We start from the raw sequence: 144179 nt of genomic DNA on the forward strand, positions 1-144179 counted from the left end.
CAAGTATTTTCTGAGTACTTTTAATTCTGATTCAGAAAGTTTGTAAAGTCGCCCAAAAGGAATGGTTGTTCCAGGAAGCAATTCTATTGGACAATCATATGGTCGATGAGGGGGTAGTTGATCAGCTTTTTTTTTTTTTGGCTGCACACATCACTGAATTGCTGGTGCTGAGATGGCAACTAGAGATGAGCGAGCGTAGTCGTCTGAGCTTGATGCGAGTATTGGGGTGTTCGAGATGCTCGTTACTCGAGACGAGCACCACACGATGTTCCAGTTACTTTCATCTCTGAGACATTTGCGCGCTTTTCTGGCCAATAGAAAGACATGAAAGGCATTACAACTTCCTCCTGTGACGTTCCAGCCCTATACCACCCCCCTGCTGTGAGTGGCTGGGGAGATCAGGTGACACCCGAGTATTAAAATCTGCCCCGCCTGCGGCTCGCCACAGATGCATTCTGACATAGATCAGGGAACGTGCTGTCTTCCTTTAGCTGCTATAGGGAGAGTGTTAGGTGTTATATTCGTCTTGAAGAACCCCAACGGTCCTTCTTAGGGCCACATCTGACCGTGTGCAGTACTGTTGAGGCTGCTTTTAGCAGTGTTGCACAATTATTTTTTTTTTGTATATCGGGCGTGCAGACCATTGCGTCCTCAGTCTGCAGTCATTGTACAGAGTATAGGGGCAGTACTAGTGAGGCAGGGACAGTGGGAAAGGTAAAAGAGATATACTGTCTATATAGGCAGTGGGCTTTTTCAAAAAAATTGGGGAAAAATACTATATTTGGGCTGCCTGTGACCGTCTTCAGTGTACTGCGTGTCTGCTAGGGATAGTAGTCCTAATTAATACGCAGCTAAGCGTTACAGCAGGCTTGCGCAAAATTGTTTCCTGGCTCTGCTGTCTCCGTTACATCACCGCCGTCATAACGCCAGAGGGAAACAGTATACATAATATACGCTACATACCGTATCTGTCTGGTGTTTCAGCTCACCATTTAAACAAATTGAAGCAAAATACTTAAGGCCTACCACTGCCCTTTGGCCACTTGACTGCTTCTGCGCTGTGAATTCCACTAGCTCAGTCATACGCATCTACGTCTCACTACAAACTTGCACCTGAACCAATTTTTATTTTAACTGGGCTGCCTCCAGGCCTAGTTACAAATTAAGCCACATTAAGCAAAGCGATTAATGGGTTTCACCTGCCCTCTTGGTTGGGCATGGGCAATTTTTCTGAGGTACATTAGTACTGTTGGTACACCAATTTTTTGGGGCCCTCGCCTACAGTGTAATCCTACTAATTTTTATGGGCTTCGCCTGCACTCATGGTACAGCAAGGTGTGTGGGGTTGGCCTACACTTTTGCTACATAAATGTAACTGGGGCCTTGTCTATACTGCAACTACTGAAATGTGAAAGAGACTGTTATCTCCCTAAACTGCTGCAACGGGAATGTTACTGTGGCCTGTCTTGACTGCTACTACTACTGAAATGGAACTAATACTGTGCTCCCCCCTATACTGCTGCTTCGAAATTGTTACTGTGGCCTGTCTTGACTGCTACTACTACTGAAATGGAACTAAGACTGTGCTCCCCCTATACTGCTGCTTCGGAATTGTTACTGGGGCCTGTCTGGACTGCTACTACTACTGAAACGGAACTAATACTGTGCTCCCCCTATAATGCTGCTAGTGATATGTTATTGGCGCCTGTCCCTAATGCTACCTCTGAAATGTTACTAATTCTGGGCTCTGCCTATACCGCTGCTACTGCTATGTCACTGGGGTGTGGAAACGGAGGCTTCCCAAAGACATGATGGTGACGAGGCCATTTCCCACCAACGTGGTTACTGTTAAGGTGCATATAACTACGGACACGTGGAGAGGACACGTAGTGCCTCAAAAACATCCCCCTCCTCCTCCAACAATGAAAACATTCTTGGCAAATACCTTTGTATTGGTCTGTCTGGTGGCAGTCAAAGAATTTCACCTTTAGTGACACAACAAGAGAGCTCCCCCACCATCCCCCCGCCACGGCCCACTTAATCCTGGCCACATTTCAAAAACCAACTAAACAAAACCGCGCTACTAGGTCCGCAGTCGCCACCACATTCCCACCAACGCGGTTACTGTTAAGGTACATATTACCAGTCTGACTGGGGCATGCACTGTGGGCCAAAGCACACCTGTATTGTATGTGACGTTAGCTCTGCTGAGCAGGGCACTGCAATGGGATTTATTTATGTACCGCCGGTGGGTCCCAGGGAGCCACCCATGCTGTGGGTCCACAGGGACTTCACAATAGGGAGTTGTACCTGCCTGTGTCTACTTATAAAAAACCCCAGTGTGACTGGGGCATGCAGTGTGGGCCGAAGCCCACCTGCATTTAATCTGACGTTAGCTCTGCTGTCCAGGGCACTGCAATGGGATACATTTATGTACAGCCGGTGGGTTCCAGGGAGCCACCCATGCTGTGGGTGCACACGGAATTCCCATTGCGGAGTTGTACCTGCCTGTGACTATTTATAAAAAGCCCCGGTCTGACTGGGGCATGCAGACACCTTGACAGAATGAATAGTGTGTGGCACATGGGTTCCCCATTGCTATGCCCACGTGTGCAGCTCCTGATGGAGGTGGCACATGATTGGATTTTTCATTGCTTCTGTACAGCATTGTGGGCTATCGCCCCGCCCCTTTTAAAGAGGGTCGCTGCCTGGCCCTGCCAACCCTCTGCAGTGTGCCTCCGGTTCCTCCTCATGGCAGGCGCACTTATAAATAGACATGAGGGTGGTGTGGCTATGAGGCCAGCGTGTGGCATGAGGGCAGCTGAAGGCTGTGCAGAGACACTTTGGTGTGCGCTGTGGACACTGGGTCGTGCGGGGGGGGGGGGGGTTGGGCAGCATGTAACCCAGAAGAAGTGGCAGCGAAGTGTCATGCAGGCAGTGATTGCTTTGTTGGAGGTAGTGTGGTGCTTAGCTAAGGTACGCCTTGCTAATGAGGGTTTTTCAGAAGTAAAAATTGTTGGGAGGGGGGGGCACTCTTGCCGCTATTGTGGCTTAATAGTGGGACCTGGGAACTTGAGATGCAGCCCAACATGTAGTCCCTCGCCTGCCCTATCCGTTTCTGTGTCGATCCCATCACTTTCTTGAATTGCCCAGATTTTCACACATGAAAACCTTAGTGAGCATCGGCGATATACAAAAATGCTCGGGTCGCCCATTGACTTCAATGGGGTTCGTTACTCAAAACGAACCCTCGAGCATCGCGAAAAGTTTGTCTCGAGTAACGAGCACCCGAGCATTTTGGTGCTCGCTCATCTCTAATGGCAACTTATCACAATTCTGCTGACAACTCTCAGAGACTTGGGCATGTTTAACCCCTTCCCGCTGCAGAGCATAAGTTTACGTCCTGGCAGCGGGGTGCTTCCCGCAACAGGGTGTAAACTTACATCCTGGGGATAGGGCGAGATCACCTATGATTTCGCACTATCCCACAGTGGGAGCCGGCTGTCAGTCACAGCCGGCCTCCCGCTGCATCAGCAGGGGTGCTTCGGAGATGGCCCCACGCTGTTAACCCCTTCCCTGCCCCGATCTATGTAGATCGCGGAATGGGAGGGGTTCACAGAGGGAGCACGCTCCCTCTGTGAAGTTGCCTGGCTCTCGCGATATAATTGCAGAGGGCCTGGCCTGTTGCCATGGCCTGTGATCGCTGTATGCCTTATCACAGTGATCATCAGTGCTATACTGTAAGTGCCCCAGAGGGACACAAATTGTGTAAAAAAAAGATAATAAAAATGAATAAAAAAGAAAAAAAAAAAGTTAAAAATCCCTTTTTTATGCTTTTTCTCATATTAGCATAAATACGCGTACAATAAGTTGCACATGCTTTTGACTGTGCACGGAAAAAGGCGTTAAATTAAAACGCTAAAAAACTGAGGCAAAATGCTAATTTTTAGCATTTTGCCTCCCTAAAAACGTAATAAAAGTGATCAAAAAAGCCGTATGTACCCCAAAATGGAACCAATAAAAACTACAGCTCGTCTCGCGAAATTTCCATCAAGGAATAGCTAAGCGCTGCCTATAATTGGCTGAACGCTCAACCAATCAGCACAGCCCTGAAAGAGCTTGACAGCTGTGCAGGGGAGCCAGCTGGAGGATGCGCCTGAGCGGTGGAGAGGTGAGTATATAATTTTTTTTTTCCTTTGCAGCAGCTAGGGATCATTTTCAGGGAACGAAAATCATGCTGTGGAGGTTGCCTAAAACCCACTGCTTTCGATGGGGCCGGCAGCAGCGCTGACCCCATTGAAAGCAATGGGATAGCATCCTGGACTTCTGCCCCAGGTGTGACAGTTGTGGCAGAGGAATCCTTCATCCCCAGTCCCCGCGGGGATGAAGGAAACTCCTGCCACAGCTGTGGCAGAAGTCCACGATATTCTCCCTATGCTTTCAATGGGGCTGGCGCTGCTGCTGCCGGCCCCATTAAAAGCATTTTGTGATATTGCAGTGGTTTTTTTTGCGCTGCAAGGAGAGTGGTTTTTGCTCGCTCTCGCAGCGCAAGAAAAAAAAAACCGCTAGTGGGTGTCCACCCCAAGATAGATTGCTACCTTTTTATACCATTGGATAATTGAGATCACGTGACCAAGGACCACATACCACGGCCTCCCATAAATCTCCAGGCTTTTAGCTACACTTGGTAGCCAGGAGCAGGGAGATTTTAAATTTCCCGGGCTCTCTGCAGCTTCTGTAAATGCGGCTGCCATTTTGCTGACGGACGCACGCGCAGAACCTGGTAAAGGTCTGTGGACAAAGATCCCATCGGGGACAAATCTGAGGGCCTAAGGTAAGTAACTTCCTCTTCCCTCAAGCATACAATTCGTAAGGAGAGATGAAACTTTAACTTATTAAACTTTTTTGCCATCTGGTGTGCATGCGCAGAAGGTGCTATCAGGTCCATGCAGAACCAGATCACCGTGGGACATCACGGACGGCAGAGGTGAGTAGTTTCATCTCCCCACATGGATCGGATCTGTGAGGTGAGATGAAACCTTACTTTAAGGTTATCTTTAACTTAGGGTTATCCGCTATCCATTTGATAATGGCGATCACATGACAAGGGGTCACACACCGTGGCCCCCCCATGACTGCTCCCTGCTATCGGCTACTTGCAGCAGCCGATAGCAGGGAGATGTCAAAGTTGCAGACCCTGCGGCTTTACTCTACAGGGCAGGTGTGTTTTTATGGCCCTGTACATTAAAGCCCAGACACCCAGGACAGGAAAACACGTATGGCTGGTCATTAAAGGGTTTAGGTCATTAAGAAGTCATAGTTCTTTTCCACATAAGGAGAGGCCCATGCAAGTGGGTACTGGTATCTTGACACCACTGGAAGAATGGGTGGAGACAAGAGATACCAGTACAAACAATGCCCACAACCTGATTGGCTGCTCAGGAGAAGGGGTTGGCATTATGTTGTATGACTGCTGGCGTCCCTGGTGTGAGTATATGATGCCGGGCCTACTGTGCCTCTCCCTGGATGCAGTCTCCTGCAGCGATTATCGCCAGCGAATTCATGCCGCAGCTGCTGAGCCTCTGGCTGGTGACGGTGTCCCAGCTCCATGCACCCCGCAGCTGTGATTGCTGGCGGCCCTGCTTTGGCTCTTCCTGCTGCCAGTCTCCCAGCTTACCAGCATGCCGCTGGTTCAGCGGCTCCTCCCGCTGGCGTCCTGACCCCTGCGGTGTTAGCAGTCCTGCTGCTGTGCACGGTGGCAGTCACAGCGAGGGAGGTAGCAGCGCGGCAGTCGACAACGGAGTAGCGGAGCGTCAGCACAGCTCTGCAGCCCAGGCTGGTTAGTCTATTCAGCAGAGGAGCGGTGCAGATCACTGGAGATAGCCTCTTTTCAAGGCATTGTGTGCACACTTCATGAACTCGCTGTATGCCCTTCCCGTGCAGCACCACCAGATCACTGCCCCTGACTGCTGTATCTTGACAGACAATCGTAACCTAAGGGTGTGACAGGGGCGGTCACTCGTGGTGACAGCTGCCACACCCCTAGCTTCTGGTGGCGTCAAGATACACCATTACCATGCAAGTGCTTCATCAGTCAGAAGATTGATAATAAAAAAATACCTTCTATCTATCACTGGTAAGAGGAGCAGGTTAAATTTGAAAGTAAATACGTCAAAGACCGGTAAAGAAGACGATCCCCGCTGAACTTTGCTGGCAGTAGCATGCGGACATCTGAGCCTGGATGTTGCAAATCCAGAGGTTGCCAATCCAATATTGGTTATCTCCTTTTGTTTATCTAACACCCGCCTTTGTAACCCATTACATTTTTCTTGGTAGGCGACACCAAATTCCTTCAGTACACAACAGCCTCTATTTTGTAGGCGTGATTATTCTGTCATGATTCTGGTTCTGGTTTGTAGCCTCTTATTGTGACAAGTACCGGCAGATAGCGCAGTCAGGAGAATAGCAGGACAGAGGAGCAGGTGGGTGGTGGCGCTTAACTACAGGCTTAGAGCACAATAGTCACGCAGGGAAGGAGGTGCAAGGCCAGGTTTATATAGTGACTCCAATCAGGAAGCAGGGCGGAGCCAATCAGTGAGACAAGGACTGGATTAACAGGAGAATGGAACAAGGACAATGTTCAGCAATGGAGCTATCTAGCTCTCAGAATAGCTCAGCAGGAAGGGCCACCACCTGGAGTACAGGAGCTCCTGGATTTGAGTTCTGACACAGTAGTTTAGTCTGTAAAGGACTCATGACAAAACTCATATCCAAGATGTAATTGATATTAGTAGATTAGTGCAAGAGCCCTTCACAGATATAGATAAAATTAAAATTAATAACTTTTATTCACGACTAGTTAAAATTAGGGCCACATAAATCATATAACAAACACAAACAAACGTGGACTGACAACATGGATCGTACTATGTGACTCAGTGACCGGATGGAATGAGGGTCTCAATTCCCCTCGAGTATCCAGTCGGGTTAACCCCTATTGACAAAATTAGGGGACTGGGTCACTGGTTTGTAGCGGTACGTCACAATAGGAAGGATGGTCAGAAGGTATCAGGTTTCCATTCTAGAATAATAATTCATAGCTGGAGACCCATCGACCATTTCTATCGCTACTTTCAATAAGGATCATATGGTTAATCAGAGGTGTGTGTTACACCATACTAGATAGACAGTCACTCAGAGTTTGTGTATTTCAACGTTGAAGGGGAATTGTTCCCCACAGTGGGTAATCACTCAGATATTAGTGTAAGTGTTCCAACGTTAGTGGCCGAGTAGTCACTCAGTAATCACTCAAACATTCTGAAGTCTTTTCATATTTGGGAGTGAGATAATTACTCCGCAGGTAGGTGACTACTCGAGTGTCTTTCAACGTTCCAGCTCTGTTTAAGGTATTAACTCAGAGTTGTGTATTCATTTCACACAGTGAGTGACTGCTCAAGTATTAGTGTACGTATTTCGAATAGTCACTCAGTGATCGCTCAAACATTCATAGGTTTTAAGGAGCGGGATAATCACTCCAAAGGTGAGTGATCACTTCAGTGGCTCTCCGTCGTTCAATTCCTTTAGGAATAGGATATTAGCTCTTTTTCAGAATAAGATATTGGCTCTTTTAGGGATAGGATATTGGCTCAACGCGTTTCTCCGTCCCTGTCTGGGGCGGTTCTTCAGAAGCAGGGCCGAGGATCGCCCTAAAAAATACGTGATCATCCCTATGAGTCCTATTATAGTGAATAAGACCCTTGTTGATAGTCCTTATTTTTATTAGAAGGGAATAAAACAAGCAAAATTCTCCTACTATTGCTTCCCCCGTCTCGGCTCAAAGACTTAGTGTAGAAGGTCACCTTGCTAGATAGAATAGCAAAGGGACCAATGATAGCCTATAAGTATTCGTCTGACAACTTTACTGATTGCAGCGTGACCAATTAACGTATATGAGTCTCACGGCAAGTAGGAGGAAGTTAAATATCTCAGCTCCCCGTTCCCAGAAGGAATCTCTAAAGACAATTCCTTCTAAGGCGCAATATAAATCGTGCCCAAAAATGAGGGGCTAGTCAAATAGACTCGTTGGTCCAAGTCTATAAGTACTAGACCAATGCCCTATTACAGCCTGTAGCCTGTAAAGGGTAGTCTAATCCATAGGCCACTGATAGAGTTGGATCAATCATCCAGTGCGCCAAAAATAGGTAAGCAGTGCTGCCCCAAATGCCGGGCAGAGCTGCGCAGCCCTAATAATAAGGGAAGGTAAGTTGCGGGAGGAAGAGAGGAGAAGAGGTATAGCGCCTGCGGCTCTGATGGTGAGCGGCTGGCAATGAAGTCCCAGAGCTCACAGCAGGGATTAAGAAGGGATATAGCTCCTCCTATTTCCGGGGGCCTGTCAGTAATCAACCAATGGGTTCCCTTGTGGGGCGGTTTTGCACTTAACAAGGTGAATGGCAGTGCACTCAATCCATCCCCACACTGCCTACGTCACCTGTCATAGTGCAAATTGTAGTCCGGGCCATAGCGCTGTTAAACGTGCATCCGAAGCAGCATCACGATTCTTTGATAAGAGGCCACGATTGGCAGCACAGGCGGTAGTACAACATTTCCGCGTTCCACGCTGGAACGCATGCACTGTTGCCTGGTGACGTCCTCGCGCACCGTACACCCCCATTGGACGGGAGGACGGCACCACGATGTCGTCAGTTGGAAGCTGTATCGGTGGGCGGAGCAGGTACAGGGAGAGGTAAGTCCATCAGGCAGCCTGGGAGTGGTTGCCCCGCTTTATCGCCGCCTCCATGATCTGTACAGTGACACTTCCGCGTTCCACGCTGGAACGCATCCGACGTTGCGGGATGACGTCATCGCGCTCCATACAGACCGATTACCTGAGAGGGCAGCAGCGCGATGCAGTCATTGGAAGACTAAATCCGTGGGCGGAATATGCAGGTACGAGGAAGATTAGTGACACAGGCAGCGTGGGAGTGGTTGCATCACTGTCTCTCCGCTCCCAACCAGTTTTCCTTTAGGCAAGGGGTTAGATAGCTCTTGACAAGATGATCCCTGAGGTTATGACCCCTCCGGAATGTTATCATCGGGTATGTTGGTACAATGTCTCTCAAGTCAGGGTCATTGGAGAGAATGGTCCAGTAGTGTTCCAGGATGTGCCGAACCTCTCTCGTTCCTGTATCGAAGGTCCCGATGATCCTTGAGGTTCTCGAGTTGTTGCGTTGTCGAGGGACTAGGAGATCCCGTCTCGGCTGTAATTCTGCATGTTTCAGTGCGTCTTCAATTATATTACTTGGGTAGTCTCTCTCCAAGAAACATTGCTTGAATCCTTCGCTCTCCCTTTGGAAATCTTCCTCCCTAGAGCAGTTCCGTTTAACTCTAAGGAACTGCCCTTTTGGGATTCCTTTCTTTAAGGTAAAGGGGTGGTAACTATCCCATTTAAGGAGGCTATTCGTAGCCGTTGCCTTACGGTGCAGAGTCGATGTAATTGATCCATCGATATTTTTCTGAATCAATAAATCAAGGAAGGCAATTGATTTGCTGTTGATTTCCGAGGTGAGTTTGAGATTTAAATTGTTGGTGTTAAGTGTTTCAACGAATCTGTGGAAGGATACCTCAGAGCCTCTCCAGAAGACCAAGATATCATCAATAAAGCGCAACCAGAGGGTGATGTTTTCAGACCATTCTTCGTTTGCGTATATGTACTTTTCCTCCCACCAGCCCAGGTAGAGATTGGCATATGATGGGGCACAAGATGTCCCCATCGCCGTCCCCCTGAGCTGGTGGAAGTACTGGGTATCAAACAGAAAGAAATTGTGGGTCAAAATAAATAATAGAAAATTCAGAACGCACTGATTATGTTGCAGAAACTGTGTCCCCCTCTGTTCCAAAAAGAACCGTGTGGCCATTATACCTCCCTCATGGGGGATGGAACTGTACAAAGATTCCACATCAAGTGTGGCGAGAAGTGTGTCAGAATCGACAGAAATCCCATCAATGATTTTGAGAACATCCATGGTATCTCTAACATGGGATCTAAGGGATGTTACAAAGGAACGTAGTATCTCGTCTACGTAAGTGCTCATGTTCTGTGTAAGGTTCCCAATGCCAGACACAATGGGTCTTCCACGAAGGGGGTTCGTCCCTTTGTGGACCTTAGGTAGGGCGTAAAAGGTAGCCACAATTGGATGTGTTGGGTTCATATATGTAAATTCATTTCTATCGATGCATTCTGTCTCTCGGGCCTTATAGAAAAGTTCCCTTAGTTCCTTCTGGAAATGTGTTGTTGGATCAGTATTTAGGACTTTATAAGTAGCAGGATCACTAAGCAGATGGTGACACATCTGTTTATATTTGTCCCTGTTCATGACAACGACATTGCCCCCCTTATCCGCTGGTTTAATTATTAAGTCTTCATTTGCTTTGAGTCTTTGTAGTGCTTCACTCTCCCCTCGCGATAAATTGGAACATTTTTTGTGGGGCTTAATAATCTTCAGATCCTCCGTAACTAGGCGCTCAAAAATATCAATCTCTGGACATGGACATGCCGGAGGATTTGAGGTGTTAGGTGCCTTAAGGTCCGTAAAGGGACCGGTTCCTATTTCTCTCATGTTTTCGTCCTCCAAGGCTTGAAGTGTGTCCAGGCCAGGTAGGTCTGTGACAGCGAGCCCCAGTTCTTTAGCGCTTTCTCGGTTTTTGGTGCTGAAGTATTTATGCCACCGCAACTTACGAGTGAAGAGGGAGATGTCCTTCGCCCACACGAACGGATCGTATTGCGTCGTGGGGACGAAGGACAGCCCCCTCTCCAAAACTCGTTTTTCGTCCAGAGTGAGGTGGTGGTCTGACAGATTCACCACCTGTAGTTTGTTTGTAGATGTAATCCCCACTACGTTGGGGCCCAGAGGAGTAGTGGGTTGATATTGTGGTGGTTTCCTACCAGTTCTAGATCTATTAATTACTTTTCTAATCACTGATCTCTCCTCCCCCTCAGGAAGTATTGAGAGATCGGTTGTTCTAAATAACCGGCGGGTTGTGTTGGTCTCCCACGTCTCCTCGATTGTTGCGCAAATGGGCCTCGTCTTTGTGGTCGCGGGGGCCGTCTGTTGCTGTTTCTCTCACTATCTGATTGCTCAGGCTCTGAAGAGCTAATATCTGTCTCAGAGAATCTGCCCCTATCCGTATAGACCCGATTCTCACGAAAATCCTGTAGGTCTCTATTAAATTGTACGTGTTTACGTTCTTTAATTTGTAGAGTGAATTTCTCAATATTGGTCTGAAGAGTTCTTTCCTTAGCAGGAAAATCTGGGTCTGAGGAAAATGTTTTGGTTTTGGCTATCAAGTCATCCAGTTTTTTCTGATTTATTGCTAATGTAGCTTTTTCCTCCTCCAGTAATAGCTTAATTAGTTGAAGGGAGAATGCGGTGGATTCATTCTCCCATTTCTTAATGAATTCTGGGTTCTTAACACGTTTAGGGGGTATAATTGGATTCCAGAGTCCTCTAGGTATAATTTTATGCTCTTCGTATCGCTGAAGTCCCTGCACCTCCCACCAGTTTCTGGTGAACTCGCGGTACAGGGCCGTCAACTCCTTAAAGCATGAATTAATAGAGTTCTCCTGAGATTGTCGGTTAAGTTCTCCTTCCGAGAACACTACACCCGCATCTGACAGCCACTGAGTGGCAGTGAGGTCCCTCGAGAGGAAACCAGCCATACCAAGCACAATTATAACAGAAATAACAGTGGTATTCCAAATCTATATAGTCATAGAAATGCCCTTCACAGATATAGATAAAATTAAAATTAATAACTTTTATTCACGACTAGTTAAAATTAGGGCCACATAAATCATATAACAAACACAAACAAACGTGGACTGACAACATGGATCGTACTATGTGACTCAGTGACCGGATGGAATGAGGGTCTCAATTCCCCTCGAGTATCCAGTCGGGTTAACCCCTATTGACAAAATTAGGGGACTGGGTCACTGGTTTGTAGCGGTACGTCACAATAGGAAGGATGGTCAGAAGGTATCAGGTTTCCATTCTAGGATAATAATTCATAGCTGGAGACCCATCGACCATTTCTATCGCTACTTTCAATAAGGATCATATGGTTAATCGCAGGTGTGTGTTACACCATACTAGATAGACAGTCACTCAGAGTTTGTGTATTTCAACGTTGAAGGGGAATTGTTCCCCACAGTGGGTAATCACTCAGATATTAGTGTAAGTGTTCCAACGTTAGTGGCCGAGTAGTCACTCAGTAATCACTCAAACATTCTGAAGTCTTTTCATATTTGGGAGTGAGATAATTACTCCGCAGGTAGGTGACTACTCGAGTGTCTTTCAACGTTCCAGCTCTGTTTAAGGTATTAACTCAGAGTTGTGTATTCATTTCACACAGTGAGTGACTGCTCAAGTATTAGTGTACGTATTTCGAATAGTCACTCAGTGATCGCTCAAACATTCATAGGTTTTATAGTGAATAAGACCCTTGTTGATAGTCCTTATTTTTATTAGAAGGGAATAAAACAAGCAAAATTCTCCTACTATTGCTTCCCCCGTCTCGGCTCAAAGACTTAGTGTAGAAGGTCACCTTGCTAGATAGAATAGCAAAGGGACCAATGATAGCCTATAAGTATTCGTCTGACAACTTTACTGATTGCAGCGTGACCAATTAACGTATATGAGTCTCACGGCAAGTAGGAGGAAGTTAAATATCTCAGCTCCCCGTTCCCAGAAGGAATCTCTAAAGACAATTCCTTCTAAGGCGCAATATAAATCGTGCCCAAAAATGAGGGGCTAGTCAAATAGACTCGTTGGTCCAAGTCTATAAGTACTAGACCAATGCCCTATTACAGCCTGTAGCCTGTAAAGGGTAGTCTAATCCATAGGCCACTGATAGAGTTGGATCAATCATCCAGTGCGCCAAAAATAGGTAAGCAGTGCTGCCCCAAATGCCGGGCAGAGCTGCGCAGCCCTAATAATAAGGGAAGGTAAGTTGCGGGAGGAAGAGAGGAGAAGAGGTATAGCGCCTGCGGCTCTGATGGTGAGCGGCTGGCAATGAAGTCCCAGAGCTCACAGCAGGGATTAAGAAGGGATATAGCTCCTCCTATTTCCGGGGGCCTGTCAGTAATCAACCAATGGGTTCCCTTGTGGGGCGGTTTTGCACTTAACAAGGTGAATGGCAGTGCACTCAATCCATCCCCACATTGCCTATGTCACCTGTCATAGTGCAAATAGTAGTCCGGGCCATAGCGCTGTTAAACGTGCATCCGAAGCAGCATCACGATTCTTTGATAAGAGGCCACGATCGGCAGCACAGGCGGTAGTACAACATTTCCGCGTTCCACGCTGGAACGCATGCACTGTTGCCTGGTGACGTCATCGCGCACCGTACACCCCCATTGGACGGGAGGACGGCACCACGATGTCGTCAGTTGGAAGCTGTATCGGTGGGCGGAGCAGGTACAGGGAGAGGTAAGTCACTCAGGCAGCCTGGGAGTGGTTGCCCCGCTTTATCGCCGCCTCCATGATCTGTACAGTGACACTTCCGCGTTCCACGCTGGAACGCATCCGACGTTGCGGGATGACGTCATCGCGCTCCATACAGACCGATTACCTGAGAGGGCAGCAGCGCGATGCAGTCATTAGAAGACTAAATCCATGGGCGGAATATGCAGGTACGAGGAAGATTAGTGACACAGGCAGCGTGCGAGTGGTTGCATCACTGTCTCTCTGCCCCCAAATGCTCGGTGTATAGAACCGGTAGCAAATGGGGCACCGTTCAGATCCAGAAAGTGGTTTAAAATTGTGATGTCCGATATTAACCCCCTCAAGAGGGGTAATGATGGTGAAGTCTGCACCAGATTGCTATGGGTAACGGACTACTCGTAGCAGGGAGCCCAAAGTATATATATCTCCCTCTTAGTGATAGTTACTGGGATGTTAGTTATATCAAGTATGTAAACCCCAAATTTATAGATTTTAATGATTTTAATGGTCAGAATTATAATTTCTACATGTAGGTAGGGGGAATCGGTGTGAACCAGCAAGATATATCACTACCTATATGCAAATCTAAGTCAGGCGGGGAAACTGTCATAGACAAGAATAACATGCGAGAAATTTATCGCATATTGTTCTGGAGGATGCTCGAATTGTATGAAGCTAATCCCCTGTTTATCCCACGATAGGGCGGGAATAAATCCGACATGGGTCAGGAGTAATTAGAAAGTGCAAGAGAGGCTGTAGATTTTAGAAGATGTTATGAATCCAGCATCAGCGATACAGAGTTTAGAGGAAACAATTGAAGTTTAGGGTCGCATTTAGGCCCGCGGGGGTTACCGTATTTAACCTAAAGATCCAGGCCGCTTCTTTTTTGAGAAGCATCTTGTCAATGTTACCCCGTCTGGCGTTTGTTCGTAGGTTTTCAATTCCCTGGAATTTCAAATCAGCCAGATTGCCGTTATGCACTGTTAGGAAGTGGTCTGCCAGTGGTGTTTTTTCCCGGCGTCGGATATTTCCCACATGCCCCAGGATACGACGCCGGAATTCCTGGATAGTCTTCCCGACGTAGTTCCTGGGGCATGGGCAAGACGCCATGTAAACGATATTCCGTGTTTTACAGTTAATAAAACTCCTGTTGGAGTAGGTTCTGTTGGTACTGGCACTTGTAAACGTCTTGCTCTTCAGTATAAAGGTACACGCCTCACAGTCATGGCAGGGAAATGTCCCACATGGTTTTAGGCTACCCAACCAGTTTTCCTTTAGGCAAGGGGTTAGATGGCTCTTGACAAGATGATCCCTGAGGTTATGACCCCTCCGGAATGTTATCATCGGGTATGTTGGTACAATGTCTCTCAAGTCAGGGTCATTGGAGAGAATGGTCCAGTAGTGTTCCAGGATGTGCCGAACCTCTCTCGTTCCTGTATCGAAGGTCCCGATGATCCTTGAGGTTCTCGAGTTGTTGCGTTGTCGAGGGACTAGGAGATCCCGTCTCGGCTGTAATTCTGCATGTTTCAGTGCATCTTCAATTATATTACTTGGGTAGTCTCTCTCCAAGAAACATTGCTTGAATCCTTCGCTCTCCCTTTGGAAATCTTCCTCCCTAGAGCAGTTCCGTTTAACTCTAAGGAACTGCCCTTTTGGGATTCCTTTCTTTAAGTTAAAGGGGTGGTAACTATCCCATTTAAGGAGGCTATTCGTAGCCGTTGCCTTACGGTGCAGAGTCGATGTAATTGATCCATCGATATTTTTCTGGGATCACCGATGGGAACCACTAAAGATAAAACTTAACTTTTATTGATAAGAAATATATAAAACACACTGCGCAAAAGGATCTATGTCGACGTTTTCTATGCACCAATGTGGAGATTGGTAATTGTAAAAGTATCGGATTTACAATTACCAATCTCCACATTGGTGCATAGAAAACGTCGACATAGATCCTTTTGCGCAGTGTGTTTTATATATTTCTTATCAATAAAAGTTAAGTTTTATCTTTAGTGGTTCCCATCGGTGATCCCAGTTCTGTTCCAGTGGGAACTTATTGCCTCGGTGATAAATCGATATTTTCCTGAATCAATAAATCAAGGAAGGCAATTGATTTGCTGTTGATTTCCGAGGTGAGTTTGAGATTTAAATTGTTGGTGTTAAGTGTTTCAACGAATCTGTGGAAGGATACCTCAGAGCCTCTCCAGAAGACCAAGATATCATCAATAAAGCGCAACCAGAGGGTGATGTTTTCAGACCATTCTTCGTTTGCGTATATGTACTTTTCCTCCCACCAGCCCAGGTAGAGATTGGCATATGATGGGGCACAAGATGTCCCCATCGCCGTCCCCCTGAGCTGGTGGAAGTACTGGGTATCAAACAGAAAGAAATTGTGGGTCAAAATAAATAATAGAAAATTCAGAACGCACTGATTATGTTGCAGAAACTGTGTCCCCCTCTGTTCCAAAAAGAACCGTGTGGCCATTATACCTCCCTCATGGGGGATGGAACTGTACAAAGATTCCACATCAAGTGTGGCGAGAAGTGTGTCAGAATCGATAGAAATCCCATCAATGATTTTGAGAACATCCATGGTATCTCTAACATGGGATCTAAGGGATGTTACAAAGGGACGTAGTATCTCGTCTACGTAAGTGCTCATGTTCTGTGTAAGGTTCCCAATGCCAGACACAATGGGTCTTCCACGAAGGGGGTTCGTCCCTTTGTGGACCTTAGGTAGGGCGTAAAAGGTAGCCACAATTGGATGTGTTGGGTTCATATATGTAAATTCATTTCTATCGATGCATTCTGTCTCTCGGGCCTTATAGAGAAGTTCCCTTAGTTCCTTCTGGAAATGTGTTGTTGGATCAGTAGTTAGGATTTTATAAGTAGCAGGATCACTAAGCAGATGGTGACACATCTGTTTATATTTGTCCCTGTTCATGACAACGACATTGCCCCCCTTATCCGCTGGTTTAATTATTAAGTCTTCATTTGCTTTGAGTCTTTGTAGTGCAAGAGCCACAGTATTGAAACATGGATGTTTTGGTTGAATTAACTTTTATCAATAACAAAGGCTGATGTGTACTGACCAAGAACATCATGTATTCAGAGCATGAAAATTACTCTATGCTCATTAGGGTTAGATGAGCATAGGTCTTATTTATTTTCTTATGGGGAACAAGATAGTGTTTGGTAGCACTTGGGGGGGCGGCATTACTTCTTAAGGTGGCATTGAGAGGGCATTATTACTTTTTAAGGGGCCACTCGAGGGCGTTATTACTTTCTAAGGGGCAGTCAGGGGCATTTTTATTTTTAAAAGAGTTACTCAGGGTACATTATTTATTCATTTTTTTAGAAATGTTTATTGCTAGTTTCATACAGTACAAACAGAAAAGGGAGAGAAACATCAGCAGTCTTTTCAAAATGTGGTCATCAGAGCTCTTTCAGTCCTTTATAGTTGCAAGTACCCTCTTACTTCCTTTTTACTCACCCCCCCCCCCCCCCCCCCTCCACACGCAAAATTCCCATCTGGGGAATTTTAACAACTAAACATGGCCTAGTCAGATACGCCTGATGCAGTGTTAGAGCAGTCAACCCAGCGACCCCATATCCTGGAAAATTTGGCAGGGCAACCTTGGGCCATATAAGTCAATTTTTCTAGTAGTTTTGGGGGATTTTTCCAGTTGAGCAATATCACTTTTTTTAGCATAGAAGATGTATATAGTATATTATAGCAATTTGTATATAGTACGTGTTGTTGCGTCAACCAGGATGTCTTCCACAAGGCCGAAAAGACAAATTTTAGGATACAGGATGTGTGGGGCCCCTAGGTGCACCTCCATAAACTCGAAGGATATCCCTCCTATAGGCCTGTAAAACATGGCGTTCCCAAAACACATGCATAATTGTGCCTGCACCCATCAAGCATCTTGGATAGTTTGCATTAGGAATTAGGTCCATGGTACACAGGCTGGTGGGAGTGTAATAGATTCGGTAAAGGAACCTAACTTGTATTAGTGTGTCTCTTGTACTAATCAAGGGTGGCCATAAGCTGTCCAAGAGGCTGCTTTGGTTATCTGAGTCCAGGTCCGATATATTTGCGCCCACTTTTCAAGAGGCCCATCTCTCAGTGAAATAAGATTGCTTGCTAGTTGTCTATAAAAACAAGAGAGTGGCTTCAGAGTGTTGGCCATCAGCACCAGCACATCTTGTCGGGTCAGAGCGAGGGGGATTTTCAGGCCTCTAAATTGGGCATGAGAGAGGTGGAAATACCTGAAGAGGGAGTTATTAGGAAGGTCAGATCGTTTTTGTTGAGGGCACCATTTTCTACCATATCTGAGAGGGTAGTTATTGCATAGGGTCTCCCGAAGATAGTGTCTGGTGTGTCTTACAGTTGTGGGAGGTTAGGGAAGCTCCATAGGGTAGTGTGAGGGAACCATTTTGCTGCCTCATCAGGTATCAAGTGGAGGGCTATATTCCATATTTTAAGGGTCACCCACATGGGTTTAGGTAGGGTGGTCATGCGTAAAGTTGGGGACCTCAGCAACAATCCTCTCAAACTTTGGCCAGAACCTACTATTCTGCACTCAAGACCAATTACTGGTTTATAGTCAGTGGATGACAGCCACCCTTCTGCATATACCAGCTGACTAGCCAGATAGTAGCAGTGAAAATGAGGAAGGTCCAGCGCTCCACCCTCTATGGGCAAGCAGAGAGTTTCTAGTTTAATTGTCGGTTTGTTAACCACCACAGTATACGAAGGAGTATCTTACAGAGAATCATAAAAAACCTTTTGGGAATCAAAATAGGTATGTTTTGGAATATATATCTTCATTTTTATTAGGCTTATACAACCTACTAATGTCAGTGGGAGCAAAGCCAATTGGGTTGCCATAAATCCTGCCTATCCCAACAGTGGGGTAAGGTTGTTAAAATAAAAACTATCAGCAGATTTTCGCACCACTATCCCAAGGTAGGCAACCTTGTTGTTACGATCGTGTGGCCAAATTAAGCATGGGGCCCACACGATCGTGACCAAGAGGGACAGATACACACGAGTTTTGGACAACTGGCCCTGTGCTACAGGGAGGATGACATGGCCCTACCTAAGCGGGGACATGGCCCCAATAAAGGGCAATGCAGCCGTCTTCGGATCTGGGCCCTAGCTGCTCCTTGGAACCACGCACCAGAACAGGACACACAAACATGCCACATGACAGGGACAAAACAACAGGACACACAGAGCCAGAATATAGCATACAGCAAGCAAAATGCAACCACTAATAGCAGATAGCAAGCTGAATATAAATACCAGTTATTAGTTGAAGTTTTGATCAAAATGTGGAAGCTAGCGGGCCACTTCATGGCTCCTGGCTATATGGCTAGTCTTTACAGTAACCAGGAGTCCAGCAGCACCGGACACAGTTCACACAACAAGCTGCAACAGGACAGACCAGAACACAGTTCACACAGCAAGCTGCAACAGGACAGACCAGAACACAGTTCACACAGCAAGCTGCAACAGGACAGACCAGAACACAGTTCACACAGCAAGCTGCAACAGGACAGACCAGAACACAGATCACACAGCAAGCTGCAACAGGACAGACCAGAACACAGATCACACAGCAAGCTGCAACAGGACAGACCAGAACACCGATCCCACAGCAAGCTGCAACAGGACAGAAAACAGGACACAAGTCACACAGAAAGCTGCAAGCTGAAGTAACTTGACTGCTCACCCTGAACACCAGACAGACACTGACAGGAGCAGGGTTTATATGTGAGCAAAGACCCGGGGGATTGGCTAGCAGGAGATCACCACACCCAGCAGACTCAATCATCACCCCCTATGGAGCTGTGCTGCTAGAAACCTAGGTACTACAGGTCCCAGCAGAACAACATAACACTAGTCTGTCCACTTCAGGGGGCCAGGGAGGGCCAAAGAAGCCATGGGGTTATCGATCGCCAGCAGTCCAATTTTATCCCAATTGAACATCACCCTAGAGTGTATTCCAAATGTATCAAAAATAGAGAGTACTGAGGCCAAGGAGAACTCAGGGTCCAAGGGTCCTGCAAGAATAGGAGAGTATCATTTGCATACAGCGCCATGCGTTCTTCGTATGTTTTTTACCCGAAACCCCCTAACCGAAGTTGACACTCAGATTTGGATTGCTAGTGGTTCGATTGCAATAGCAAAGAGCGCTGGGAACAGAGGGCAGCCCTCACGTGTTCCTCTAGCTAAGGAAAATTGCTTAGATATATGTGTTTGTGCATATGCTGGCCACCGGGAGGTTTGTACCCAGTTAATAAAACTCATCCCAAACCCAAAACGAGTCATGACCTTTCACAAATATCTCCATTCCACTGAACCAAAGACCTCCCCCGACTGGAGTGCGATAGCGCAAGGTTAGTGAAGGAATTTCAAGGAAGCATTATTACTATCTAAGGAGCAGAAATGGGGCATTATTATTTTCTACAGAGCGAAAAGTGGACATTATTACTTTATAAGAGGTACAACGTGGGCATTAAAACTACTTAACTGGCATTATTGTTTTCACAGATTCTTTTTTTTAGCGGGTAATTATACTTATGACAACATAATCTCCAAGGAACAATATTTAGGAGCACTGTGACATACAACAGGCACAGTAATAGGGACAGATGGGGCAGCAATATACACTGAATTTGTGGTAGTATCAGGATGGGGAGTTTAAGTAAATTGTTAAAAGAAGTATGCTGGAAAAGTGAGGAGTCAAAGAAGTCTGTGATCCAAACTCTGGATAAGTTATGCCTGGAAGAAGTCATCATTGTGCTCTGAGCCAGATGGAAAAAAATGGAAAAAGTGAATGACTTCACTCAGAAAGAAAAAAATGGAAAAAGTGAATGACTTCACTCAGAAAGAACGTCACTTGTGAATTACTGGATTTTACTGTACTGTAAACACAGTTATGGTCTGCAAAGCACCTGTGTAGAGCTGGTATTTACCACTATATAGTTACTGTATGGTGTAACAGTGGTCTTTGTATAACCACTATGATTTGGATGCACCTCTGCAATTATAAACATGCATTATCTGAATTAGGGGTCATTCTGGTTTTAGATGTGTTTTGTTCCCTCTGTGTTCAATGCTTAGATATGCTTGTGCCTCTCTCCTTTGTACTTTTCTTCTCTTTCCCTCAATGTTTTCAATGTCTGTTATTTACTTTTCCTACTTTACACAATATATTTTAAAGTGCCTCTTATGCTACTCAGGTTAAAAAGCAACATGTTACATTTAGAGAGGTGCTATATAGATATTTGTTTAACTGTCAACCAAGAAAAACACTTATTTATCTGCTCTATGAATAGGAAATTTGCTATTGGGAGCAAACTCAGAGTATGATGTATTCAAAATGATAGTTGTATAGTACAATCCATTATTTGTTACAACTGCATTGTTGAACCTACAACAAACACTCTGTAAAAAAAAATTCAAGCACCTACAAGGAGTTCTTGTTTTGCTGCAAAACACAACATGCAGTTATATCTCAGGCAGATATATAAATGATTAGAGTTGTGGTGTGATTAGATGAATGGTCTTGTCACCTGATGCATTAAAAATGGTTCCTCCCTTGGTCTATAACAAGGTTCTCAGAGGCTCCTTGTGTATAGTGACCTCGTTTTCCACTCGTGTAGAGCTTATTGACCACTAGATGCCTCTACAATGCAATTGAAGAGATTTTGCCCAGTTAACAGAGTTTGAAGGGGGGCACATTATGCAAGAAGTTTGATGCTGGTATCAACGAATTGCCCACCACCTTGGCCGTTCTGACCAGACTGTTGGGAGGTGTGTAGACAAGTGTGAGGCCATGTACACAAGACAACCAGGCTCAGAAGGCCCTTGACAGAGCACCAGTAGAGAGGATAGCCTGATCGTCCTAAAAGCATGAGCAGCTCCAACTGTTTTGTTGGCTGTCATTCAGAGACAGGTGGCATCATTATTACAGGTCCTTGTGTCTACCAGAACCATTTTCAGGTACTTGGCTGAAGGAAATTTGGTCTCATGGCACCTATTACATGTACTGCCTTTTACATTCACCCACCATCTCCTACTTTTGCAGAGGTGTCATGAACAACAAAACTGGCCTTCTACTTAGTGGAACTGTGTTGTCTTCAGCAATGAATCCAGGTCTAGTTTGGGCGCTAATGACAGCCATGTTTGTGTCTGGGGACCTAGTAGATGACTGTCTTATTCCTGCCTTTGCTGTGGAGCAGCACACTGCCCCCATTGCTGGTGTAATGGTCTGGGGGAGCAGTCAGTCACCCCTAGTAGTTGCAGGAGACAATGACAGCTCAACGATATGTTCAGGACATCCTGCAGTCACATGTGTTCTTCTCATGCCGGCTTCCAAGAGGCATTTTCCAGCAGGATAATGCTCGGCCGCACACACAAGGGAGTCACAGGAACTTTGACAGCCTATGCGTTATCATCTAGAGTATCAGTTACAGCAAATGTGGCTCAATATGCTGCAGTTTACAATACAGAACCTGCATGCCTCCATGCCTGCCATATCACATGTTGTATCCAAGCTAGAGGCAGTACAACAGGGTACTAGAGCCTTCATGTCCTCCAGTATCACATCTTCCATCCAAGCTAGAGGTGGCCCAACAGGGTTCCATGCCCCCCCTCCCCCACATCACATCCTCTATCCAAACTAGAGGTGGTACGACAGAGTACTAGAGCCTACATTCCGGTCTGAATCACATCTTGTATCCAAGCTAGAGGCAGTACAACAGAGTACTAGAGCCTCCATGCCTGACCATATCACATCTTGTATCCAAGCTAGAGGCAGTATAACAGGGTACTAGAGACTTCATGTCCTCCAGTATCACATCTTCCATCCAAGCTAGAGGTGGCCCAACAGGGTTCCATGCCCCCCCTCCCCCACATCACATGCTGTATCCAAACTAGAGGTGGTACGACAGAGTACTAGAGCCTACATTCCGGTCTGAATCACATCTTGTATCCAAGCTAGAGACGATACAACAGGGTACTAGAGCCTCCATGCCCACCCCTATTACAGTTTGTATCAAAGCTAGAGGCGGTACAACAAGGTACTAGAGCCTCCATGCCCGTCCATACTAGAGTCTCCAGGTAGGGTTCATGTTTCTACAATAAATTCTCCTTTTGCTCTGATATTGTAATCACTTATATCAGCCTTACAATCACACATACAACGTTTCATTTGATTCCAACAACTCCTTCTACGTGCTTGAGTTTTTCGATAGTGAGTGTATTTATGAAAATACTAACTGCATATCATGATTTTGTCACAAGGATAATTATGTAATATATTTAGCAAAATATAAGTAGATGTCAATCATATAATAATTTGATGATACATGTAGTAATGTGTGAAAGTTATAGGCAGGTGTGGGAAAAAATACTGCAAAGTAAGAATGCTTTCAAAGATAAAAGCATTAATGGCTTTTGGTCAATTAACAAAATGCAAAGTGAATGAACAAAAGAGAAATCATCTAAATCTAATCAATATTTGATGTGAACCAGTGGCAAGAATTTGGTTTGGCACCACCCTCCCAATCTGCAGTTTAGCTTTTTGTCCTGCTCCTCCGCCCACCAATCAGTAAGGGATTTACACTGGGTGTGAAGGACAGTAACTGCACATTGGGGGCGGGACATTTGCCATGGCTACCATCAAGCACTCAGGGAGTCTCGTCTGTTGGTACTGCTCTACTTAATGGGATGTGTCCATGACACTTGCTGGGCATCGGATGATTGTCTCGGCACCTGTTACACCCAGCATGCGGTTATTGTTCTCTACTAGAGATTGGCTCAGCGCAGGGACAGCTGAGAGCTGCCCCTGAGCCAATCAGAGGCAGCCCTCACTCACCCATTCATGAATTCATGAATGGGTGTGAGTGAGGGATGCCTCTGATTGGTCAGGCTGTGACCAATCAGAGGCATCTCATTCAGCAGCCGGGGATTTTAAATCCCCGGCTGCTGAATACTACTCACAGCTGTTTAGAGCAGTTCAGGAGAACTGCAGCCTGCCACGCTGAACTCCGTCTGCCGGGACCAGGTAAGTATATATATATTTTTTATTTTTACACATTTCTGGATGAATTGCAGGGAAGGGCTTATATATTTAACCCCTTCCCGACAATTCATCCCGCGATCGCCGGCAGCCCATTGCTTTCAATGGAGTCAGCTGTATTGCCGGCTCCATTGAATTCAATGGTCAGTGCTCGTTTAATCGAGACGAGTACCGCGTGGTGCTCGTCTCGAGTAACGAGCATCTCGAGCACCCTAATACTCGAACGAGCATCAAGCTCGGACGAGTATGCTCGCTCATCTCTATTCTCTACACTATGGGGGAATGTATAAAAAGCTTTCTAAAAAAACATAGCAACTAGAGATGAGCGAGCGTACTCGGTTTGGGGGGTGCCGGGGGTGAGCAGGGGGTTGCAGAGGGGAGTGGGGGAGGGGGAGAGAGAGAGAGCTCCCCCCTGTTCCCCACTGCTACCCCCCGCTCCACCACGCCGCCCCCCGAATCTTTTCATCCGAGTAGTCAGTTACTCGGAAAAAGCAGTGCTCGAGTGCAAAAACACCCGAACCGAGTACGTTCGCTCATCTCTAATAGCAGCCAATCACAGTGCAGCTTTCATTTTGTAGTGCAGCTTTCAGTGCAGCTCTGATTGCTAGCTATAGGCTTTTTTCAGCCAGTTTAAAAAAATCTACCTCCATATATGATGCTGGTGCACCTTTTTTCTACTGTAAGAGCTTAAACAGACAAATGTGTTTGTGCAGGTTTTTGTGTGCGTTAAACTTACGCCCGCAAAATGTGACAAACCGAAACCTTTGATTTCAATGAGTTCATTCTCATGAACATGTTTTGCATGCGAGAAAAGATAGGATCTGCCCATTTTTCTGCATGTTACGCTGAAAGCTGCCATAGAAGTCAATGGGAAGGGTGTGACCCTGTGGGAAACCCTTGTACATGCGCAAATACGCTAAGCTACAGAGTGTGTAGTTGCGCATGCAATTGTCTATTGAAGCCCTAAAGATTGAGCTTTACTATACAGTGGGCCACCAGAAAAAAAACAAAGTATTCCATACAGTATCTTTTATTAACAGTTTATGGCAGACATACTCCACTCTAACAAACAGTGGCATAAGTTGGAGCTATGTGTTGAGGTTTATAATACTCCAATTTACTGATAGATTAAACACGATTTCCCTTAAAATGCTTTTTTTAAAAAATTATAAATAGCATGTAGCTGTGTGTGTATATCCTTTTATGCACATACACTGCATACATACAATATATACACTATATGGACAAAAATGTTTGGACGCTGCATGTTTTTCAGAAAAAGTGCTTTATTCTTCTATTTTGCTTGTATTACCGCGGAAGCACCTCGAGGCAAACCTTCCACAAGTTCTCTGTAAGTCTGGGCAGGAATAGCTCGTCATTCCTCGTGCCAGGCTGTGAGAAGAGATTGTTGTGAGGATGGGCGTGGGTGGAGGTGTCGTACCCGTCACTCCAGTTCTTCCCACAAGGGCTCGATCGGATGCATAAATAGTTATTACAAAATGAGCAGCTTTTTATTTTACCCATGCCCTTCCCAGCATGCCGTTTGGCAAACTCATTATTTGCATATTTGCTGATTTTCTGCTGTGTCCAAATACTTTTGTCCATATAGTGTATATACACCATACACATATACATGCACAGTATATACCAGACACAGAAACACACACATACTATATACACACAGATGGTGGCAGGTTTAATATACATACTCACCCGGTTTTCTCACTTCTTCCTGATGTTGTTGCAGTTGACACTCTCTGTTGTAAATTAACCCCTGGCATTCTCTGTGTATAGCTGTATAGTGTGACTTAGCTGCACACAGAAGTGACCTCAACCCTGATAGAAAGTGGGAGGGGGAGATAAAATGCTGCTGCAGACCATTAGTAACCCTTACATCTGCAACACCCACAGTGGCCTCAGTAGTAATAGTGATCCTCCCACAGTAGCCTGAGTAGTAATAGGGACCCCCACAGTAGCCCCTGTAGTAGTAGTGACACCCACAGTGGCCACAGTAGTAATAGTGTCCCCCACAGTAGCCCCAGCAGTAATTGTGGCCCCTACAGCAGCCTCAGTAGTAATACTGACCTCCACCAAAGCCCCAGTAGTAATAGTGACCCCCACAGTAGCCCCAGAAGTAGTAGTGACCCCCACAGTGGCCCTAGTAGTAATGCTATTACTGCTGGGGCTGATATATGCGACACTATTACTAATAGTATCCCCTATATCAGCCCCTGTAATAATAGCGCCCTCCTGAGACCTATATACTTACCCCCTCCTCTTCGAACACAGTTTTTGAAGGAATGTTTGTTCCTAACATCTTGAAGAACTAACCACGATCTTCTATGGTGTCTGCTTGCTCAAATCCTTCTGTCTTTTCCTGTAATCTCAGACAGACTGGATGATGATGAGATCAAGACTCTGTGGAGACCATATTATCACTTCCAGGGCTTCTTCTTTGTATTTACCCTATGAATAGTTGCTAATTACATTGGTTGGATGTTTGGGGTCATTATCCTGCTGCAGAATATATTTGGAGTCAATCAGGTCCATTCTACTTTTAAAAATCATTCTTACTTGGCAGCATTTTCTCCACACCTGCCTAAAACTTTGTATGTTATCATATTTCTTTTAAAGTAAAGGATAGAGTTAGGATAGTTCATCAAAAGTAGATTGGTGAGGATCTGTTCTTTGGGCTATTGTACTCATGCACTGAGTTAATTTCTGCAGAAAGTAGACAGCTCCATTCCCAGTGCAGTGGCCTATCTTGGTATTGCAGGCCAAGTTCAAATTGAAATGAATGGGACATAAGCCTGCAATACCTAGTTAGGTCTTTCTATGAGATAACTTACCTGGCAAACAGCTGATCAGCAGATGTCCAAGGATAAGCCACCAATAGGTTACAACTGGACAGTCACTTTAACAGTAGTAACTTAGTAGTGAGAAGAAAACTCTTAATTCTGTTTGCACATGAAAACCGCATTTTAAGATAGCTGGTGAGTTATGCTATTGAGTGTCAGAATAACTCTATTCCTTTAAGTAAATGCCTGATGTATTGTGATCAGATGTTTTCATGGAAATGCATTTCTGGCCATTCGGGCAATGTTCAGATTACAGAAGCTATATTAAACTGTGCCAAGATGCATTTTACAAAGCTGCCATATAATCAGATTAGTCAGGTTTTCAGGGAAACATTGACATCATTTTGCATAGAGAACACAAACCCCAATGGTATTTACCCAGCAAAGATTCACTCCTCTAACTTAAGAGATAGAACAGATTCGGGAAAGAAGAAGAAGAACTCAGAGATATAACTGGAATGGGGCTAAAAAGTCTCTGAATGACTAGCTTCATTATTCTTCTGTCAGCCAACTAAACTGCACTGTTTTTATCTGTCCGGAAAAGAAATTTCATTGGGCAAAAGATAATGAGCTGAGTATTTCAACATGAACTGCAATATTCACTGCCTGATGCGCTTCATCTGCTATGGAAAAGGGTGAACGTTTAAAGAGACCTGTCACAAGGCAGCTGAATATCTCTAAAAGCTTGAATGCACTATCACTACCAATTTATCCTTTTGTGAGCTGCTACCCATGGCAAAAGTGGAAATTCAGTTGACTGTCTCCAAACCTTTATTATGTGTTTGCAATATATATCAAAATTGTGAATTTTTTTATTGTAAAAAATCTATAAATCAGATAATAGCAACATTTTTAAAAAAATACACACAAATACAACTCTACATTAGTGGAGTAGTTGTACACAGTAAGGGCTTATTTAGACGACCGTATATCGGCTAGGTTTTTACGCCCTGCCGATATACGGTGTCCTTGTCTGCAGGGGGAGGAGGATGGAAGAGCCAGGAGCAGGAACTGAGCTCCCGCCCCCTCTCTGCCCATTGCCACTATTTGCAATAGGAGGAGAAGCACCATTACTTAGCTCCGCCCACCCCACCCCTATTGCAAATAGTGGCGAGGGGCAGGAGCTCAGTTCCTGCTCTTGGCTCTTCCATCCTCTCCCCCCTGCAGACAAGGACACCGTATATCGGCTCGGCGTGAAAACCCAGCCAATATACGGTCGTCTAAATAAGCCCTAAGTAATTAAATTAAAGCGTTTTTACTTAGCCAGACCTAAAGAGATGCAATATTATTGATCGCCATGGGAAATTGCATAATTGCCAAACAGCAGATGTAGTCTGTTTATGATACACTAATGTTAGGCCGGCTAACTGTGTCTGGCGTCTTCTTGCTATTCCCAGCAGACGCAGTTATCGCAACATTTCTCCTGTATGAATGGACTCTAACTTCCACTTTCCATCAGCACTGTAGGAGTTAATCCTCTCCAGTCCTCTCAGCTCAGCTGCAGGGTAATCAGCTATTACCTCCCTATTTAGCTGAGCTTGGGATCTAACTTCCTCTTCCTGAGTGTTGGTGTTTGTTTGTCGCTGTTCCCAGCGAAAGCATTCTGTTTCTGATTCCCATGCATCGATCGTTGAACTTGTTATTTGGATTTTGCTTGAACTCTGCCTGCCCGACCCTCAGACTTGTGACCCAGACCCTGCTTGTACGCCGCCAGTGTACCATATACTGACTGCACACTTCAGCCTATCTCTCGGTGCATTGCACCAGTGTCACCGATTCCCTTGGGTCAGCTGCCGACTACACCACGACTATTCCAGGAGGTAGCAGCCTGTTCAGTTCCCTGCTTCAAAGGCCAGAGTCCTGTACAGAGGTTATAGGGTGAATACAGTGGATAATGCCCTTAGGTCTAGCCCAAAGTCAAACGGATTAGCTGGCACAGTGCGTCCACACCTGCTGGCCATAACAACTGAATGAGAACTTTATTAGAGACACTGGCCCTTTTATCAAACACGTGACCCCAAAGTAAAGCATAAAATCAAAGTGAGTAAGTTTTCAGTAGATGGGTTTCAGTGTGAATCCACATTAGAATCTGAAGATTGATTGATCTGATAGACTTTAATGAAGGCCTGTACATTAGCGCTAGACTAACAAAGGCCAAGATTTTGCAAACTGCCAGTCTTGTTGGATTTTCTTTTGCAAATAGTGTCAAGGGTATGCTGAGAATATTATGACCATTGAAAGACATCCACCAAGAGGAGATTTAGTGGACATCAACAACTCAAGATATATAGTCATCCTATACTAATCTCCATTCATTACTTGTATACATTTGATAGAGAATTATACTTGGAGCTCTGGTAGATAATATATAAAAAAAAATAAAAAAGGTCAGCACTACCTAATGGAAGTATATGCCAATAGAAATATATAGGTGCACGTTAAACCATGGCTGCAACATACAGTAGAAGCAGAAACCAAAGATGGCAACAGAATTACATTCACCTGGACGTTGGTAGATGGGCCAATGTAATTCGATCGAATTATATACCAAGAACCTGGCATTATTTAATGTGGTTAGAGTATTGATTATAGGTATGTATACCTCTGATAGTAAATGTATTTTGCCTGCTGTTGCCATTTTTGGTTTCTGCTTCTACGGTAGATGATATAGTTATCCTGTACTTATCTCCAGTCATTACTTGTATATCTGTGATGGAGATCCATACTGGGAGCACTAATTAAAAATAGTTTTCATGCACTCGTCCATCTCTGATAAAAGTTATTCTTTTCATGGAGAATTAATCTTGTCTCTACAATATTCCCCCCAGCTGATCACAATCTTACAGGGGAACATTAGCTTCTTCCTATAAATCTGATCTTTCGATAGCTGCATGTGTCACCTCTGCTTCTATTACACATATTTCACAGTGATCTACCAAGTCACAAATACTAAATTATCTCTTAGACATTCTCATGCTTGCGGACCTCCCAACACATAACTCAGTTCTCTGTGTAATTGACAACATCTCCTCCAAGTGAAGCCAAGAAAAACGGACAGGGGTCAAAGGACAAGATGAGCTCAATTACCCCTTCACAATGGTGATCAACTGGGGGCAACTGTAAGTACATATGTATGTACTGCCCATACATATCTAGAATGCATATATAGTAGCTATAAATGGTCTACACACCTCTGTTAAAATTCCAGGTTTTTGTCATGTAAAAAAATCTGACAAAGATGAATAATTGCAGATTTATTTGCACCTTTGATGTGACCCGTTATCTGTACAATTCCATTGGACAACTAACTAAAATCTTTTAGGGTGGAAAAATAAAAATAGCAAATTTGCATAAGGCCTCATTCACATGGGCGTGGGTTTTCACACATAATAGGTGCGTGAAAAAAATTGTGTCTAATAGAACCAATGGTTCCCTATAGAAACATTCAGATGAAGGAATTTTAGATGCACTAAATACTCACACTTTCAAAATATAGGACATGCATGGCTACAATGCCCACATGTAAGGTCCATGCTGCGAGAAATGACAGGATCTTTGCTGCGTGATGCACAGGAGTCCCCATAGACTCCAATGGGAGCAAGAGTTTAGCTGTGTCTGACGCTCGGAAAAGAAGATTACAAGTCTTCTGCTAACCAAGGAAATTCCGAGCAGCAGCGCTAAACCCAGAAGCACATTTTAAATGTCCCACTGTAAACTCCTGTTAGTCCCCACAGGGATGAGGGGAAGCCCCCGAGGGTTCCATTCATCTCCCCGTGGATTCCCTTATTCCCCGCAGGGACTGACAGGAGTTTACAGCAAGGCATTTAAAATGTGCTTCTGGGCACCAAGTTTTAAAAAGAGTGCTTCTAAAAGAATTAATGGGTTCTTATAGAAGTGCTCACATGAGAGAAAGTAGTAGCGCAAAATGGCTGTGCAGGAGTTGCCATTGACTCCTATGAGAGCAGAAGTTTATGGAAACTCCTGCACTTGAAATAGATTCTCTGCTGCTTACCTATGCCCTGCTACCCAGAAGCACATTTTAAATGTCCCACTGTAAACTCCTAACAGTCCCCGCAGGGAAGAGGGGACTCCCTGATGGTTCCCTTAATCCTCATGGGGACTAACAGGAATTTACAACGGGATATTTAAAATGTGCTTCTGGGCAGCACCTATGCCCTGCTGTAAGCTGTGGGGTATTCCTCCTGCCCCCCTGCTGGGCAATTCCCCAGCAATCAGGGCAGTAGGGGACTTCCTCCCCCTTTCTCCCCAAGAGATTTCCCTATAGCAAGGAGAGAGAGAGGGCGGGTTATAGGGCTTTCCCTATAGCATAGGAGGAGGGAGTGGGGCTAGAGGGATCCACCCTTAGTCACACTCTTCTAGCTCCGCCCCCTCTATGGTTTGCTATGGGGATCTCTGAGAATCCCTATAGCCCCGTCCCCTCTCTCTAGCCCCACCCACTCTTTATGCGTTATGGGGATATTCCTCAGGGTTCCTCATAGCAGGGAGAGAGCGGAGCTATGGGGGATTAACCCATAGCACTGCTCTGTCTCTCCCTGCTATGGGGAAGTCCCCCATAGCTCCACTCTCTCTCCCTGCTATGGGGAAATCCTGAAGACCTGCAGGGCTTCTTCACTCTCTCCTCCTTGAGCAGCCGCGCTTCTCCAAGCACAGCTGCTCCAGTGAATGGGCGAATTTCATGCACATGAAGCTCGAGTCTTCTGCACTTGTCTGACCGAGGCCTAAAAGCAAAAAAAAAAAATGGAAATTTCTGTGAAAAAAGGTTTTTTTTTAAAAAAAAACAGCCCTATATGTCCTTGAAAAAAAAGAACGCAGCAAAAAAAGAATTTTGACAGGCCACCAAAATAGAGCCATAAAACTACCACATGCATAAGATTCCTGATAAGATGCTGGTTCTTTAGGGCCAAAACACTCAGGTCTTTAAGGTGTTAAAGGTACATTAGTGGCCAGAATTGTGGAAACCTTTTTTAAAAAGTGTACTTTTGAGGTTTGATGGCTTATAGCACCACTTTATTTTAAAGTATAAAATAAAATTATATATCAATGAAGGCTAATTTCATCAGGAATGTAATATAACAAAGTTTGTTCAATCATCTGTATTCTGTCAAAAGTTATACCCAAATACCCAGAAAAAGGAAGCACAACTAACTGAGTTTGATATGAAGTAGATTTCCTTAATTTGAATGTAGCCAATATGCATGAGTGTTTAAAGAGCCGTTGAGGTGTCATCTTTTTTGGCAATGAGCCAATCAGGTCACTGTTGTCTATTGGAGCTGAGAGGAGTTCATTCGTCAGTGTGTTATGTGATTGCTATAAAGTTTTTTGGTGTTTTTTGTGTTCTTTCATTTAGTGAGCTTGTAAATCATAATAAAATTTAAAAAATGGCGCAAAGAGTTGACTGGTCCCCCAGGAAGCATGTAAAATAGCACTATTAAGTAAACAAGGACACAGTTATGAAGACATTAGAGGAAAGATTGGTGGAAACGTAACCAAAGGTGGCATTTCAACATTTTTGAAGGGGTATAAGGAGATTCAGTTGCTACAGTGTGAAGGTGAGTGCACAGACTGTTTGTCGCAGACTGCAGGAATTTGGTCTAAATGTTAGAATTCCACAAAAAAAGCCATCTTTATTTCTCAAACAAAGGCTGAAAAGATTAAGCTGGGCTAAAATCCATGTTAACAATGGAACAATGGAACAGTGTTTAGGGCTTTTACCCACTAGTGTTTTTTTTAACGCTGCGATATCGATATTTTTTACTGCAAATGTCTTTTGTTAAAATCGCATCACACAAAAACCGCAGAAGCGCATACTTGCGATTTGTGTACGATGCGATTTTAACATTAGACATTTGCAGTAAAAAAAACGCAGTGATATCGCAATGTTAAAAAAAACGCTAGTTGGTAAAAGCCCTTATTTGAAGTAGTGAGACCAAAATTTCCCTGTTTCGTAGTGATGGCATAAAATACATAAGGAGAAGAACCGGAGAATATTTGCATCCTGCTTGCATTTCACCTACCATGAAACACCCAGTTAGTGTTATGATTTGGGGTTGTATGACAGCAAAAGGTGTGGGTAGAATTTGTGTGATTAATGCGAATATAAATGCCCCCAAATACATAAATGAAATACTCGAGCCCAAACTGAAGCCTTCCAAGATACTGAAGGCTTTATACAGTATTTCAACAGAATTCAGCTCCATGCCATCTTGCTGCTGTGTGCAAAACGTAATTTCAAGATAATCATATTCCACTGCTGGATTGGCCTGGGAATAGCCTAGATCTTAACCCAAACGAAAATCTATTGAGCTGACTAAAGAAGCTTGTTACTCAGAAGCAAGCCAGCAATAAAACCCAATTAATAGTTTCACATTATGAGGCCTCTTTCACACAAGCAAATATTGGATGCCGTTTTCACGGTCGGCCAATATATGCTATGATCTGATGTATTGGATTACAATGCATCAGATCACATGGGCGTATTACCGCTGTGTGAAAGCGCCCGTCCGGGCCAATATAGCGCCGAGCACTTTCACGCTGCCTCACAATGATAGTCCTGGAACTATCTTTCAGGGCCGCAATATGTCGGCCGCTGCATAGGCTCTTACGGGTGCCAATGACTGTGGCCGGAGAAGGGAGGTGGGAGGGAGTGTAGCAGCATGACTGCTAAACTCCCTCTCTCTTCTCTCCTCCTCAACCCTTCCCCCTGGCTATTTGCAATGGAAGGGGCAATGTCATTCAGCTGAGAGCTGCCCCTGAGCCAATCAGAGGCAGCACTCACTCACCCATTCATGAATTCATGAATGGGTGTGAGTGAGACCTGCCTCTGATTGGCTCAGCGCTGAGCCAATCAGGGGCAGGTCTGACTAACACCCCCTTCACACCCACTGGAGGCCGGCCGCGCTGAACTCCGTCTGCCGGGACAAGGTGAGTATATATATATTTTTTTATTTTTACACATTTCTGGATGAATTGCAGGGAAGGGCTTATATATTTAAGCCCTTCCCGACAATTCATCCTACAATCGCCGGCAGCCCATTGCTTTCAATGGAGCCGGCTGTATTGCCGGCTCCATTGAATTCAATGGGCTAACATCGTTCTGCCGGGACAAGGTGAGTATATATTTTTTTTAATTTTTACACATTTCTGGATGAATTGCAGGGAAGGGCTTATATATTTAAGCCCTTCCTGACAATTCATCCCGCGATCACCGGCGGCCCATTGCTTTCTATGGAGCCGGCTGTATTGCCGGCTCCATTGAATTCAATGGGCTAACATCCTTCTTCTCTGCCACAGCTGTTACAGCTGTGGCAGAGGAGAACGATTTTTACGCTGACAGTGCGGGGGGGGTGGGGGGTGTCTCACTCTTGCCACTATTGTGGCTTAATAGTGGGACCTGGGAACTTGAGATGCAGCCCAACATGTAGCCCCTCGCCTGCCCTATTCGTTTCTGTGTCGTTCCCATCACTTTCTTGAATTTCCCAGGTTTTCACAAATGAAAACCTTAGCGAGCATCGGCGATATACAAAAATGCTCGAGTCGCCCACTGACTTCAATGGGGTTCGTTACTCGAAACGAACTCTCGAGCATCACTGAAAGTTCGACTCGAGTAACGAATACCCGAGCATTTTGGTGCTCGCTCATCTCTAATCAACATCTAAACCAGGAGTTACACCATGAACAGGAGTTATATTAACAGCCAAGAACAGCCCCTTCAACTGTTTCCATCGTGGCATTAGAATAGTTATTCCCATGATTGGCTGAGATAGGAATACCCCTTTAATTTTATATGCAAAATGGTGGTCAGAAGGGGACGCACAATTTAATTCACTAACGTTCCTAAATTGACAAATAATGGAAGAATCCCTTCCTACCTTTTAGCTTCTTTAATCCTTTCCACAGGTCTCAGTAGCAGAAATTCTTGCACTAGAATTTTCTTGAAATCATATGTTTCAGGTAATCACAATTTTTCTTCTCACTAGAATACAGGATGATCTACACAGACACAAACCTGCACGCAATGCACAAAGCCATAGACATCCACTTCATACACTGAACTGGGGTTAAAAGCATCATCTAAAGCACTCCATCATTTTGCTAAGATGTCAGTTGTTGAACACAATATCTGTTTTACCACCAAACAAGTAAAGATCAGGGTCTTAGAGGCATGAAAAAACATCTGGATGAGATATTGATTTTTGTCTTCAAATAGCTTTATTTTCTTCGAATATATATTTCAGCGTATTTCTTATTGACCAGAAAGACATTTTGAATAGGCCTGGCGAAAATATGTTGTCTTGCAAAAGCATGAAACTGAGAATACATTAAGTGCTGTAACAGATTGGAAAGATTTAGGGTGTCATCATAGCTAGGTTTGGGAATATCAGCAGACACGGCGAAGATTGATTGAAGTGGTATGAATGTGGACGGCTCTAGAATGCATTATGGGATGCAGAGAGTGTTCATCTATTGCATGTGTTTGGCTTCTATAGATAATAACAAACCGCGTATACAAGGACCATATTTTTACTTGGATGACTTGTAGCCGTTTTATAGGCTCAACCAATTCCGTGCATCAGCTCAAATGTCAATCATAGGGGAGATGAGTGAACTCTAGAAATTCTCTTTCACAGTGAATTTTCTAAGGAGCAAATAAACAGAATTTACTATGAATCTAGCAAAGTCCCTTTACCCAGCTTGCAGTATAGATCGTAAAAGTATGTAGACGTCTGGCTATAGTATTAGAAACCAATTGAAGTGAGAGTATTAGGAGGCTTCCCACATTCTTATTCAGGCATACAAGCTCCATGCAGATGTTGCCCTTGGGCAGATTCACTTGCAGAACCCAGCGCTGCAAGGCAACTGTGCCAATCATGCAGCCACCTTGCTGCCCGCATCACAAAATGAAATAGTAGAGATTACAGCACACTCCCCATCCCTTGTATACCAAAGGTTGATGTAAGACCATGATAAACTGTCATAAAGGTATTCAATGAGAAGATCCAATATGTTTCACAGTTTAATAGTTTGTGCCAATTGTCACCTTCTCTCAATTGGGAGTTACCTCTTATGATCTCTTGTACCCTGTAAGTTGAAGTAACGCCAGTAAGAACATATATGGGCATGCTGAGCCATAACAGTTGTATGAGTTTGTTTATAGTTAATTGTCTGAAGTGCGTTTCGCCTTAAAGGGAACCAGGCTACAGGCAGCATGAACGTAGGGCACGCATGGACATTGTAATCATGTGTGTTTTATTCTGAAATGCTGCAGCATGTAAGAATAAACATACTTTGAAGTTAAATTTGGAAGGACACTGAATCATGGGGTGTCTGCACCTGCCTCTCCCTGCCCACAGTTCTTTAACTGCTTGTCAGCAGGGAGAGGATCTGTCAGTCTAGTTGATTGGAATAGGCTGGGGGGAAGGGGGGGGGGGGAGGCTCATGAATAAGACATATATGTGGTCACTATGCATCCCTGTCCCAGGATCGTGCTTCTCATGGTTTGGGCAGTATGAACCTGATAACAAATTCCCTTTAACCCCTTAATGACACGGCCTATTTTGGCGTTGAGGACCAAGCGATTTTTTGGTATTTTTCCATCTCCATTTTTCAAAAGCCATAACTTTTTTATTTTTCCGTGGACGCGGCCGTATAAGGGCTTGTTTTTTGCGTGGCGATCTGTAGTTTTTATCGGTGCCACTTTTGGGTATATAGACAATATCGTAAAATTTTTATTTATTTTTTTTTAATGATAACAGGGAGAGAAAACGCATCAATTCTGCCATAGATTTTTTATTTTTTTTTACAGCGTTAATCATGCAGCATAAATGACACACTAAATTTTTTCTGCGGGTCGGTATGGTAACAACGATACCAAAATTGTTATATTTTTTTTTAGGTTTTTACACTTTTTTGCAATAAAACCCCCTTTTTTTGGAAATCTTTTTTTTTTCTCTATAGCTGCATTCAAAGTCATGTAACTTTTTTATTTTTCTATGTACGGAGCTCTTTAAGGGCTTATTTTTTGCGAGACGAGTTGTAGTTTTTATTGGTACCATTTTGGGAAATGTACGGCTTTTTTGATCACTTTTATTGCATTTTTTGTGAGGCAAAATGCTAAAAATTAGCATTTTGCCTCTGTTTTTTAGCGTTTTTTTTTACGCTTTTTGTCGTACAAAATAAAAAGCGAGTTCAACTTTTTGTACACGTCGTTACGGACGCGTCAATATCCAATATGTGGGGTTTTAGTTTTTTTTCCCTTTTTTTATGCTAATATTAGAAAAAGCATAAAAAAGGGGTTTTTTACATTTTTTTTTTTACATTTTTCTTTTCTTTTTTTTACACTATTTGAGTCCCTCTGAGGGACTTGCAGCACTGTGCCTATGATCGCTGTCATAAGGCATCGCAGAGCTACTGCTCTCCCATGCCTTATCGCTTGTACAGCGATTATAGGCACAGGCAATACAGGACGCCAGTGTCTGGCGTCCTGTTGCCATGGTGACAGGCCGGGCTCTCGCGATAACATCGCGAGTTCCGGCCGGAGACACACAGGGATCGCGATCCCTCTGTGAACTCTTTCCCTGCCGCGATCTACTTAGATCGCGGCAGGGAAGGGGTTAACAGCGGCGGGCGCATCTCCGATGCCCCCCCGCTGTTGGAACGGGACGCCGGCTGTGACTGACAGCCGGCTCCCGCTGCGGGATAGCGCGGGATCTTATGTGATCCCGTGCTATCTCCAGGACGTACCAGGTACGTCATGTTGCGGGAAGTACCAGGCTGCCATGACGTACCAGGTACGTCCAGGAGCGGGAAGGGGTTAAAGGGGTGGTCCAAGTTAGAAAAAAAAATTAACTGCTGCCCATGGTATAAAATCTAATATAAATAAGTCTACATGCTTTTTCTTGCATCACACTTTGACCCCTTTGCTATAACTTTGGTGTATGATGTTGGGGTCATTAGATGGCACACATGCTCACCGATGCCGTAAAATCATCAAATGTGAGTTTAATACATTCAGCGACCTGTCAGACGGGTTGAAAGTTACAATGTTAGGTCTATGGGCGGTGCTGTTGTGCTTCAGGCATGCGCTGGAGAGAGTGAAGCATTGCTAACCTGCACCATACACTGCCCCACCAAGAGAGATAGAGAGACAGAGAGAGAAACAGACAGAGGGAGAGCAATAGAGAGACAGAGTGAAAGAGCGATAGAGACAGAGCGATAGAGGCACAGAGTAGAAGCAATAGAAAGACAGAAAGAGAGAGAGCAATAGACAGAAAGAGATAGTGAGACAGACAGAGAGAGAGAGCAGTAGAGAGACAGAGTGATGGACAGACAGAGAGACCGATAGAGATTGACAGATAGAGAGAGCAAGAGAGACACACAGAACGAGCAATAGAGAGACAGACAGAAAGACAGAACGATAGAGAGACAGAGATAGCGGTAGAGAGACAGAGAGAGCAATAGACAGAGAGCCATAGAGAGACAAATAGAGAGAGATAGCAATAGAGAGACAGAGATAAATCGACAGAGAAAGTGCGATAGAAAGACAGAGAGAGAGCTATAGACAGACAGAACAAGAGTGATAGACAGAGAGAGCAATAGAAAGAAAGCGAGAGAGAGAGGGTGATAGAGAGACCCAGAGAAAGCAATAAAGTGACATAGAGAGAGTGATTTAGAGACAGACAGACAGAGAGCAATAGAGACAGAAAAAGAGAGCGATCAAGAGACAGACAGAGAGGGAATGACAGACAGAGACACAGAAACAGAATGAAAAGAGACAGACAGAGTAACACCAAGAGAGAAAGACAGAGAGAGATAGACAGACAGAAACAGACACAGAGAGAGAGACAGACAACGAAAGAGACAGATAGAGAGAGGCAGACAGAGAAAGAGACAGACAAGGAGAGAGAGACAAACAGAGAGAAAGAGACAGACAGAGTGAGAGAAAGACAGAGAAAGACAGACAAACATAGAGAAACCTGTAGGCTTTTTATATTAGACATCTGCTCCAAATACACCAAGTGACACTCTAAATAATCACCTAACCAAGCAGATTTAGAAGTTCACAACCACCACTTTTGAAACATTTAATGTTCGTGTAGCGAACATCAGGTCAATGTAGTACCAAAAGAAAGGATGCACATCTTTTTTCTCTTCTATGAAAAGAGTACTAACCCCAGCAATTCACCCAGTTTCTGCTTTCAGTGGAAGTTAGGTGACCAGTGCAGCCAATCAGAGGCTGCAGTGTTACCACCCATTCTCCTGGCATCAGCACTCATATCCTACATGCCATGATGTCAGGAGTCTGGATTGGTGATGTTGTGGCCTCTGATTGGCTGCAGCCATCACCTGACTTCTATTGTGGAAAGAGACTTATATTGCCAGGGGAGGTGGTCCACTTTTTTCATGGGGGTGCATATCCTTTCTTTTGTAATTTTATGCCATGGACACCTGCTTACATTTTTTTTAAAACTTGGACAACCCCTATTACTGAGATGACAAAGCATATTTGTAATGGCAGGTAAGCAATGTTCAGGGGGCGGTCCAGACACATGATGTGAAAGAAAAAGAGCAGTTTTGATTGTGAGATAATGGTGTTGGGTTCCTACATGGTATGTGTGATGTTACTAAAACTCCATTTACACAGGACGAGTGTCGGGCAAACAATGCCTGACACTCGCCCTTGTGTCTCTGTGCTCCCGTGCATCTGCACGGGAGCTAGCAGAGCTGTCATGCTTGCTGAGCGGCCAGCAGGGGGGAGGGGCAGTGCAGGAGATTTCTCTCCTCTCGCTCCTCCACCCCCCTCCACTTACATAACACAGCGGCCGTTCACTACTGAATGGTCACTGTTTAAGCTGAATGATGAGCGATGTGCTTCATCGCTGACCGTTTATGCAGCATGAAAGATCAGCGATGAAGATGATCGTTCAGCTTAAACAGTCGCTGTTCAGTAGTGAACGGCGACTGTGCTATGTGAATGGAGGGGGGAGTGAGAGGAGATAAATCTCCTGCACTTCCCCGCCCCCCTGCTGGCCGCTCAGTGAAACAGCCTGTTCTGCTAGCTCCTCTGCAGGAGCGCAAAGACACAAGAACGAGTGTCAGGCATTGTTTAGCCGACACTCGTTCTGTGTAAATGGGGCTTAAAGGGGTTGTCCCGCGAAACAAAGTGGGGTTATACACTTCTGTATGGCCATATTAATGCACTTTGTAATGTACATTGTGCATTAATTATGAGCCATACAGAAGTTATTCACTTACCTGCTCCGTTGCTGGCGTCCTCGTCTCCATGGTGCCGTCTAATTTTCAGCGTCTAATCGCCCGATTAGACGCGCTTGCGCAGTCCGGTCTTCTTCTTTTCTGAATGGGGCCGCTCGTGCCGGAGAGCGGCTCCTCGTAGCTCCGCCCTGTCACGTGCCGATTCCAGCCAATCAGGGGGCTGGAATCGGCAATGGACCGCACAGAAGACCTGCGGTCCACCGAGGGTGAAGATCCCGGCGGCCATCTTCGCAAGGTAAGTAAGAAGTCACCGGAGCGCGGGGATTCAGCTAAGCACTATCCGTTTTGTTTTTTTAACCCCTGCATCGGGTTTGTCTCGCGCCAAACGGGGGGGCTATTGAAAAAAAAAGAAAAACGTTTCGGCGCGGGACAACCCCTTTAAGTACTCATGCACAGTGCCAATTTTCTGTCAAGTTCAGATGTAGAACCATGAACAATCAGGCAAAAGAGGTCCTGAGTGAAGCATTGTAGAATTGTCACTACCGAGTGTCAACAGGATTAGGTGTGACACCTGAGTCTGCTAGAGGTGCTATGCCAAGGTAGTATCAAGAAAGAAAGTAAGATGTTAAGCAAGTTTGTTTCTTCTGTCATTTTAAGGAAAATGTCGTCTGAGGAAGACCCAATTCCTGGCTTGAAATGCATAGTGTTTTCCTATTTTTTGTCAGTTCAAGGACGTTTTCATATTTTGGAGTCAGTTTGGTATTGTATTTGTTGTCAGGACCGGCAGCTCATGGGTGCCTCGTGCCCTCACCGCCGGTCCTGTCACTCGGGCGGCTGCGGTGCGGCGCAGGGGAGCACCGGTCCTTGTCAGCTCCCCTGGCCACTGGGCTCCTCCTGGCGGCCGGGTTGCTAGGGACGTGGCAGGTGTTGCCCCGCGCCGCATCTTTGGTTCCATGGCAACCCGGCATGCGTCTTCTTCTCTGCCTCCTGCAGGGATAGGGGCAGGTTCCCCAGTGCTGCTGGGTGCACTCAGCTGCTGTGAGACTTCCCGCCCCAATCAGCTGCTGGGGCGGGAGCTCTGACAGCATTTAAGTCTGCTTGTGCCTGCATACCAGTGCCAGTGTTAGTTTGGTCTTCCTGCTACACCAGCGTACTTTATGTAGTGACTCCTGACTTTTGACTCCCTGTTTTTGGACCTGACGTTGCCTTTGCCTGACCCTCTTGTACTGTGTACCCCCTCGTTGCCGACCCGGATAGTCTGACTCTTCCTGCTGTTGTTTGTTCCAGTGCCTGTCTGTTTGTTAGTCCCAGTGTTCCCCTTCCCTAGTAAGTGTAGGGACTGTCGCCCAGGGGCTTAGCCCAGGGGGGCAAGTAGGTAGGGACAGGGGTTGCGGGTATTTTCAGGGATCTCCAGTTTCCCGGACCCCAAGTCCTGACATTTATCAAACCCTGGGAATCAACGCCCTTTGCGGTTGGTTTGTCTTTTCTTGAGTTTTGCACCCAATTTCAAGCCCAAGGAAAGGCTCTCTCAGTGACCCCGGAACAGCTTACAGCACCTTTCCAATTCATAGTAACATGGTATGTTAGGCTGAAAAAAGCCAATGTCCATCCAGTTCGGCCTATTACCCTCCAATGTTGATCCAGAGGAAGGAGGAAAAAAAAACTCAAATGGGGTGGAAGCCAATTTCCCCATTTAAGGGAAAAAATCCTTCCTGACTCCAATATGGCAATCGGAATAATCCCTGGATCATGAACCCTTTTGAAGTTATTAATGATTATAACATATAATATTGTATCGCTCAAGAAAGATATCCATGCCCCTCTTAAGCTCTTTTATCAAGTTTGCCATCACCACATCCTCAGGCAGAGAGTTCCATAGTCTCACTGCTCTTACAGTAAAGAACCCCCTTCTGCGTCGGTGTAGAAACCTTCTTTCCTCTAGATGTAGAGGGCACCCTTCAGATTCTACACCTTTACCAACTTCCACTTTGAAGTACTTTCATATAGTTAAGTACACCATAACACAACACCACCATTGTATTGTTCTTCCTCCCTTTTGTTTCCTTTTCTGAGGTCCACTTATACCCCAGGAGGATTTTAATTTTAGAGTTATATTGCATTGCTTTATAAGATTATCTGTGATTCTTTTCTGTGATAATGGAAAGTGGACAGAAAATGGGCAGTGGGTGCTAACCTCAGAAATAGGGCGGCCCCTGGGTATAAAATGAGAACTATGCATAGGAGCGGTGTGTGATACAATAGTAAATTAAGAGTAATCGTTCCCTTTGAGTGCGACCACCTTGCAGAGTATCATGGATCAACAATTTGTTGCTGCCGAACATATGGGTATAAGGTCATATTATGCATCATCATCAGAAGTAGAAGGCAGCTTGCAAAGTGCGGTGTCAAAAAAGGGTCTTTTTATTCTATACAAACAGGTGTGACCTATCGGCTGATCATACAGGTATAAGGTCATATTATGCAGAGAGCATTCTCTGGTTAGATGCTTTCTGTCACCCGGCATCATTAAAACAAATTGTTGACTTGTATTCTGTTCCAGATATTCGACTGCATTGATCTTTATTCAAATAGTTCTAAGCATGTGGCCGGCCTCAAGTCATGTACAGAACCTTTGCATCGTTTCCTACCCAGGCATTCTTCCACGGTTCACACAGACAGTATGGCCCCCAAGAGCAGCGACTTCAGATGTTCACCCCCCCGCCCCTCAGTAAGACTAATCACAAACCTGTCTGAGATCCCACCTCATTCAATTTCATGCACTTGTTAGCAATGCTTACAGCTGAACTCAGTCATAGAAAGAATGCTCAGGTACAGTATATCATTTCTTTGTAGAGTAGATGCGCAACAATGTAAAAAGTGCTGTGTAAGTTACCTTAAGTTATTGCTGTCAGCAAAGGCAATCAAAGCTACAGTACTGCGCAAAAGTTTTAAGCATGTGTGAAAAATGCTGCAAAGCAAGAATGTTTTCAAAGATAGGAGGGTTAATAGTTTATTTTGTCAATTTAAAAAATGCTAAGTGAATGAACAAAAGGTGAAGAAAATAGAAAGAGAAATCTAAAAAATATTTGGTGTGGCCGCCCTTTGTTTACAAAACATCATCAATTCTTCTAGGTACACTTGCACACAGGTTCTGAAGGAACTCAGCAGGGAAGTTGTTCCAAACATCTTGAAGAACTAACCTTAGATCTTCTGTGGATGTAGGCTTGGTCACATCCTTCTGTCTCTTCATGTAATCCCAGACAGTAATCCCACAAGTGTAGACATTTTTACATGTACCCACCGGCGCCGTGAGAACGCATGAACATACACCGAGGCCGCAATGCCATTGCCTCCCCTCCCCCTCACCAACTCACCTCCTCTTCCCTTCGGCTGTTTGGAATGGAAGTGGGCGGGACATGGGCGGAGCTAATTACCAGCCCCTTCCTGCCCCTTGTCCGCAGCCAGCAATGGGTGGGGCGCTAAGCCCCTCCCCATCCCACCCCCTCCTATTGCAAACAGCCAGAGAGGAGGAGAGAGTAGGAGAGAAGGGGAAGGGAGTTTAGCAAACATGCTGCTAAACTCCCTCCCATCTCCCTTCACCAGCCACTGTCCTTGGCTCCCATAGGAGCCTACGCAGTAGCCGATATATTCTAGGCACAAAGATAATTCCAGGACTATCTTTGCTGCCCGGCGCTATATTTGCCGACCGTGCGCTTTTACACTGTGGGAATACGCTTGTGTGATCTGATGCATTGGAATCCAATGCATCAGATCGTAGCGTATATATCGGCTGACCATGAAAATGCCGGCTGATTTACGCTCATGTGAATAAGCCTTTACGCTGAGGATAGTTCTTAATGACTTTGGCTGGATGTTTGGGGTTGTTGTCCTGCTGTGGAATACATTTGGAGTTAATCAGGTACCTTCTATTTTTTTTACATTTTTTGCAACATGTTTTGTACACCTGCCTAAAAACATTTGCACAGTACTGTATATTGTTAATGTGTCTACAACCTTGTTACTCATTATCCACTTAACATTTCCTTGCATTACATTTTTGTAATGTGTTTAAGTGATATTAGTAAATGAAGTGGTTAATCACAAGCCAATGCATGCTATCATTTCCTGATGCTCTTCATTGTCCTTGGTTTATACAGACAACTTTCAATGCTCACCCTTGTTAAAATAACACCATTATTTATTTCCCATAATCCCCCTCATTCTAATTTGCATACATGAAACCCTATGTCCATTTATCCCAAATTGCAACATTGCTTTTCTTTACTGCACTGAATCAAAAATACATTAATTAGCATAAGTGGCTGATGCTCCCTAATTAAGACTCTAGCAATGTAAACAAGAAAATCTATTATTCATGAAATATTCATTCAAAACACACTAGCGCGTATGAGCAAACAAAAAGCCATACACACAACAATTCATTACTCAAAGCATTTTCACATCATTAAAAAACTATCTCCTGCTGTTATCTTTAATGTGCAGTCTGGCTGAGGTGGAATTAGACAGGCAGTAATTGGGAATGGCCAACGGAGGGTTTTAGGAAAAACTTTGCTTCATTTAGATTGATCCAAATCAGAAGTAAGCAGCCTGTTATGGTGCGACTGCGAGAAACTTAGAACTCTGTAAACTATCAGGAGTTGGGGCTCTGCAATTAAAAAAGCCTCATGTTGCTAACATATTTTTTAAAGTTTTGAAATATAATTTTTCTCTCATACCTTAAAGGACCAGAACTGTTGGAGGACATGATCAGTCGAAGCTGAGATCATAGCCTTCTGCTTGAGAATAGATGGACTACAAGCATTGCTGGTCGTGAGTGCCGGTGGCCGGCATATGAATTGGTTGTGCAAATATTTCAAACTTCTAAACTGACTCAAGTGATTTGTAGGGCGGTTTCACACGAGCGTATGCATTTTTACCTTTGCTAATGAATTTGCATGAATGGACGATTTTTCGCGATCAAGTCCTGAATTAATTAGCGTTTTCCCATCCATTCCCACAGCTGAGTGTGATGTATTAGTGAAAAAATACATCGCAGCCCGTAAATCCCTTGCTTGGCATAAATCTTCGGAATGACTTTGAATGCCTAAAGAGACCTGTAAGCTTTTCCTTATGTTGGACGCTGCTAAACTGCCTCCCTCCCTCTTTTCCAGCTCCCACAGGAGTCTATGGGAGCTGCCTGCGTATATCGGTTGAAAGATAGAACCAGAACTATCTTTTTACCCAGCGTATAATCACAGGCAGGGATTTCGATCGTGTATGTGCTGTCTTTTACAGTGTAACGTTTTTACGCGCCACAAATTCACTCATGTGAACAAATGCATCGGAATCCAATGCCTCAGGTGGTCGCGTATATCGGCCGGCCGTGAAAACATGGCTGCATAGCTGCGTATATACGCTTGTGTGAAGCCCGTAAAGTGAGGATGTAGGTGTTTATGAACATTGGAGTTGGACTGTCAAACTACTGGATGTTTAAAGGGGCAGTTTTTTTCAGTTTATTGGGATATGTGAACAGTCATATCCAACATGTAGGAGTCATTGTTATTAGTTTGCAGACCAAGTCATTTGTTATTATTGCAGTGATTTGCTGGGCGAGCCCTACTGTGAATTATTGCTCATAAGTAGTGGAATTGTTTTGTGTTTCTATTTGTATTAAAACCTATATTTTTCTTAATAAATAACTTTATTATTGACACGTCCGTTCTTTGTTTGTATTTTTGGTGTGTGGATACTACATACACCGTGCACTTGACATCTCAATCCTATTTGAGTTTGTGGTGACCTACCCTTTACTTTTGGTTGATTATACAGGGTGTCTCAAAACTGTAGAAACACCCAAATAGAATGAAAACGGTTTGGCAGATGGTGATCTAAGATTGCTTATAAGCTGCAGGAGAAGGGGAAAACCTGAAAGGTCATGTCCTGAAAATGACAGCCATTTTGAATGTTGCTCCATTGGAGTCAACTCTAATTTTTCCAATTGGAAGGTAGTTGTGTGATATATCAAACTGGCAGAGACTTTCACCAGAGAAACAATGGCGTGCTTCATTTTAACATAACTTTATTAACTCTCATGTTAATACAGTGATTTTTCTTCATTACAGGCAATATGAGTTATGGCATAATGTCATGCAGAATGTATTGAGCTTATGTCAGGTGAACAAAGCACACATGTTATGGCACCAGATTTGCATCAATGCCATCCAACCAGACTTCCCATTACCCACGGTGAAATTGCCAAAATTATTTTCAATTTTCAAGAAGCAGGTTCTATCACTGATAAACAAAAATCTGGCTGACCAAAAACCATTACCAGTGATCCAGCAAGTGCCCATAATGCAGTACTCATTGCCTGTCTCAAGAACATGGGGTAAGTCGTGCCTCCATAAAGTGAATTTTGTCTACATATACAGTACTGTGCAAAAGGTTTAGGCAGGTGTGGAAAAATGCTGTAAAGGGAGAATGCTCTCAAAAATAGAAGTGGTAATAGTTTTTTGGCCAATAAACAAAATGCAAAGTGAATGAACAAAAGAGAAATGTAAATCAAATCAATATTTGGTGTGGCCGCCCTTTGTCTTGAAAACATCAACAATTCTTCTAGGTAACATAGTAACATAGTATGTTAGGCTGAATGAAGACAAAGTCCATCTAGTTCAGCCTGTTTCAACCCCCTTGTTGATCCAGAGGAAGGCAAAAAACCCCAAGAGGCAGAAGCCAATAAGTCCATTTGGGGGCAAAATTCCTTCCTGACTCCATATAGGCAGTCAGAATAATCCACGGATGAACCTTTGATAGTTCCTACTTGAATGTAGGACCTGAAGCTACAAACCTGCTGGTCACGTAATGTCTATATCCTGTAATATCATAGTGCTCTAGAAAGATATCTAGTCTCCTCTTTAACTCCTCTATGGATTTTGCGCTTCACCACGTCCTCAGGCAGAGAGTTCCACAGTATCACTGCTCTTACGGTGAAGAACCCCCTAAGAGCAGTACACTTGCACAAGATTTTGAAGGAACTTGACAGGGCAGTTTTTTCAAACAGCTTGGAGAACTAAGCACAGGTCTTCTGTGGATGTAGCGTGCTCAAATCCTTCTGTCTCTTCAGGTAATCCTGATGATGTTGAGATCAGTGCTCTGTGGGACCATAGCATCACTTCCAGAACTCCTAGTTCTTCTTTACACTGACGATAGTTCTAAATGACATTTGCTGGATGTTTGAGGTTGTTGTGCTACTTTGCAGCATTTTTTCCACACCTGCCTAAAGGCTCATTCACACAGGCTACAAAATCACGCAGGAGTTAGCTGCACAAAAAGAAAAAAAAATCGCAGCTAACTCTGCTAAAGATTGCATGGATGGATGATTTCTCGCTATTAAGTCTCGAGCTTAATTAGTGTTTAAATTGACCATTCACACAATTGGGAGCTGTGTGTTGCTTTAAAAAAGCACTGTTGCTCCTGGAGGGGAGAGAGAGAGATGAACAAAAGCCCCAGGGGAACTCCCCTCTCTACGGGGCTTCTCTTCATCTCAGCGGGGCTGGAGGGATATCCCCACTGTGTTGAGAAAGAGGTTTTCCTGCAGGCCAGAAGAAGAAATCTTCCAGCAGTAGCGAAAGCGGGGTTCCCCTGCAGGGAGAAGGAAATCCCCAGGAGAACAACGCCAAGATTCCCCTGCAGGGGAGAATAAGAAATTCCCCAGCAGCACGATGACAGTGTTCTCATGTCAAGGAGAAAAAGGCATTCCCCCACTGCTGGGAATTTCCTTATTGTCCCCTGCAGGGGAACCCCTCTCAAGGCTGCAGGGGGAATTCCTCCAGCGCGTAGAAGAGGGGTGTTCCCCCGGGGCTTCCCTTCATCATTCTCTCTCCCCCTGGTATGGGGATATCCCTTCAGTCCCATGGAGATGGGATGTACAGCGGGACATTTAAAATGTACTTCTGGGTTTAGCGGTGTGGCAGCACTCCATTCTTTTTGTCCAGCTCCGATAGGAGACTATACTTCTGCACATTACACACCAAAGATTGGTCAGGGCCTATCTTTTCACTCAGCAGTGAATTTGAGTTGCGTGAATTTCAGTCACTGATGTTCTTTCTTTTTAAGTGCAAGTTTTTTGCGTGGCTAAAATTCCTTCATCTGAATGTTTTTATAGGAAACCATTGGTTAAAAGTAGAGATGAGCGAGCATAACCGCTAAGGCACATTACTTGAGCGAGTAGTGCCTTAGCCGAGTATCTCCCCGCTCGTCTCTAAAGATTCGGGGGGGCGGCGGGGGGCGGGGAGCGGCAGGGGAGAGCGGGAAGGAACGGAAGGGAGATCTCTCTCTCCCTCTCTCCCTCCCGCTCCCCTCCGCTCCACCCCGCTCCCCGCCGCAACTCACCGCTCACCCGCGCCGGCCCCAAATCTTTAGAGACGAGTGGGGAGATACTCGGCTAAGGCACTACTCGCTCGAGTAATGTGCCTTAGCGAGTATACTCGCTCATCTCCATCTCTAGTTATAATAGTCACGATTTTTTTTGCGCATGTAAGTGAACTGTGCAAATTTCCCCATGTGTAAGAGCCATAAAACTTTTACATGGTAAACCTTACAAATTGCAAATGCTGATGCAGATGCAACTCCTGATGAATATTGTGTGCTTGTGTCCGATATTGCAACTCAAATCTATTCAACTGAATTTGGCTAAGCTGCAATACCAGACACAGCCTCTGAATAGGAGTGGCACTGTTTATTTATTTATTTTAAATAAATCATAAACATATATATTTTTCTGGGTTCCTAGCCCCTAGTCCCCTGCCTATTAGTGCTGTACCAAAGCCTAAATATCCTCAAAAATCATCTTTCACAACCATATCTGTTTAAAAAAGTTAACATTGGTCTAATACTTAAAATTGGAGAAATTCATCTCACAGCAGCGAGTGTAAAGCTATGCTGTTTCATAAAGCCATCATTAGAAATATGACATGTCACTGTGTTGTTGGTTCAATACTACGCAATAAAAAGAGGATTATACGGGAGCAGCGAGATAAGTAGAGAACAGTACAAGAGAAGGGAAGATAATTGTTATGCATTCACGGCTTGAGCTGCACTGCTCTGCTGTCCAGAGGTATATGGCGAGATGGATTAGCATGCTATAAATCAATGAGACTGGCTCAATGATATCACAAATAGACAGACTGACATGAGCGCAGTGTAATAACACTGATACACAATGACTAATTTATCACTCGTTAATCTATCTGATGCCTGCCCTTAGTCATCACAATATACTTTGAAAATAAAAGGGTTTTAAATAGTCTTGAGATTTAACATCCTATAACTACCCAAGAGCTGTCAGGCTTTCTTAGCGCTGAATAACCATGCTCGAAATACCCATTTTAAAGGTATGGAATGATGTCTGGTAAGTAATGCTGTATTTTCTCTTCATACTAAAACCATTATTGGATTGCTTATGAACTGGCTTAATTCATAACAGGTGGCGATATTATTCTTAAGACTAGGGCTCCATGGATCCATAGTGTTGCCAGTGAGTCGCCAAAACTTCAGTGTTTCCTTATGCTGCAATCTTCGCAGTGAATCCAACATGGTCATTTTTTTGGTAATGGTTGCATGATCACTTGGGACTTTTTTCTCCATGAAACAACATTGATGTCCTGATAATGCAACAATTTGTAGTGACTTATGAACAATTCTTTGAAGTCCTAGTCTTAAAGAGGAACTATATCATAATCTGACAAGTGGAGCACGCTGCATATACAACTGTATCACTGCACATTTCCTTTGTTTTTATTTTTGCTTTACTGTTTATCCACAATAGTTCCCATTTAGAGATGAGTGAGCATACTTACTAAGGGCAATTGCTCGAGCGAGCATTGCCCTTAGCAAGTACCTGCCCGCTCGAGAGACATGGTTCGGGTGCTGGTGCGGGGGAGCGGTGAGTTGCGGCAGTCAGCAGGGGGGAGCGAGGTAGAGAGAGAGAGAGAGAGATCTCCCCTCTGTTCCTCCCCGCTCTCCCCCGCAGCTCCCTGCCCGCTGCTGGCACCCGAACATTGTCTCTCGAGCGGGCAGGTACTCGCTAAGGGCAATGCTCGCTCGAGCAATTGCCCTTAGCGAGTATGCTCGCTCATCACTACTCCCATTACTTTCAGAGCCCGATAGTAGTGACTAGTCAAGTGGGTGGTCTCTACTACCTAATGTCAACAGTTGAAGTAAATTTTGATTGACAATGTGTGGCAGAGGCTTTGAAAGTAACCAAAGCTGGTGAATTGGAACAAATATTGTGAAATGAGATTCTTAAAGCACAATCGTTAACAATTCCTAAAAGAGGGAAGAACGGGAAGCATTTAAAGAGACCAGGATGGATGAACACAGAACTTGCACACATGTTAAAAAGGAAGAAAAATATGTTTATCAAATGGAAGGGGGGGGGGGGAATATCTAAAGAAGAATATAATGCGGTCTGCAGAAACTGTAGGACAAGTGTCAGAAAAGCTAAAGCTAATAATGAATTGATGTTTGCAACAGAGGCCAAAAGCAATAAAAAGGGATTTTGGAGGTATGTAAAAAGCAAAAGAAAAGTCAGATGCAATTGGATGCTTACAACATGAAAATGGTGAACTGGTTAAGATAGAATGATGTTGAGAAGTCCGACCTGTTAAATTCCTATTTTGTATCTGTTTCTCTCAGAAAGTAGATGTAACATCAACTGATCTTCCCTGTGCTATTGGGGGAATAAAAGAATGCAGGCTATCTACAAGTAAAGAGATGATGAGGGAATACTAAGCTAACTTAAATGACTTCAAGTCTCAAGCTCCAGATGAATTACATCCTAGCATACTAAAAGAAGCAGCGGAGGTAATTGATGAACCACTCGCCATAATCTTTGAAAATTCCTGGAGAACAGAAGTCCCAGAACATTGGAAAAGGGAAAATGTTGTTCCTATCTTCAAAAAAGAGAAGAAGGTGGATCCAGGAAACTTCAGGCATGTGAGCCTGACTTCTATATCGGGAAAGATCTTTGAACAAATTAACCAGAGCCAGCATCGGTTTGTAACAAACAAGTCATGCAAGATTAATCTAATTTCTTTCTATGACAGAATCACCGACTGGGTTGATCAGAGAAATGCGGTGGGTATAGTATATCTTGACTTTAGTAAAGTATTTGACAAAGTATCTCATACTATACTTTTTGAAAAAATGACCAAATATGGGATTGATAAGGCAACTGTTAGGTGGATTCACAACTGGCTGAGTGATCATACTCAAAGAGTGGTCATAAATAGCTGCACATCCAAGTGGAAGAATGTATCAAGTGGGGTACCACAAGGCTCTGTCCTAGGCCCAGTGTTGTTCAACAAATTATAAATAATCTGGAGCAGGAAATTGATGAGAAACTGATCAAATTTGCAGATGACACAAAGCTAGGAGGGATAGCTAACACTAGGGAAGAGATGGAGAGTATTCAAAAAGATCTAGAAAAGCTTGAACAGTGGGCAGCCACTAACAAATGGTATTTAACAAGGAGAAATGCAAAGTTTTACATCCGGGCAAGAAAAATGAAAAATCACATACTGAATGAGAGAAATTGGGCTAAGCAGCACATGTGAAAAAGACGTGGGTATACTAATAGATCATAGACTGAACATGAATCAACAATGTGATGCAGCAGCCAAAAAGGCAAACACAATTCTGGGATGTATTAGGAGAAGCAGAGTCAAGATCACGTGAGGTAATTATCCCCCTCTACACTTACTTAGTCAGACTTCATCTCTAATACTGGGTCCAGTTCTGGGCACCCCACTTTAAAAAAGACATCGGCAAACTGGAACAAGTTCAGAGAAGAGTTACCAAGATGGTGAGCGGTCTGCAAATCATGTCCTATGAAGAACGGTTAAAGGATCTGGGAATGTTTAGCTTGCAAAAAAGAAGGCCGAGAGGAGACTTAATAGCTGTCTACAAATATCTAAAGGGCTGTCACATTGCAGAGGGATCAGCCCTACTCTCATTTGCACAAGGAAAGACTAGAAACAATGGGATGAAACTGAAAGGGAGGAGACACAGATTAGATATTAGAAAAAATTTCTGGCAGTGAGGGTGATCAATGAGTGGAACAGGTTGCCATGGGAGGTGGTGAGTTCTCTTTTAATGGAAGCGTTCAAACAAAGGCTGGACAAATATCTGTCTGGGAGGATTTAGTGAATCCTGCACTAAGCAGGGGGTTGGACCCGATGACCCTGGAGGTCCCTTCCAAGTTTACCATTCTATGATTCTATGAGCTAAAGCAATTAGAATAACACCTGACTCTGTAGTGACTCAGCTGTAAAGGTATGTAACCTTTCGTGCTTGTCAGAGCATATGACAAGTCTCCTCTAGTGGGATTGGCTATTTTTTTCAAATGCCTTACTGTGTAGTTTTAGGTTATTAAAGTGGGTTCCCTTATTTATCACCTTCATCAATTGTTTGGAGCCTAGAATCGTTTAGAACCAAGCATAGTAAATGTGCAAGCTTGGTCCTGGGCTTTAATTCCATCTGATTGTGAAAATATGGCACAGGATTATAGCTCCTGCAATCTAGCAGGTTGGCTCCTCAGATGTCAGTGACAGCCAAAGACCTGGTGGAGAAGGACCAGCTTTGTTAGTGACTACTGTTAGGCTGTTTTCACACGGCCGAGAAACTCATGCGAGATGTGTGCATTGCATAACGCACAAATCGTACATGAATACGAGCCCCATTCTCTTGGGGTCATACACATGAGCAATGTTTTCACGCATCACATTGCACTGTGATGCAGGAAACAAGTCGCGGCGCATACTATATTTGGGCATGCTGTCACATCGGCTGCCAGTGGCAGCATCGCACCACGTGCTGGGTGCATGCGAGTACGATGCAATGCGTGGTCTCCCATTAAAATCAGAGGAATGAGAGGCAGTTTTGATTTTTCACCCCTATGGATGCCCCCAGCTACAGTGGAAAAAGTATGAAATAATACAAAAAAAGCCAGCATGAATGACTCCCGGACGTCTCATACGATGTCATGCAGGGATATGGATGTCAATAAAAAAACACGTGAAAAAAAATGACAGAATATAATAAATAAATATATATAAAAAGTAAATGACCCGCTGACTATAAAACATTAATATCAAAACATCCGAAACATTTACTAATTTAAAAAATAAACAACCAAAAAATTAAAAAAATTAGTTTTCTCTTTACCTTTTTACCTTTAATAAAACTAAAAAACAGGAATAAAAAGTCATTGAAAGAAGCTATAAACAAATCAACCAATCAAGTCACAGAAAAATGCAGGAAAAATAATTCTGGTAACTGAAGGAAAAAAAATAGGGCAGTAAAACCACCACATGGGTGAAATTCCAAAAAAGTGTTTGGTTCTTTTGAACGCGTATCTCCCCATCATGTCAGTGAATTGATTTCATTACACAGCACTGCAAGGAAGTTGAAGACTTGCTTCCAGATTCCCCTGCAGGTTAGCAAGTGGTCGTTGAGGATCCCAGTAATGGAACAACCTAAGGTTAGCTTATTATTTTGTGGGGAAACCATTGTAATAAAAAGGGGGTTGTAAGAAATAGATAATCTCTTTTTCAGTTTCATTTTTTTCATCCTGCCTTTCAAGATCCATAGCTTTCGTATTTGTTTGTCAGCCCCGTATGAGAGTTTTTTGGGTTTTTTTAAAATATTTTTGATGGTAGCGGTTAATGTACCATAAAATGTATTGTAGAGCTTTTAAAAATGTTAACACGGGCTGAACTACAAAACAAAATCCAAATGTGACATTTTCTTTGGGTTTTCTCTTTATGATGTGCGCGGTGCAGTAAAAGGGACATGTTCACTTTGATCTGAGGGTCAGTACGATTACAGTGATAGCAATTTTATATATACATTCTCTGTATTGGCATTGAGAAAAAAATCAGTCGGTGGTAGGTTTAAGCTAAAAAAAAACAAGGAGTTTTGTGAATTGACCTTTAGAAGAATCTCTGCGTGTCAAGTTCACAAAGCTTTTTTGTCAGAAGAAGTAGCAAAATCTGCTGGAGTGCAAAGATAAATCCGCAATGTAGATGTTGTGACCTTTGCATGAAAGAAAAAGGTGGCAAATGTATTTTCGATCTTCTTTGTAGCTGCAGTGGTGCACATCATAAGGGCCGATGATTTACCAGCCAATGGTCGAGCACAGGGGCGTAGCTAAAGGCTCATGAGCCCGGGTGCAAAAGTTTATCTTGGGGTCCTCCAACTTTTCTTAACCCCTTAACAAAGAGGCGTAAACTGAAGCTCCTGGGCCCCAATGCAAAACCTGTAACAGGGCCCCCAACTATAATGCTTTATTCATAGTACTGGGTTCCCTATTTGTAGAGAAGAGGCCTTATGGGCCCCCTAAAGCTCCTGGCGCAGAGTTCAACCACATCCCCTGCATCCCCTATAGTTACACCAGTGGTTGAGCACTAGGAGGGCATGTAAAATTAGTTGCTTTGTTCGCCCAACAGCCAATTGCTCTGCCTTTTTAGATGCCAAACGATAACCACTCTTCACAAATCGCTGAACGATTGTCATTTAAACTAAGCGAAAAGCAAACTGCCAAAAGACGGATTTTCTGCAGACTAAAACTCAACAATGAACGAATATTGAACGTAAAATGCATGACTACTCACGTTTACACGGATCGATTTTCGCTCGCTTTCGATCATCTGAATGAATTTTGAGCAATAATCGTTATGTGTAAATTGGCCTTTAGGCTGCCTTGAAAACCCATTAGCGCCCTGCAATTGCATCACATAGGAGCTGATAGGACAACCAACTGCTTAGATAGTGCGGTCAGCACTGACTCAGGCATCTAAGCAATCTAACAGCTACCTCTGGCTATTGTGGTCTGCAGTCAGCTGCATGAAAAAGCCGGGTATGAAGTGGGCTTGGTTACCTTCCAATAGGTGACATTGTGGAGGCATTACGCCATCACTCAATTGTATAGCTTTTTCCAAGGCAGCATTGTATGACCTGTAAGTCTCCCTACAGTTTCCTAGTGCCCTACACAAGGAAAAAACATTATCCCCCTAGACTTAAACAGGTTGTACCAGAATTTCCACAGGAGACTGCTGAAACCGCCGCTGATCTCTAAAATGGGGGTTTCGTGTCCCTCATCCACCTCACTGTGGGATTGCTGTGAGGAGGAGACCGAATAGAGCGTTGGTCACACTAGGTTATTTCCGTCAGCCCCATTGAACTGAATGGAGTGCTGACCACGCATGTGTGGTCAGCGCTCCATTTAGAGTGACATCACTGTGGGGAAAGAAGTCACAGTGACAGGAGTGGGGGACAATGGAGAACCGTTCTCAAGATTGATGGGGGTCCCCACCAATCAGCAAGTTATCCCATATCCTGTGAGTAGAAAATAATTAGAAATTTGAGTTCAACCTTTTTAAAGGAAGGTAGAATACTAGAGATATAACTGTACATGTTCTACTACTTATTGTACATCAAATTGATTTTTGACAGCTTCCCTCATATCCAATTGCCATGTGCAAATGAAGACTGCTGAAAAGTGAGTGTTGTATATTGTAAATACTGTGTTTCATTCTTTTCTTTATGTCACATTTAGAAAAAAATCTGCAGTTTTCCCAATAAGTACCCCGAATATGTCTAGTCCTCTATCATATTATCTGTACTTGTATACTCTTGAAAAATCCCTCTTTGGTCCCTTTATTTTCTTGGGTTATTCGAGTGTTAATCGGATTGATTCTTCCACTTAAATAAGTGTGAAGAAAGTTAGATTGCTATTCTGAGACTGAAGCAAACTTTAAGGATGATTTTTTTGCTCCTTTATTACCAGCAAAGTATTTAGACTTACAAGTTCAATTTGCGGACACATCAGCACCTTTTATCAAGCTTAAGAAAATTACATGAGTGGAAACTATATACAGGTTATAAGAAGTGGACTGATGTTAAAATTCTCTATGGCGCTTTGAAATCCAAGGATGAAAAGTAGAGAATAAGAGCAGAGTAACAGTTCCATTTCTTATTAAAATGAGGACACAGCAGTTGTAATTAGATCTTCTGACTTTCATATAAAGCATCAGAAAATTCACACTTTTATGAACCACAGGACAATAGCTTTACCTTTCAATCACTCCATAATATGACCCAGACTTTCAAAGTGTGTGAACCTGTTAGTTCTTGTTGAGGCCTGTTTTCTAAAATGTAGCATATGAGAAGCAAGTCAAATGGTTCTCTGAGCCTTAGGTCTAAGAAAAAAGTGAAAAACAAAATTGTGTAAAAAATTTATATAGATGGAACACATCAAGGGTATTCCTGGACTTATACTCAGGATAGCTCATCATATTAACATAGTAAAATACTATGTTAGGCTGAAAAAGACATATGTCCATCCAGCTTAGCCTATTTCCACCCAAATGTTGATCTAGAGCAGTGATGGACAACCTTTTGAGCTTGGTGTGTCAAAATTCACCAAAAAAACGAGCATAACTCAGGTGGTGTGTCACTAAGAAATGTAAACTATAAATATTGCAAATTTATGTTTTTTTTCTCAATTTCTAATGGCGGGAAATGGCACGCATAGCACAGGCCCTCACTTCTCCCAGCCTCCCCCTCACTTATCTTAGTAATGATGCTGGTGGTTGCTGGTAATGGCGATCATAGGGCCCCCAGAGATGCGTCCCCCATGGGATTCAGCTGCTCCCTGCTCCGCCTACCGGAAGTGAGGTCAAAGATTCCCCAACGGCCTAACCGGAAGTCCCAGAGCTAGACGCTCTGTACCAGAGTTCTGTTGTTTTGGCCTACAGACCTCCGGCACAGAATGTCCACACTACAGCAATGTTTTATCCCCGGCTACTGCACCTGGCCATGCAGAAGTCGAGGATGAAACATCCTTCTCGGCATGCGGCCCCATACTTTTCTGTATGCGGCCGCGTGTCAGCGAAAATGGCTACGTGTGTCATAGGTTCGCCATCACGGATCTAGAGGAAGGCAAAATAAAAAACAACAATGAGGTAGAAGCTAATTTTCCCCATTTAAGAGGAAAAAAAAAATCCTCCCCGACTCCAATCTGGCAATCGGAATAATCCCTGTTTTAACAACCCTTCTGAAGTAATTAGCGACTAACATGTAATATTAAAATGCTCAGGAAAGGCGTACAGGCTCCACCTAATCTCTTTCATTAAATTCGCTATCACCACATCTTCAAGCAGAGAGTTTTATAGTCTCACTGCTCTAACAGTAAAGAACCTCCTTCTATGTCGGTGTAGAAACCTTCTTTCCTCTAGACATAGAGGGTGCCCACTTGTTAAACAGGAAGAACAATGTCCTCGTTGTGAATCCCCATACCTCTTTTGTTGCACGATATAATCCTATTTGGCAGCCATCTGACATTGGCTAAGATCCGCAAGTTCTTTACTATGTCAGTTTTGCCCAGTGGTTTTCCATTTAGCATTTAATGGTGACATGTATTTCCTCTGACCATATGCATAACCTTACATTTATCAAATGTTCATCAATAGTTAATTGGTGGGGGTCCACCGCTTGAGATCCTTTTCGATCAGCTGATCATCATGAAATCATGAAAAAGTGGGTTGAGCATGACATGTTGTTCATGTCTAGCAAAAATATAAATCAGAGGGTAAAATTCAGAGTAAGCTTCTAGAGGCAGAGTAGATGTATATGTAAAAATAGCACAAATTGGAAGGCACATTAAATTTGGCACAATCCACTATGCATATAAAAAAATCTGTTATTTTACCACTCTAACAGCATTAAATTTCCAAGATGCAGGGTCTTACATATTCACTTACTTTTTTGTTATTTATGATTTTATAATTTTATGACATGCTGCATATTATTACTATTATGCCATAACATTACAAGATGGGCATACTGGTAAGGTAGTAGCCATTGGACACCATGCACTAAAATTTAGAGTTGATAAGTGTTTCCCCGATAGTAAGACCTACCCTGATAATTAGACCTACCACCATTTTTGGGGGAGGCTTGAAATATAAGCCCTTCCCCAAAAATAAGCCCGAAATAGGCTACATGTTAAAAAGAAAACAATACTCATCTACCACCAGCGTTCTGGTCCTCCCGCTGGTCTCTGTGGCTGCTGCAGGCTGCCGCATCTTCCTTCAAGCCGGCAAAGCAGTTCTTCATGGAAGCGAGGCTTGAATACCCCACCTCCATGAAGCTAATACTCTTATTGGTCAATCCAGCGCAGTGTCAGCCAATGAAAGCCAGTGTTGGATTAACCAATCACAGCCATTCAATTATATGATTGGTTAATCCCATGCAGCTCCGCCCCCTCTCACTCTTCACTACAGGGGATTTCCTTAATTTCAATGGGGCCGACACTGCTGCTAGCAGCCTCATTGAAAACAATGGGTGATATCGCTAAAAGAAAGAACATGCTGCGATTTGATTTTTTGCATAGCATTGCATCGCGGTGCGATGCAGGAAAACATGACTAATGTGAATTAACCCATTTAAAAGAATGGGTTTCATATTTGTGCGAGATTTTGCGTCTTACAACGCACAAATCTTGCACAAGTTTATCGCCAGTGTAAAGGAGCCCATACCGTAGCGTCACTTATCACAAACTTTGGCTAACTAAATTTTAAGATTATTAATACTATAGGCACAAAAAGGAACAATATTACCTTGTGTTTATCAACAAATAGTAGTGCCAGCAAAAAAGTTTTAGAAATGCAGTAACTAAATTTATCCCATTGCTCAAAAATAATATCCCATGTAACATAACATACAGTTAGTCTATTAAGGATAAGCATGTGAATTCATTTTCCATTATACAGTGACTCAATAGCACTTCAGTATCAGGCCTCTTTACCACGAGCGTATATCTGCCTGCCGTTTTCACGGTCATCGAAATATACGCTGTGATCTGATGCACTGGATTCCAATGCAATGGGAGGGGTGGGGCGGGGGCAGAGCGAAGCACCACCCTATCCCACCTCCTTCCATTGTTGGCTCTGGACAAGGGCCGGGATGGGGGCGGTGCTAAATCCTCGCCCCCTCCCCGCCCCTTGTCCGCAGTCAGCAATGGGAGGAGGTGGGATGGTGCTTCGCTCCGCCCCCATCCCACCCCTCCCATTGCAATCAGCCGGAGGGGAGGAGGGAGGGGGTGAGCCGGCGAGGGGGAGGGAAAAGGAAGGGGTGACGGCATGGTGGCCTCAGTGTATATGCGCTGGGGCCTATCTGTCTGAACAGGCGCACAAACGATTAATTTGTGCGCCCGTTCACCAGTTTTAACTCTCACATCGTAGCGTATATTGACCGGCCGTAAAAACGGTGGCCAATATACGCTTGTGGAAAGAAAGCCTCAGTGTGTCAATTCTTATTAACACTACTATCTCAGTGCACACCCGAATACCCAAGGTCAAAATTTGTAACAGGTGTTTGAACTCCGGCTAATGTCTCTGTCCTTGATTGCAGCAAGCTTTCTGACTGAGGGCAGATTCAGATGAATGCAGTTTTCTCCCATTATGCATCCGTGATTATTAATGGGACAATACGAAACCACAGATTTCAATAGGATTTTAGTGGTTACGTCTTCACTAGCTCTTTTCTCAACCCTTAATTGTACGGACGAAAAAAGAGAGCACCTGCTCTATCTTTCCCGCACATGGTGAATACTACATGCAGAAAAGATCGTCAGCACCTATCTTCCCGCTGTTATTTTCAAACTCCTGCTCTTTGCTGCAGAGTTTGAAAATCCGGCAAAGGGGAAAAAATTCCCCTTGTTGAGGCGGAACTACGCTACATGCCGGTAAACGTAGTTGCTCTTACACTCCTGTGAAACCACCCTAACTACTTTGTTCTGTATGCAGTGTCCCAGAACCAAAGTTCTTGTTACATCCCAATGCAAAGTTGTCGTCTAGTTGCATAAAGCATATTTTTTGCATGCATAATGATATATACTTTGTCTTATATTTGCAAAACCTTGCATAATTCCAGACTATGCAGAGATATAAGGGTAAAATTGTACAGATGAAATGTGATATTGGTTATCAGACACATCCTTCAGCAAATTTTGCAGAGTTGCAATTTGATTTTGCAAATCAAATTGTATCAGTTTTGCGGGGCAATTCCCAGGAATATGGAACGAGCCAGACAGCTGCCAGACAGTCAGAGTTCAGTGTTTTGGGATGTAGAGTAGAGAGAAGGAGAACAGCCTGTCAGCTCAGTGAAAAGCCATGAGAAATAGCCCCTGGAGTCTTCGCCCACCCTGCCATTTGTGCAATGCTGATTTTTGTGCCAGTCCATGCTGTAAAGAAAGTTACTGTGTCATGAGCTCTGAGGAAAAAGGACAGAGCTAAAGCCATAGACAGAGAGGATAAGTTGTACAAGGGCCCTCTGTGTTTGTTGCATTTTCTCAACTCTGATGGAAACAGTGCTGGTCAGCTACCACGCTGATGAATCATTCCCACATGCATCCTTCCAGGTACCACGTGATGGAACTGAACTGTGAGTAACAAGTGTATATTGTAATGCAATTTGAGTGGAGCCCCACAGCAGAGGTTAATCTAAATTGGACTATGCATGTTAAGAATTGAATCAATAACTGTTAGCAAAGATATTCCTGTTACCAACCAAGTAAGAGACATTCCCTAAAGCATTATAGGCTATATTTTCATTAACTCTGCTAGAGCAGCCACCTTTAGGCCTCATGTTCACGGGCGAGTCGGACTCTGAATGGAGGATCTCGCAGCGGAATTCAACCCTGCCCGTGGTTAAGGACCGTGCATATCTGTCCGGGTCTTCTTTTTCCTTTACTGCAGATATGTGCAGAATCCGTGGCCCATACACAGATTGGATAGCTTCCATTGACTTTAATAGAAGCCATTTATGCAGAAACTGCACTGAAATCGAGCATACTGTGATTTGATTTCCGCATCCAGAGATGCGCAAATCAAATCTGCATGCTTTAATTCAGGTGTGGATGCCCCTTGAAAGGGGGTGCATTATTTCAATGCAAGAAGCTGTATGGTTATATTGATGAATTGCGTGCCACCTGGGCCCTTCTGTCCACACTGTTAGGAGATGTTGGGACCAGTGGATGCATGAGGGCACACACAAGGTGACCAGGTGTAGGGTGCCTTTGACAGACCACCAGTAGAGAGGATCATCTGATCATTCGACAATCATGAACAGCTCCAACTGTTTCATTGTCCTCCATACAGAAACAGATGCCACCATCATTACAGGCCCCTGTGTCTGCCAGAACCATTTCCAGGCACTTGGTTGAAGGACATTTGGTCTCATGGCACACATTACTTGTACTGCCTTTGATACACACCCACATTTGCCTCTGTTTGCAGTGGTATTGTAAACAACAAAACTGGATTGATATGGAGTGGAACCAGCTTGTCTTCAGTGTCTAATACAGGTTTAGTTTGGGCACTCACAATGGTCAGGATCGTGTCTGGAGACCTAGGGATGAGCACCTCAATGGCTTCCAAGAGGCATTTTCCAGCAGGATAAGGCTCAACAACACATGGCAAGGGTGTCACGGAAATGTCTCTACAGCATTGCAACAATTCTGTGGCCTGCCCAGTTGCCAGATTTATCACTAACAGTACATGTATGGGACCATCTGGGATGCCAACTTTGACAGCCTAAAAGATTGCACAATCTAGGGGCTCAGTTACAGCAAATGTGGACCAATATGCAGCTGGATACCATACAGAACCTGTATTCCTCTATGCCCGGCTAAAACACACCTTGTATCCAAGCTATATGCGGTACAACAGGGTACTAGTGCCTGCATGCCCAAACATATCACATCTTGTATCGAAGCTAGAGGTGGTACAACAGGGTACTAGAGCCTCCATGATTGCCCGTATCACATCTTATATCCAAGCTAGAGGTGGTACAACAGGGTACTAGAGCCTCCCTTCATGTGTTCAGTTTCCACAATCGATTATCTATTTGCACTGATATTGTAATCACTTACTTATATCAATGTAAGGGCTCACACCCACTTGCGTTTTTTTAACACTGTGATATCGCTGCATTTTTTTAACACGATTTTCAATGGGACTTTCTAATGTTAAAAACGCATCGCAAGTTGGTGCTTTACAATTTTTGTGTGATGCGTTTTTAATATTAGAAAATCCCATGACAATCTCGTGAAAAAATGCAGCGATATTGCGTGAAAAAAACGCGCAAGAAAAACGCAAGTGTACAGGAGCCCTTAAAATCACACAGTGAAAGCTTCATTCAATTCCAACAACTTCTTCTAGGTGCTTAATTTTTTGCCAGAGGGTGTATTTTACTAAAAGAGTAGTAGATGCTTGGAACAAATTTCCAGCAGATGTTGCTGGAAAATCAGCAATTAATGAACTCAAGCTGCCATAGATCTACCCTAAGAGAGATATAGCAGCAAATTAGATGGCCCAGAGGGTCTTTTGTTGTTAATTTTCTATGTTTCTATTTTAAAAAGTAATGGTTTCTGAAATTCTGGGATAACTTTAACAAAATCCCAGCAATAACAGTATCCCTACTACTGAAATGTAACCTTTAATAAATATACATTAAAACCAAGTCATGTGTATCGGGAGGGCAACCAATAATTCAATGCACCTCGCCTCTCCCTACACCGATCCTAAAGCACCCCACCATGCATCATGAGCATTCTCAGTTACCAGCGATAACCAGATCCCAGTCACCAGATCTTCTGAGGTGCCAGCACTGTTTATTCATGCTGTCTTTTTTGAAGTACCTCTGAATCCCATGAATGAACTATGCATCTGTAGGAAAATGCGTTGGGCGCTGGTTATCACTGGTAACTGAGGATGCTCATGATACATGATAGGGTGCATTAGTGGACATTGTAGGGACAGACACCGTTGAGTTGGGTTGTCCGTCTCAGGATGGTTACTCCATGGTAAGTTAGGGTGCAACTCACATTTGCACAGCACATGGACACCCTATCTGTGTGTGGTGCAATGTGTGAGATAATGCACGTTGCACGTCCTACGCTTGTGCGAGAATTGCACAAAAATAAGACCTGCTTCAGAGAAAAAATGCTTATGTAAATGAACCCATTGGAAATAATGGGTGATTACAACACATGAGTTCTGTGGATCACACAAAAACACAGAACTTGTATGTTTTTTTGTGCCTGTGCAAATATAGCCTTACGTGAATGTAATCATAAGACACTGTCACTGTGCCTATGTGATCACTGGTGGGAGGACACACTGTATTTTGTGCATAAGGCCGATTTCACATGGGTGAGAAAATTGCTCAATTTTTGCATGATGCAAGAGTGAGTGAAAATGCATAATTATGAAACCAATGATTTTCAATGGTTTACTTTACATTTGCGGTGTTTTCACTCATGCGATGTTGCGAGAAAAAAAAATGCGGCATGTTCTATCTTTTTGTGATATCTCCAATTGTTTTCAATGGGGGCGGAAGCAGCACCTGGGGAAATCCCTTCAGCAGAGTCTGGAGGAAATCCCTTCAGCAGCGGCTGGGGAAATCCCATGAGGATGAAGAGATTCCCCACGGGAATGAGGGGATTCCCCGTAGTGATGTTTGCACATGAAAACAGCTCACGTCTATGGGGCTTTTACATGGTGGAAAGTGCGATATTGGGCCGCACTCGCCTGTGTGAAAGTGAAATATCATCACCCTCGCCCGTGTGAAACTAGCCTAAAGCCTACAAACAAACAGGTAATGTTTTCATGAAGCTGTAGGGTGGGCCCTGAGAATCAACTTTCCTGGTGGGGCCTGGACAGCCCAGTCTAGTACTGTTCTTAACTAACTTACATACGGCCCCTGGTAATAAAACAGAGATTGTTGGGTTACTACTCCAGGATTTACTATAAAGCAGAGGAGGCATGTTTAGCTTTCTTCTGTGTCAGCTTTGATGCCTTGTTACTAATTTAGTAGCCAATAATAGGCAACAGTTCTCCTTTAATGAAATTTGAGGAAAGGTAATAATGGGCACGTGCATGAGGAAAGAACTGGTGTTATTTTCATGAATGACTGAAGCACCAAGATATTTATATACTGTAGTGTAAAATTTGTCCACTTTATCTAGACATGACTTTTATCTTATGGTTTCATTTTTTGCGGTTTTCTGAGATATTCTTTACAAAATAGTAAAATTGAGTGTACTTGCGCAACCTCTCACTATTAATCTGGTGGGACTCCACAGGGAGTGTGTGCTGCCATATGGTGCTTTGTGTGCCACTATATGTTACGATTTCGAACAGCAGGTTAGGCACCAACTCAAAAGAACTTCCAGCAGGATTGCGACAGCTAAGTATTAGTGTAGGAAAAGCAGAAATCAAACAAATGACTGATCTATTGTAATGATGGAATATTTTGAAGTACCTTTTACTTTGGAATTGCAAAGCCACTGAAGTACTAGTTAGAAATTCTACCAAATTTAGTATGTCATGAGCACCATTCTGATAGAATTCTGGAAATTGCCTCCATAGTGCGCTATAGTTTTAGTTTTTTCTCCATAGTTGTCTACCAATCTAAGTTTATATCTCCTCATTATGCAACTTCGAGCTTGGTGCACTAGGGAAATACATAAAGAACAAGCTGAGATAGCATTCTTACAAGAGCTCCAGTATGAGGGTTAAAATTCTAAGTGCAACACCAATCCGGCCCACCCCACTTGCCCCGCTGCCGGCGGTAAGAAGAGACACCACACAGGGATCTGGTATCATTCCTCACACGGGAGAAAAAACTGCGCACTTTATTACAGATTACATGAGATCTTATACCCTCTGCCCTCTCACCACTAGGGGTTGATGGGCTCATAATCATATATGGGCAGTCCGGATTTCCGCCTTAGACAGTGAGGCGCCTCTGGCTTATACAGAAAATCACGTATTCAATTAACTCCAGTACAAAGAACCACCCACTTAATTCTAAGAAGTCCGGCCTAAGACAGTGAAAATTATGTACATTTGAACATCTTGATATCTTGTTTCTGGGAAAACGGCCAAGTACACGTGTCCTTCGTCCGATTCTTCTTTGCTGATACATTTTGTTCAAGCCTGGCAAGGCCTTGGCATATCTGATGTAAGGCGACCATATAAGTTTTTTTTCATTTGGAATTGAATATAACTTGCATATAGGTATAAAAGCATAAAAAACACATATGGCAATATATATATATACCCTCACAAACCCCCCTAAAAAACTTAATATGGAGATCAAGCATCAGACCTTGCACTCTTCCTCGGTCGTCTCTCCCTTGCGTCAGGGTTTCTCCACTGCCCGTAAGTCCCTACTCCTAAAAGGGAAGGATCCCTACCTCACCTCAGAAGGAGGCCATGGATTCCCTGGGCTTATTTCCGGGCATCCATACCCTCTATCTGTACAAGTTAACACCCCACAGGGTGTGCCCTCGCCGGAACCTAAGGTCTTCTGCACTTTCCCTAGGCAAATGGGAAGTCCACTGACAGTCCATCTTAGGAGACTAAGGCAGACACAGTACTAGTCCATCTCTCCATTCTTCTGGTAACATACGTGGTTACCATTATCGGAACTGGCTCTTCATCTTTTTCAAAGAAGGGAAATTTTGGTCACATAAAAGGGATAATACACAAACAGGAAATTACATACCCAACCTCTTTCTGCTAAAATCATATCCAGGGCCACTCTAGGGCCATGGATGCAGTGGGCCCTAATTGGTCAGCTAACCCTTGCAAAGCATCTCTAGTGTAGTTTACAAACCTCTGCTGATTGTAATAGATATAATTCATCTAATCTACATTATTATTAACAGTGACAAAAGCAAATAAGGACTCAAAACCTGCTTTAACCTGATCTCTAGAATTAAATTAATCTGGCACCCCCCTTGGCACTCCTATTGCATCTATGTGTACATGTGGGTCAAAGTTACCACCTGGAGCGTCAACTTCTCTCTTAGCACGATGCGGTGTTGGATTCTCACCCTCAGTGTAGTCTTCATATTGCACATTTCATTGTATTAATTTGTTCTGAAACAGGGGGCTAGTGTACAGTAGTCAAAGGTGTGTGTTAGAGGAATTGTACCACATTATAGCATGTAAAGGATATGCAGGATCATTAGTTCTTTCAGTGCGAAGTGTGGATCCAAGTGGGCTTTCCTTCAAGCTTGACTGCAGTTGGGGTGGTGAACAACATCTGGTAAGGACCTTCAAACTGGGTTTCTCTCTCAAACTTTTTTACATAGACCCTGTCACCTGGTTTCAGATAGTGACACTCATCTGTAGGACCTTGGAGAAAAGCAGAGACTACAGAATGCATTATTGACAATTCCTTGGAGAAACCTATGACAAAATTAACAAGAGAATCATTCCCCAAACTCAGCTACTGTGGCATGTATCCTCCTAAGAAAAAGAAAAAACTAATGAAAGACACTCAATTCAAAATTTACCCATTTTCTTCATTGCCTTTTGTATCTATTTTCCCCCTACTCCGCGGATGGTAGGGTGTGTGAAAAACCTGGAATATACCCAAAACAGACATGATGTGTTGCATTATTTCACCTGTGAAGTGTGTACCTTTGTTTGACTCAATCACTTCCGGTGCCCCATATCTGCAGATTACCTCATTCATGAGCTTCTGTGCGGTTACCTGCTTATTTACTTTGGTAACAGGGTAGGTCTCCAACCTGAAAAGAAATCAACAACAAGCACATATTCATGCTTCCCAACAAGTGGGAGCTGAGTGTAGCCAATTTGCAATCCCTGAAATGGGTAGAGTGGTCTAGGCAAGTGTGATGTGGCAAATTTACTTCTGCCCTGTTGCTTTACGGCAAAGATCATGCAAAACTGGACAAATGATGCAGCAGCTACAGAAAACCAAGGAGCCACCCGTCCTCGTTCAAGCGTCGTCATCATTACTGCTTTGAGAGGTGCGTCTTTCCGTGCGTCAGCTGGGCCATCATGGGGCACAGGGACTATGGTGGGCAAGTTCTATTGACTGTTCACCATACGCCGTCCCTTTTTAGTCCATTTGTCTTTTTCTTAACTGTAAAGTCTTTAGCATACCAAAGTCCAAGATTTTTATCAAAGTCCAAGTTCAAATCAAAGTCCAAAATTATTATCAAATCAGAGTCCAAGTTCAAATCAAAGTCCAAGTTATTGTTAAATTCTTCTTTTCTTCTTTCTTCCACGGCTTGAGGGCCGCTGCTTTTGCTGTGTGGCCTGTGATGGCGTTGCCTCTTGCTTCTCTGGTGTAGGAATTGGTGTGAGCTTTCCACTTTGTCAGGTAGAAATAGGGCTTCCATGAGACTCTGCACCATTGCATCATTCTTAATTGGCTGTCCTGCTGAGGTAAAAAACTGTCTGGCCTTCCATTTTGGGCCTTAATCATGAGCTATGCCAAATGCATACCGGGAGTCAGTGTAAATGTTTGCCGTCTTACCTGTGGCCACTCTACACGCCTCTGTGAGTGCTTTTAATTCCGCTTCTTGTACTGCGACATGCGGAGACATTCTGCTTTTTAGGACATCTTGTTGTGTAACCACTGCATATCCAGTGTGGAGTCGTCAATCACCCTGGGTACCATCTATAAAAAACAACTCAAAATATGCATTATTAACAAGGGCTTTCAGTAACTTTTTTTAAAACTTAAATTTTCTTGTTGCATCAATCCTAGACAATCAGGCTGATATTTTATTTCAAAAAGATCAGAATCTTGTTGCAAAAAATTAAAAAAATTAAAAAATGACTTGCAAAAATTTTTTAAAATGGCTGATTTGCAATACCTAAAATGGCTGACTTGCCATACCTAGATCACCTACGCCTATTCCTCCCCCCCTTTGAAACAGGGTACACAATTGGAACAAGAGCACCCGGTTTCAAGGTAGTATAACATTGTAAAAAGATTTGATGGATGCAGATAAGGCCTGTAAGATGTTAGCACCTATAACAGAAACATGAGTTACACCGGGGAAGAATAATCTACAAAACATCTATTAATATTTGAAATGTGATATCCCTTTAAGTGAATTCATTATTAGTCTGTTCCTGCCTGCAATATCTTTATCAAATTTCAGACAGGAGAAAAAAAACAAAACAAAAAAACTAGCTGCTCAAAATTCTCCCCCCTCCCTTGTGCAGGAGGGATGAAACATTATTACGTACTATTACATCATATAGCTCCACCCCTTCGATATTGGCACATTGCGTCCGTCTTCTCAACTTAATTTCAGTGTAACAGTCCAAGCATCCACATCACAACCAAGCAAAGTCCCATGCATGGGGTAGGACTTTTACCCCCAGTCAATTTCCACATCACACATTCCATCACTCACCGCAGCTTGAACACGGGTCACTAACTCTCATCCATCCATGCTCCCAAGTCTGCTCCGTCACCCCCCTTGAAGATGTACCAGTCCATGCAGATGCACGGACAAAAAAAGTTTGACAAACATACATACATCAGCTAAAAAACATTTGAGGTGAGTGCTATTATAAAGTACATGATTCTATTGAGATGAGATTGTGAATGAGCGCTATCTTTGACAAATTATGTGAAAAAGTTTGCTGAGTGACTGTAATATTCTATATTTCTTATCTACTGAAGCTATTATATGCTGTATTAAACGCTGAAGTATTTAGTTTCTGTGACCCTGAATTTGGAGTGAATTCTGAAAGCCCCCACCCTTTTTTAAAACAAACCGTTATCTCTCCGCGACTATGAAACACAGGCTGAATAAGTTTTAGATACCCTATTGAAAAAACATTTGAACTCATAATTAACACATATGCTGGGACCTTGCAACATTCATTTTCAACCCCTGTATAAGTAAGAATATAACTTAGAAATTACTATATTTCCCTGCCTACTAAGACAGTATAACTAATTAAATTCATTTCAATTCATTGCAAGCAAGCAAAGATATTAACCAAGGTTGTTATTACATTTTCTCTCTCGCTGTTATCTTCCTGACCTTGGAGACTGAACAGACTTTGCAGCTACATGTAAACAAACCCTTCTCCCCTAAGAGCAAGCTGTTAACTATTTGCACATACAGTATATATATATACACATATATATCCACCTAGTATGGATTATACATATTATCTATTATCTATCTTGTATTATACACATCTTCATCTCTCTTTTTGCCAACAAATCACGTGCATTGTAACTTTCTTATCGACTTTTGCTTGTTCCCCTTATTTCTCTCCCCTACCTAACTGCCAATATAACCTTCAATAGACACTCTCCTGACGCCCTCTTGATCACTTACTGTACTTTTCAACATTTCACTTACGGATACTTTCTTAAACAAATAATGTGTACATACGTAACTTACTCTGACTGTCTCTCTCTCTCTAGCAAACCTTGGTCTTCCAAGGCACCTCTGGGTCCTAAAGACCTCCCCCCAGACACCATTTTGTAATCTGCCATGCGGTCGGTGTCACACATTTTCATTAGAGTTTTCTTACATTCTACAGATTCATCCACACGGCGGCAGCCCTTGAGGGGCTCTGTCTTCTTTAATAAGGTCTTACGCATATTAGAACATCAACAACATTAAAAAAAATAACACGCTCCATAGAATGCATCCCTCTTAATTCTCAAATTGTCAGCCCCTTATATACCGGCAGACAACCGAGGGTCCCTTCTCCTTATGGAACCAGCCCCATAAAAATGCATCTCTCTGAAATCAAATCGCTAGCCCCATATATAAGGCAAACCGACCAAGAGTCCCTTCTTTCTATGAGACATCTCACAAAATGCATCCCTCTCTGCTAAACCATTAACAACTAACTAAACTAACCTGAGGGTCCCTTCTCTTGTGAGATCAAATGAAAAGTAAGAGAAAAAAATTCTGCAGATACAACAAACAATCTCCACTATCGCTAAAACGCTACGGACTTCAAAGTACAAATAAACTACAGACTAGTTTCTGGGTGAGCCATTGGTGCGCATATCACGGTCAGTGGTCCATGACGGCAAACCCGGAGCCCACACGAGTTACCGTGTAGAACTCTTAACCCAACCCATCCGGTCACAAACCACAGATAGTCAGTCCTGCTGCAAGACTCTCAGCGTAAAACACAACATAAATATATGTTTGTCTTACCTGGAGTTCTAAGTGAGTTGATCAGGCTCGGTTTGCAGTAGGACGGTTTCTCAGTAGCGTGGATCCGGGTGAATTGCGCTGTAAGCTCCTGGTTTTACCGCCCCAGTTGGTTGCGCCATTTATGAGGGTTAAAATTCTAAGTGCAACACCAATCCGGCCCACCCCACTTGCCCCGCTGCCGGCGGTAAGAAGAGACACCACACAGGGATCTGGTATCATTCCTCACACGGGAGAAAAAACTGCGCACTTTATTACAGATTACATGAGATCTTATACCCTCTGCCCTCTCACCACTAGGGGGTGATGGGCTCATAACCATATATGGGCAGTCCGGATTTCCGCCTTAGACAGTGAGGCGCCTCTGGCTTATACAGAAAATCACGTATTCAATTAACTCCAGTACAAAGAACCACCCACTTAATTCTAAGAAGTCCGGCCTAAGACAGTGAAAATTATGTACATTTGAACATCTTGATATCTTGTTTCTGGGAAAACGGCCAAGTACACGTGTCCTTCGTCCGATTCTTCTTTGCTGATACATTTTGTTCAAGCCTGGCAAGGCCTTGGCATATCTGATGTAAGGCGACCATATAAGTTTTTTTTCATTTGGAATTGAATATAACTTGCATATAGGTATAAAAGCATAAAAAACACATATGGCAATATATATATATACCCTCACACCAGTGTCTGATTGGTCCCTAAGGTGCCTCTGCTCAATACAGTGGTGTTTGAAAGTTTGTGAACCCTTCAGAAGTTTCCATATTTCTGATTATATTTTACATAAAACTACAACAGATTTTGACACACGTCCTAAAAAAAAGTATACAAAGATAACCTTAACAAACAAATGAGTCAAATATTAGACTGTATGTTTTATTTATTGAGGAAAATAATATGACATGTTTGCGAGTGGCAAAAGTAAGTGAACCTTCAGGATTAGCAGATGGTTGGAAGGTGAAATTAGAGATAGGTGCTTTCAATCTATAGGATAACTATCAGATGTGAGTAAGCACACTATTTAAAGTCTGATCTTCACAACACGTTTGTGGAAGTGTATTATGGCACGAACAGAAGAGATTTCTAAGGACCTCAGGAGAAGAGCTGTTGATGCTCATCAGGCTGGAAAAGGTTACAAAACCATCTCTAAAGAGTTGGAATTCCACCAATCCACAGTCAGACAGACTGTGTACAAATGGGAGGAAATTCATGACCATTATTACCCTCCCCAGAAGTGGTTGACCAATAAAGATCACGCTAAAAGCAAAGCATATAATAGTCAGGTGGACACTGAACAACAATGGGGTGTGCAGTTTTCTAAAGATTTGCTGGACTAGCCAGAAGGCTACTGGAACAATGTCTTTTGGATGAATGAGAGCAAAATAGTAATTTTGGCTTAAAGCCAGTTTCATGCAGGCGACAAAATCGTGCAATTTTCTCATGTTGCGACAGTGCTACAAATCACATATATGTGAAGCCCATGCTTTGCAATGCTTTCACATGAGCAATGTTTTGTAGGCTGCTGCATTGCGAGAATACGAAATCAGGGCATGCTCTATACAGCCGTGATTTGTAAAGTTTTGTAGCCCATGTTTCCCTAATGAGTCTTCCTGTCTGTTGCATCACACAAAAACATGGTTTTTGTGCGGTGCGATTCAGCTTTAACAATATGAAATCCTACTGTTTCAGCCCTAAAATAACCCCTAGCTGCATGAAAAAAAAATAAAAATACATCACCTAAGAGGCGTTGTCCACTCTGCCACACGTCTCCTCTGCAGCTCCGGCACTTGTTTGTACTCTTCAGGGAGCACTTCCTCGTCAGGAGTTTCAAAAACCCTGCCTCCTGGAAGCACCGCCTCTGATTGGTTTTCGAACGCTGCTGCTCAGCCAATCACTACAGCGCTGGATGAACTAATCACAGCCATCACATCAAATGACTGTGATAGGTTCATCGAGCGCTGCAGTGATTTGCTCAGAAAATGAGAAAACGCAGTGATATCGCACAGAACACAGTTGCGATATTGCTCTCATCTGTGTGAAAGAGGCCTAAATGTGAAGCTTCATGTTTGGAGAAAAGAAAACACTGCATTACAGCTTAAAAACGTCAAACCATCAGTGACCATGGGAGGTAGTATGACAGTATGGAAAAAAGAAAAAAGGAGGTTCAGCTCATCCAACGGGAAACATTTATAAGAGCACTACTGTAAGAAGACACCAGAATTATAAACAGCACATAGTAGGTGGGGAGCTCCGTTACATATTTAGGATGGCTTTATGTAGGTGTAAGAGCATTTACGCTCGCATTTGCGTGATGATCGTTGCGTTTTTGCAACGCCTGTGCATGTTTTACTGTATTTTTTGGGGGACGCATGTTGTGTGTACTTGTGCATGACAAAAGACACACAAACAAACTTCCATTGATTTTTAATTTGGCAATTAAATTAGTTTAATATGTGCTATGTTCGTGCGCAATGGTTATGGTATCCTACCCGATGATACGCCAGCCCGGGTTGCCCTAGAACTCACCCGCAACCCCTGTCCCTGCCTACTTGCCTCCACTCCTGGCTAACCCCTGTCGGTCAACTGTGCGGCGGTCCCTACTCTCGCTAGGGACCGAGGAGGGACGCTGGCGTACCAAAATGGAACTGGGTAGGTAGAATACCGACAGGAAGGGCAGATGAACAAACCAACAGAAAATACAAGCAGACCGAGGCAGATGGGATAACCTGGCAGATAAAGCAAAAGCTGAAAACAGGAGACTAACAGAGGCAGGATGCTAGAACACTGACCAGAAACCAATAACTGGCAGTGAATGGACCTCACTGCCAGCCTTATAAAGAGAAGCCTCCGCCCAGGGGCGGAGAGAGGGAGGCGACTACCTCCCAGCAGAATCCCATAACCAGAGGCTCGTGCATAGAGCTGCACTCACAGGCGCATGCACGTCACCTCCCGGACCCAAGAGTGAGCGCACCACGCCGACCAGCCCCCCCGCGCCCCCGGCAGCCACCGTGTTATATCACAATTTGTACGAAAATAGAACATGCTGTGTATTTTTTGCACAAACAGCATGCACATGCAACATACACTCATGTAATTGAACCAATTAAAAACAATGGGTTCTCTTCACTGCATACTGTGTGTGCAATAAACTGTGCAAATGCATTCATGTGGATAAGCCCTTATATCAAAGCGCAGGAGCGTCATGCTCCAATATGCCTCTGTGCTGCATATATTTAGGTTTCACAGATTTTCAGAAAAATATTGCGATCTGCTGCGCGGTGTGGACTTTGATAAGTAGTATAATGAAAGTAATAAACGTTGCCTATTTCTAAATGTATCTGTGAGTTAAATTATATTGCCCATTATTTTAATAACTGAGCTTACTTTTCACGTGTTGTTAAAATGGTAAAAAGGTGCCATAAAATTCTGTTTAAAGCCTAAATCCGCCGCAGTAACTTCCTACATATAGTTTAATTAGTATTACATATCATTGAAGAACCTATGTTTATTTCTCTTCTGGCCAAGAGATTGCCTCTCCATACTACACAGGCTGAGGTTTTAGATTCCAGCGACTGCGCTGTAAGCTATAAAGACAAGTAAATAAGGGTGCAGGATTTGAGGGAACATATACTGTACATTACTGGGTCATTTATATAATTTTATATCTGGGGACAAAATATGGAAAAAAGCGTTTTTAGACATTTCTTGTTTTATCTGATATTTATACTTATATTTAAAAAGAAAAACACTAAATGAACATGTTAAATTACTTCCATAGGTTATTACAGCCATGCATGGCCAGCGTTAGCTACCTGCGACCTGTGCAGTCAGACAGGGTGCCGGCCACCAGCTAATAAGGGGGTACCAGGAGGATGTAGACAGGAAGCGATTGTCCGCATTAGTTCTTGTGTGATTGTCAAGGTCTTGTGGAGCTTCATGAATCATCCTTCTCCTGGCTCTGTCCTTTCTGATGTTTCAAGATGCTGCTGTCAGCCCATCTGCACCCCCACAACACAATTGCTTAGGTCTGTTACTGTATGCAGGTTATGAACTTGATTCTGGTGCTGTATTTATGTTATGAACTTGATTCTGGTGCTGTATTTATGTACTGATGTTGGTTGCTGCTGTATTTTGCTGTCTATGAGAGGCACAATTGAAAGTCAGCTTTGCAAATGCTCTGCTTTGTTTTTGCATACAGTTGTAAGAAAAAGTAAGACCTCATGTTCATGAGAAAAATCGGGCCCGCACGGATTCCCCATGCAGAATCCCGCAGCGGGTCCCTCTAGCCAAGAAAATAGATGATACTTTCCTGTCCGGACACTGTGGGTCTCCCCTACATCGCAGCCGGATCTGCTTTCTGTGGCCTGATGGATGTGCTTTCCCGCGGCACAGCACAATAACAGCTGCAGGTGTGCCACGGGAGCAGATGGCTTCTATAGGCTTCAAGTGAAGAAATGGAGCATGAAATGGAGCATGCTGCGGGTGGTTTCCCGCTCGTGCGATTCACGCGCCAGGGAAAGATGATATCTCAGGTATTTAATTACCTGCGGGTGTCCAATGATTCTCTATGGGTACGGATCACACGTGCGGGAGACCTGCACGGTTTTATTAATTCTATTTTGCCTGTAAACATTGGGCCTTAGTGATCCCTATATTCCAGCATTATTACTAATAAAAGTCACAATGATAGACAAACACAATCTGACTAAAGTAACAACATATACATAGTTGTACTGTCTGTTATTGAGCATACTGATTAAAAATCCACAGTGTGGAAAGAAAAAGTGAACCCTTGAAATTTAAAGCTTGCAGAGCTCCTGCAGTGGGCTAGACTGGCAGAGGGTGTGTTTGGCGAGGGAAGAAAAATGATGGTAGTCACGGTAGTGCCACTGCTCTTCTACCTTGAAAAGCAGCTTTGTGTCCACGCTGCACAGTGGTAAACAGATGTTAGGTCTTGGCAGTTCTTAACCCAAGGTGCTACCTGCGTAGTTGATCAAGGTAAGGTGGTAATTCCCAGTGGAGTGCTACCTTCAAAGTCGAGTAGGGTATGATGGTGTTTTTTTTATCGTGACGCCAGTTCGTATATGGGTAGGGACCCATTTCGGACAAAATAAGAATTCTAATAGTGGGAGAAATTAACCAAAGATGGGGGTGGCAGTCCTTTACCCTGGAGGGTGTAGTGTGGTACCTCAGTGCAGATGTTAGGCTGGTGGGGAGGAACTCCAGTAATCAGGTTTGAAGGTGCAACCAGATGAACATTTTATTGGAGGGAGAGTTCTTCCATAAGGGCACAGCATACAAGTCCTTTTACTTGATTTTGAGATAAAAACATGAATTTACTTCGCTTATCTTCAAAATGACTGTAGACACTGACTTGACATTTACTTAGTTATATTAGCTGATATTATCTGAACGTAGCTCTAAGTTACTCTTTCTTTCCTTGCCTTTGCTTTCTGACACATTTAGCTTAATCCTTGGCCCTGACTTTTCTCCCTTCCAACAGTGCTGATCCTTCACTGATGTAGTCCTATAACTCCTTGCTCTCTCTCTTGCTCTGATATGGGACTGATGTTAGTACTCACACTTTTTCTTCTCTTCTCCCCACTGGCTCCACTGTCCTTGCTTCTTCACTCTTTCCTCCTCTCCCTCTCTTCCTCCTCGACTCTCTTTTTTTCTAAAGCTCCACCCCCTCTCTTCTCTTATACTATCACTCGTGCCCAATCCATGCAGGGGAGACATTACCCAATCATAGGCGCTCTCTTCCTGCTACCTGACCAACCACTCCCACAGGCTGTTGCTAGGTGACCTAAAACCCTATGGGGATGGGGAACCTATCAGTGATATATTTACCAGCAGTGAATGGAAACATACAAACTTAACATTTGTCATACACAATAATAACCGTTATTTTACCCATAACATACACATAGAGGTGCCATAGTACCCAACTCTGAGGTACTACACCCTCTTTAGTATCAATCACTGTCACAGTTCTGGCACGGCACTGGAATCTTGTGTTGTAGCCACTAGTGGAGTGTAGCGTGGTCAAGGAGTAGCTGGGGTCTGGTACATGAGATGGCGGTGCAGTACAGTGAGATCAGGCAGAAGAGTAGTCAGTAAGTAGCCGAAGTCTGGTAATACGGGAGGGCAATCAGTTGGTAGAGAGGCAGGTATACAGGGAGGAAGCATGATTACAGACAAAAAGCACAATAAACAAGGAAGGAGGGAACAGGGCCAGGCTTATATAGGAGACTAATTGGGGAAGGTACAAGACATGACGAGGACTAGACAGAGAAAACACAGAACCAAGAACATGAAACAGGAGACAAGGACAGGGAACACAGGACTAGGACTGAGGGGAGCCACCCAGCATGCTGAAATAGCTTAATAAGTAGGATTACTGCTCTGCGTGCAGGAGGTCCTAGGTTCAAATTTTGACCATCACCTTTAATGACTGTTTGCTGTAGCTACAAATAAGGCCTCATTAACACAAGCATTGCGATCTTACGCTGGCCGCATTGCAGCCGAAAATTGCACCGGAAAAGAATAGCCACAATCAAGTCCCAAGATCAATTAGCCTTTTCTTGTCCATTCACATGAGTGTATCGCGTGAAAAATCGCTGCAGCGCGGAATTCCGTTGGTCGGCAGAAATCCTCAGTGACTTCTCATGCCTAAATAGAGCCAACTGTCTTAGTTTCCGAGCACTGGATGAAGGAAAACTCCTCCCCCTTCTACTTTTTTTTCAACTCCCATGGGAGTCTATGGGAGCTTCCAGCAATTTTCATAAAAAAATAGGTCAAGATCTATATTTTGATGCAGCATGAAAAATCGGTGACCGAAAATGGTTGCTTGTTCAATGTGCTTACTGCGCGATTTTTTTCAAGCTCTGAAAAATGCCCATGTGAATAAACGCATTGAAATCCAATATTTCATATAGTCGCGATTTTCAGCCGACATTTTATTGCAGCAAAATAAAAGTGTAAAAACGCTCATATGAATAAGACCTAAGACTGCGGATAGATGGACATGTAACTGGAGGAATTCTGAAGTCTATAGAGCTGAACTTATATTCAGGAACAATGCTGTAAAACTGATAAAATGACGCTTCACAATATAAAGCAATCACTCAATTTCTAGTGGTCTCAGGATACAGTTTATAACATACAGTATAATAGCTTTTTGGGACAATTATAACTTGAAATCAGACTCAACATACAATGTCACAGATAGTCTGAATCGCAGAGCGGTACCCTGTTACACTATGAAGGACAAGAGCATACATCTTACAATGTACCATATTGACTTTCTCCGAAGTCCGGAAACTTATTTTCTTTTTTTTTTACTATAAGGGAGTAGTAGTGTAATGGGGTAGCCATGCCCCACTTCTCCTTACTAGTGGCTCTGCCAGCTGTCTGACAGCATCTGCGGTGCGATGTTAGAGGACCCCTCAGCTGGCCAAGTGCCACAGCCGGAGAGGGGAGCAGCTGGAAGAGATGCAGAGAGCCATGTTGTAGAGCACCAGTTGGTACCATTTTAGTTAAGACTTCTTTTTGTGCCTAAAGGTGGGATGCTGAGCCCCAATGATGAAGCGAGCAGTGATGAAAATAGTGTGCCACCTCCCAGAAGATCCAGCCCATGTCCTTCTCCCTGAGCTTGGAAGAACGTTCTGGTGCGCCATATAAGAGAGAACAAATGTGGCCACAGTGGGGAGACTCCAAAAATAGCCTACAGCAATGCTGAGAAAGAGCCAGCATAGGCACCAAAGGACGTGGTGGCAGTCGTTGGGAGCAGTGTGAGCCGCACACGAGAGAGCAGAAAGGGTCCGATGATCCAAGGGCCAAAGATTACAGATCGGGGGAAAGACAGGAAGTCTCCCTTCTCGCAGGGAATTTGGACCCTAAAGTAGATGGCCTGTATACAACAACAGCAATGTAGATCTGGAAGCCTGGAGCAAGCTGCCAGACATGTCAGACAAGTACAATGAGGTTAGTGTGCACACACTATGGACACTATGACAGACAAGTTTGGAGGGATTGTGGTGTATGACCACAAGAAGGATGTTTAGGAATACCTTTATTAGTTAGTGTATGAGAACTTTGCCTGTAATGTCAAGCCTGGTCACTGCAGTGAGAACAGAGCTGTCTGCTTCCTGCAAAAAAGCTGCATGAGCACATGGCCCAGAGAAGAGCTGATCTGTTGGTCACAAGACTATTGATGGCCTCTTGAGGATAGGCCATCAATAATTTACAACCTCTTTAAATATGTAAGCTTTTTATATTTTAGAATTCAGTTTTTTAGGAGTGGAAATATAAAAAAAGGAGACTATTATAGATGCTTATCATTCATATCAATGATTCATTGGTGTATTTTATAACACTTTTATATCGGGGCATTCATGTTATACATCATACAATATAAACTCTCAGCTAGGATAAAAAGATCAATAAATAATTTTCATAGAAAATACAAATGCAAGGCTTTTCTTACATTATGAATGTTGGCCACTCGCTATCTAAGGATGATACGTGGAAGATTTATTATTTAGTTAGACAGAACTAGCAGACAATTATTTGCTTATTACTTGGCACAACTAGCCCCCACAAATATCTCATCCAAGGTCAGCGACTGATTTACTTTCTGCCATGCAACATTTTCAGTCATAATTTGTCAGTTAGCTTCCAGATGACATGAACCAGTGACTCTTGCAGTTATTACCTAAACTGTTCATTATTCGGGCATCTGTTTGCTTCATGCAAAATGCACACAACATGCCATTGTTTTCTTTTTACCAACAGCCAACTGTATTTGTGAAGCCAAGTGATGTAAAAACCAGATGCTCACTTCTTCTGTGATGGTGTGTTATTATAGACGGAGACAAGAATCCTCTTGAATTCTGGTAGATGACTGGCAGCAGCATGAGCTTGTCACTGCAAATGGAAACTCGATTTGACAGTTTCTGTAGCAAATAAATCAAGTGACACTTAATTCCCTGCCTATTTCCTGCAGTAGAATCTGGCTTATGCATCATGTCCTGCAAGTATACAGCAAGCAGTTCTTATAGTAAAGCCACCCACCTAATATTAGGATAGTATAGTAGGGCCCCCTCATGTCGCCAAAGCACCCTTAACCCGTGAGGCATGGGCTTCATAAGACCTTGGAAGGTTTCCTATGGTATTTGGCACCAAAATGTTAGCAGCAGATCCATTAAAGGAAACCTGTCACCTCGGAAATCGCGTTGCTGCAGAATAGCCGCAATCGAGTACTGAGATTATTTAGCGTTTTACCGTCCATTCACACGGGCACGTTGCATGAAAAATACGCTGCAGCTCAGAATTCTGCAGACATCCCCGTAATGACTTCTAACAGCTTAAAGAGGTTCTGACACGAATAATGTTTTTATGCTTTAACAGCCATTGTCCCCTGGTCTGCCTAATGGACACAGGGAACCTGTGGCTGTTAAAGCATAAAAACATAATACTTACATTGTCTTCTGTTGTTGTCGTCATCAGGGGGTCATCTCCCAGCAGGCTCTCTTCTTTCTCTGACGAGCCGCCCTGCTCTGGGATTGTGCACATGCGCAGTGGAGAGGTGCCCTCTGACAGGAGTCAGGACGGGCCGCGCCTCCACTGCGCACGCGCAGAATGTCGAAGTTCAGCCAGGACGGATGGGCCGCCCACAGCAAGTACTGCTTAGGACGTGCTTGCTGTGGGTGGCCCGTCCGTTCACCTCGGAAGTGGCTGATGGAAGGAGCAGAGCAGGAAGCGGTCATTTTGACCGCTCCTGCTCTGCTTCTACAAGCCACGATGAAGAAGCCGGATGGAGGGGACATGCCTGGCGATCGGTCCTGGCCAGGCAAGGTGAGTAAAATGTTTTTTCATGTCAGAACCCCTTTAAATGGAGCTTCCACTGAAATACTATTGATGACCCATCATCAGGATAGGTCACTAAATGTTGATCAGCCGGGGTCTGTCACTCGGGACCCCAACCAATCAGTTGTGTGGGCGCATGCTGTCAGTGCCGCAAATACACAGAGTTCGGAGTGGAAGCCTCCATGCGGACCTCGGTGTAGTAGCCGGTGCTTGTAACTGCAGGCACGTCTAGTATATTTTTTGATCTCTCATTAGCCAATGGACATGATAATTATGCTGCCCTTGAATATATATTGTGCATCTCATGAGGCATACATTTTAAGGCCTTCTTCACACAACTACATGCGTTTTTACGTTAGCCCGTATTCGCCATAAAATCGCACAAATGAATTCTTGGCAAAATCGAGTCCCAAACTTTGGTCGTGTATTTTCTGCTATTCACACAAGCCGCGGCTGCGTATCAGCCAAAAAATACACATAAGCGCGGAAAACCATTGATTGCTGTAAAATGCACGGGATGAACAATAATGCTTAAATCGGGCCAGTGGTGTTCTTTTCCTAGCGTTGCATGCCGTGTAACTCTTTCCCTTTTCCTTTTTTTCCCCGCTTCCATTGAAGTCTATGAAAGCTTCCTGTGTATCTCGGCAAAACATAATGCAAGGCCCATCTTTTAACGCGGCGTTGCAGCATCCGAGGAGCAGGTCCTCAGCCGAGGAGACAGCGGGGTAGAGAAAGGCCTTGTCATGGGTGGCTCTTCCGACTCCTTCCCTAAGGGTAGATCAGGACCTGATCCTGTTTCGCATGGGAAGATCACGAAACGGAGAAACCAGGTCCTTTGTGGCGGATCGCTGAGATGTAATAAAGTAGTCCACACACAGGGTATTTTCTGAACAATAACCGGGAACGGTCGATTCTGTTCATTTACTTAAACTCTTGAAATTGTATCCAAATAAAACAGTCTTTGTACAGAAATAAGTTGTAGTGGTGAAGCAGGGAGAACTCTTGGGGCATTTGTAAAATCCACAGTCTAAGTTATCTGTAAGATTTCTCTCCCGACATACTCTCTCTCTCCTGTCATACACTCATGTTGCTCTTGCTTAGGAGCGGTTTTCCATTTCTCCGGATCCATGTGGTACCGGTGCTGTTTCCATCATGTCCAAGCTTTCACTCTCTTTAGAGATGGAGGTCACAGGCAGTCTGTCTGCAGGGCTAGGCCCTGGTGGAACAGCAGACCACCTCTCTGCTTCCTCCATGACTCCAGTCTCTGCTCTTTCTCTCCAACTTCTCACTCGTCTAACTCCTTCTCCCACTAACTATCACATGACCATACTTTCTATACCACAGAACAATACATATTTCAGACATCTTCAGACATGAACAGACATTAACCCATTCATGCCTGCAAACACCCGATACACATAAATCGGGCTCACTCTACATTCAAGACAATGAATGAGACAAAAACACAACCTGTATTCTGAGGTGCTGGAGGGGACCCCTAACTCTGGGCCACTGCAGCGTATAAAATCAGTCGCCGATGTACAATTTTTTTTATGCGCCCAAAAATTGCTCATCTGAATAAATACATTAGAATCCAATGATGGTCACGATTTTTGGGTGATTTTTTTTAACACGGCTAAATAGCTGCGTATATACAGTCATGTCATTAAGGCCGAAGAAGGAAAGCCATGATGCTAGTGTGAGTCCAATATGGTGCTCACTATGCTAGGTCAAATAGTAAATCCTTTGACTTGAAATGTTTTCCAGGTCATACCTTATACCCAATCCATTTTGTCATCTGTTACCAGTGTAAGATCTGACAGAACATATGGACACGTTTCCACTGACATTCATTCTTGGTCTTGTTTTCTGCCAACTAAAGCACATTATGTGCAACCATCCAAAGATGAAGATGATGTTTCACCCAACTGTCACATTCATGGATGTAGAAACTGCTACTGGAAACTTTCTCCCTGAGCAATATATCTATGAAACATCATGTTTTAACATCTGTTCCACGTGTGACAAGATATGAACGCTTACCTTTAATTATATGAGTTTTGCAATGGTTCTGCATGAGATGGCAAATTCTGGTGGCATATGTTGAAATCTTGATTTTTGTGTTTGGAAACTTGATTTTATCTTGTACGACTTCTTATTGGCTCATTAAATTATTATGAACTAGTTGTAGACTTTTAGCTTCTTTTACTGAGCACTGAAGATATGAGTAATGTCCAAGATTCCACTACACAAGTGGATGCGCAGTCATATAAACAGGATTTAGGATCTATTTGGATTATTATTATGCAAATCAAAGTCATTAATCACTAAGGCAGATGCTATGAGTTAATTTCAAAGGTGTCTCTGACTTCAGAGGCAAATATATTATTGATTCCTTTCTTAAGTGACTTACGTGCCATTAAAAGAAAACTCAGACTCTGAAGGAATAGAAAAAAATAGCATGATAAGAGTTATTGCCCATAAAGCGGGTAATTAACATGGCGTTAAATGTCCTTTTAATTCACTTTCTAATGCTAAGATGCAAAGTAAATTGGTCCAATTTGCTCCTTCCTGCTAATAATTTGAAATGTGATCAGATGGAATGCAGATTTATGCAAATGCAGACTATTAAGAATGGAACAAATAAATGTCTGTTTTCAAATGGAGGCTTCTTCATTTTATCAGCTCCCCAATCCGCAGGGCAAAAACAGTGAAAGGAATATTATATTTTTGAGTTTATTTTTGGGGGTCATTATACCTTTTCACATTACTTAATCAACAGTCTATACTTTTTAGTACATATGTGCACGCGCCAACATTACAGTGAGTTGGATGTAACAGAAAACATCTGTTACGTCCAAACCGGGCGTATGCTTGCATCCTAAAAGGACAAATATATATATATATATATATATATATATATATATATATATATATATATATATATATATATATATATATATACATAGTATAAACATGGTTAACACAAAAATGTTAAAAGGGAGACACAAAATGGGGAGGACAGGGAAATTAACCATAAATCCTAGGATAAAAGAAGACCCTACCTAACAGTGGAGTGCATGCCCTGATGAGGGCAACCCCACATGAAGAACCTGGAGTGACCCTGACTTTCCCTATATGGTGACAGGCAAAAGTGGCAAAGTTGAGATGACATTCAATATATAATAAGCCTCAACGGGGAGAAAGATAATTAGTAGAGATGAGCGAACGTACTCGGTAAAGCACTACTCGTCCGAGTAATGTGCTTTATCCGAGTACCTCCCCGCTCGTCCTGAAAGATTCGGGGAGCGCCGCGGAGCGGGGAGCTGCAGGGGAGAGCGGGGAGGAATGGAGGGGAGATCTCTCTCTCCTTCTCTCCCGCCCGCTCTCCCCTGCTCCCCGCCGCAACTCACCTGTCAGCAGCGGCGCTCCCCGAATCTTTCAGGACGAGCGGGGAGGTACTCGGATAAAGCACATTACTCGGACGAGTAGTGCTTTACCGAGTACGTTCGCTCATCTCTAATAATTAGTGAATCACCAGCAGGCTTATGTTAACTGAGTTGCAGGTCATGAACAGGAGCCACCGACATGACCAGAAACACCTTCAGACAAAGATTATAAATAGCAAGCTCTGTGAGGAGGAGCTGGAATAGATATACACAAACTAAGGGTGAAGTCACACGAACGTATATCGGCTCGGTTTTCACGCCGAGCCGATATACGTTGTCCTCGTGTGCAGGGGGGGGCGAGGATGGAAGAGCCAAGTGCAGGAACTGAGCTCCCGCCACCCTCTCTGCCTCCTCTCCGCCCCTCTGCACTATTTGCAATGGGGAAAGGTGGGACAGGGGCGGGGCTAATTCACGGAACTTAGCCCCGCCCCCGCCCCACCTCTTCCCATTACAAATAGTGCAGAGGGGCGGAGAGGGGGCCGGGAGCTCAGTTCCTGCTTCTGGCTCTTCCATCCCCCCCCCCCCCCCCTGCACACGAGGACAACGTATATCGGCTCGGCGTAAAAACCGAGCCGATATACGTTCGTGTGAATGCACCCTAAGGCTGATTGTCTGGCTGGGATACAGACCCACTAGCTAACAAATCAGTCCATAAACCCGCAGAGAAGTGTCCCCATCAGTGCCGAAAAGTTAGTGAGCATACACCAGTGTGAGGATCACATAAGCAAGGGTTGACATTGTGACATCACCCTGGTCCCAGCAGAATGCGAGCCGTGCCTCTGCAGTGACCCCTGCGGCTCACCTCCTCTGGTGTCTCCTCTGCTCTGCCATCTGCTGGCTGCCGCCCAGCTGGCGCATGGACAGAGCAGAGCCGGTGCGTCAGAGGTGACGTTTCTGTCCAGGCCTCTGCAAGGCTCACACAGAAATAGGACATGCCGCAATTTGTTTATCCGCGCACGTTTTTACGTGGTCAAATCGTGGCTGTCTGCATAGGATTGCATTATCTAATGCAATCCTATGGTAGTCTACAGAGGCGGAAACTCTGCGAGAAATCCCACCACGGAATTTCCGCCCATGTGCATTTACCCTAAACACATCTGCTATTTAAAAACAACTTTTCTGTCCTTTTTTGGTGATGCTTTTTCACTCCTTCAATGTCTGATCTTCCTGCTCTATCCCTTCTGGGTGTTTTTCCTGTTTTTGTTCTACAGCTAAAGTGTAGATATCTACATTTGATTTTGATGCTAATACTCATGTTCTTAGTACCCAATGCACGGAAATTAGAGTCTCCATTGAAGTCAAAGGAAGGACTCCACACAGATCCCATGCGGAATTCACTAGAAGAATGGCCATGCGATTCAACTTTTTTTTCATGGCATGGAACAAAATTCATGTGTATTGCCTTTTGAAGCATGTTAATGGGGGTTACGAAAACTGATGCGGGATGCAAGTGTTGAAATGGGAGTAAATGGGTAAAGTAAGCATGACTTATTTTATTATTTTACCCAATTCTGAGGGTTTTATTCAGCAGGACAACCACTTTAATCTTTCAAAAAGAGAGCTTAGGAATGTGTGGTATGCCGTCTAGCTGGTACTGATTTGCAGAAATGGCAAAGCTAATGTGCCACCTGGGCTATCCACTTACAAACGCATTGAGTTGCCGTTTTATGCAATGTATGCTGATGAACTACACAAAAAAGCTGCAAGGAACTGACTAATTTGTCTGCTGAATGTATCTCAAGCAAATCTCCATTCACAAATTAGCTTAATTAACAAAATTTGTTGTCATTTGAAAGAAGAGCGTTTATCGAGTTTGTGTTATTTTTGGAGATTCTAAAGCGGCAACAAAATATCTTTGAAACTAAAAGGCATCTGTGCACAACAAGTGAATAGTTTTACAAAACAGATTAAAGAAGAATGGATAATGTGATTTCTATTCAATGAATTCACCGATAAGGCACTTCATTTTTTTCTTTTTCACAATAATGGGTTTGGTATAATCCTCCATTGTGTCCTATTGCCTAATGCTTGTGATTAGAGATGAGCGAGCGTACTCGCTAAGGCAAACTACTCGAGCGAGTAGTGCCTCATGCGAGTACCTGCCCGCTCGTCTCTAAAGATTTGGGGACCAGCGCCGGTGACAGGTGAGTTGCGGCGGGGAGCAGGGGGAAGAGAGTCAGAGAGAGATCTCCCCCCCCCCCCCCATTCCTTCCTTCCTTCCTCTCCCCCACTGCTCCCCGCCCTGCCCCCCGCCGGGACCTGAATCTTTAGAGCGGGCAAGTACTCGCATAAGGCACTACTCGCTCGAGTAGTATGTTGTCAGGCACAATTAGCAATGTGTAGTTCCTTCATAGTTCCTGGATTCACACAGGCGTAAATCGTCCGGTTTTTCACGCCCGGCCTATACACGCTGCCCCACTAATGCATGGGTTTACAATGCATCAGTGCACATGGGCGTATTTCCACGGCGTAAAAGCGCGTGGCTGGCCAAGATAGTGCATTTTTATAGGAGCCTATGACAGCTGCCAGAGAAAGGAGGTGGTAGGGAGTGTAGCAGTGTGACTGCTAAACTCCAACCCTCTTTCCTCCTCCTCTCTCCTCCTCTCCCACTGTTTGCAATGGGAGGTGGTGGGACAGGGCTTCTCCCTCCCACTGCTGGCTGCCGACAAAAGGTGGAGAGGGGGCAGGAGCTTAACACACTAGCTCTGCCCCTGTCCTGCCCCTCCTCTTGCAGAGAGACGGCAAGGGGGAGAACAGTTTAGCAAAGCTAACCTATCTCCCATCACCGAACGGCATTGTGGCTCGGCGTATATGCGCCAGAACCCTGCCGTCTCAATGGGCACACAAACGCTAGATTTGTACGCCCGTTCATGCGTTTTTACAGTGCCAGCGGGCGCACGTAAATAACCCCTGGATCTTAGACATTCTCAACCAAGTGGAACTACTAAGTTTGGCAAGTATCTCAGAGACTAGAGATGAGCAAATCAGTGGACGTTCATCTAGACTGCGTTTCGTCAGCAGTTTGATTTCCTATTATGGAGCTGAATATGTCTCATATAACACAATTAAGACTGAAAAAGTGACATTCAGGTCTGAAAACAGATTAAGTCTACCATGGGCCCTGGGCTATATAATGATTGTGGACTCCCAACATTTTAAAATGATCTGAAGCTTACTATATAGATACAGCACCAGAATCGTGCTTACTGCATCCATACAATACCAGAACTGAGCTTACTGTATAGATATAGTACCAGAACTTGAGCTTGCTACATACATACAGTACCTGAACCACGCTTACCATTTCAATAGAAATAGGTACAAAAGATGAATCCAGAACCCACTTCTTACATGGGCTGTGGTGCTGGCAGCAGGACTTAATCAGGGCTCAGGGAGGCTAAATAAAATGCTGCAGTACCTCCTTTGCAATAACTACATGCCCAGCAACCAGCAGCAGTGTCACTTCCCAAAAGTTGGAAAGCATGAAGTGGCATGGAGTGTGCTTTCCTAGGCAGGAGAAGCAGCTGTTGCTGAAGAGGCTACATCTCCTGTTTGCCTCCTATTCCAGCCATGCCCCTCACACTAGATCTACAGTATGATAAACCTGTTTGTTATACTTTTTATACAAGGCCAAATATGTTTTTCTTTGAGGCATTGTTTGCAGTGGGAAAGTGTACATGAGAGAGTCCTGGAGTCCAGAAAGAAGCAGTATACAGTCCAAAACTCAATTCTAAGACATGCTGCTTCAGTGTCTCGGTCACTCGGTGCAAGAGCCAGTCCTCCTTCTTAATCATGGAATAGGGAGGTCGCTGCACTGGCTCTGCTGAAACTGGCATGCGACCGCCAGCCGGTGTGTGAGGGTGGAATCAATATTGTTTTTCGGGAGCCATGGGGCTTTGCTTTATAGCATGTTTCTACCAGATAAAAATAATATATTTATTGATTCTGTTTATAAACAAAATCAAGAGGCCGACCAAATGGCAAATAATTGCCTAGCCTTATGTGCAGTGTTTAAAGCTAGCAGACAGTCTGGGCAACCATAAGGCCGGCTTCACACGAGCGTGACGGGCTCCGCTGCAGAATATTCCGCAGTGAAGCCCGTCACGGCGCCCCCCAGAGACCCCATACTTACCAGCGGAAGATAGCGTGAAGACGCTTCCCCGCCCACCGCCGTCGCGTCATGTGACACGCCCACCGCGTCACATGACGCGGCCGGCCGCGTCATATGACGCGCGGCGGTAGGCGGGGAAGCGTTTTTTCACGCTATCTTCCGCTGTGTTACAGCGGGAGATAGCGTGAACGGACGGCTTCCATTGACTGCAATGGAAGCCGTCAGCGCGTACACCCGCGGCAAATAGAACATGCCGCGGGTGAGGACGGGAGATTTCACGGTGCGAAATTCCGCGGTGGAATTACGCATCGTGAGCATTGTGCTATTAGGTTCAATAGAACCTAATAGCAGGGGGCAACGCAGCGGATTTTTGCCGCGAATTTACGCGGCATAAATCCGTTCGTGGGAAGGAGGCCTAAGCCCTTTAGGAGCATCAGGAACTGGGAAGCCCCCCAAACCCCCTAGAGCATATGATCCGCTATTGCATGGGTCATATTTCTGGCAAAATGATCTTATATGCAACAAGTTCAGTTCAGTAACAGAAAATTTGGCACTTGGCCAAACTCAAACTTTGTGATTTTTCACTAATTTGGGAAACTACAATAAATTCAACACCTTTTCCAATTTGATTTTACTGTTTTTTGAAGATCATTACATTACATAGTATATGGTATCAAATAAATGTAATATACAAAAAGACGAAAGGAAAAGCAGCACTCCCTAGTGCAATAAATCCTTATAAAATACTCACTAAGGGCTCTTTCCTACGAGCGTATATCAGCCGGTCATTTTCACGGTCAGCTGATATATGCTGTGACCTGATGCATTGGATTCCAATGCATCAGATCACATGGCCGTATTCCTGAGACATAAAAGCGCACTGCCATGCCAATATAGCGCCGGGCATTTTTACGTCGGGACCAAAAGATAGTCCTGGGCCAGAATACATTGGCTGCTGCATGGGCTCCTATGGGAGCCCATGGCAGCAGCCGGAGGTGGGAGGGAGTTTAGCAGCGTGGCTGCTAAACTCCCTCCCTCTTCTTTTCTTCCCCCATGCAGACTCACCTCTTGTCTCCTCCCTGCTCATTCTGTACAATAGGAGGGGGCGGAATGGGGCCTAAAATAAGCACCGTCCCATCCTGCCTCCTCTCATTGCTGGCTGCAGACAAAGCGTGGAATGTGGGCGGAGCTAAGCCCCACGCCCTCTCCCTGCCCCTTGTCCATAGCCATCAATGCGAGGAGATGGGACAGGCTGGCACTTAGCTCTGCCCCTGTATTTTCACCCTAATATGCATCATTACTGAGACAAAATATTTTACTCTAGTCGAGTCTTCTTCGTAGACTGTAAATCTGACTTTTTTTCTCTATCTGGATTATCACATAAAAAAAAATAATCATAAGATAGCAAATACCCCTAATATGTTAATTTCAATACTAATATACAAGAAGAAGGGACAAAAAAAAGTGTCTACATCATTTAATTACAAATTTACTCCAAATAATTCAGTTCCTATTTCTTAAACATCTGACTTAATATGCTGAAATGACTCCAAAAACATGATCAGAGAAAGCTAAACTGGAATTTGCACATTGCATACATTAATAAAGCATGCTTGTTAAAAACCGTTGTATGCAATTAGAAAGAAAGCTTTAGGCTGGTTTACCACGGCCGAATGTGATATTGGGCCATGAAACTTGGCGCAATATCGCGCTAGGGAACACGTGATGTACCCGTGTATGTGAGGCATTTTAGTGTTAGAAATGCGTCCCATCACTTCAGTACAATTGTGATCCTCCGATGCAGCTTTCAGCCGTGTCGGAGGATCGGCAAGTGTTTCTGATTGTTTTCAATGGGAGACCATACATCACATGCTGTGCAATGTGTTTTCAGGCCCCATTGAAAACATGGGCGAGGCGTTACGGGAGAATGCCCAAGGATAGGACATGCTATGATTTTTTCCTGCACTGCAATGCAGGAAAAAATAACTTGTATATGATCCCATTCAAAAAAATGGAGTCCATATTTGTGTGATTTTCTTGGCCATATTAAAGTGGCAACACTGTGATTTTTTTCAGAAATGATGCCATTCTTGTTGATGGACTGCTTCTGGTATTACAGCTTGGCCCTATTTAAATGAATGGTGCTGTGCCTGAAAAAATAAAACAAAGTGGAGACCATTCTGATTACACCAAACGGAGTGTAATGTGTCATGATTTCCAGAGCAGCTGTTATTAGAGATGAGCAAGCATACTCGCTAAGCCTGGGTTCACACTGGGCGTATTCCCGTCGGAAATCTCGCGGTTTGGCCGCAGCGGCTTTGAAGCGGCCCGGCCGCTCGCTCTTTAGCTACGGCCGGCGCTCCCATAGAGGAGAGCGCGGGCACAGCGGAATGAAAAAAAGAATGGACATGCTGCATACCCTGAAACCGCGGCTGCGGCCGCCGTAGCCGGTTCCAGCCGGACTTACCACAGCGGATTGGCCGTCCCGTGTGGACGAGATTTCTGAGAAATCTCATCCACATGGCTGGCTAATCCCGAGATTAGTGGCTGCGGGCGGATTTGCCGCGGCGAAATTCCGTGCGGCAAAACCGTGGTAAATCCACCCTGTGTGAACCCAGCCTAAGGCTAACTACTTGAGCAAGTAGTGCCTTATGCGAGTACCTGCCCGCTCGTCTCTAAAGATTTGGGGGCCAGCGGGGGGTGGAGAGCGGCGGGGGAGAGCAGCGGAGGAACGGGGGGAGATCTCTCTCTCACTCTCCCCCCCCCCCCCGCTCCTCCCTGCTCACTCCCGCAACTCACCGCTCTACCCCGCCAGCACCCAAGTAGTTTGCCTTTAGCGAGTATGCTCGCTCATCTCTAGCTGTTATCTTTTTATAACAGATTTGACACAAGCAAGGTCTACCTGTTTCATAGACTTGCTGCAACATCATTTTGGCATCCAACGTGGGGCCCTGAGAAGCATCCTTCATCCAACCTAGTGACACTCCACAATACAGGACAGAGACATTCCTTAGAGCTCCATTAAAAAGGTAGGACGATTTATTTTTTCTTGCGTTTACTATCTGTCCTTCCCTGAGGCTGTGGGGGTCCCTGACCGCTGGCCAAAGGAAACACCTCTGATGTGTTATCTCAGTTCCATGAACCAGGCAGAAAAGGTATATCTTGTTGTGCATCTGGTATGAATGCATGCATGTGCAAGAATAAGGTGTCGTGGGGCTCTTAGAGCTGTTGTGGTATAAATATTATATGTGTAAATAAGCCAGCATTGTCAGAATGGTGTATGAAAGAAATCCCTTTGACCAAGGATGATAAGATGTGTTATGCACTGTAAAGAGACTAGCACACAGGGGAGAAGCCTGCAGACATAGATAGGTTGTGTTGCAGACTACATGATGGACCAGGTATATGACTTATAGGACTAAATTGAACGTCACATGACACATGATTTAAGATACAGCCAGTAGTTTTGCTTGTTTTGAAGAAAGAGTAAGATGTAACTACCTGAATAAATTACTGCTTGACGAAGGTTGCCTTATGGCTGTTTGCTGAAGCGATTAATGGGTAGGATATGAGATTAGAGTTAGAAATTACATTTCTGGTAGTTTTGAGATTGTTAATTGTTATTTTCATAGTATGGATAATGTGGACACTTGCTGCTGATCAAAAGAAAGGGTACCCCACCGCTCGTTTCCATAAAGGACACATTAACAAGAGGTTACTGTGATATATAGGTGTGCTGGCACCAGAGGTCTTACCTGATTACAAGAGGATACTGCCAAGAGCAGTGCTGTATAAGTCTGTGTTGGGAGATGTGTGGCTAAAAGGTTACAGAAAAATGTTGAAAAAGGCCGGTATGAAACCAGAAGGTTCTTTAGATGTGAAGAAATGACAAAAATTTAAGAGGTGAGCAGAGGGGGTGGTTGAGTGACAATCGTTTTACAGAATAGGCGATTACGTGGATAAAAGTATCTAAGGAATTGATAAGGAGTGGATTTAGGGAGTATAATGGCAACAATAAACTGAATGTCCCCCAGAGGTTTTATGTGACATCATGGGAGACATAGATGGTAAAAAAAAATAGTTACAGTAATAAGGAAAAAAATAAAATAAAATAAAAATATACACATAAAAAAAGAACATGACCCGACGCCAACCAAAACCGTCGCCCTATGCGCCCTGTAATCCAAAACCATACGTATTATATATCAAAACATCCAAAACACAATAATGAACCCCTCCCCATCCTTTATTTTAGCGTAAATATACTAATTTAAAAAAAAAACTATAAATGTTTAAAAAAAATCATTTTTTAGGTATTTACCCCTAACAAAACTAAAAAACGGGGGGAAAATGTAGTGAAAAAGATAGCCCTATATGTCACAGAAAAAAATGTAGCCAAATTAATTTTAGTTGCTAAAGGAAAGAAAATAGGACAGTAAAACCACCACATGGGTAAAATCTAGAGATGAGCGAACACCAAAATGTTCGGGTGTTCGTTATTCGGAACGAACTTCCCGCGATGCTCGAGGGTTCGTTTCGAACAACGAACCCCATTGAAGTCAATGGGCGACCAGAGCATTTTTGTATTTCGCTGATGCTCGCTAAGGTTTTCATGTGTGAAAATCTGGGCAATTCAACAAAGTGATGGGAACGACACAGCAACGGATAGGGCAGGCGAGGGGCTACATGTTGGGCTGCATCTCAAGTTCACAGGTCCCACTATTAAGCCACAATACCGGCAAGAGTGGGCCCCCCCCCCTCCCAACAACTTTTACTTCTGAAAAGCCCTCATTAGCATGGCATACCTTTGCTAAGCACCACACTAGCTACAACAAAGCACAATCACTGCCTGGATGACACTCCACTGCCACTTCTCCTGGGTTACATGCTGCCCAACCGCCCCCCCTCCCCCCCACAGCGCACACCAAAGTGTCCCTGCGCAGCCTTCAGCTGCCCTCATGCCACGCCACACTCATGTCTATTTAGAAGTGCGTCTGCCATGAGGAGGAACCGCAGGCACACACTGCAGAGGGTTGGCACGGCTAGGCAGCGACCCTCTTTAATAGGGGTGGGGCGATAGCCCACAATGCTGTACAGAAGCAATGAGAAATAGAATCCTGTGCCACCGCCATCAGGAGCTGCACACGTGGGCATAGCAATGGGGAACCTATGTGCCACACACTATTCATTCTGTCAAGGTGTCTGCATGCCCCAGTCAGACTGGTAATATGCACCTTAACAGTAACCGCGTTGGTGGTAATGTGGTGGTGACTGCGGACCTAGTAGCACGGTTGTATTTTGTTGGTTTTCGGAATGTGGCCAGGATTAAGTGGGCCGTGGCGGGGGGATGGTGTGGGGGCTCTCTTGTTGTGTCGGTAAAGGTGAAATTCTTGGACTGCCACCAGACGAACCAATGCAAAGGCATTTGCCAAGAATGTTTTCCCTGTTGGAGGAGGAGGGGGATGTTTTTGAGGCACTACGTGTCCTCTCCACGTGTCCGTTCCATGTCAGCAATAGTAGCACTCAAGACAGGCCCCAGTAACAATTCTGAAGCAGCAGTATAGCGGGAGCGCAGTCTTCGTTCCATGTAAGCAATAGTAGCACTCAGGACAGGCCCCATTAACAATTCTGAAGCAGCAGTATAGCGGGAGCGCAGTCTTCGTTCCATGTAAGCAATAGTAGCACTCAGGACAGGCCCCATTAACAATTCTGAAGCAGCAGTATAGCGGGAGCGCAGTCTTCGTTCCATGTAAGCAATAGTAGCACTCAGGACAGGCCCCATTAACAATTCTGAAGCAGCAGTATAGCGGGAGCGCAGTCTTCGTTCCATTTCAGTAGCCATAGTATAGCCAACGCACAAGTTACATTTATGTAGCTAAACTGTAGGCCAACCCCACAGACCTTTCTGTACCATGAGTGCAGGCGAAGAACATAGAAATTACTATGATTACACTGTAGGTGAGGGCCCCAAAAAATTGGTGTACCAACAGTACTAATGTACCTCAGTAAAAATTGGCCATGCCCAACCAAGATGGCAGGTGAATCGCTTTGGTTAATGTGGCTTAAGTGGTAACTAGGCCTGGAGGCAGCCCAGTGTAACGAAAAATTGGTTCAAGTTAAAGTTCCAACGCTTTTAAGCGCATTGAAACTTATAAAAATTGTTCTGAAAAATTATTTGAGTGAGCCTTGTGGCCCTAAGAAAAATTGCCCGTTCAGCGTGATTCCGTGAGGTTTCAGGAGGAGGAGCAGGAGGAGGAGGAGGAGGAATATTAGACACAGATTGATGAAGCAGAAATGTCCCCGTTTTGGATGGTGAGAGAGAACGTAGCTTCCATCCGCGGGTGCAGCCTACGTATTGCTTACGTATCGCTGCTGTCCGCTGGTGGAGAACAGAAGTCTGGGGAAATCCAGCCTTTGTTCATCTTGATGAGTGTTAGCCTGTCGGCACTGTCGGTTGACAAGCGGCTACGCTTATCTGTGATGATTCCCCCAGCCGCACTAAACACCCTCTCCGACAAGACGCTAGCCGCAGGACAAGCAAGCACCTCCAGGGCATACAGCGCTAGTTCAGGCCACGTGTCCAGCTTCGACACCTAGCAGAGGAATGGTGACGCTAATGATTGTAGCATCGCCGCTCACCACCTGGGTAGACTCCTCAAAATTACCAAGGACATGGCAGATGTCTGCCAACCAGGCCCACTCTTCTGAAAGGAATTGAGGAGGCTGACTCCCACTGCGCCGCCCATGTTGGAGTTGGTATTCGACTATAGCTCTACGTTGTTCATAGAGCCTGGCCAACATGTGGAGCGTAGAGTTCCACCGTGTGGGCACGTCGCACAGCAGTCGGTGCACTGGCAGCTTAAAGTGATGTTGCAGGGTGCGCAGGGTGGCAGCGTCCGTGTGGGACTTGCGGAAATGTGCGCAGAGCCGGCGCGCCTTTACGAGCAGGTCTGACAAGCGTGGGTAGCTTTTCAGAAACCGCTGAACCACCAAATTAAAGACGTGAGCCAGGCATGGCACGTGCGTGAGGCTGCCGAGCTGCAGAGCCGCCACCAGGTTACGGCCGTTGTCACACACGACCATGCCCGGTTGGAGGCTCAGCGGCGCAAGCCAGCGGTCGGTCTGCTGTGTCAGACCCTGCAGCAGTTCGTGGGCCGTGTGCCTCTTATCGCCTAAGCTGAGTAGTTTCAGCACGGCCTGCTGACGCTTGCCCACCGCTGTGCTGCCACACCGCGCGACACCGACTGCTGGCGACATGCTGCTGCTAACACATCTTGATTGCGAGACAGAGGAGGAGGAGGAGGAGGAGGAGGGTGCTTTAGTGGAGGAAGCATACACCTCCGCAGATACCACCACCGAGCTGGGGCCCGCAATTCTGGGGGTGGGTAGGACGTGAGCGGTCCCAGGCTCTGACTCTGTCCCAGCCTCCACTAAATTCACCCAATGTGCCGTCAGGGAGATGTAGTGGCCCTGCCCGCCTGTGCTTGTCCACGTGTCCGTAGTTAAGTGGACCGTGGCAGTAACCGCGTTGGTGAGGGCGCGTACAATGTTGCGGGAGACGTGGTCGTGCAGGGCTGGGACGGCACATCGGGAAAAGTAGTGGCGACTGGGAACTGAGTAGCGCGGGGCCGCCGCCTCCATGATACTTTTGAAGGACTCCGTTTCCACAACCCTATACGGCAGCATCTCAAGGCTGATGAATTTTGCTATGCGGACGGTTAACGTTTGAGCGTGCGGGCGCGTGGCGGCGTACTTGCGCTTGCGCTCCAACAGTTGCGCAAGCGACGGCTGGACGGTGCGCTGAACTACACTGCTGGATGGGGCCGAGGACAGCGGAGGTGAGGGTGTGGGTGCAGGCCAGGAGACGGTAGTGCCTGTGTCCTGAGAGGGGGGTTGCATCTCAGTGGCAGGTTGGGGCACAGGGGGAGAGGCAGGGGTGCAAACCGGAGGCGCTGAACGGCCTTCGTCCCACCTTGCGGGGTGCTTGGCCATCATATGTCTGCGCATGGTGGTGGTGGTGAGGCTGTTGGTGTTGGCTCCCCGGCTGAGCTTTGCGCGACAAAGGTTGCACACCACTGTTCGTCGGTCGTCAGGCGTCTCTGTGAAAAACTGCCAGACCTTAGAGCACCTCGGCCTCTGCAGGGTGGCATGGCGCGAGGGGGCGCTTTGGGAAACACTTGGTGGATTATTCGGTCTGGCCCTGCCTCTACCCCTGGCCACCGCACTGCCTCTTGCAACCTGCCCTGCTGATGCCCTTGACTCCCCCTCTGAAGACCTGTCCTCCTGAGTAAGCGTTGCACACCAGGTGGGGTCAGTCACCTCATCGTCCTGCTGCTCTTCCTCCGAATCCTCTGTGTGCTGCTCCCTCGGACTTACTGCCCTTACTACTACCTCACTGCAAGACAACTGTGTCTGATCGTCATCGTCCTCCTCACCCACAGAAAGTTGTTGAGACAGTTGGCGGAAGTCCCCAGCCTCTTCCCCCGGACCCCGGGAACTTTCGAATGGTTGGGCATCAGTGACGATAAACTCCTCTGGTGGAAGAGGAACCGCTGCTGCCCAATCTAAGCAGGGGCCCGAGAACAGTTCCTGGGAGTGTTCCCGCTCCTGAGCAGGTGTTATTGTAGTGGAGTGAGGAGGCTGGGAGGAAGGAGGAGCAGCAGACAGAGGATTCGGATTGGCAGCAGTGGACGGCGCAGAACTGCGGGTAGACGATAGGTTGCTCGAAGCACTTTCTGCCATCCAGGACAGGACCTGCTCACACTGCTCATTTTCTAATAACCGTCTCCCGCGTGGACCCATTAATTGGGCGATGAATGTGGGGACGCCAGAAACGTGCCTCTCTCCTAATCGCGCAGCAGTCGGCTGCGACACACCGGGATCAGGAGCTCGGGCTGTGCCCACACCCTGACTTGGCCCTCCGCGTCCTCGGCCGCGTCCACGTCCTCTAGGCCTACCCCTACCCCTCAGCATGCTGTATTACCAGTGATTTGATTTCACAGGCAGGAAATAAATTGGCGCAAGACTGCAGGCCAAATATAATTTTTGCCCTTTTTGGAAAACGAAAGGCCCCACTGCCTCTAGTGAATGAATTATCTAAGTTTAATAACTGTGCTGTGTCCCTGCTTATGTGTCACAGAACGTGAGGGTATCAGAGTTATTATAACTCTGGCAGAGCAGGTATTTTTTTCCCAATTAAGGAAAGCAAATGGCGAAGCCAGCAGTAAAGCGTAGCTGGGTGCGTCTGATTTAGCAATGTTGTTCACGCAGCTCACACGTGTCCACAGCCCTTAGGACGGACAGAGGCTGGACAAATAGATTTGTTTTCAGTTTTTTTCCACCAAAAGGCAGCACTGCGTATATTCAATGAACATGAGAAGTTTAATAACTGTGCTGTGTCCCTGCTTATGTGTCACAGAACGTGAGGGTAGCAGAGTTATTATAACTCTGGCAGAGCAGGTATTTTTTTCCCAATTAAGGAAAGCAAATGGCGAAGCCAGCAGTAAAGCGTAGCTGGGTGCATCTGATTTAGCAATGTTGTTCACGCAGCTCACACGTGTCCACAGCCCTTAGGACGGACAGAGGCTGGACAAATAGATTTGTTTTCAGTTTTTTTCCACCAAAAGGCAGCACTGCGTATATTCAATGAACATGAGAAGTTTAATAACTGTGCTGTGTCCCTGCTTATGTGTCACAGAACGTGAGGGTAGCAGAGTTATTATAACTCTGGCAGAGCAGGTATTTTTTTCCCAATTAAGGAAAGCAAATGGCGAAGCCAGCAGTAAAGCGTAGCTGGGTGCGTCTGATTTTTACAGGTTGCAGACGCAGCTCACACGTGTCCACCGGCGTTAGGCCGGACAGAGGCAGGACAAATTTAATTATTTTCCGTTTTTTGGCACCAAAAGGCAGCACTGCGTATATTCAATGAATAACAACTGTGTTGTCGCCCTGCCTATACAATTCTTTCCCTGCAGTATCAATGGAGGGTGCAATGGTCTGCAGAGGCGATTTTGAGAAGCAAAAAAAAATGCAGCACAGCTAACAGCAGCCTGGACAGTACTGCACACGGATAAATATGGCCCTAGAAAGGACCGTTGAGGTTCTTGAAGGCTACACTCACTCCTAACACTCTCCCTGCCTATGCAGCACTTCTGTCCCTAATGCCAGGTGCAACGGTCTGCAGAGGCGATTTTGAGAAAAAAAAAATTGCCACTGCTAACAGCAGCCAACACACAGCTATCAGTGGCCCTAATAAGGACCTTTGGGGGGTCTTGAAGCCTACACTAACTACCAATTCTTTCCCTACAGCAGCTCCGGTACAAACAGCACTGTCCCTCATCTAACTCACACCGCATCTGAGGCGAACCGCGGGAGGGGCCGACTTTTATGTTCGGGTGACACCTGATCTTCCCAGCCACTCACAGCAGGGGGGTGGTATAGGGCTTGAACGTCACAGGGGGAAGTTGTAATGCCTTCCCTGTCTTTCAATTGGCCAGAAAAGCGCGCTAACGTCTCAGGGAAGGAAGTGAAAATAACCAGAACACCGCATGGTGTTCGTTACGAATAACGAACATCCCGAACACCCTAATATTCGCACGAATATCAAGCTCGGAAGAACACGTTCGCTCGTCTCTAGTAAAATCCCTAAAAAGTGTCTGGTCTAGAGATGAGCGAACGTACTCGTTTCGAGTAATTACTCGATCGAGCATCACTATTTTCGAGTACATGGCTACTCGGGTGCAAAGATTCAGGGGGCGCCGGGGAGCGGGGGATGGTGTGGTGGAGCGGGGGGTAGCAGTGGGGAACAGGGGGGGGCTCTCTCTCTCTAACACTCCCCCCCCCACTCCCCTCTGCAACCCCCCGCTCACCCACAGAGCCCCCCAAATCTTTTCACCCGAGTAGAGAAGTACTCGAAAATCGCGGCGCTCGAGTGAAAAAGGGGCGTGGCCGAGTACGTTCGCTCATCTCTAGTCTGGTCTTTAAGGTACAAAACAGCCTGGCCCTTAAGGGGTTAAGATTTACATGGTTAATAGAGATGAGCGAGCATACTCGCTAAGGGCAATTGCTCGATGGAACATTGCGCTTAGCGAGTACCTGCCTGCTCGAGATCAAAGATTCGGCTGCCGGTGGCGGTGGGGGAGAGCGGGTAGGAACGGAGGGGAGATCTCTCTCTCCCTCTCTCCACCCGCTCCCCCCTGCTCATGGCCGCACCCGCGCCGGCAGCCGAACCTTTTCTTCCGATCGAGCAATTGTTTGATTGGGTTAATAAAATGATCCTTTATCCCTTTTTCTTCCCGATGCACTACCTTCACCAGACTTATTCCAAAACGCCCTTTGACATTGTTTAAATAATCCCATTTGCCAATATTCTCAAACAACCAGCGCACATAGTTTAACTGAGTACGTTTGTGGCACAGTTAGTCAAACCACTGTTTGGCAGTCATGTCTCAATGTCACAGGTACATTACCCTTTGTTGGGAGGTGTGATGGTTTGATAGACGTATTATAAATCTTTATCCATGTCAGTTTTCATAGAGAACCATACAAAAATTAAAAAGTTATTGAGGAATGTTTGGGTTTCTTAGCAAGAGAATCACCCTGTATATTCCTCATACGTAGCCAATAAACCGAGTGTGGAAGGATTCTTACATGCAAGGATGGTAATAAATTGCTTGGTTGAGGCTCGTCATATTTCTTGTGAAAAGATACGCCATAAATAAAAGACAGCGGAGAAGAAGGGCTTGTAAAATGACATCTAGTTTAGTGATTTCACGGTTCTCCATAGGTGGGCTGCAGAGTGTTGCCACATCCATTGCAATTAACTGGAATTATTTAGGCTTTGTGGGTTTTCTGAATTACTGTAGGTTTTCACAGTTTGATTTTTATTTATTGATTTGGCCTTACAAAGAAATGCAGTTACTAAGTCTGTGTAGGCTCTTATCCACCAATGTCATATGTACAGTCATTGAAATTGTCTTTTTTTTTTTTCAAATGGTCCAAATACCTTTTTTTCGGCTGCTAAATTTCTTGCTGCCATAATTTGATGTTAATAAAATGAGGTGAATGACCTAGATGTTAAAACGAATCCAGCAAATCTTACAACGTTTATCCTAGTATGGATTCAGATCTCATTTGACTTGAGCAGAGACACCTTGTTATATGGCTCTAAGAATAAGAGATGCATTTGCACTAGTTTCACTCAAGCAATTATGGTAAATATCAAAGAGCAGTGAAAGGACGGCTAATTAGTCATTAAAACCCTTTTTTTATCTTTCTTTGAGGGCCATTCACAACAAAGGTGAGGCAGTGATACAAACTGTAACACAACTTCTTAAAGCAACATGACTGGTAATTGCATTGGATAACTAAAACACACTCAGAAAAGTTAGTGTATTGATCATCCTGCGAGTCGATCTTTCCTAGCAGTTTGTATTTTTCATTAAGCCTTTCCAATCCACTGTCTGACCTGTAAAGACATTATGATTTCAGGCTGTACAGCTCCGATGTTGGAAGACATTCGTTGGGGTTCTCTTACTGTATATTGCCAGCCTCTCTGCTATCGGAGCCTATCCACCGTGTCACCTCATGCAGTATTGGCTTTAGCCAGCAGATAGCGCTGTTGTATAACGGCAGAAAAAGTGTAAGCCCCCCTAGGAAAATCAGGATACAAATTGGACTGGAAAGGGTTAAGATTTTCCACCTATTTGTGCCTCCAGCTTTTGGACCTTTCTGTTTTAAGCTCCAGTGTCGTCCGTCCATCTCCAGCCTTGATGCTGCTAGCCCACAGGCTACCTTGGGTTTATAGGTTTTCTGGGATACTTCGTAAAGTTTATTGCTGTTCTTTTGAATGACCTAAGAGAACCTAAAAATATCTTGAATGTCACATAAAGACCGAGGGATAATCTGGACTATTCTATCGATGCCCATTGCTCAGGATCCCAACCAATCACAAGGCTGAAGTGACAGAAGTGCCTGGATCAGTGGCACTGTCACTGCAATCCATAGAAGGCACAGTGCTGTACATTGTATAGCCATACATTTCATAGCAGCTGTGCCTGGTCTAGCAGCTTTAATCTCATTCACTTGAAGGGGTCTCAGCTGCTCTCAGGCCACGTGACCTATGAACATGATGTCACATGCTTGAGCAGAGAGGCCATGGCCCCTCCAACTAACGGATCAGCAAGGGTCCGGATCGGTGGGCTCCCCTACTGATAGACTATTAATGACATATCCTCAGGAAAGGTTTAGTCCCAGAAAACTCTTTTTAACTAGCTGGAGATCACATTTTAATTTTGCCCCTGGGTCCTTCCATGCTATATGTCACTACTACCGCTTGCAAAAATGTTTCTTTTTATGCAGAAAAGTCAGCACAAAACATTTCCTAGCTTCTGCCAACTCTACAAATTCTTTTAATTTTGGTAGCAGCAACTTATTGCACGAAATGTGACACTGACATGGAATACCATATGCCCCACTGTTAAGAAGGTAAGAACCCAATTAATTTATAGGAATATTTATGTATATTTTGTATAATTTGTATAATTAGTACCATAGCTCTGAGGCATCTTACAAGTGGATGACTGTTAAGTGAAAATAGAGGAAATGCTGAGATCCTTGCTGGCTTTGCAATGTGTTTGAAGGGAAATATGTGATAACGGCACTTTAATCACAGTTCCAGATTCAAAGTCATTCTAAACAGTCTGTGGGATGCTGTTGAGTCAAATGCAAAAAAAAACAGACTCCTGTAGTTCAAAAGGAGCTTTCTTCATTTATATCAAAGAAAAAGAAAAAAATATAATTATGCAGCAGAAATAGAAAAAAAAACTTTAAACATCAGCAATGCTTTACAGCAGTTTAACTTTTTAAATATATTTCACTTTTTTTCATTCCCCTATTAGTGGGTTACTATAAATAGCCACGCAGAAGGAAATTAATTACTTTGGAGGTAAAAGGAAAGGTTTATGCAAGCAAGCTTCGATAAAGAGACGTTTCAACATATTTTCTTTACAATATCCATTATCTTATATAGCGGTGGTTTTGTCTTCAGCTCTAATGCTGCAGTGATCAAAGGGCACTAAACATTGACACGGACTAGGGCAGATTTACAACCGGTCATGATTGGAGGATATTCCGTGGAGAAAACACCAGTGGCAATTTCTCCTTTACATCCGACCTGGACATGTGCCCTATTAGGACAAATATGCATTCTAGTTCTAACGCAGTGAACACAAATACAATATGAGGGCTTGGTCAGATGAGTGTGCTTTTTTGCGTGCCTATGTGTGCGAAAAAAATGGGCTCCTCGCATAAGCAGAAAACGCGTGAATGGGCAAAGTTTCATATGCGCAGAGTATGAAACTTTGCCTGTTGACTGGAGAAGCTGCGCTTGGGGAAATGCAGCTGCTCCATGAAACTCCCCTCATCACTGCATACTGTGACAGCACTGTCACAGTGTTCAGAGATGAGGGGACTTCCTGTGGGGATGAAAGAATCCCCTGCCACAGCTGTGGCATGATTGTGCCTCTGATTGATCACAGCGCTCTGCCAATCAGAGGCAGCTCTTTCAGGAGGGGGGATATTTAAATCCCCAGCCTGAAGAAATAATTCAGAAGAGTGCTAGGGAGCCGGGGGAGAAGACGCGCTGAGAACCCGACAGCGCTGCTAGGTGACAAATTTATTTTTTATTTTTTTCCAACAGCTAGAAGTTATTTTCAGGAAAGGGCTTATATTTCAAGCCCTTCCCTGAAAATCCCTGCAGGGGTTGCCTGCATCCCATTGCTTTCAATGGGGACGGCAGCAGCACTGACTCGATTGAAAGCAACGGGATAGCATTGCGGTCCTCTGCCCCAGCTGTGACAGCTGTGGCAGGGGATTTTTTAATTCCTGCTGCAGTCCCCTCATCACTGAACACTGACAGTGTTGTCACAGTGTTCAGTGATGAGGGAACTTCCAGTGGGGATAAACGGTACCCTTGGGGAGTCCCCTCATCCCTGCGGGGACTAAGGGGTTAACAGTGGGACATTTAAAAGGTGCTTCTAGCCAGAAGCACCTTTTAAATGCCCTGCTGTAAGCAGCGGGGAAGCTATTCCGTGTGCAGGAGTTTTCACTAACTCCTGCTTCCATAGAAGTCAATGGAAACTCCAGCAAAACGCACACCTACGTCCTATCTTTTTTAGATGCGCGCTGTTTTGTGCCTCAAATTCCGCGCATATGAACGCTTCTATAGGAACCCATTGGTTCTTTTAAAAGCATGCATTATGTGTGCGCAAAACACACGCTCGTCTGACTGAGGCCTAAGGAAGTATAAAAGGGGGAGAATGGAGAATCTGCTTCTAAACCATCATGGAAATGAGAGACCCATATCTATAAGCAGAGCACCCGCCCAGATGAGAGCAATCCCAGTCAGGAACCTGAGATGACCCTGTTTTCCCTAATAGGTGACAGGGATAGTAGTGGAAAAATTGTAAGGCCAGGAAGTGGGATAAGATGAAACTTAAGCCATACTCAGTGCTCAGATGTCACTCTCCTGGTCTAGCAACAATAGTGTCCACCATTCCGGTCCTGAAAGGAACTGTAGTGGCTATGTGCCAATCATTGTACATGTGACCTCTCAGCCAGTCACTGGTTTCAGTAGCAATACTGCCATGAACATCACTTGACCACTAAAGCCTTCTGGAGTGGAACCTTAGAAGCAAGATTGAGGCTTTAGTTCTGGACCAAAGGAGGGGGCATGTAACATCTAAGCAGTATACATGGGTTATTTCTTGCTTTTAACATATTCCCTGCCTGTACAATTTGTATTTACTGTCCGAAAACCCTTTTGAAAATCCCCACCTATTCACAGGAGAGGTGCTAAGTGATTGATCACTGGGAAATTGACCACTGGGACCACTAGGAATCACGAGAATTGCACATCTCGCTTCCTGTTAGCAGTGTGTATGTGTGACCACAGCTCCATTTACTTCTATGGGGCTGATAGAGATCGCTGAGTCCTGTGCTCATCTGTCTTCACATCTCCATAGACATTGAATGGAGCGGTGGTCAAGCATCGGCACCACAGCTCCATTCATCCAGAGAATTTGTGCTGCAGTGTTGTCATGATCCCTTGGGGTCCCAGCGGTCAGACCCCTAGTGGTCACTTATTTATCACCTATTCCATTCATAGATGATAAATTATTTAGTTGGGATAATCCCTTTAAAGCTGTACTAATACTTTGTATTATTACAAATAGCCACTGTATGCCCTGCTATCTATTACATACTGCAATTAAGACAGTGATCAACGGTTACAGCTCAGCCTTTTGCAGAGAATATTTACTGCTTGCAGTAATTGGAGTTTCTGTCTAATATGTATCTTATGTGTTAATATGTATGCAATAATGCGTTAAATATATATTATAGCTTGGCTATTAAACCTCAGTACAATTTGAAGATACTCTATGTAAATCTAGGTACATATGAAATATTAATGTAGCATGGAATATTTATAGTCATGTCAAATACTATACAGTTCCATCTTTTTAGAGATCACATAACAATTGGATTGACTGGAAAAAAATGAAGCCTGACGAGTTTTTCTTCTATACCTTGTACTAGTACTGCAGGATAGAGTAAGTATCCACTATGTTATACTGTAGATAAATAGCCATTTTTAACCAACTCTTGCTGCAAAACTACAAGTCAATCTTTTAAAATGAGTAATTACTCTCTTTTTTTATATCATTTAATGACCTTTAATCCATCCCTGTCTACAGTGTATGAGCTCAGTGTGTGGGAGCCATCAGGCTGGCAGACTGAGCGTCAGAATGCATATTGTGGTAAACAATTACAGTCTTTAGTTGGGCAGCTATATGGCAACACAGCCTTTAGAACTTGGCAACACAGTTATGGCCCATAGTTGATCAAGGTTCATCATTTTAAGGTACACAGCAGGCATGTTGTGGCTCTGGGGATCACAATCATCAACAGTCTTTATGGTTGTGACTAGTGTTTAATAGAGATGAGCGAGCACCCAAATGCTTGGGTCCGCGTTATTCAAGTCGAGCTTTTCGTAAAATTCGAGAACTCTACTCGAGTAACGAACCCCATTGACTACAATGGGAGACTTGAGCATTTTTGTATGTGGGACGCCGGGTGCCGAGCTTTTTTTTTTCTAGGTCTCTCTCTCTCTCCCTCCCTCCCTCCCTCCCTCCCTCTCTCCCTCTCCCTCTCTCCCCCTCCCTCTCCCCCTCCCTCTCCCTCTCCCTCTCTCTCTCTCTCTCTCTCTCCCCCAGACAAAAAATTTGCCAATGATGCTCGCTGCGTCGCGGTGGTGAGAGGCCAAAACAGGCACGTCACAGTGGGGAGGAGCCAAAAACTGGGGCAGGGTCGAACATGGCTTGATGCTTGTTCGAGTAACGAGCACCATTGAGTACGCTAATACTCGAACAAGCATCAAGCTTGGCAGAGTATGTTCGCTCAACTCTAGTGTTTAACAAACCAGACCAGTAGAACTCTCTTTCGAATTTTACTAAAATTTCAGTTCAGTACTAACTTGAACCAAGTTTTCAGCAAAGTTAGAACCAAAACAGGGTTTTACTGGATCTGTTCGCTCAACCGTACTCTTGAACACTGGTGTATAACACTGTTTAAGAGCCATAAAAGCTTTGTATAACACTTTCATAGGGCTACACAATTTTTTATGGCTCTTAGACAGCGTTCTATACCAGTTTTAGGGGTTTTGATCAACTTTCAGTTAGGATTGAACTAATTTGGACCAGGCAAAACTTTTTGAAAAAGTTCAGTGAATCGTCTGAATCGAAGTTTTCAAAAGTTCGCTCATCACTAGTTCCAGCCTCTCCACAAAATAGCAAGTAACTGACTGGAGCACACTCTGCTTCCACAGCCAGGGAGCTCGAGGCCATTCCGTAGCTCATACTTGTCAACTACATCCAACCTCTTGCTGACAGACCTCTTATACTTGGTACCATACTGCACATGATCAAGTTAGTGTACCTTTGAGGGTCAGCCATACCCTACCATTCATCTTACAGACTCACATGCCCTGCCCAGTATGGTGACCGGGTATACAAACCTTAGAAATGGCCACATGATTTGGGATCAAAACACAATGTCCGTGATACCATGACAGAGTCCGTAACATACACTAGATGACAATAGTTGCACATAAAATATTAGTGACCATTGTATTTTCTCTAAATTAAAAAGGATACCGTATATACCGGCGTATAAGGCGACGGGGCGTATAAGACGACCCCCCCAACTGTCACCTTATACGCCGGTATACAGTGGAGAAAAAAAAAAATTCATTACTCACCTCCCACGATGTTCTGTCGCGCTCCGGCAGGATGCCGCTCGCTCCGGCAGGCTGTCGCTCGCTCCTCGTCCCCGCCGCAGCATAGCTTTCTGAATGCGGAGCTTGAAATCCCCGCTTCCAGAAAGCTAATACACACGCCGGCAGCCATGACATCTTTGAATGGCTGTGATTGGCTAAAGCACACGTGGCTTCAGCCAATCACACTATTCAATGACATCATTGAATGGGTGTGATTGCTAACACGTGCGCCTTCAGCCAATCACAGCCATTCAATGATGTCATTGAATAGTGTGATTGGCTGAAGCCACGTGTGCTTTAGCCAATCACAGCCATTCAATGATGTCATGGCTGCCGGCGTGTGTATTAGCTTTCTGGAAGCGGGGATTTCAAGCCCCGCATTCAGAAAGCTATGCTGCGGCGGGGACGAGGAGCGAGCGACAGCCTGCCGGAGCGAGCGACATCCTGCCGGAGCGCGACAGAACGCCGTGGGAGGTGAGTAATAAATTTTTTTTTTTTACACTTTTTTTTTTTTTGTATTACCGGCGTATAAGACGACCCCCGACTGCAGAGCAGATTTTTCGGGGTTCAAAAGTCGTCTTATACGCCGGTATATACGGTACTTCTATTCCTCTACAAATTAATAGTGGAAGATTAGCAGCACTGGATTAATAATAGAGTGCTGCAAGCCAAGAAAGACCTGATCCAGCAGGCCTTACAATGCAATTAAAAATGAGGCTTGGGCAACACTTCAAGGATGCTTTCCCATGGGCCAAATTAGTCCGCAGTACACACTGTAACATTTGGTAAATTTTGCACCAAAATCCGCAAGGCTACCTGTGGATTTTGATGCCTAATTGAAATTGGCTTAAAGGGGTTGTCCCGCGGCAGCAAGTGGGTCTATACACTTCTGTATGGCCATATTAATGCACTTTGTAATGTACATTGTGCATTAATTATGAGCCATACAGAAGTTATAAAAAGTTTTTTACTTACCTGCTCCGTTGCTAGCGTCCTCGTTCCCATGGAGCCGACTAATTTTCGCCCTCCGATGGCCAAATTAGCCGCGCTTGCGCAGTCCGGGTCTTCTGCTTTCTTCTATGGAGCCTCTCGTGCAGAATGCCGGCTCTGTGTAGCTCCGCCCCGTCACGTGCCGATTCCAGCCAATCAGGAGGCTGGAATCGGCAATGGACCGCACAGAAGTGCTGCGGTCCACGGAGGAAGAGGATCCCGGCGGCCATCTTCACCGGTAAGTATAGAAGTCACCGGAGCGCGGGGATTCAGGTAAGCGCTCCGGTAAGCTTTCTTTAGGTCCCTGCATCGGGGTTGTCTCGCGCCGACCGGGGGGGGGGGGGGGGGGGTTGAAAAAAAAAAAACCCATTTTGGCGCGGGACAACCCCTTTAAATCTGCCTGTAATTCCGCATCAAAATCCGCAGTTTGGTTTAGAATTCTGGCGTGGCAGAATAAGCTTCGGGTTTTGATGTGTATTGCGGGCTAATTCTGCTCATATGAAAGCACCACAAGTGATGCATTCCTATGTAATGGGTACTGACTTACGGCTGTGATTACATCCAGCCACGGCCGCCAATAGGAGCACGACCTTGCCAACCTTATTGACAAGATTGTGCTTCCATTGTCGATCGCGGATGGGTGGAATCGCAGCGGGTACTGTGGGAACATTCTTCAACCATGCAACGTTTCAGCTCATAATGAGTTGAGCAGGATTAGCTGAAACATTGCACAGGTGTGAACAATAAAAAATCTTCACTTGGGCTGTTGCTTATGTCTCTTTTTCTACATCTATCGCTCTACAAGTGGGTTAAGAGTGATTTAAGGCCGGTCTTACACAAACGGATAAGAATTGCTAATTGTGCGATCACTGTCTGCATGTAGGGTACATGGTAATACGTGGGCATTGAAATGCTTTGACTTTTGCCAGTTCACTCACACTTGTGGGTAGGTATTGCTGAAGATGAATCGTACCATATTCTATTTTACCACAGATTCCACGCATATGAGCTCCATTGATCTCTATGGATGCGTTCGATACGCAATTACATTGCATACAGATGCGGATTTGTATGCAAGTTGCTAGGAGATCAGATAACAAAATAACATAAAGAAAGCATGAATTTGTGGGAAGACATTGTAGGACAGTTGGGGGAGCAACACACTTATCCAGACTGCTGTCTGCAACCTCCACTTATTCTTCTTAACCCACAAGAATAAGTGTTTTTTTTTTTAAGTGGTTTATACTACTTTCAAAAAAAGTAGTATAAAACCAGCCAAGCCTACAGAGCAGTGTCCTATACTGAAGGCTCCCGGAAGAGCCCTGATCACGACAGCACAAAGGAATGAGCGATGGAAAGGTGGTTCTAGGGGGTTGGGCAACTTTCTAATCTCATTCTCTGCTTGCGTTTATTTTTCCGCGAGGACGATATGCTGTCTTTAAATGTTCATCAACGTGGAAAACCGTATGCATGAACAATTAGTTTCCACAATCATATGCAGGTCTTCAGCTGTGGATATCCGCACACGGAATTCAACCCGTTTGTGTGAGCCTGGCATTAGAGTACTCGTCTACTCATAAGGGAACAAGAGACTTTATGGGCCCCTAAGGCATTAGCTCTGGTACCGCTGAACTCGTTCTCAACTCCATCCAGCATCAGGATGTAGAGTGTGAAGGTGCAGATGACATCCTGATGCTGGATGGCAATCAAAGCCCAGAGCAACAATGCAAAGAGCTGAGCAAGAGTCATTTTTTTGTCTGATTTGGGGTCTAAATAAAGTTAGGGGTCTGAAATGAATATATGGGTCTACTATATTTAGGAGATCTGAATATATTTAAGCAGTTTGGTCTGAAGTCTATATTAAATTAGGTGTCATGTATAAACATTGGATGTCTGATATTATTATAAGGGGTTTGAATATATTTAGGAAGTCTGACATTAATTTAGGAGTCTAATTTGGATTTGAGATTAATACAGAGGTTCTGAATACATTTAGCCCAGCCCGTTTATGTAGTAAACAACCCTTGGAAATGTCACTCCAAATTTGCCGTTGGCATCTTTGTAACATAAGCACAGACATGTGTAAGCTCTTTAATCAGTGAATTGTCTTTCTTACTTTTGTGAGTACTGAATTACTTAAATTAACCAAAAGCAATGATTTCATTAAAAGGTTTCAACCTCAAGTTTCAAGATGAAGTTTCTCCACTTCATGCACACAGCAGCCCCTATGCCTCTGTACTAATGCACCGCCTTTTATAGAGACCCTCTTCCCTAACAGCAACACTGTCCCTGCAACTCCCTTCTACTTGTGCATGCTATGTTTTCTCTATATGGCTGTGTTTTATGCAGATCCTCTCCTCTAGAGTCAAGCTAAAGAGTAACCAATCTGTACATCTCCCTTTTATTGGGATCCTTGCCTCTAAAAACAACACTTTTGGGAGAGACTACCTCTGCAATGTCACAATTTTATTTCTGTTAGATTCTATATGTAGCTGACAGAAAGAACCACTATATGTCTCCATATGAATTGTAATTGTACAAAGGTACTGTACAGTATGGACCCATAGACTGCTATGGATACCTCATTTTATATTCGTGCAACTTAAGAATTACACAGAGCCATAATGAGATCTTGTATTTCAAGCCTTATTGAGCTTTATGATCAAGAACAACTAGATCTTCTGCCGATTGTCATGTCACAGTTAGTACCAGAGGATTCAGTCCGGCAGGGATGCTATGTCAGAGACTTGCTGTACCATGTGATGTGCCGGTTGACACAGGCACAATCGCTTTTGGCACTGGACGCCAAGGGAGCTGCCTTTAAGTCCAGTGCTAATAGATTGGCCAGGAGACTGTCAGCGCAGTCAGCCTATCAGTGGTTCTCTTAAGGTATTTTAACCAGCTCCTTTTTGCAAAAGGATGCAAGTTATACATTTGTGTTCAGTGATGTATCTAGTCTGTGGTTAGGCAATTCAGTGCCTAGTGTGGTCTTTGAGTGGTATCTAGTCAATTTGTGTACTGTGCAGTTAGTAGTCCAATGTCCGTGGGTGCCCCGATTTCTGTGTAGTGGTATCTCTTTTTTTTGCCTTCTGTTTGTTGTACCTCAGTATGTCTCAGGGTCTATACCTTTTTTCCCCTGGGTGCATTGATACTCCCCATTCCATCTAGGGTCATTCCAAAGAAGCCCAAGGTTTCTGTCACAGAGTCGCCCTTGTCAGGGCAGGTACTACACTGGTTATGTAGGTCTTACCCTTCTTAAATCAGGGATAGATCCCATTACTTTCCCTGTCCTGTTATCTTGATGTGTTTTAGGTTGATTTCACATGACCAAGTGCAACATGGGGCCGTGGAACTTGTGTCAAAAACACCTCGCATCACTTCAGGAAAGTAGCAATCCTCCACCGTGGCTTTTTCCATTGTTTTCAATCGGAAACCTTACACTGCACTCACATGCACCTTGCATGCAATGCTTTGCTGGCCCCATTGAAAGCAATGTGTGATACATTCTGAGATAGGACATGCTGCTATTTTTTTCTGTGATGTGATGTGGGAAAAATTCACTCATTTGTAATGCCCCCATTTAAAAGAATTCGTACAAGGTTTGTGCATTTCACAATGCAGAAATCTTGTGCAATTTTGTCAGCCGTGTGAAACTGGCCTTAGCTTCCTGTCTCTGGTTATTATTTCTGTTTTGGTCCTGTGTATAATGTAAGTCATTCGTGTCTGTCTCCCACGTGTGGCCTGTGTGCATTGCTGAAAGCCTGTCGCAGAGTCTTACTCGATGTGATTTTTGCCATCTTTTGCTCATGACAGATCTGAGCAGACATGGCACCCATAACTGAGGTGCTACAACACCTGAAGCTTTATTAGAGGAAATCCTTTTTATTATTCCTTTAATGAATTATTTATTATATACGGTATGCAATATGCATAAAATGTAGGTTGCTGCTCTTTATAGAATCCTATATGCCACAAAACCCTGAATAAAAGAAAATATGCAGCAATAAACTGCAAGCCATGAAGGCAGAAGGGGATAGTAAAGTAGACATGTATACTCTGTGCTGAACCTGCGTATGACCCTTGTGTATATTTGGAGTAAGTATGAGTGATGCATATAAAGTGATTCTGTCTGTTCCAAAGCCTTGATAAAATGATGGAACTGCATAAAAAAAACCATGCTCAGCTCTTTTCCCCTCTTTTCTCTTGCTGTATGTTGTCTTTGATGTACTGCTTCACGCTGCATTGATTTATAGATATATAAAGAAGAAGAATATATGTTAAGAGCTATCAGTCCAACCAGATCATTTATTTTCAGACTATTTAAAGTTAAGTCTTCACTTATTCCCCTGTATAACGTATTTGCAATCAATTAATATACATTATTCAGAACCTAAGTTACTGTAGGTGTACAAATCTTAAAGCAAGCCTCCGGGTTTAACAGGAACTCTGTGCCGTGACTAGTGCAGAACCCTAGGGGGCAGTGCATGACACAGGGATTCAATTGACAGAAAAGAGAGAATCCCTGTGTCAGGCACCACCGCCTCAGGCCCTGCACTAGTCATAGCATAGTGTATTAGTTTAGCCTGAAGTGCTCCATTAATTTGGCATCTGTAGAGTCATATACAGCGGTTATGGATTATAGATAGTTAGAAATTTACCATGAATGGCATAAAAGCTGTGTTTATGTGCCTGCTATTTCTTTTATGGGTTTGTACATTAAGTGGGACATCTACATGGAATATTGATACTAGATTATGGCTCTGTTCACATCATATTTGCATTGGAGAATTTCCAATGGAAGGCTACCATTTTGCTGGCTGCCATTACATAGGCATGCAGTGGCACATGATGCCAGTACACTTCCATCATAACAAAAGCATAGCATGCAGTATACATTGTTTTAATGCACCCTGCTGTATGGAATAGTGTAGATTAGCATCGTTGAGGACCCACGACTAAACTGATTCCTGTGGCCGCTGTTGCAGTGGTCAGCACAGAAAGCAAAAAATGCTGACTGTTTTCTGCTTTTTGTGCTGACCACAGTGACAGCAACCCCAGGAATCAGTTGACCCATCGGTCATCAATATAAAAAATAAAAGTCCTGAAATACCCCTTTAAGACACAAACACACTTATGTCCTTGCCTGCAGACGAAAGATGGTTGGAGTGGTGTGATTCCAGTAGACTTGACTAGTTGTGTCATTGCAAAAGAGGATTTACAACTGAGAGAGAATTTGGGGTCAGTTGATCAGGATGTTACTTCTCTCCTTGCATCAGTACCTGCATATGTTGCTTGTCCTGAGGTAAATACAAAGTGGCAACATTTTCTGTGCCAGAATTTTGGTATAAGTTGACCCCTTTTTTGGTGCAAGCCAGTTTAGAAAAATTGATTTGCATAAAAAAGAACAGATATTACGCCTCTCATTCTACTTTTTAAAAGTGTCTAGAAAAAAGAGCAGGGTGTGAGTACAGTGAGGTTTTTAGAGACATTTATGACATGAGACTTTTTAAAAAGTCTCAAAATTTGTTGCAATCTCTCTCCAGTATCTGGGTAACATACAAAGTGATTTCACATCTCCACATTCCCGAAATAGTCTGCTTGTGTATGGTTTATCCTTTCCTTCTGGAGAAGACTATGGCTTTGTCTCATATTTCCCAGTCATTGTTACAAGACTTGCAATTGCAAGAATACTGCCATCCAATAGCTGGCACTATAGAGACATTGTTCCATCTTCCCGTTTCCACATCTATAAACGTATTTAAAGATATGACAACCTTATCAAAGCTGTATAACATTTGATAAATTTGAGTCCGGAAGGGTATCATCTCTCCTTAAAGGGGTTGTCTCGTGAAATCAAGTGGGGTTCAGCACTTCTGTTTAGCCATATTAATGCACTTTGTAATATACATCGTGCATTAATTATGAGCCATACAGAAGTTATTCACTTACCTGCTCCGTTGCTAGCGTCCCCGTCGCCATGGATCCGTCTAAATTCGCTGTCTTCTGGCGTTTTTAGACGCGCTTGCGCAGTCCGGTCTTCTCCCTGGTGAATGGGGCCGCTCATGCCGGAGAGCTGGTCCTCGTAGCTCCGCCCCGTCACGTGTGCCGATTCCAGCCAATCAGGAGGCTGGAATCGGCAATGGACCGCACAGAGCCCACGGTGCACCATGGGAGAAGACCCGCGGTGCATCGTGGGTGAAGATCCCGGCGGCCATCTTGGTAAAGGAAGAAAGAAGTCGCCGCAGCGCGGGGATTCGGGTAAGTAATAAACTTTTTTTTTTTTAACCCATCCCTTGGGTTTGTCTCGCGCCGAACGGGGGGCCTATTGAATAAAAAAAAAAAACGTTTCGGCATGAGACAACCCCTTTAAGGAGAGCTCCTAGGAGGTGAGTAAGGAGACTTATAAAGCCATGCAAATATATGCAAATAAGGAAGATGGAATAAGACCTCTGCAGCGCCACCTATTGGATGGCAGCATTCCCACAAATCAATTAAACCTACTGCACACTGATGAGTTGCAAAAACCCTAAAAACAGCAGTCTGTGCATGGTTTATGGCTTAGTTTTTTAAGTCCCAATCATGGTTATAAAGAGTTGTTTTAAGGGTCGAACATTGATTTGCAGGGATGCTGCCATCCAATAGATGGCGCTGCAGAGGTATTGTTCCATCTTCCTTTTTGCATATTTGATAAATTTAAAATGGAGAAGGGAAAAAAAAGCTTCAGAAAACAGGCATCAGAAACTTCCCCCATGATAAATGCCTCCCAGAGAGTCAGATTGGCTTGATAAAGACTGGAGTTTCACCAGTCGAAATGTTGTATTTTACTATGCAAGATGAAATAAAGATGGGATTTTAATATCCATGAAGATTTTCTACTTATGTTACTGACACCCCAGATGCTGCTGGTTTACTATTTATTACAAATTTACTGATTGGTAGTCGAAAATGTGCCCTATTTATTAAGAGGCGTGCACTTTTTAATAAATTTGGTGCAAATTATTCCAACTACCTCCTCTAATTAGACTGGCATGAAAACCTCAATCTTAGTAAATGTGTGCCAACTTTAAAGGAACAGATACAGGTACTGGTATGTGCTAATTTAGTTAATGCCATATCTATTATGCACCCAAGTTGCAGAAGGGTTAAGTAACTAGGCAAATTCATTATACTAATGGCCTCGATCTTTTTCCTGTTGTGGTTCATTTCAACAGGTGCTGCATAAACTTTATTGATTTCATGAGCCACACAGCGATGCTAAAATATACTGCTAATAACCCAGAATATCTCACTCCGGTACCCAGGGTGCTTTTCATTCTGTAATAATGAGCCAATCGGAAGAAAGCACAACTCACTGATGGCCTTTGGAAACCGCGGATAGAGGTAGTTATTTTTGGAAGGTAAAGTTCGTCAGTAATTAAAGGTACAGTCTGACCTACTATAAGCCATACGCCGCACAAACTGCTTATCCATCAATTAAAGTACTGTACTTCAGAAAACACCCCATTGTTTAAATAAATATGCAGATAAGACATGCACAGCAATGTAATGGTTTAATTAGTCTCCCTTATTCATATATTCTCTGTGAAAGTCCACAATTAGGCTTTCACTACTTCAGGTTTATTTTCTGCCAGACTGTTCTACAACACGCAGACACCAGGAGGTCCATGTATAAAGGAACTCTTTTCTTGTCATTAAAACACAGCAAAATGTATGGATGTGCAGTGTGCAACAAATTCTTAATATTATATATATGGCTACTTTATTAAAGACATCGGCCCTTTCAACATTAGGGCTTCCTTGTATGGAAATTAGACACAACAACCCGAAGTACAGCATGAAATCGAGGGAGCAAGTTTTCCATGGATCTGTTTTAGGGGGAAGCCACATCAGAATGGGAAAATTGAGTGACTTGAGCCATTTCAAACAAGGCATAGCCATCAGTGCTAGATTTACTGGGACCAGCATACACTGCCAACCTTGTGGATGTCACATCTGGCTACATAGAAGCAACAACAAATAATGGGGAAGAGGAGAGAGGCCATCAAAATTGGGATTATTCACCCTGGAAAAAAAACGGTTAAGGGGTAATCAAGTAACTATGTATAAATACATTAAGGAGCAATACAAGGATCTCTCCCATGATCTGTTTAAACCCAGGACTGCGACGGTAACAAGAGGGTATCCTCTATATCTAGAGGAAAGAAGATTTCATTTCCGACATAGAAGGGGGTTCTTTACTGTAAGAGCAGTTAGACTGTGGAACTCTCTGCCTGAGGAGGTGGTGATGGCAAAATCCGTAGAGGAGTTTAAAAGGGGACTAGATGCCTTTCTAAAGTGCTATGATATTAAATAACCAGCGGGGTTGTTGATCCGGGTTTTGGAGTCAGGTAGGAACTTTCAAACATTGATCCAGGAATAATTCTGACTGCCATTATGGAGTCTGGAAGGGATTTTACTCCCCAAATGGACTTCTGCCTCATTGGGGTTTTTGCCTTCCTCTGGATCAACAAGGGGGATGGAAACAGGCTGAACTAGATGGACATTATGTCCCTTCAGCCTAACATACTATGTTACACAAAAGGTTATGGAGTTGCAAAATGTACTAGACAACAGACTAGGGAAAGCAAGGGTCTCTTCATGATCTTAAAGTGTCTGAAGCTTCTGACTAAGCAGAGCACCAGCCCTAAAAAGGGCAACCCCAGAACAGGAACCTGACGACTTCCCTTTAAGTCCCTACGTGGGAAATAGGGAACTGGGAAAAATCCAGGGATGGACCTAACAGGACATACCTACCTGAACGCACAGTACACTTGACTAAAGGCACAATACTAGAAGAGAAACAACAGTACTACAAGAAGGGAGCTAACCAGTAGAGACCAGAACCACAGCTGAACACTGACACGGGCTATGCTCAGGGAAGCAAGGTAAACACCATACAGCACAGAGCAGGACCAGACATACAACTGTATAACTGGTGCCCCCTGACAAGAGGGGCCGGAATAAGAACCCCCTAACCAATACTGATAGGCTGACTGCGCTGTCATTCACCTCAGCCAGCCTATCAGAGTAAGACAGAAAGGAGATGCTATCTCTTTGGCATCCAGCGCCAAATGGCAATGCACATGCGCCAGCAAATGCATCACATTGTGCTTTTGGGAGGGTTTACTTTTGGAACAAGCAGCAGGAATCAATAAACTGTCTCTGTTAGCTGTCAACAGTTCAGGCTGGTGGAGGTGGAGTAATAGTGTGATGAATGTTTTCTGGCACACCTTGACGCCTGTGCATGGACACCATGACAAATAGTTGTGGTTCTGGAGGCCAAAAGCGATCCAACGAGCTACTAGTTGAGTGTCCCTAATAAAGTTAAAGTGGCCATTCAGTATATATAACTTTATTAGGGACACTCATCTAGTAGCTCCTTGAACTGTGTGTATATATATATATATATATATATATATATATATATACACTACCGTTCAAAAGTTTGGGGTCACATTGAAATGTCCTTATTTTTGAAGGAAAAGCACTGTACTTTTCAATGAAGATAACTTTAAACTAGTCCCAGCTTTAAACAAATGCACTCTATACATTGCTAATGTGGTAACTGACTATTCTAGCTGCAAATGTCTGTTTTTTTGTGCAATATCTACAAAGGTGTATAGAGGCCCATTTCCAGCAACTATCACTCCAGTGTTCTAATGGTACAATGTGTTTGCTCATTGGCTCAGAAGGCTAATTGATGATTAGAAAACCCTTGTGCAATCATGTTCACACATCTGAAAACAGTCTAGCTCGTTACAGAAGCTACAAAACTGACCTTCCTGTGAGCAGATTGAGTTTCTGGAGCATCACATTTGTGGGGTCAATTAAACGCTCAAAATGGCCAGAAAAAGAGAACTTTCATCTGAAACTCGACAGTCTATTCTTGTTCTTAGAAATGAAGGCTATTCCATGCGAGAAATTGCTAAGAAATTGAAGATTTCCTACAACGGTGTGTACTACTCCCTTCAGAGGACAGCACAAACAGGCTCTAACCAGAGTAGAAAAAGAAGTGGGAGGCCGCGTTGCACAACTAAGCAAGAAGATAAGCACATTAGAGTCTCTAGTTTGAGAAACAGACGCCTCACAGGTACCCAACTGGCATCTTCATTAAATAATACCCGCAAAACACCAGTGTCAACATCTACAGTGAAGAGGCGGCTGCGGGATTTTGGGCTTCAGGGCAGAGTGGCAAAGAAAAAGCCATATCTGAGACTGGCCAATAAAAGAAAAAGATTAAGATGGGCAAAAGAACACAGACATTGGACAGAGGAAGACTGGAAAAAAGTGTTGTGGACGGATGAATCCAAGTTTGAGGTGTTTGGATCACAAAGAAGAACGTTTGTGAGACGCAGAACAAATGAAAAGATGCTGGAAGAAACCTCTGTGAAGTCAGCACCCCATCTTTCAAAAAAGTTAATTTTTTTATAAGTTCTGGATGCACCCCAAAGAGTTCTAGAGTTCCCAATTAATTTTAGAAATAGTTCTAGCAAATTAGGCAAAAAAATCAACAAATGTATCTCTGCGGTGCTACCTTCCAAAAATGATATTACTAAATCAGCGAAAACTTTGTAAATATTGGTTCTAGAGCTTCGAGCATTAAGAGTTTTCTTCAGAACTCTTGAGGTGCTACCCAGAACTCTTATAAAATCGCAGGATTTCCCCCAAAATTATTTACACATAATAACTGAATTTTTTTTGATCCGGCATTTGAAAATCAGCGAGAACACTGTAAATATTGGTTCTAAAGCTTCGAGCATTAAGAGTTTTCTTCAGAACTCTTGAGGTGCTACCCAGAACTCTAATAAAATCGCAGGATTTCCCAAAAAATTATTTACACATAATAACTGAAATTTTTTTGATCCGGCATCTAAAAATCAGCGAGAACTTTGTAAATATTGGTTCTAGAGTGTCGAGCATTAAGAGTTTTCTTCAGAACTCTTGAGGTGCTAACCAGAACTCTTATAAAATTGCGGGATTTCCCAAATTTTATTTTTTACACATAACTGAAATTTTTGGATCCAGCATTTGAAAATCAGCGAGAACTTTGTAAATATTGGTTCTAGAGCTTCGAGCATTACCAGTTTTCTTCAGAACTCTTGAGGTGCTACCCAGAACTCTTATAAAATCGCGGGATTTCCCCAAAAAATGTTTTCACATAACTGAAATTTTTGGATCCAGCATTTGAAAATCAGCGAGAACTTTGTAAATATTGGTTCTAGAGCTTCGAGCATTAAGAGTTTTCTTCAGAACTCTTGAGGTGCTACCCAGAACTCATAAAATCGCGGGATTTAAAAAAAATTATTTACACAAATCCGCAGCGGCGGCTTCTGCCGGCTTAGACGCAGCGGATTTGCCATCCCGTGTGGATGAGATTTCTGAGATTTCTCAGCTGTCATTCAGCTGAGAGCTGCCCCTGATTGGTCCCTGCGCTGAGCCAATCAGAGGCAGCACTCACTCACCCATTCATGAATGGGTGTGAGTGAGAGCTGCCTCTGATTGGTCAGGCTGTGACTAATCAGAGGCAGCTCATTCAGCAGGCGGGGATTTTAAAGGCCCGGCTGCTGAATACTACTCTGAGCAGTTCAGGAGAACTGCCGGCCGGCCGCAGCTGGACTCCGTCTGCCGGGACCAGGTGAGTGTATATGTATAATATATATATATATATATTTTTTTTTTTTACACATTTCTGGATGAATTTCAGGGAAGGGCTTATATTTTTAAGCCCTTCCCGAAAATTTATCGTGAGATCGCCTGCAGCCCATTGCTTTCAATGGAGCCGGCTGTATTGCCAGTTCCATTGAATTCAATGCGCTGGACAGCGTTGAACTGCTCCGGCCCGTTTCTATTGAAATGCGGCTAGAAGCAGTTTTTTCGGGCGATTTTTCGGCCTCGGTCACACGATTTGCGGATGCGCATCCGTCTTGCGATCCGCAAATCGCGGGAAAAAACGCCCGTGTGACCGAAGCCTGATTTTCAAATGCCGGATCCAAAAATTTCAACGTTATGGGTAAATAATTTATTTTTTTTTTGAAATCCCGTGATTTTCTAAGAGTTCTGGGTAGCACCTCAAGAGTTCTGAAGAAAACTCTTAATGCTCAAAGCTTTAGAACCAATATTTACAAAGTTCTTGCTGATTTTCAAATGCTGGATCCAAAAATTTCAGTTACCGTATATACCGGCGTATAAGACGACTTTTGAACCCCGAAAAATCTGCTCTGAAGTCGGGGGTCGTCTTATGCGCCGGTAATACAAAAAAAAAAAAGTGTAAAAAAAAAAAATCATTACTCACCTCCCCCGGCGTTCTGTCGTGCTCCGGCAGGATGTCGCTCGCTCCTCGTCCCCGGCGCAGCATTGCTTTCTGAATGCGGGGCTTGAAATCCCCGCTTCCAGAAAGCTAATACACAGGCCGGCAGCCATGACAGCATTGAATGGCTGTGATTGGCTGAAGGCGCACGTGTGTTAGCAATCACACCCATTCAATGATGTCATTGAATAGTGTAATTGGCTGAAGCCACGTGTGTTTTAGCCAATCACAGCCATTCAATGATGTCATTGAATGGCTGTAACTGGCTGACGGCGTGTGTATTAGCTTTCTGGAAGCGGGGATTTTAAGCCCCGCATTCAGAAAGCAATGCTGCGCCGGGGAAGAGGAGCGAGCGACAGCCTGCCGGAGCGAGCGACATCCTGCCGGAGCGCGACAGAACACCGGGGGAGGTGAGTAATGATTTTTTTTTTCTCCACTGTATACCGGCGTATAAGGTGAAAGTTGGGGGGTCGTCTTATACGCCCCGTCGCCTTATACGCCGGTATATACGGTATGTGTAAAAAAAATTTTGGGAAATCCTGCGATTTTATAAGAGTTCTGGGTAGCACCTCAAGAGTTCTGAAGAAAACTCTTAATGCTCGAAGCTCTACAACCAATATTTACAAAGTTCTCGCTGATTTTTAGATGCCTGATCCAAAAATTTCAGTTATTATGTGTAAATAATTTTTTAGGAAATCCTGCGATTTTATTAGAGTTCTGGGTAGCACCTCAAGAGTTCTGAAGAAAACTCTTAATGCTCGAGGCTTTAGAACCAATATTTACAGTGTTCTCGCTGATTTTCAAATGCCGGATCAAAAAAAATTCAGTTATTATGTGTAAATAATTTTGGGGGAAATCCTGCGATTTTATAAGAGTTCTGGGTAGCACCTCAAGAGTTCTGAAGAAAACTCTTAATGCTCGAAGCTCTAGAACCAATATTTACAAAGTTCTCGCTGATTTAGTAATATCTAGAGATAAGCGAGCGTACTCGGAAAAGCACTACTCGCTCGAGTAATTTGCTTTATCCGAGTATCGCTGTGCTCGTCCCTGAAGATTCGGGTGCCGGCACGGAGCGGGGAGCTGCAGGGGAGAGCGGGGAGGAACGGAGGGGAGAATTTTCTCTCCCTCTCTCCCGCCCGCTCTCCCCTGCTCCCCGCTGCGACTCACCTGTCAGCCGCAGCGGCACCCGAATCTTCACGGACGAGCACAGCGATACTCGGATAAGGCAAATTACTTGAGCGAGTAGTGCTTATCCGAGTACGCTCGCTCATCTCTAGTAATATCATTTTTGGAAGTTAGCACCGCAGAGATACATTTGTTGATTTTTTTGCCTGATTTGCTAGAACTATTTCTAAAATTAATTGGGAACTCTAGAACTCTTTGGGGTGCATCCAGAACTTATAAAAAAATTAACTTTTTTGAAAGATGGGGTGCTGACTTCACAGAGGTCTGGAAGAATGCCTGACGCCATCTGTTAAGCATGGTGGAGGTAATGTGATGGTCTGGGGTTGCTTTGGTGCTGGTAAGGTGGGAGATTTGTACAGGGTAAAAGGGATTCTGAATAAGGCAGGCTATCACTCCATTTTGCAACGCCATGCCATACCCAGTGGACAGCGCTTGATTGGAACCAATTTCATCCTACAACAGGACAATGACCCTAAACACACCTCCAAATTGTGCAAGAACTATTTACAGCAGAAGCAGGCAGCTGGTATTCTATCGGTAATGGAGTGGCCAGCGCAGTCACCAGATCTGAACCCCATTGAGCTGTTGTGGGAGCAGCTTGACCGTATGGTACACCAGAAGTGCCCATCCAACCAATCCAACTTGTGGGAGATGCTTCTAGAAGCGTGGGGTGCAATTTCACAAGCTTACCTCAACAAATTAACAGCTAGAATGTCAAAGGTGTGCAATGCTGTAATTGCTGCAAAAGGAGGATTCTTTGACGACAGCAAAGTTTGATGTAAAAACAATGTTATTTCAAATACAAATCATTATTTCTAACCTTGTCAATGTCTTGACTCTATTTTCTATTCATTTCACAACGCATGGTGGTGAATAAGTGTGACTTTTCATGGAAAACACAAAATTGTTTGGGTGACCCCAAACTTTTGAACGGTAGTGTATATATATATATATATATATATATATATATATATATATATATAATGATTAGATGTTTCAGGATGCAGACAGGGGTGCAGAAAATGTATGCAAGCATGAGGATGTCTTATCTAGTCTGCTGTGTGGCAAACCATACACTTTTTTACCACAAATTGCTGCAGTTTTGCTATATAGATTTTGGCCTTGTATTTTATAAGCATAAAACATGTTTGTCTTTTTTTTAACAAGTTTCACCTTTGACAGCGCATGTCAACCCAGCCTGATCTGAGCAACCTTGACAAGGGCTAAATTGTGACAGCTAGACAATTGGGTCAGAGATCACTCTGCTATGTTGCTTCTGTTACTCCCATTCACTTCTATGAACTCAACCACTTTTCACATCCTGGATGTGACAGACAGCGGCACGGGTCAGGGGATCCTGGTTGTAGAGACTGGTGCATGTCTCTGAGGTGGCAAAGAAAAATATAGATCATGGTTATACTACCCAAAACATGAAGTCGATGGAAATAAATTAAGTGCTAGAGTCCATAGTAGGAAATGGGCATTGTTAAAAAATTGGATAGGTAAAGGCCTATTGATTATCGTTCAAAATTCGCTCAAAAGTTGTCTTTTGAGCGATAATCATTGTGTGTAACTGCACTTATATCATGCAGTTTTCGTTATGCCGTCGCTCATCATTGTCTTTCAGCGTGTTGGAAGACGATGATAAGCCTTATCAGGGATTCACAGCGGGATACAGCTGATACTATTGTTTCAGCTGTATCCCGCTCCCTGATAACAGGCTGAGTATGAAGAACAGAGCGGTCCAGATCTGTTCTCCATACCCGGCATGGAGCACTTGGCTGTGTAACAGCTGGGCGCTCCGTGCAGAAAACATCTGGATGGGTGTCCCCGCTTGTCTTCTGCATCCTCCGCTCCCAGCGCTCGGCTGTATAACAGCTTGCGCTCGGAGCGGGGAACAGTTGTATACAGAAGACAAGCGGGGACACCCCGCTGGTCTTCTGCATCCTCCGCTCTGAGTGCTCGGCTGTATAACAGACGGGCGCTGGAGCGGGGAACAGCTGTATGCAGAGGCGTAACTTGAAGCTCCTGGGCCGCAATGCAAAACCTGTAACAGGGCCCCCAACTATAATGCTTTATTCATAGTACTGGGCTCCCTATATGGAGAAGACAGGCCTTATGGGCCCCCTAAGGCTCCTGGGCCCGGGTGCAACCGCATCCCCTGCATCCTCTATAGTTACGCCCCTGGCTGTATGCAGAAAACAATCGGAGACAACCCGCTTGTCTTCTGCATCCTCCGCTGGCAGCGCAAGGTGATCGCTCATCTTGCACTGTAAATGACACAATGATGATTGCTGAAAAGTCGCTTGAGCGACATCTTTTGAGCGATTATCGTTGTGTCGAAATGGGCCTTAAGAAAAAAACACTAATGAGTTTGGAGCAATTAGCAAACAAATACTCATATATGTATACTTGCATACGTACAACACACAGCAGCAGAGCTGAGGCAGACAACCAAATGTAAGGGTTCATCACAGATCTTTCCTGTATACCAAGCCATCTAAAGAGATTCTGATCAAATTCATCCAGATATTTCATGTTCTTATAAAAGATCTTCTGTAGGGTCACATATTTGCTGACTGGATTGAGGGGCAGACATTCTGCTGTGCAGCCGGTTCAGATGCATGGAGGTTCATACGATAAGGAGCCTCACAACCTTATGCTAAACTAGTTATGAAGAGCCCAGTCTCTCATGCCTTCCAAATTTTCCAATTTTCCAGATTTCCAAGAGTGCTGTAAACCATGATTGACTCAGAACACAACTTTTATTATCAAGTGATTACTAATGTCTCTTGACAAACATGGCAGATTAGACCCGTGAATGATCACACAATTGTGGGAATTAGATGTGCTCATCAGAGATTCTCTCACACCTCCAGAATAACATTTTTCACATGCACTTCACACAGTAAGCCTCGCAGTGCCCAAAGCGCGTCTTTATCTCATACTCGATTTCAACATGCAAGGTACAAATAGTTCAAATGAGCATACAAATGTAGCAAATGTAAACTTGACATTTAAAACATTATAACTTAGTTACAATGTACTACAATGCTGTAAATCAAGTTATCATGGTGCAGCGGTCATGTTAAAGATTGCTACATCTGTACTTATGTAATAATCATGCACAGTGTGAAAGTTCTTAGTCCATGGAAAGTGGGTTATTCTGCATGAGCATGAAGCAGCACGGAGATGCCAATGCAATATTTTAGGGTACTGTCTCTTTTCTCTTGGGTAGTGCATCCCGCCTCCACCATAAATAGTCTTCCAATATTGATAATAATCCTTATGATACAAAATGATTTCTAAGTAAAAACAAATATAAAAGTTACACTCCAGAGACCGCGATCTGCAAGGTAACATTGTAATACTATATGCTGAAAAAAATAGGAAATAATTGAGATACTTTAATATGGAGGAGGAGAGTGGCTCAGTGGTCAGTGGTGAGCACTTCTGCGTCGCAGCACTGGGGTTCTGACCAAGGACAACATCTGCATGGAGTTTACATGTTCTTCCTGTTTATTTGTGGATTTCTTCTTCATAATACTCCCTTTTATTTATATAGTACATACAGTTATTGAGGAAAAGAAGTAAGGCCTCATGTCCACGGGGAAAATGTGATTTAAAATCTGCAGCGTTTTTCCCGCAGCGTGATCCGCGCCCCATAGTGATACATTGGACACCCGCAGGTAGTTAAATACCTGCGGATGTAATTTTCCCCTTCAGCCGCGGATTGCGTCTGCGGGAAAACACCCGCAGCATGCTCCATTTTTAGTGCGGGTCTCCCACGGGGACGGCTCCCACAGGCTTCTATTGAAGCCTATGGAAGCCGTCTGGATCCGCGGAACACCCATACCTTAAATTCTGCTCTCTGGCGCGGGAGTGCGGGAGAGCAGGAGTTCAAAAAGAAGATGGAGTGCCCGGCGCATGCACGCGGCACGCTGCCAGTGTGCCGAGCACATCTCCGGGCCAGGAAAGAAGATCCAGCTGCGACGGAGGGAAGATCCGCAGCGTCCGGACAGGTAAGTTTAATCTTTTTTTTAGCCTCATATCCCCGGGAAAGGAGGGACCCGCTGCGGGATTCTGCATGGAGAATCCGCGGCGGGCCTGATTTTCCCCGTGGACATAAGGCCTTAGAAGAAGTGGTTTTAGGGCCACAAACACCTCTTGCACAGAGACCTGCTGCTGTCTGTGTTTGCCACTGACCAGGTTAAACCAATGGATCAAAGCTAGGGGGAAATTTGGCTGCTGTTACTGTAAAGAACCCTTTTTTAGATTGCTTCTTGAATTGCTTTTCATCCACTCGTAAAACATGCCCCCTGATCTTTTGTACTGAGCTTGTGTATATACATGTATTTACACACAGTAAGATCACTTCTAAGGTAGCTTTTTTTTATAAGCTGAAGGGATCCATTTTTTCTATCATTTCATTGTAGCAGAGACTTCCTACCCCAGTATAAATCTAGATGCTTGCCTTTTGAGCACTCTCTCTAGCGTTTACATTATGTGGTTCCCAAAATGTGACAATATTGAATCATATGATTTAATTTTTGTTTTTGTACAGCCTCTTGCAGCTACCTCTTGGCATTGAGTACTGGTATTTACTTTACTGGTAACTAGTATAACCCAATTTCTTTTGCGCTATCATCCCTTGATTAATTTTGAAATAATTAGAAGGATAGGTAAGTTTGAACTTCTCAGGTATCTAAATCTAGGCAGAATGGATGCACAACTCTGATGTAGTCATTCCTTATCCATCAATAATGAAGGCTAATGCTCATTGTAATCAGATCATGTTTCATGGGCTTCAGCCAAGCATGTCTCTGAAGAGTCAAAGTCCGTAGAGGGAGGACTTACTATCATTGCATATTATCAGCGAGAGGAAGAGAATGGGCTAGTGGGTAACCATGTGACAAAGAAATTAGCCCTCCAAAATACAAAAGTAGAAGAAATTAGCCCTGTGAGAGCGAGTTCCCCTGCAGGGGCACAATGCGGCCTTGGTGTGGACAGAAATCATGCCAGCCTGCGTTTTCATCAAGAATCAGCACAATTTTCTTCTTGATTTTTAAGGGCTGTAGGATGTAACAGCTAAAATTGCAGTTTGCCTGCAGAACTACACTGCTATTGACAATCAATTTGATAACTGCGATAATTTATGGTAAAATGATATGTTGATGCAGAGGACTCATCCGGAGAACTTATCGGCAGCTGATGAGTCAGTATAAACAACTGAGCTTACAAGGGAATAACTGCACAAAGGAACTATACAGAAAAAAGTACTTTCTGACTGGAGGCACATTTTAAATTATTGATAGATAACCTGATAGAATGACAATGAAGAAATTCAATCACTCCAAGATTTCGCTTTCCTTGGATTCAAGATTGACTGCAGTGGCAAATCGGGGCCTGAAATGATGAAGAATCAGCCTTGGCCATAGTGCAATACAAGGAATGGCGAAGATATAGAAGAGCAATACATCAGCATTACAACAAAGATCTAAAGAATCAATGCAATTGTTTGCCCAACAACTACATAGGCATGAGAGAGCTAGACACTCAAGAAAGAGAAGGATGGAGGCCTTTGTGCTGTGGTGCTGGTGGTGGGTATGCCATACCATGGACAGAGATGGTCACAAAAAAGATGATTGTAGACCATGTCAGACCAAAAGTATCACTAGAAAGCAAAATCACCAAGCAATGGCTTTCATACTTTGGTCATGTCATACAAGCTAATTCTCTATAAACAACATTAATGCTCGGCACAGTATGTGGGTCCAGAAGAAGAGGACGCCAAAGAACATGCTGGCTAGACACAATCAAAGTTGACATGAACATGACTGGAGAAAATCTGAAGACCAAAGACAGGGAAGCATGGTGTATGCTGATCCATAAAGTGACCGAAAGCTGGCAACGACTGAAGGGATACATCATCATGATCAACCTGATAGATCAGCCAAAGGTTTACTTAAAAGTGTTGTCCCATGAAAAATAGTGTTTCCAATTAAATACAATCATACGTATACATATTTTTTGTATTTATACTTATTTAAAAAATATGTTTCTATCCCCAGATATTCCAGGACTAATATTAGAATAGCGCCACCTGCTGTTTTTATTCAGTGTCCACCTCACTAAATCTTCCAGTGTGGTCACACGTGCTCAGTTTTCTTCTTTCTCCCCTGGGTATGTGGAGGGATCATTGTTGCGATGATTGGCTGCTTCTGAAGTTGTTGTGTCTTCTCTGATCTCAGAAGAGATAAGAGAATGAGACAGTGTAACTGCTATTGCATCTACGTAGCATCTCTTCTGACAACAGAGAAGAGTGTGCAGCTTCAGAAGCGGCTGCTCACGGCACCATAGATCCCTCCACATACCCAATGGAGCAGAGAGAGGAGCAACACTGAGCATATGTGACCTTGTACAAGACTGCTTGGAGGACTGATGCAACCCCGCCCCCCCCCCCCCCCAAAAAAAAAAACAAAAAAAAAAAAACTGTACAGTTTAGCGCAACCATTTTGTGAACAGAATCATAGAGCCAAGGAGTAAACCTGGCAGTCATGCCTTTGGCCTTTTATATTACATATTTGCTGTGTTTTGTACTTATGTTATAATAGCTTCCTTATGTGGCTGTTTGTGTAAACAGGTTTTAGTTCTCTTACAATCTACACTTTCTCCCATGTCAGCCACTGTAGCTATCACCTATGACTCTGGTGACCTCATCAAGCCAGCTAATTAGTATACATCTGCTGTGAGACCAGCAGCATCCAGTGTCATCCTCTTCTTCCAGGCCTACAGTAGTATCGCTGGTATGTTCAATCATCTAACGTTATAGGTTCATATGCTTATGCATATTGTCAGGATTTGCATGCCTCTTGCTGTTATTTTACAGTTATAGTTGCCAATCAGTCACCATGTTTGTAATAAACATTACTGCACCTTCATTATGTAGAAGTCTATGGGCACTTGCCATCTCTCGAATTGTCTTACTGTACACAACTTGCACAGTATAGTAGTGTGTTATTTCATGCTGATGTACAATAGTAAGTACATTATCTTATTATTACCCAGTTTTACATATCCTTGCAATAAAAGTTGAAGTTGAACCTTGCTGCTGAATCAGTGAATTGCTTAGATTGAGTTTAGCTGTCTGTCAATTTATGCCCCTCTCACACATAAGGAGGACAAAACACTGACTTCTCTTTAAGGCCTCGGTCAGACGACCGTTTTTTTGCCGCGATTTGCGGATGCGCATGCGATCTGCGCATATAAAGAACCATTGCTTCGCAATGGGATCGGTCACATGGCTGCTTTTTATGCGGATGTCAGATAAATTATAGGACACGAGGAATCGCAGATCACACCTATCTGCGTTCTGCGATTCCTTGTGTTCTATATATGCGCTCAATGGGACCGGCGGCAGCAGCGCCGACCCCATTGAGAACATATACTACAAAGATCATTCTCCTCTGCCACAGCTGTAAAATCCCTGCCTGCTGAATGGGCTGCCTCTGATTGGTCACAGCCCTCACCAATCAGAGGCAGCTCTCACTCACCCATTCATGAATGGGTGAGTGAGTGCTGCCTCTGATTGGCTCAGCGCAAGGACCAATCAGGGGCAGCTCTCAGCTATTGAATGACAGCTATTCATGAACCAATCAGAGGCAGCCCATTCAGCAGGCGAGAATTTTAAATCTCCGCCTGCTGATTACTACACAGAGCAGTTCAGGAGATCTGCCGGCCGGCCGCGGCTGAACTCCGTCTGCAGGGACAAGGTGAGTATATATTTTTTTTATTTTTACACATTTTTGGATCTTTTTCAGGGAAGGGCTTATATTTTTAAGCCCTTCCCGAAAATTCATCCAGTGCTCGCCGGCAGCCCATTGCTGTATTGCCGGCTCCATTGAATTTCAATGGGTTGGACAACACTCCTTTGATTGGGCCCGTTTCGCCGAAAATGTTGCTAGCTGCAGATTTTTCGGCGAATCATTGGCCCGGTCACGCAATTTGCGGATGCGCATCCCTCCTGCGATCCGCAAATCGCGGCAGAAAACGATCGTCTGACCGAGGCCTTAGGAACATATGAACATGCCCTTCATGCACAAAAAAGTACAGTAAAATGCAGCCAATGCGACTGGCGCAAATGCGTTGTGCTGAGGCAAAAATTGACACCCTTCAATGATTTGCTATGCAGATTATATGTGAGAATCCCTATAACAAAACATGGAGGGGCTTGGCTAGGGGCAGGACTAGGGGGACAGGTCCCGCTAGCCCCGCCCCCTCTTTCTGCGCTTTGGGGAAATCCCTCAGGATTTTCCCATATCAGAGAGAAACAGTGCTGCTATGGGGGATTTTCCCAGAGCAATGTAGTGAGCAGAGCTATGGGTTTTTTTTCCCATCGCCCTGCTCGTCTCTACCTGCTCTGGGGAAATCCCAAAACCCTGCGTTGCTTCTTCTCACTCTTCGTGGAGCAGCTGTGCTCCTCCAAGCGCAGCTGCTACCTTGAACGGGCATAATTTCATGCACTGTACTTATTAAACTTTGCCCATTCACGCTTATTCTGCAGCGCTTTTTTTGCGTGCATATAGTCTGCAAAAAACACGCTTGTCTGACTGCGCCCTTTTAGTACTAACAAGTATGATATAATTCGTAGATTATGCCTTGTCCTCAGACTTGCTGGGCTGTGCACCATTTTAACTCAGCATGCAGTTACATCTCAGGCAGATATATAAATGATTAGAGTTGTGGCTGATTAGATGAATGGTATTGCCATCTGAGGCTATTAAAGTGATTCCACCCTTGGCATATAAAAAGGCTCTCAGAGGCTATCTGGACCTCTTTTTTCCACTTGTGTAGAGCTTGTTGACCACAAGACATGCCTCATCAATGTAATCAGAAAGATTTTGCCCAGTTAATAGAGCTTGAGAGGGGTCGAATTATTGGAAAGCAAGAAGCTGGATGGTCATATCAATAAATTGCCGTCACCTGTTACTTTGCTACTCTTAAGTTGCTACTCTAACCAGACTGTTGGGCAGCGTTGGGACCAGTGGATGCGTGAGGGCGCACAAGGTGACCAGACACAGGACGCCATCAACAGACCACCATTAGAGTGCATCGACTGATTTAGGGATTAATCTGGCTGCAATTATGGAGTCAGGAAGGAATTGCCTTCCTCTGGGCCAACAAGAAAGGGGTTGAAACAGCATGAACTAGATGGACATTGTCTTCATTCATGTTACTACGTATCTTACTATTCAAAAAGCACTAGCAGCTCCAACTGTTTTGTTGTCCACCATCCAGAGACAGGTGGCACCGTTGTTACACCCCTGTGTCTGACAGAATATTTCCAGCCTTGGCTAAAGGACATTTGGTCTCACGGCACCCATTACGTGTACTACCTTTAACACCCACCCACCATTAGTGGTGAACGATGAGACTGGACTGCTATGGGATCAGGATGCCTTCAGCGACAAATCCAGATTTAGTTTGGGCACTGACAACAGCCATGTTCGTCACTGCAATGTCTCCGCAACATTGTCACACTTCTGTGGCCTGCTTGATCGCAAGATTTATCACCAATAGAACATGTATGGGACCATCTGGGATGCCAACTTCCACAGCCTTCGAGTTTGCACAATCCAGAGGCTCAGTTACAGCAAATGTGGACCCATATACTACAGAGCATCATACAGAACCTGTATGCCTACATGTCGCCACTATCACTTTCTTCAAGTGTTCAGTTTTCCACAATAAATGATCCTTTCAATCTGATATTGTAAACACTTTCTTATATAAACGTTACAATCACACATAGAAAGCTTCATTTGAATCCAACAATTCCTTCTAGGTGCTTGTTATTTTTTTGACAATGAGGATATTTTTTGTGGGACAAGCCTTAATTATTGTCGCAGCTTGTTGGTTGCAATGGTGTCGTGGTATATTAACCACAATGCGGAATCAGACTAGTCACTCTGCTTTTATCCAGGTTGCTAATTGACACATTATGTGTGGGGATTGCCGGCTACTATCTGAGTCCTCCACTTCTAAGAGAGGTTTTATTAGGTGTGATTTCTTCTCTGGTCTACCTATCAGCAGGTAGGTAGGGCTTTATATTCCTACCCCTCCCTTAGCTCATTGCTGTGTATTGCTGTTCAGTTGGTTGTGGTGGCTGCAGCATTGTCCAAGTCCTCCTGGAGTTAGCTATGTATCTTTCAGTTAAGTTGTCGTCTATTTCCTTCATTCTTGGTTATTTGTATTGTGGTTCAGTCTTCTCCCTTTTCCCTATTTGGGTCAAGTAGCAGGCCAAGAGGCGTTCTGCAGGTTCGCACTTATCAGAGCGGTCAATCTGCTTTTAGGTAGGGACTTTTCCCAGTTAGGAGAAGGGTCAGTTTTTCCTCTTAGGCCAGGCTCACATGACCTCATGTGGAATCCACTTGTGGAGGTCCACAGCGGATTCCAGCTGTAAGCCCGGCCGTGAACCTGCGTAGGCCACGTAATGTACTGCACATGACCGCGTATACATGCAGGCAGTCATGCACACTACAACTTTTTGTTTGTTTAATTATAATTGTGTAAGAGCTCCGGGTATATCTGCGACCATAAAGAGCAATTGGCTCTTTGCCACAGTTATCCACGGCAAAATAGAACATGCTGCGTTCTTTTTTCCCTGAACAGATCACGCGATTCCGACCCGCTGATATGAGCGGAATTGTGTAATCTAATGCATTTGATTGATCTGTGTATTACGCGGAGTCCACAATTCCTATCTGGTCGTGCTATTTTGTATTTTGCTTTATAGGGGTTTCACTGAAGCAGTGCGTTTCCCATTTGTCCGGTGTTGACACTGTCTTGCATCTGTCCTGGGTGAGGTTTGCATTGCGCCAGGTCGAACGTGACAATTATTTTTTATATTACGTATTTATTGAAATAGAAGACTTTTAATCTGTTTTCCATGAAATTCTAGCACTACGCATTCATTTCTTATATCATCATGACCTTTATTGCAGCCCTTACACTGAACTTCAGATTAAAAAACACTTCCAGTTATTCAGTGTTACATCTTCACAGCCAAGTTTATAAGTGCAGCTTCCCTGTGGAATAATAAGTAACTTTTGTAGTTGAACAAATAACTTTTACTTTCTTCACAGTGGCACAAACAGTCCTTTTTTCCGAGACACGGGATCATGAAATCTACTTGCAGGTCCACCGTAGTTGGGTTGCACCCAAAGTGACTGACAGCTTTCCCCCATACCCCCATACTGTTGAGAGGCTACTCTCTGCCCCGGCCTGTATAGATGCTGTCCTGCACCTCTGTTTGTCCTTGTGATTGCTACACCACTACCCTTCATAGATGCCCAAGTACCCACAGGTATAAACTTACCCCTATCCTTAAAAGTTGCTCAACAGTTGACAACCCCTTTAGAACCAGTAATAGCAGCCATATTGGTTGTCACTCAAATACCTTTAAAGAAAAAGGTCACTAAGAAAAGGGTGAACAATATTGATTATTTTCTAACTTCTCTTGAAGGGGACATGGTCCTAAATGATAAAAAAAAACTGTTATTTCCAGAAATATGGTTACAGTGTTCCTGCTATTATTTAACAGTAGATGGCAGTGCACACTAATTATTCCTCCGCTTTCTTCTCTATCACTTTCCATCATCTATCCTCTACACTTGGGATGAACAAATTTGCTAGTAAACTAGAAAAAAAGTGACAAACACCGTGATGAAATTTGCACCTGCAAAAATCCTTGGGGGGGTTAAAGCAATGAAGGTAACTGCTCAAACTATTTTGGTTCATTGACTGGTGTAACATAAAATGTGAAGCCTTGTGTGAAACATTGAGCACCTGTGAAGAGAGGTGTGCAGGTGCAGCAAGGAATCTGCAAAAGCAAGTCTGTATGGAGCAGCTACACTTCATAGAGATACAGTAACAAGTGGGTTCTGCACTGTAATAAGTGGTTACATTTGAGTTTTTGTGGTCACTTGTAGCGACTACCAGACAGTATATTGTTAAGAGCAACCAATATTATGCAATGCAGGATGGTGGGAAAGTTACTGTAGTTTTATATTAGGCAATTTTAAGTACATCATAGCAGTTGCAAATGCAGGAAATCTTTAATCCGGAAGGGAGTGGGATATTTTACAACTTTTGTATAAAACTTTTTCCATATAACCACTACTAATAGTATAAAATATAAGGTTCATATATCAGTAGCAGGATCCATAAGATAGTGTCGGCCATAATGTATGTATGATGCTGCTAGACATAGTACACATGCACTTGTTTAAATGAACCATAGTGGACCATCACCTATGGCACCTACTTTTCCTGTGACTTCTTTTAAGGTCTTGGTATTGAAAAATTTGTGCAAGGTGCATATACAGTGCCCTTCACGGATGTAAAAAGCACGTCCTCTATGGATATATCTTATATCATCAAAACGGGGAGAACAGAAAATAAGACAAATAACGGTAACAGAGGTATAGGTGCATGAGAATGCTATCCCTAACCAACTTTAGTGTGACAGACCCTGCCTAAAAGCAGGGCGATCGTCCTGATAGGGACAGCCCCGCATCAGGAACCTAGGGGGCTTGTGTGTTCCTAGATTGAGCATAGGGAAGATTTTAAATGCTGTGGAATAGAATAAGCTTCAACAGCCAGAGGTACTTAGCTGACAGGAGACTGCTGCTTCACCAAATACCTCAAACGGGACAATAACCAGTGCCCATGTAGAGGCGTCTTCAGATTGGTCAGCTAGGCAAAACATCTCCCTGTCAGGGTTGTGAAGAAGGGCACATTATATACGACACCTCAGGGGTCTTCTGCAGTGACAGGAAGAAGGCACTCATCGGTGTCCAGCGCTGAATGAAAGGGGGCATGCACTGAGGGCTCGATCACATCCAGGCCCGGCGTCAGCACCCAGTAAACCCAGGCAGGTGCCTGGGCCCACTGAGCCAGGGGGAGCGCAGTTAAGTTGGTGACCATAGATGGGTCACAGAAGGGCCCAGGCTGCTGGGTCACGCATAGCAGTCGGGCCCACCATTTGTAATTTGAAGCATGTTAAAGTAAAAAAAAAAAACAGCCCGTACTCACCTCCCTTGTTGCCCCCCCCCCTTCCCCCAGCAGCTGAAGTGGGTGCGCTGTCTCTTGCTCACTTCTGTGTAGTGCGGTCATGTGACAAACACATGATCGCTTTAGTCAGTTTCTGCCTTGAGCAATCATGTGTTTGTCACATGACCGCACAATGCAGAAGTAAGCAGGGGTTGGCGTGGCCGTTACACCCTCCACGAGTAACAGCAGAGGGGAATATGTGCTTTTTTTCCTATTACTTAATCAGGGACTTTGATGGCATTATTAGTAAAAGGAGAAAATGGGGCATTATTACTAAAAGGGGGGATTATTACCAAAAGGGGGCAAAGAGGCCATTATTACTGAAACAGGGACAATCTAAGACATTATTTCTGAAAGGGAGAATTATTTCTAATCAATGACATTATTTCTGAAAGGACAGAAACAGGGGCATTATTTCTAAAAGGGGTGTTATTACTATATGGAGATAAAGAAGGCAATAGTGCTGAGTGGAGGCATTTTTACTGTGTGAGGGTCACTATAATCAGCACTTACTGTATGTGGCCTACAGAGGGCACAACAATGGGAACAGTACTACTGTGTGAAGTACCACAGGTCGCATTATTACTATCTTGGGTACTATGGATAGGGGGATGGTGTAAAGATGTTGATAACATAGGGAGAGTGATGGAAAAGCAATGAGCCAAAGATTTCTGTGTGTTAAATTTCACAGAAACAAGTTGTGGCCAGGATAATTTATCATGGTGGTCTGAGCCGGATAACGAAGAAAATGAACACTGAACAACTGCAGTCAGAGAGGACATCATCTGTGATCACCGGATATAATAGTACTATAATCCCTTATATGGTCTGTAAAGCACTGTATGCGCCTCTGCAGATTTACTGCTGCGGGTGCTTGGCACACTGCAAAGTGGCCCACTTAGACTCTTTTTCCCAAGGGCCTGCATAAACCAGGAGGCAGCCCTGTTCATATGGGCCAAAACTGATGTCTTCTGTAGGCCCTGGGACTTCAATGCATGTTGGCTGTCCAATAGTTGCAGTAATAATAATAATAATAATACTTATTATTGCTGTTATTATTCTCTTGATAGCATATACAGCAGAGGTGGGATTAAAATTAGGAAAAGGTTCCTTAGTAGAATGACCAACTGCCTGATACCTGTGGTGTAGTGCGGTGCAGAAAATGATTTTTCTGTACTTTTATAACTAAATAAAGTAATATTCCAAGTTTAAGCACTCAGCTGTCTCCAGCAATCTCAGTGAAATTAATGGAGTGGTAGCCATGCATGCTGGGCCGACACTCCATTAATTTGGGAAACTTTGGGACCCTCATTCTAGTGGTCAGTGATCCTAGCAGTCAGACTCCCCCAAATATATCAGCTATCACCCATCCAGTGGATTGATAAAAACTTGAAAAAATATTAATAAACTGGAATACTCCTTCAATGCACCAACACCGTGCTCATAACATAAATCTAGTAGATAAATAATCTCAGTACAGACATTGGTTGTAAAGTCAGTTTACACTCTGCCATATGTTTTGCCATTCAATAACTCACAAATTATGTGATCTCAAATTAAAGTCATTCTCTATATTCTTATCTTCATTTAGTCCAGAGCTTCATGATGACTTCTCCTGGCCATGACTTGTCTCTGTAGAGTTTAACACTCTGGTGTCTCTTCTTCCTTTGGGCTCATTTGATTCAACCCAAACTGTTAGTGCATAGCTTGCAAGTTACTTTCTAAGTGTAACCTGGCAATCTTTGCGCCTTGCAACTCATCTTCATTTCTTCAATAATGTTCTTTTAGACTTTTCTAGTTCCCGAACCTTCTTTTCAGCATTGTCTTCGTAATTCACCAAGTGTTCTAACTCAGTGCACAACTTCTTGTTGAGCTTTTCTCATTAAGATTTCACTTCAAGGGCAACTTGCATCTGTACTTTCACTTGGAACAACTACAGAAATCAATAGTTAACATGACTGGTGCATCGTGATAACACGATTTAGAGCATTGTAGTACATTGTAGCTATATTATCATAACATGTTAAATGTCAAGTTAATGTATTCTACATCTGTTTCCAACAATTTCTTTTGCTTTTCCCTTTCACTCTCAGTTTGTTTCAACAAGCTTTGCTCTTCAGTCTTCTTTCTTAGGGTTCATTCACACATAGCGGAATTAGTGTGGATTTTCCAAAATCCACGTCAAATTCTACATCAAAATCCACACAAATAGTATGCATTTTAATGCACATCCACAAAAAAATGCACACCAAAACCCATGCCAAATTTGGCGTAAAAACTCCACCCCTTGCAAGCGTGAAATCAGCCGCAAAATCACATCAAAAGACACATTAAAATCGCCATCAAAGGGTTCTGACAAGTTATAAAGTTAGCCCTTATCCACAGAGTAGGGAATTACTTTATGATCAGTGGGGTCCAACTGCTGGGACCCCACCTGATGTCAAGAATGAGGGTCCTAAAGGTCCCATATAAATCAAGTGAAGGTTGTATACACCCTCCACTGCTCCATTCATTTTAATGAGAGCTTCGGAAGTTGCTGAGTACTCCCACTGAAATGAATGGAGCGTTGGTGTGCATGGACAACCACTGCTTCATACATTCGGGACCCTCAGTACCCCTGCTCTCAAAATCAGTGGTGGGTTCCTGCTGTTGGACCCCATCAATCGTAAAGTTATTCCCTATCCACAGGACAAGGGATAGCTTTATAACTTCGCACAACCCATTTAACATCAATGTACGACAATGCTGTAAATCAAGTTATCACAATGCAGCAATGACATTAAAGATTGCTACATCTGTACAGCATTTCTTGATTTAGAGTAGTGGGGCAGAATTCCAGTCTTTAAGGGTTATTATAAGATTGCTCCATCTGGTACACACAGCAATTACCATAATAGTGTTGAACTGGAGAAATGCTCACAATGCAGTTGCCTATTACAATTCCCAATATGGAGCTTCATTTCAGTGATGAAGTAAGGTGACACATGGGGCCTTATGTTCAAAACCGGGTAATGATAAATAAAAGCCACATTGCACAGTATGTTTGATTCTATCCTAAAATCAGATTTTTGGGGGGATCTTTGTACAAGCAAATATATAGAAATGCATCTCACCCTCATAATAAGTTGAATAAAACTAATATGTTATCTGGCAAACTTTCCATGGCAATTCTAATCTTTGATTTTATCTCCATTTCTGGTCATATTATCTGCTCTCACTCTTTCAGAGCTACAGTAGTCATTGTGAAACCATGAAATATGACAATGGTTGCACTAGCAATATTACCGAGCTTGACCTTGTGTATTCATCATACTGTATGGTACACCTCAACCACTGAGAGATGTGAAAGGTTAAAGGAGTTTCAGGAATCAATATGACAACCTTGGCAGATGGAACAAATAATAGCCGGGATGTATGGGGGTGATAAAATATATAATAAATAGATACTGCATATCTGTAGCTGACTGATATTCATATAAACCAAAAGTACTTTACACCAATATGTTTCAGGTTTTAGAATTTAACTCAGAAATATTACAGAAAAGTGTTTACTAGTATAATAACCATAATAATAGTAATTAGTATTAGTATTTGTAATTGCTGTTAATTAATGTAATGACTGGGGCATACTTCACAAGAAAAAAGGGAAATATTAAAAAGTTAAATTAGGTCTGAGATTAAAGAACAGAGATTTGTGCTTGTGAAAGGGGCCCAAGCTTGGAGGTCAGGCCGTCTAGCAGGTTTGGAGGTGGGGGGGCTGGCGACCAAGGAAGACTCTGGATTCGAACCTGCTGATAATGCTAGTGGAAGGGTAGGTATTGCTTCTTGCAAACCAGATTCCAGGCCATAACTGGTATGACAGGCCCTATCACAGGAGTGCATCAAGATAAACAGTGGCTTTTGGCCACCAACATGCTGGAGGCATAACATCAGGGGCGTGACTATAGAGGATGCAGGGGATGCGGTTGCTCCCAGGCCCAGGAGCCTTAGGGGGCCCATAAGGCCTCTCTTCTCCATATAGGGAGCCCAGTACTATGAATAAAGCATTACAGTTAGGGGCCCTGTTACAGGTTTTGCATTGGGGCCCAGGAGCTTCAAGTTACGCCTCTGCCTAACATCTTGCTTCTTAACTTTAATAAATATTAATACAAGTAACTGGAACAGTCTATGGACATGCTTATATGCATCTGATAATTCAGAATGTGCACTGTTGCGAATGTAACTCAAAGTGGTCCTCTGATTCATGAAGGATTACTTTGTTACGATTGATAGGTCAATTGACAGTAACAATTCTTTGTAAAACAAGCAAACAGTCGTGATTAGAGATGAGCGAACGTACTCGTTACGAGTACTTACGCACCCGAGCACCGCCATTTTCGAGTACAGCAGTACTTGCGCGTAAAGATTCGGGGGGCGCCGTGGCGGCACGGGGGGTAGCAGTGGGGAGTGGGGGGGAGAGGGAGAGAGAGAGGGCTTCCCCCTGTTCCCCGCTGCTCCCCCCCCCCCCCCCGCACCGCCGCGCCTCTCCCCACCCCCCGGCGCCCCCCGAATCTTTACGCCCGAGTACTGCTGTACTCGAAAATGTGGCACGTTCCTTCATGACCGCCCTCCTTAGACTGAGTAAAAAAGGGTGTAATATTGAAGGGTTTTAATGGGAGAGGGTTTTTTTTTTTTTGTTTTTTTTTATTTTGTTCCTGAAAAATCTTTTCTGGGGGAAACTGGGCTTATCTTTTCTAACCTAGTGATAGGATCGTCTATCTCCTCTGAGTGAATGCAGGGTATCTCCCCACCTTGGGACTTACCTTTCAATCTCCAATCCTGCAGTTTTATTTTCTGTCAGGAAGCGGACTTATTTGTTCTCATTAATTGGTAGAACAGTCCACTTTCCTTCTATTTAAAGAGGGGTGAGTCTCGTTTTCGGGACTTACCGATCTCTTTATAGCTGACTTATTGATCCATAATTGATGGTTCCTGATGAGGCTGCGTTTATCGTAGCGGAAACGCGTCGAACCCAGTTAAGCATTTTTTCAGCAGTTGATGCACTGCACTTTGTGGCTATACATTGGCTTATAAGAACGCCATGTTGAGCCATAATGATTGACGATTGTCAGCTTTAAAAAAATTTTTTTCTTCTTCGACTAGCCGTAAAAAGTGTATCTCATCCCAACCAAGAGACACAACCACGGCCTGTTGATGAAATTGACAGCATTCATCTTCATTGAATAGCTGTACTATCTGTTCACTATGATGGGAACAATCTAGCTAGTTCCATTGAGCCAAACTTAAATACTCTGTCTCAAGTTGTATACGATATTAAACTTGAGAAGTATCGGGAATTCCTGATTTCCCGATACTGTGTAACTATACACTTTTTTCAAGGGTGGCTCATTGGCTGTTCTTTCCCCAGAAGTTGCTAGGGGTTAGACATTTTAACATTTTTTGTTTGTGTGTCTGTAAGCTAGGACTTTGACTAAACAGAATCCTTTTTATGTAAGACTGTAATTAAAAGTTACGTTTTAGAGTTACCTGAGAACCCTCACTGTGACGAGATAGAATGAAATGGATATTCCAATCTTAAACATTTAGAGGATATCCACAAGATGTACCATAAATGTCTGATAGATGTAGGAACTTCTCTAGGACCCACAGGTATCTTGAGAATAGAGGTCCTTCATCTTCATCCTGCCTGGTGGCCACCATATTTTAGCTTTGATTAAATCCAAAGGTGGTCAAATTTATTGAAACAGCCCAGCTTGTGGTGCTATTCTGCTTTTGTAATTCCCAATCACTTGTATAGGAGTTATGGAAATGGTGTTTTAAACTACGGCTGTCACAACAAGAACAGCTTTGCATGATGAGCTCTTCATACTGTCAAAAATGATGGACAGTTTAACAGAACCCCTGATGGAAGGGTCAATGCAAATATGGACACAGCCTTAGTAAATAGTTGTGTTCCTTGTGAAATAACAATTTTGGAGCAATTTGTTTTCTTTGCAGTGTACATTATGCTGTTCATCTGCGTGATGAGTTATAATTCAAGGGTTGTTCATATAGCAGCCAGATAATCTAGATGGAGCTCAACTCTTTTATTTATAATCCACAAACAAATGATATCATGGGAAATGCCCCAATCTATATCTTCTCCAGTTATGATATGAGTGGGAGATGCATCAATACAGCTTCCTCACCAGGTGTCCATCAACTTCTTTGATGGATCCAGGATCTGGCCTCAGTATTAGAGCCTTACAAGGTAGCTGAAAGTCCATTTACATGCCAAGATAATATTTCAAATGACTGAACGATTGAAAGATTCTGCGATCTATTTGCATATAGTGTTAATGGCCAATAACACTTTATCATCTTCATTTGCATGTAAAAGGGCCCCAGGAGCTGTTTGAAGAGGCCAGCATGTGATTAATCATATGCTCAGCTGTGCACACAGCCGCATTGTTCTCTTTGCAGCTGCCAGCAGATTACAATGTTATCTGCCGATTCCCGAGGAGATAACAACATGTGGTCTATTGAGAGATACTCTGTCTCTCTGCAGCTGAACGATGGATTTTAAGTTCACCTTAAATCATCGTTCAGAGGAAAAGTGCACGATGGCAGCATTTACATGTAATGACTATCCCTCATTTTCACATTTTTGAACGAATTTTGATTGATAATCGTTAATTGCTCATCGTTTGTGCAACATAAATGATGAACAATGAGTTTAACTATGACAGTGCAGTGTAAATAGCAGCCTTTCAGTATTGAACGACAACTATGTTATCTCAATGGAGAAGGTCAGAGGGAAAGAGAACTGAAATCTGCTCCTACCTCCCCGCTGTGAGCCAGCAATACAAGATCTCGTGCAGGAGCACGGGAGCGTATATGTGTGGGGACAAGTGTCGGGCATCGTTTGCCCGACATTTGTCCAACCAAAATGGGGCTTTACGTGTAAATGGTCCTTTACTCACTCCAACTAACACCCCCAGCCACATGTGTTTAGTGTCTTCAATCCCTTGTTGAACAGCAAAAATGCACATAATTAATAGTCAAAACAAAAGTAAAGGTGGGTCCATGAAGTCCCATGCCTCCCCACATACTATAAGATTGCTTGGCTCAGACAGTGAGGACTATTCATCTAGTAAGTCCCTTTCCCTTTCAGCATGGACAGGTAGATAAGAACAATAGAGAACCACAGCTTGGAGGGTGAGGCAGACAGAATCCAACAGACAGCAGGATGCATAAAAGCAATACAATAGCAAGTAATCTGTAGCAAAAATAAGATGAACAAAATGCACCGTCACACTTTGTTGTTCTCGCGGGAAATGTATGAATAAATTGAAAATGGGGCTTGACTAATATTCCTGTCTACAGGGTGTGAATACTTTTGTCCAAGTTTGCTATGAAGGCAGTTTAGATGGTCTTCTAGTTAGTGTCCTCGGGTAATAAGGGCAAACATTAGACAGTGGGCTACCATCAACTATCCTGAGGAAATGACACTGAATGGGATCTAGTAAATAGGCAACAATATGGCTGTTCATTTCATAAGCTTCAATTAATCGTAAAGGTGTTCTTCCAAAAACACAAACTATTCATGTGGATTTTTTAGTATATATATACAATGTAGAACAGGGTTCTTTACTTGACACCCCCCTTCTATGAACTAAAATGGAATGGAGAGCCTTCTGTTCCGGTTGACTTTGGGCCGTCCTTGTATTACTGTACCTCTGAAGGAACATCTCATAATACTATACTTTTCCTACAGCTTTTGCTGCCGGAGCAATACTTTGCTGGCTACAGCTTACCCAGGCATAATCAGTTATTTGCTGGGGTACCAGGTATGGGACCTAAAGGGATCAGCTGTTCACCCCTAGAAAGCGGTTGTCTCTGATTGGACAACCTCTTTAAAGGGAACCAGTCACCAGGTTCATGCTGCCCAAACAATCGATGGCCAAAGAATGGAACTGGGTGGCCATTTTGCCCTCTTATAATTCCGCTCAGTATATGTTTTAAATTTGCATATTGCTGCTTTTATTCTACAAAAGTTAGATTGATGTGCTTTGTGTTTGTACTTCATTTTCTATAGCTTTATTATGCAATGTAATAAATGTGAGTGAGCATTCATATAAGGCTAGTTTCACACAAGCGTTTTATTGTGGCGATTTTGCCGCGATAAAATGCCGTCCAAAAATCGTGGCCATTTGAAGTATTAGATTCCAAAACATCCGTTCTGATGGGAGATTTTCTGGTGCATAAAATCAGCCGGCCAGGAAAGTTAGCGTATATGGTGCACATTCCCGCCTGCCTCTTTTATGTGCGACCGGAAAAGATAGGACTCATCCTATCTATTGTGGGAACACACCAGCCATTCATGGGAGCCTATGAGAGCTGTCAGAAAAGGGAATGGGGAGGGAATTTAGCAGCGGCTGGAATTGCTGAAATTCTTCCCCCTCCCGTTGCTGGCAGCTCCCATAGGCTGTGGACGGAGTTTAGCATGGCTAGCTCTGCTAAACTCCTGCCCAATCCCGCTCCCTCCCCTTGCCAGCAGCCGGCAAGGGGCAGAGAGAGGAAGGGAGTTTAGCGCACTAGTTCTTCTAAGCACCCAGCCCCTCCCTTTGTCAGCTGCAGACAAGGGGCGGAGAGAGGGAGGAAGTTTAGCAGAGCTGAACTCTCTCCCCCTGGCCGTCGCCGCAGCCCGGCCATTTGAATGGGTGACAAAACAGGAGATGCAGCGCCTGTGTGAAAAAGCCCTCAAGATTTAAATAAGTAAAGGAAGATCATTGAAAAAAGTTACAATCAATTAATTTTACTTTAACGAGCCATATAGGGGCTTTTTATCTAACTGGGAAATACAGCTTCTACTACCCAAATTAAGCAGGATGCATATGGTATTACGCTGATGCCTAATTGCTACAATACTCCATCTGAATGCTCCAACAAGCCTCAGCATTTTACAGTTCCTGATCTTGAACTTTCTCTGGGGCTATGATCTGGATAAAAGTACGTATGACAGATGGAATACATCTAATAGATCTGTTGCAGGGTTTTTATTGTTTGTGTGATGTGAACTTTTTCATTATGACACTACATTTCCTCACAGTTTAATGAATCATTAATTATGGTTTTCCATCTGGATTTCAGATTGTAGTACGTTCCGATGTGACTTGATACAATGCAGCAGGCTATCGTACTGATGATTTTCATTTAGTTTTCTAACAATAATAATTATCACAAATACATGTCGTTCTGCATGGAAATTGGTCAATTATTTAATTTGAGAGAATTTTTGGGAAAAAGTAACCTGAGCAACAACCTGCAAACATTTTTTTTTTGTGGCTTTCTTAAACTTTTGCATGTCAGAGGTCTTAGCTAATTTCACATGGGCGCGTGTGATATCGGGTCATGGAACTCAGCCCGAAATCGCGCTCGGGTTCATGCAATTTTCTTACGAATGCGAGGCCTCTCGAAAATGCCTCACATCACTTCAGGGAAGTAGCGATCCTTTGGCCACCTTTCTTTTTTTTAAGACATGGAAAAAATAGATGACTCTCGGATATGAATAAGCAAAAATGCATAAAAAAGACATGAAAATTGCACGAAAAAAAAAATTGGGCGATATTTCACATACCATGATCACACTCGCCAATATGAATAAGACCCTAAAAATGTTAAACAGCAGCTTCAAAACACATTGTCTCTGGAATTAATATCTAAATATTAGACAATGCTTACCTAATGGCCTTTTTAGATGGAACAGTATTGTTAAAAAAAATCGTTCAAACAAGCGAAAATAAACATTATTTGTTTAGTCTTAACGTAGCCAACGACCGAACGACGAACGATAATCGTTCACTTTTCGCCCATCATTTATTTCATGTAGGCATAAAAACCATCATCGGCTTGTTCAGTTTAAATAACGCTCATTCAGTCCTTCTCATTCACTCATACAGAGAATGTTAACAACTGAATGATTTTTCCTTTGAATGAGCCAACGATGTATAAACAGTCAGCAGGAGAACGAACTATGATGTCATTCGGTCGTTCAAATGAAATTTCGTTTGGTGAAAACGGACCCTAAAGGCTTCTTCACATGGCCATATGCACAACTATGCTCACTTCTATGGAGTCTAGTTGTACATGAACGTCTTTTCTTTTTTTTCCAGAGTATTCAAACTCCACGCTATATTGTACAAGTTTGAAAACAGCAGGAAAATAGGTCCCACCCGATCTTTCTTGCTCGTAGTATTAGGCCTCATTCACACGAGCGTTGTTTTGCACGTGCGCGAGTGCGCACGAACCCGTGCATCCACGCACGTACCAAAATTACTGCCGGCGGCCCCATTGAGAGTAATAGGCTGGCGGCATCCCCAGTGATTTTTGGGGAACGGCTTTAAATATAAGCCCTTCTCTGAAAATCATTCCTAGCTGTAGTAAAAAATAAAAATATCTAAATACTTAACTGTCCACAACTGCCGGGGCTCAGGCATGTCTAGCCGCTTGGTCTCTGGCACTGTAATGAAGTTCTTTCAGCAGGCGGGGATTTAAAATCACAGCGCTGCCTGTGATAGGCTGAGCGCTGTGACCAATCAATAACTTGATAGAGGGGCTGCACAGCAAAATATCAATATTTGCAGATGACACAAAATTATACAATATAATTAATCCAAAGGAGGACAATATGCGGCTACAAACAGACCTGGATAAGCTGGGGGCTTGGGCAGAAAAATGACAAATGAAGTTCAATGTTGAAAAATGTAAGACTATGCACATGGGCAGGAGAAACGGATGTCACCAATATTCACTTAATGGGGTACCGCTAGGAAAAAGTGATATGGAAAAGGATCAGGGGGTATTAGTGGATAGTAGACTAAACTGGAGTAACCAATGCCAGTCAGCTGCTGCAAAGGCAAATAAAGTCTTGGGGTGCATTAAAAGAGGTATAGGGGCGAAGGATGAGAATATTATCCTTCCATTATATAAGGCACTTGTCAGGCCTCACATGG

This window comes from Eleutherodactylus coqui, chromosome 1, assembly GCF_035609145.1.
Source record: "Eleutherodactylus coqui strain aEleCoq1 chromosome 1, aEleCoq1.hap1, whole genome shotgun sequence".
NCBI lineage: Eukaryota > Metazoa > Chordata > Amphibia > Anura > Eleutherodactylidae > Eleutherodactylus > Eleutherodactylus coqui.